We start from the raw sequence: 144,179 nt of genomic DNA, 5'->3' as shown, positions 1-144,179 counted from the left end.
ATACTTGGTACACATCATAAAACTGACTTCTGATGCCAAGTCTTTGCAGCCTTACTCAGGTACTACGTTGTTTCTCTTGAAATGTGAGCAGGGCTATAGATACGAGTACTTCTGCATAAATATGCAAACTTAGAACAGAACAATGCTTCTTTGTTGGAGTCTGGACAGCACCTGATAATACACTCGTTTGTTCTGAAGGCAAATACAGGGCAGCTGGCAACCTCAGAGTCTGGCAAGCTATTTGTGCTTTATTGCAGTCATGTAACTCCCAGGCCATGGTCTCAATCTGCTCATGGCCAAGGGCAGCACAACGTACCCTCTTTGGTGCCCTCTTTCAGCAGGCAGGAGCGTTGGCTCACACAGAATGCATACAGTGGTCTCCTTTTCGTACACTGTCATTTCTTGATCAGCTCATTCATGTTGCCCGGTGGGTAAACTGAGATGAAGAACGTGATCGGAGGTAAAACGAACCCAAACCATCAATCTAAACCTATGTCAATTCCCCACCCTGCGTGGCTGTGTGTTTATTGAACATTCATGCAATCCCAAAGGAGAAGATGCCTCAGGAACGGGACAGCTTCTCTCAGTGGTGATGATAGCGTAGTCAGGACACACACCGCTAATAAAACATTTCCTCGTATAGCCTACCATCATGGAACAATGAACATCTATTTTACCTGTGGAAGAAACCTGAGTTCGATTAGTAGCTGCCTTATTCATGGTCTAGGTACGTAGCTCAGATGGAATATTCCTCTCACTGAATACTTAAAAACAAACAAAACACACTCGAATTTTAGGTACAACATCATCACTGGTTTGACTCAACACACAACATTTAAAAGATTTTTACCAAGGGATTTATATAAAGTCTCATTGAAATGAAATAATTTCCTCCACTCGTCCCATCTACCTCACTCTGCAGCAGAGCTTTCCCCCCACTTTCAGCACGCCTTGTGCATGCTGACAATTGAAAACTACTTAAAAACAACCCCCTGGAGGTGCTGCTTGAAAAATAAACACTTCGAAAGCATAGCGAGGACTTTGCAAATGACTGTGAATAAGTTCAGAGTTTATCATTCCCAAAAGTGTTCATTTAAGCTGGCTTCATCACTGATCAGGTCTTCTTGATGCCAATGAAGACCACCCTTTTTTCTGCCCTCATAAGACCCACTACTAATGAGTCTACTGGGATTATGCAGAGCCAGGAAAGGCCCATGGATGGCAACTGCCAAGAAAGAAAATAGGGGGTTTTGGGGGAGAAATATTTGGAGGTGATTCTGCCCCTCTACGCTGCTCTGGTGAGACTCCACCTCGAGTGCTGCGTCCAGCTCTAGAACCCTCAGCACAAGAAAGGCATGGACCTGTTGAAGCGGGTCCAGAGGAGGCCACGAAAATGATCAGGGGGGTGGAACGCCTCTCCTATGAAGAAAGGCTGAGGGAGTTGGAGTTATTCAGCCTGGAGAAGAGAAGCCTTTGGGGAGACCTTATTGCGGCCTGTTAGTACTTAAAGGGGGCTTCTAAGAAAGATGGGGACAAACTTTTCAGCAGGGCCTGTTGCGACAGGACAAGGGGGAATGGTTTTAAACTAAAAGAGGGTAGATTCAGGCTAGATATAAGGAAGACATTTTTTTACAATGATGGTGGTGAAACAGGTTGCCCCGAGAGGTGGTAGATGCCCCTTCCCTGGGAACATCCAAGGTCAGGTTGGACCGGGCTCTGAGCAACCTGCTCTAGTTGAAGATGTCCCTGCCCACAGCAGAGGGGGTGAACAGTCCAAACTATTCTATGATTCTATTTTCTTCTATTACAGTGTATTTTTACTGTGCCATACATATAAACAGTAGAAACGAGTGCAGGGGTTTCACTGAAATGGTCCACAACATTTCCTGTGGCTTTGTGCAATCTCCAATTCAAATTTGAACACCTACATCTTTTTCCATTTCAAACACTCAACCCACTCATAAGAGGAAAATATTTGTATCGTTCTTTTATTGAGATTATGTCAATCTGGAAACAGATGGACAGACAACAAGAAGGGGAAATACATGCCAAGTTAATAGGAGCAACACATCCTATCGGTCATTTCCAAAATGCAGTCTGCTACATACTGTAAGATGCTGTCAGCTGGCCTGTCCAAAGGGGAAGGCACGTCCAGCGTGTGCCTACAGCATCTCCAGAGCATCTAAGCACTTGTCAATACCATCACACTAACAGAATTGCAAGAATTCACCACACTGAGCGCATGGGGATTTCCAGGGAAACGTCACAAATTACGATGTGTAAAAACGGATGGTCTGTTGGCGGGTATTAGAGGGGGATGCTTTTCTCAAGATTTTCTAATTGTTCTTCGAAAAATTTAATCTGCTCTTCGAGGTCCTTCTGTTCAATCAGCAAGGAGGTCTTGACTTGAACAAAGCGTCGGTAGTCCTGCAGCTGCTGATCAGTCAGGTATTTGGCAAGGATACCAGAGACCACTCTTTCCCTGCGATCTAGATTCTCTTTCAGGTCTTTTGCATCTTCCCGCTGTCTAGACAAGAGCTTGTGCCGTTCGTTCAGCGATTGCTAATAGGATGAAAAAACAAAGCAGCACGCTATGAAAACTCATCGTTCCTGGCAGACGCTAGATCTTCATTTGGAAGCCACAGTTGATTTAGTTTAATTACTTCCTCTTGTGGCCTTTGTGTTCCACATGAGTTTTTTTCTCGATTGAATTACTCATTCTTGTGGCTTGTAAGGTAAAGACACCCAGTAAACCCCATCAAGGCTCACTTCTTCCATGCTGCCCTCAGGAAAAAAAATCAATATACTTAACATTCTGGTAATTTTAAAGCATCCTGTATCCGTTTTCATTCAATTAGAAGCTCTTTAAGGCACATACCTTTGCATTTTAGGAGTTGCATGTAGCCAGAGTGCCAATGTCATATTAAAATGATAGTGTGACTTCTATTAAAAGGTACGTGAGATAAAGTAACTTTGATGCAGACAGTAACTGTTCATCAAAGGTTTCTTTTTAACAAACGCACAAGAATCAAGCCTTGCCTGTTCTACAGGATTTTAATACCTTTCACATTTTAGCTAATTGTCTTTCAGCTGTAATGATTTTCACAGGGATAGCACTGCTGGAAAATGTCCAGTTTCAGGACTGTGTCCATAAATATACCACAGAGCAACGGTCACCATCGACACCCTAAAAACGGAGTCAAAGATCGAGACTGCTGGTTTTGCTAACATTGGGGCAATTGCAGTGACTGGGAGATGGTTGTACAAATGCTAGCACATAACCAAGTCTTTATTGAGCATGTTATTCAAATTCTTGAATAAATTATTTTAATTATTTACTATGAAGAGTATAAGCACAACACTAAAGAAACAGCAGCCCCCCTGCCATCCACGAAGTCTGTTGGCCAAAGTCAGCGTGAAATACTGCTCAAAATTATTAATGTTAACACGACTGATGTTTCGGAGCAGGTAGATCCTCTGTATCACACTGCATGGCAGGACTCTCTTGGTGCCCTTCTGCATGTGAACTACAATAAACCTCTAGAGCTACAGGTCGGCAGCACACAGCTCCAGGAAATCCCAGCTTTTCTAATTTCCAAATTAGAGATAACAGCAGGTATTGTATTGATAAAAACATGTCTAAAAGCGATAAGGACAGCAGGAAAGCATCATTCCTGGGATAAATTTGGCTTATCTCCTCTAGCAAAAAAGAGACTTTTCAGACTTGAAAAGATTTCCTGGTGACATGAGACAATTCCTAATTTTCCAGCAAAACTGGCTAGTTGAGTTAAACTACAGGGAATTTTATCTCAAGTCACAACCACATCATCTTCCTGCTTGCTATTGTTAAGACAAGCCCATTAAGTGAAATATGATTTCAAAGGCAGTAATTACTGCATTGAAATTACCAGTGGGGGAAAAAAAACAAAACCAAAACAACAAAAAACCCTCTGAAGCACAGGTTTGGAGCTACTCCACAGGGAGCAGCCTGAGGGTTCAAAGGCCACCCCTCTGGCTCGGGCCCCTCTCAGGGTTTTGCTGCTGCTGCCACCCCAGCACCCAGCTGCAGAGCTCGCTCTGCGCTTGTGTTCTCCAGCAGCGAACCTGTGGTCCGCACCAGAGGTCCACTCTGCTTCGGCCGGGGAGACACAGCCCGTCACGTGGCACTAAACGCTGCCTGGGCAACGGCTGGTTGGGAGTCATCTATAATTTACAACTTTTAGAGCTGTTAGACAAATGAGGTGAGCACAGCCCTACCTGGAAAGAAGCGAACAAAACAAATTAAATACCCTGCTCGCTTGTCACTCACCTTCTCCTCAGCATCTGTATTGCCATTGATCCTCCTCATGGCATTTTGGACTCGGGCAAGGCGGCTGGACAAGCAGAGCAAGAGGCTCACAACCTTCTCCAGGTCGCCAATGAACATCATGTAGCGCTCAAACTCATTGGGCTTGCAGACGTCCTGCACCATTGCCTCCAGCTCCTCGCCTCGCTCGGCGCATTCCCTGGCTTCAGAGAGGACGAGCTCCCTTTCCTCCCACAGGGTCTGCAGCTTTGACCGGAGGCTGGAGATGAGTTCCAGCTGCAAAGGGAAAAAAATCATAGAAAGCAGTTATTGCCAAAGAGAATCCATATCGTTCCTAGAGAATGGATTTTCCTCACATCACCTTTGCCAAATTTTGGACTTTTAAAATAATTTTAAGCTCTAGGAAAGAAAAAGAAAAAAAAGAAAGGTTTTCTAAGCTGTGCTTAATTCTCAAACTCTGAAAAGCAAATTACTGGTAATCGCCTTAACTGGTGATATAATCCCTAGCTCAGAGAGCTTCCAATCAGTCAGAAGTGAACTGCAATAAAGATTACAACATGATGACACACAGTTAGGCTCTAAGAAATGAGCATGAAGTCACAGCTCTATTACCAAGCTTTACAAGAACTGACTAGAATTTCATTTATAATATGCACAGAAAAAGTCAGTTCCACGGGTGATTCAAGCAAGCCACAGTGCCTGAGTAGCGAAGCAAGCAGAGGAGACCGTGCGATACATGTTGATATGGAAAAAGGCCCCGAGACTGGAGCGGGAGAAGAACCTATTAGCTTAGGGTAACGAAAAATATCACCACAAGCACAGCAGGAGGAGTTTCAGGAAGGCAGATTGTCATTACCTGGGATGGAGCATGGCCACGTTTCAACAAGAAAAAACAAAAAAGCAACTATCTAGTTCTTCAAAGCTACGTATTGCTCTTCCAAGCTGCCGCATTTCTATCGTAGTCCAGCTATGACCAAGCTACCTCTGTTCCCTGCACGTGTGGAAATTAATAGGGCACTGCAGTGAACAGACACCGCTGCCAGTTCTCTCATGTAAAAAAATATTTCTTATTTAGACTGCCAGTTGTAATGAATTTTACAGATTTTGAGATCAGATCTGAGTGTTAAATTGTGAGTCAACTGCTGCACAGGAGCTGGCCTTGCAAGGAAATGTATAACCAACCCTGCATCCTTGTTCCGGATACAACCCATCCTGACGGCTTGCTGAAGAGAAGTATGTGGGAGGAGATCTGAATCAAACCAGGATTTAAATATCACAATTTATGATCAATATGCCAATTTGCCAGAACTTCACCTACTGGCAAAAATGGTTTCAAAGTTATCTGTGAAATGTTATTACTGGGATAAAAGTAATGACTAAAAATATCCACAATAATATATGTGACATTAATAATAACTTGACATGATGAAGAAACAGTGGTTCCTCTGATGGTCATCTACGTACTTTTTTAGACGTGATGTCATCTAGGTCGTTTGTGCTGTCTCTGCTCCTACTCAGGATTTGGTTTCCCTTAGAGGTAGGATCTTCGCTCCTTTGCTTGGAGTTGTGTTCAGATACAGGACATTCTTCTGTTGCATCTTTACTACTTTTCCTGCTGTTGGAACAGAAAATAAACACCTTGGCAAACACGCAGAGTTTTGTTCACAAGCATTGTGTTCATGGTTTTATGCATCTTGACTTCAGAATCACTCTCCTCTCTTCTCATAGAAGCAATTTTTCTAAGTTTTTAAAAGATATAAAGCCAAAGATTTGCAGCCCGGGTTTGTCACAGCCCCTTTTAATAAGGTATCATTGAACCACATTTCTTCTGTCATATACCCATAGCCTCAGATATTTCTTGGTATGTAAATCAGAAAGCTAAAGTATTTTGCTAATGAAACAAAAATAAAAAAATATGCTCAAGTCATCTTACTACTAGGATATACATGACATTCATACACTAAAATAGCTTAAAATACCAGGTAATTGGTTTTATCTACTTACTTATTCTCCTGTGCATGCTGTATGTCTCCCTTTTTTCTGTGTGATTTATCCAGCATGGAAATGTTAACAGGAAAAAGACCCTCCATCAGGTCTAGAGCAGTTTTTCTAACAGGATGAGGCATGAGAATATCAACCAGAGAATTGTCTTTGGCAATGATCTCCATAGCAAGTTCCTCGTATCGCTGGTCTTCAGGAGACTGCAGTCTCCTTTTGGGCAGATTCCTCTCTCTCTCGGGGAAAATATCACCTTGGCTATTGCGCACAGACGTGTCCTTTGCAACTAAACCTTTGGCTGTATCTTCGTCTCCGTGGTGAGGCTGAGCTAACGATGCGTGGCAGTATGTTACTTGCTCCTGAGGAGGTGCAGGCTGCTGCTCTGGACACTTTATTAAAGCATTGCCATTCAGAGATTTCGGTCTGCATTCCTCCTCCACCTGAGCATCTTCCTTGCTTCCACTTCTTGGGATAGGAATAGAGGTTTCGGGAGTCAGCTCCTTAGTATCCTGACAACACGCAGGTCCAATTATGTCATTGTCTTTATATTCATGATTCTTACATCCATCTTTCTCAGGATCACAGAAACTATAAGAAAGAAGACACTTCCTTTTGTATCAGACACTTCCTCTACAATAGATATTTTTGCAGACTGTTTAAGCAGCTACAGGTCATTGTCATTATCTTTCCAGCTTCCTCTTTTTATTAAAGATTTTTAAATTCAGATTCCATAATACCTATTAATATTGCTTGGGGAAAAAAGGGAGTATGTAAAATGTCTAGCTGCACCACTCCACAATGTTTGAATCCCCATTAAATTTCTCATTTTCTAATTATGACCAACATACATGTTTTCTGAAATAAACCTGTGGTAAAAAGCGCCCTAAAACGTCACACTGATGCTGTTTGACAAGTGGATGAAAAGTACGCTGCTGCCAGGACGAGACACTTGTGGGGACCGGGGCTTGCAGAGACCTTTACTTTCTCAGGCCACTTCTGGGCACCACCTGGCACTACCAGGAGGACAATTTGCACTTTGCGTTTTCCTCCACCAGCTCTCTTGTAACACAGTCACTGTACTGCAAAAGGGCAAACCTTCGGCGTCTTGTTCCTTACACCTTCTTATTTCTACAGCGAGAATGTCTCAGCCCAAGAGGGAGAACCAGTTTATGCCGTCACTGTCTCCTGTGCATCACTTCTCAGTCCTTCTTAGAGAAGACATCTAGAGAAGACATGCTTCCTTCTCTTTAGGCAAACTGAATACCCACACAGAGGAAACACTGTTCATCTGAGCCTTCTGTTTTGAAATGGCCATTAGACTTAAGTAAAAGTTTTATTAAATCCTTTCAGTTAACCATTTTGAGATCAAACTTCTACTTTTGAGTTGACCAATGCATGTCTGACCCAGAGCTTTGAGTTTTCTGATGCAACACCTCAGAAGAAACTTTGATAGAAAAAGCTACTGTCTGCAGGGCATAAATAATTACATTCATGATGACAGAATAAGTAGATATATGTAATTTAAAAATACACTTTGGACCAGATTTTGCAAGAATATAGAGGGACTGGTGAATAGAAGATGATTGGAGTATCTGTAGACCATCTTCCATATCCATGTTCATGCATACATCCATGTAACTGCTTGTGAAAATAGTCAGTGCATCTGTATATATAAATACTATTGTATTAATCATGACTGAATGAACAAACCAATTTTTATCTCTAGCAAAAATTTTCATAACCTAACAGGATTGTGAGGACACAATAGAGAGGAAAGCTAGAGGGATTAGATGGAAGGAAGATTTATAAACCCCGATATAACTATGTAAACTTGACATATGAGCTTCAGAGTTTTAGGCACAAAGCAAACATTTTCCCCCTCAAAACAGGCATAGAGAGTTCACTGCAGGTTTTGTCCACCTTTGTTTAGCTCTTTCTCTAAGGTCAGATATAAAAGCACTGCAGCAATCGGTCCTTCCCTCCTCTAGGGAGGGAATTTAGGAGAAATTTCTTTACTGAAAGAGTGGTCAGGCCTTGGAACAGGCTGCCCAGGGAAGTGGTGGAGTCACCATCCCTGGAAGTATTTAAAAGATGTGTAGATGAGGCCCTTAGGGACATGGTTTAGTGGACATGGTGTGTTGGATTGACGGTTGGACACGATGATCTTAGAGGTCTTTTCCAACCTGTATGATTCTATGATTCTAAAGGTACTAGTTAACCCTGTCCCTCTGAATGGTGCGAGTCTTTCCTAAGCCATACGTGGAGATATGAAGGTAGGCATTTTCTCCTCCTGAAAGAGACTGGGGCAGTGGAGCGCAATGAAGAGACTTAATGTCTAACAGTGGAGACCGCAGTACCCCCAGTGAAGATACGCACACAGAGAATAGTTTCCAGGTTTAAGAAAATACCAGCAGACTCTGTTGTGCTAGGAAAGCTTCCACATGCTTGGACTATTATATTTAATCCCACGAGCCCCACACTATCTCCAACCGTTGCTTGTCTGGGCAGGTTCCTGACGCAGATGTGGGGGCTCTGTGGAGAGCGTGGCTGGTTGGCAGCTGAGCTGTGCTTACCCAGCTCAAGTAGGCGCTGGCGAGATACAGAGCTTTTCATGTGGCCAAACTAACTATGCTGTGGCTCAGGAAGGAAAGACTTGCTCTTTCTGAAATTCCTTCTTCTCTCATAGTTTCCCTTCTTCCAGCTCTGCTTTGCAGCTTTAACACAGTCACTTTAGCTTTCCATCAAAAAAATGAAGTCAGCTTGGCAAAGGGAAGCTTAATCATAGTTCGTACTAGATAATGACTAACGATGTCACTTAGAGATATCTTATTTATTAGGTGCACCTTTTCACTGCAATTAAAAATAAAAAACTCATTTGACCTTGACTTGAACCACCTGGTTCTGGTGATTTAGTGATGCCCTTAATGCTGGTAAAGCCTTTCCATCAAAAAGGTGCTAGAAATACCCCCTGCAAAACACCACAGCATCGCAATGTGGTGCTGTACTGCAATACCTAAATTAATGTGATGATGATGCAATATTGTGATCATGGGTTGACAAACGTTTATGGAGTGAGAGATGATGAAAAGAAGAGATACAGAGACACCTAAGAAAACTACCGCAAACATTGCCGGGCCTTATTCTTACTCATTCTCAGGCCTCATTGCAATGGGAGGGGGTAGGACCAGCTTGTAGGCTAAACAAACTGTCTGCAGCAGTTATCACAGAAAATGGATAATTATCAGTGAAAACTACCTCAAAATTATATTGTGTAATTGAATGAATGCAAAATATGCATAATAATGTTCTCAAGCTTTTTTCCACTAACCTATGGACACTGTCAGTGTGGGTAATGATCATAGCCTGCTCTTCCTGCTGGTCCCAGCTGGGACTTTTATTTGAGTAATTAATACTGCAAACATGCTCAGTCTAGTCTGGATTTTCTACCACAGCTCAACAGCACTTTCTTGTGGAGGAAAACAAAGAGAAAAAATGAGATACAACTATAACAGAATGAAACCTGTACTTACAGCTATTTCCCAAAGATTATAATCTAAATTAATTACTAATGAAACCAGTTCTGGATTTCTCATCTTTTAATTACTTAGTACATATTATAGAGCTATGATCAAATACATTTCTGATGTTAGTGTTTTGTCCAGAACTTCCAGTGACATTCATGCTGACCTGCTAAGCCTTTTAGCTAAACTAGGAAATCTAAGCAAAACTTCAAAATCTTACTAGAAATACAATTTTTTTCCTAAGATAATCAAGCCCGCAGAAACCTTTGGATCCTTTTGAATGACTGAAACAGTGGAAATTCTATTACTATGCAAGTGTCAGTATCACTGCCTTGTTGAGGCAAAGTTCCTATCTCCCAACCTCCCCCAATCCTCCTCAAACAAGCAAAACCAGTATCGAGAGTTAAATACAAACTTTCTAGTCAGCTATGTGTAAACAGCACAATATTTTTTTCCTTTAAAAAACACACCAAAAGCCCCTACCTACACCACTCTGTGATTACACATATCTTTCAAGACTGGGCATACTGGAGCTGTTGCAGATGCTGTTTTCGCCGGAGCTCAGATGAGGGAGCTGTGAGCTCGGATATCTGAGGAAGAGCGGCTGCCGCAGGGAGAGCAGCTCAGGTATACTCTGCATTTTCCACTTTTGCTCCACACAGTAGAAATGATTTTAAAGACTGCCCCAAAATGAAACAAATAGCGTAGCGGATGAATATTCCCATACGGCACCCGAAGGATCCCAAGACGGAAGGACAGAAGCAACCACGGCTGCCGTTGGAGTTCACACACCTTGGACACAGGCTCTACCTAGGCACAGCCTTCGCAGCCTTACCTGGGGGTGCTGAGACAGCTCTCGCAACGCCGAGACGGTGCCGCTGCTCCACCGGCACTTCTGTAAGTGTCCTGGAAATGAAAACAGCACACTGGGACAACCAGCACTTTCAGACCAGGCAGCTGTTTAATTTTACTCCCGTTTTTGTTATCCCCAGAAACGGAAGCCAACAGTAGATCTCTGAGTAGGTTCACCAAGGTTTTTATTTTTGAGTTTGCCTATCTCTTTTATTAATGAAATTGCTATTATGGTCTTCCTAGGTAGCATCCATCTCTTTTTCCTAGAAAACCAAAGAACAGCTAACGACAAAATATATACTCTCATTGACTCTCATAACAATTCAGAAAGTAGGCAGCATTGGTGGAAGTTTATCAGCCTCTTCAGCTGGGTAATTTTAGTAGTACATTAAATTATTTGTTTTTCTGACCCTTTTATCTTCTTTATTCTCTTTGACAACAATATTGACAGCTACTGTCCTTCAGATTCAGGAGCCAAAAAAGTTGGTCATTTACAAAAATTTCTCTATAAACTTTTTCTGGGATAGTGCTCTAATGGAGTTGCTGTAGTTAACATCAGTGACTGCTGAAACGCAAACAGCGTCACCCTGCATACAGCGCGTGTTCTCCACAAACGCGTCTTCTGAGTGCCAGACCCTACGCACACCCCTCTGTAGCTCTGGACGGGACCCTCACTTGCACAGCGTGCCCCTTGAAGCAGACACTCCTCTTCCTCCCTGCCTTTCCCTGGGCACGTGCTGAACGGTAACAAATGACTCTGCCCAGACCAAATACGCATTTCAGTCAGCTGTTACCAAGTTTCCATCCTTACGCAATTCTCTTGTAACTTTTCACGTTAAAGAACACCTTGTTTGTCTGCAATGCTTTCTTACAAAATACTTTCGAGTAACGAATTATTATATGTTAATCATAAATATTTAACATGTTAAAATTGGTAGCGCTTCTCCCAAAATCCCCCAAATTATTTCTCATGTACACTGCAAACCACAGCATGCATTTTGCTTTCAAACAGCTACACAGCATTTCCTATAGATTAAGCAAATGTGGGTCCTCCTCTGCATCTATCATCTCTCTATTGCATGCCAAAAAAAAATAAAATCAATCAAGTCTTAATTCCTCATTTGATGTTCAACAGTTTTTCATGTGAATAGTCCCACAGTTCTCTACAACAGGTAGATAGTCATAAGTTGGACTCAATCAATAATTACTATCTTAATATCTTTCTTACCTGTGTGGAAGGAGGAGTAGATTTTGATCTCTCGCGAGCTCTCCCAGATGCAGGAGCCTCTGCCTGCGGGAGACTTTCAGCTGATGCACACTTGCCGGCGCAGCTCCCGTCTGCTTCGTTGGGAGACGGGTCGTGCTTCAAGGTCGCTGCACCAGCAGCATCGGAGCTGGGATCGCACCTGCTGGTCACGCTCAGCGGTGGAACAAAAGCCAAAGGAGGAAAAACATCTGGCGATTTTTCTTTAGAGAAAACTTGGCAGAAAACCTCATTGTTTTGCACCTTCCTGCTCCCGTTTGGATTGGAAACCTTGCCAGGAGGCCATTTGGGATGCGACAGCCTCTTCTGCAGGGGTGGCTTATGCAGCGGGAGGTGTTGTGAACTACCTGGTCTTTGATTAATCTTTCGTTCCATGTATTCGATAAGTGCAGTATGCTGGATTTGTTTCAGCTCTGTCCTGGAGATACTTGAACTGGAAAGTGCCCTCCCTCTGTTTTCCAGAGTCCTTCTCCTAGCTGCCACTATATCTTGCTCAGTGGTTTCATCCCTGACTTGACTCCATGGTACTTCCTTATCTGCCAGCTGATCGAGTTTCTCAGGTTCAGAATAACACAGTTTCTTTTGCTCCTTTGTTACCCTTTTCCTTCCCCCTATTCGACCTGTTTGTGGCCTCTTAATTTCTTCATCTCTACTGAAACTTTCCAAGGATTCTAGATGAGAAGGGGAACAAGGAACAGGTTTAGCATCCTCGCTTGCACTGGATAACGAGAAAGACCTAAGGTGTTCAATTGAAGGTCTTTTAGAGGGTTTCTGTCTGAGTCTAATGGGCAAACTCATCTGTAAGTCTTTTCTTTTAAAGGAGGTTTCTCTCAGAACCTTTTTCTGAGCCACTTTAAGTTTCTCTCTATAGTCGTTCTTGAAACTCTCATCAGTGGATGAAGCAGGACTCCCGAGAATGAGATCTTCAGTCTCGAGCAGGAGATCATCAGCACTGCACTGGTGGTGGTGGTTGGTCCTTTGAAGCTGATTGCTTTCCCTTTGTCTCTCTAGGCACCGTGCTGAGGCAGAGTAGCTGCTTGCTGGAAATTCTTTTGGTGAGCTCCCTGAGTCCTCCTGACATTGGGTGAGCTTGTTGTGGTGCAGGATGTTGGTGGTTTTCCCCGCAGAAAGATAGTAAAGCATGGGAGTCGTCTGTCTGGTTATTTGTTCACCAGCAAGATCATCCCGATGCGGTCTTAAGAGCTGTTTTTGAAATTCAGGTTGATATTTCCGAACAGGAGGCTCCTCTTCTTCTAGATGAGTGCTAGGGTCAGGACTGTTGTTATTAGCCTGTTTTTCTTTCTTGACTTCATGTAAAAACTGAGATGTGGAATCTTCCTTTGGTCTGAAAAAAGACATTTGGTTAGTATTGTCATAGCATTGCTTATTTCCCTGATCTGACTCCTCACAGCGAGGGTGTTCCACTTCTACAGTATCGTAGCTGTAGGACAGTGATGATCTCTGCATTTTGGCTTGCTGATTCAGGAGTGGTTCCCTAACATCAATCCCAATTTTTCCTTCAGAGTCATAGCAGTGATTTTCATCTGTACAACTATCCAGCTTCCTGGAAGCATTTTTAATTAGAAGAGCATTCTCCATATATTTTAAGTCACAACTTTCCTCAAACACATCTTGATCCAAGTCTGAATGCAACTCGGCACGGAGTGGGCACTGTTGGCTGGGTTCTGGCACTGCGCTTTGCAGATCTGCTTCTCTGAAAGTTGGCTTACGTACACTGCAGGGATACTGTTTGTCTTCTTGTGTATCATTAACAGTGCTAGGGTTGGTATGCACGGGGTGATAGGACCTGGAGTTCATCTCTTCAGGAATTTTATAAGCATGTACTGAATTACAAGCAGAAAGTATTTTAGGGACATTAGCCACAGAGTCAGTCTTTAAATATTCTTGAAAAATGAATGAAGAAGGTCTCCTGAAAATGTGTGGATTGCTTCTCTTTATAGGTTTTTGGGATGGGCTCCACTCTCCATTTTCCTCCGTCTTTAGCCCCTGAATTTTTGATATAGGTACCTCATTTGTAGAATCACAAAAAGAAAGGCCCTTGTTTTCCAGAGTCTTTCTCCTAGCAGCCACTATATCTTGCTCAGTAATTTCATCCCTGCGTTGACTCCATGGTACGTCCCTATCTGCTAGGTGATTGTCCTGCACGCAAGGAGCTGGCTGCACGCTACACTCACTGTGACTTCCAGAGTTGCGTCTCCCTCTTGAGTTTTCAAGGTGTCTAGTGACTTTATAGCTATCGAGTCGCATGGGAGGAGAAGGTGGAGGTGCAGCCAGAGGCAGCGGTCCCTGATTTAAAGTCCCTCGGGTAGAAGTGCTTTCACAGCGTTCAGCGAGACTCATGCTGTGAGAGTTATGGATGCTCAGGTCTGGTGCCTTGCATGGATGCAGGCATCTAAGGTCAGCGTTTGCTGCACTGAGATTATAAATACCTCTTACATATTCTGAGTCCATGTACGGTACCTGCTCTGGAGGCAAACAGCAGTTTTCACCATAGCACGATGGGGCGGGATACTCGGGAACATTTGATCCCCCTGAGAAAGAGCTGTAAGCAGAGTCTACTCTTCCAGGGAGGTGCAAGAGATGATCCACACTGCCGATCAACTTCACTGGTGAAAGCCGATTACCATTTTCAGGAGAGGTCACAGGCTCTACCAGCTCTCCAATTCTGCCACCTTGCCTGTGAGTCCATCTTTCTATCTCATTCCCAGATGAAGCCATGTTGTAGCATTTCCAGAAATCACAGTCTGATCAAATGTCCACAACCAAGTTGTTAGAAAAGCACATTTTTCTCTGTAGTCACATTCCAATAATATCTAGAAGATCCTAAGAAGAAAGAGAAACATGTGAAAAAGACTCAGTGAGAGGATTCTGATTGCAGTTGGGGAGATCAGGCAGTGAGCATCGCACCCATGCTCAAGGTGAGAACTTGAAAATAGTATTTAGAGTAGCTAGAAGTACATTTCTGGCTTCAGTAATTATCAGGATCTTGGAATGATCATTTCCTCTCTCACAAACAGAGCAACTAAGTCTTTAATAACAAGAGTTCTTTAGATCTTCATTAAATCTAAAAGACTAAACATACAATTAGAAGATGCCCTCATTATGATCGCAAAATATCAAGGGTCAGAATCAAAACTAGTTTCTGAATCTGCCTAGAAATAAATCTGAAAGGTTGAAAATAGAAGCTCAGATGCTGCCGAATCCCGGAGGTGCTTAAATGCAACATGCACCTGGCTGGTTGAAGTTTCAAAGTGACTTAGAGTTGTCTTTCCAAAAATGCTCACAGCCGTGGATCGGTGCCTAGCTCTCATTCAGATGGGTGCAGCCCTGATCTAAACATGGGGGTTTGCAACTACATGACTGCAATGACATTACACAAAGTGTGCCCCAAACCCCACCAGTGCCCTCCACGTTTCCTTTCGGAAAATCTCACACAGAAATATGAACACGTGGACAGTTAGTTGGACATGGCAGTGCCCCATGGACAACTGTACCGAACAAGCAGTGCACAGATTAACCCAGAATTATCAAATAGGAAGAAATCATGATTATAATCAGTCTTATCGGCCTTCTCCCCCCTCCTTAAAGGCTTCCATTGTTTCTCAGAGACGCAAGAACCAAATCATACTTTATTTCATGAACATGATGAAAATGGTTTATCGTTTAAGTGAGCTTCCATGCCATTTCCATCCATGCTCAAAAATACACATCTTGGAAAACCTTTCCCAGAGGCTTATAGAAAGTGGCTTGATGAGAGACTGATAGAGTATCTCGATGAGAGATTCTGCTGTCAGTAGCAAATCATAAATTTTAAAAGACAGCCAAATATTTTTATGGCTGATGCTAAGAACTCCCCTGCAAACATAGCAAATGTACTAGAAAAAGCACCAGCTTAGAGTTCATGTACCACAAATACACAATTTTTGACATTTACTCTCCGATTGTTATATGTGATGCATGCAGGCTTAGTTTAACAAATGAGGTCTCTACAAGCAGCCCACTTAGGCCAACAGAAGACACTCAGGAGGTTGTCACACTCGACCAGTGTGATCCCCCTCAACCGTCTCTCTACCAGAGGGTCAAACCTCTCTGACGTGCTCACAGATAATATGAACCCCTAATAAAAGGCTGAACCTCGCAAGCCAGACAGTACTAAACCAGTGACCTTGTTTAGTAATTGTCATTTAAATCAGTTCTAAAGACTGATTAGTTATTAAAAGAAAACAAATAAACAATGTTGAAAACCTTTGGTGACAAGCTGCTCCATGTGACACATCTTCTGAGGAGATGCAAACTGTTTCCAAATCGTACCAGAATACTACATGTCTGTTTTCTTCAAAAAAGGTGAATTCACCAGACCTTAATCTGCCATTCCTAATCCCATACTTCTGCAGCGGGGCCTCATAAAGCAGGCAGAGAGAGAGGTTTCAGGGGCGATGTTGCTGTTTAATCAAAAAACTTCCCATTCCTGCCTTGTTTCAAAGACAGTCCTGGTATCATTCATTTTGAGCCAAAGGAAGAGATGGATAGGAGCCAAAATACACAAGTTAATCTATAAAGGGAACTTGGACTGGTGGGGCACAGTAAATAAACTAACTAGCTTCTGGGAAACAAAAACGGCCTAACACCCGCAGAGTGGGAATTTCTGCTGGCTTTTTTTGAAATTTCAGTAAGAAACCAGCTCAAGGATGCCTGGAGAAGTTATTTCCCTCTTTAGAGATGATCTAAAAAGCAGCTGTGAAATTTAATTGTCTATCCCTGAATAACAGGGTCACACAGGAAACACAAAGCATCAATGGCTGATGACGACATTCCCCATCCTTTTCACCATAGATACCTGGTGAAAGGAAAAACTTGGATTTTCTGAAAGCTACAGGGAAAGAAAAGCAGCCGAGAGAATGATTGCACTGACACTAAATGCAGAATCAGACTGTACCACCGTTGCTATCACACCGCTGTCACATTATCTAAACGAACAGACTGCACCTGAAAACCTGGACCGCCCAGTGACTGCTGGGTCTCGCTGAGCTGTGCAAGCTCAGTGGTATCTGGAGGTGTTGGGAGGTGCACAGGATCGAACCCCATGGGAGCCACATTCCACGAGAGAACCAGAAGGCAGATTCCTCTGTCGTTCTTATCTCCGTTTTTTTAATCAAAATTTTGTTCCAGTGGAACTTCTCCAAGCAGCTCCATTACTCGACTGTTGCTATTAATAGACCGAGCCAAGTCTTTGTCTGGGATGTGTTGGCCCTGTTCCACTGAAGTTAGAGCTACCCTGATTTACAATGAGAATTTGGCTCTAACTTTTCACAGCTATGCGTAGAATTTAAATAACAGTTGTGCTTTGGTTTATGTATATCAATGAAAGTACTCTCTTGGTTTCCTATACCAGTGTTTCCCAAGATCTCTTTTCCCCCATTATTTCAAGCTACCTGTTTGTGATTTACAGTGAGGTCGGCAACAGAGTGAAGAATTTTTGTCTCCGGTTTTTATGACGATACCAGAAATAATAGGAAATATAATTTCAGTATCTTAGAAGACCGAGGTAAGAACATCTGACTTGGAAACAGCAGCAGCAAGCACTGAGTCCCTGTTTGCACCAGGTGCAGGAGGACATTGCAGCTCAGAGGACATTCGCTCCTCCGTCTGCTCCTCCTGTGCAGTCTCCCCGTTGCCTGTCTGAACCTACCTGCAGCCTTTCCTTCTGCTCCATGGAGAAGTGCCAGATAAGCAAGAGGACTTCGCCCCACGCTGGGTGCCCTCTGGTCCCACTCTTGCCATGGCTCGCATTTGGCATATCTGTTTTGCTTAAGATTTGCCATTTCACATCCTTGAAGTGACCGAAAAACGGTAAGAACTGAAGTAATATACTGTTCTCCAGAAGTCTCTGCTAAAAATTAAATAATACGATACTGAAACACATCTTAGAGAAAACCAGTCACATTTCTGTTGGGGAAGATGTTTCCTAAACCCTGGAAGCAGAATCCTTGATCTTCTCTTTCAGACGGAAAAGAAAAACATTAGCGTACCTAAAACTCAGCTGACATTAACAATGATGTTATTGTTCTCCTCAGCTGGTAGGTGGTAGCACACCCTCATGGACTACACTGTCTCTGGGTCTTAGAAACACCCTGGCAAGGCTGTAATACAACGTGCCCGTTCCAGACAGGCTCGCAATATTTTCATTGTAAACCTCTGTAAGCAGAAAGAAAAAAACGTTAGATTAAAAGTGTATCAGAACACCAGAAGATGAAGGGAAGCATATTAACAGCGTGTCACTCCTTGCCCGAGGAAGAAATAAAGCCACTAACAACCTACTGAGATCTAAAGTTTTGTTGGTGGTGGGTTTTGTTGTTGTTGTTGTTTTGTTTGTTTGTTTGTCTCTGGGCTAAGATAATGATGTCTTATGTCTCAAAACAAGATTTGTTCCAAGCTCCCACCATAAGAATAATAGGGAAAAAAAAAAAAAAAAAAAGTAGTGGCACGGCAGTGCCAGGAAACTCGCAATGTTACAGCCCACACTGTATGTTTTCTCAGCTAAGGTACCAGTGCTTGCATTAAAACTTTTTCACCCAAACATTTATCAAATCCAGTCCCCGAGCATTCAGTGCAGATTCAAGTCTTGCTGCAGTCTGCAGTCCCTCACAGACTGCTGTGAAAATACCAGTCACCATCTCAACCTCGTAATTCTAGGGAAAGGTGGTTTGTATTGCACAATCTTGAATTCCTCGCAACCAACTTAGTAGGTCAAAGCCTCATGTCTCTGGCAAATTAACTCTGTACAAAGAGAAATCAGCAACTCTAGACTGCAGTCAATTAACAAGTTACCCATCTTCTAAGGGCAAGCTTTCCTCTACTTACAGTTTGTTCTTGTTTGACCTCATTTAGATTGTATTAGGTGCCGCTAATTAATTCATAACTCACCTGCAGCTATATACAATGCTTGCCCAAAGTGTCACCCATCTGAAACACAGGTATTTTCTTTATCAAGCCTCTGATTTATCCTCCACAACTCAAGAAAAACAGCCCCTGGCACTGAACACAGCCATGCAGTACATTTGCATACTTGTGCAGTTCCCTTACAGTTTACCAACGCAATCTTTCCATCAGAGAAACAAGAATGAGCATTTTCCTTAATAAACACAAGCAGAGTTCAAATCTTCTTTTGAGACTGGGCTATTGGTGTTTATGGGTGAGGAATTGTAACTTTGGAAAACCAAACATGATTTCTCCTCCCGAACGCTCTGGAGCTGAAGGCAACACCCTGCTAACATGTTGGCATGTGGAAAACTTCATAGATCTATTTCTGCCCTTTTTAAACAAATGGCTCCATGGAAATAAAGGGGGAAAACACAGCTATTAATCTGTATCAAACTACAATATGCAACTGTTCTCCAAGCGACGAGAATGATAAGTGTGTGAAATGCAAAACAAACACTGTGACCAACCTACCCATATTATGTCATGTACATGTTTGTGAATGACCTGTTTCTTATCAAAGGATAAACACCTGATGTAAATATTAGCTGAAATTCTTCAGATTCCAACCAGTTGCACAGTCTGCAGCACCTGACCCATCTGTTTCACAGACCATGGGATCTAATTGCTACCAAAGTACCATCGGTGAGACTCTTGCTTTAGCAGGCAATCTTACTGGCTGTCCCAGGGAAGCCTAGAGAGCCTGAAATCCTGGGGAAGGCGAGTAGGGAGTCTCCGGTATCACAGACACCTTCGGGGGGTCATCAGTTGCTGATCTAGCACAGGTTCCCAGATCTCCAGGTCTTCCTGGACAGAAATCCATGCACGCGCACGACATGGATGCATTCTCAGTGACTGTATCTCATTTCCAGACATCTCACATCTCAGTAAGAGCTGCTCTTTTGACCAGACTGTGAAATACCCAGAAATTCCAGACAAATGTCTGAAGTCTTCAAATTCCACCACTTTCACATGGCTGTTGAAAGGGTGAGAGAAGGGGAAGCGTGTCTGTATAATCATCTTTGTGCCCAGCATCTCTGAAAGCCACTTTTCTCTCTCAGCTTTTTTCCCGCCCCTCTCCCCCCCCAATCTATAATCAACAATTTTATCCCCTGGGACCTTCAGCTTTAGGTTTCAAACAGGAAGGCAACATATGAGAACATATCAGATGACATCCCCTTCAGATGACCGGAAAACACACATTCTGCTAATACATATTTTTCTTGCAAAGACTTCCGAAGACTCTAAAAACCGGATTTCTCATTTAGTGCAATTTCCAGAACTATCATGCAGGTAGCTAACGGTTGCCAAGGATATCATACATCAAAACCCAAGGACAAACTTTCAAGTTTGGCTTACACAGGCCCAGTGGGAAACCCACCCTGCCACTGAGAGCCAGGGAAAGTCAAAGCAGCAGACATTCTCAAAACAGAGCCTAAATGGGATTTAGATGAGGTTTATGCCTTGTGTGCACAGAAATAAATTTCACCATAGTTTGAGGAATGTAAACATTTCCACTAAAAACCATAAATACAGACTTAAGGCTTTCTGGAGCTATGAAAGTGTCTTGAGTAATTTAGAGGATGAAAATAATAATGCATCTCAATATCCCTTTTTTTTTTTTTTTTGGGGGGGGGGGGGGGGGGCAGGTAGTGTAGAAATCTTTCAAAACTTCCTTACCTAGCTATGCCTAGCTCTCTAGAGAAGGAGGAGATTCCTGCTGACTAGCGTGGGAGCTTGCTTGAGCCGCAATGCCAGAACAGGTCCATCCTACACCTTCCCTGGAGTCATCTCCCCTACAGTGATGCTATCTCACTGCTGGACTTGAACGTTTGGTGTTTCAGTAACATGCATACTTGGCTGATGAAAAGCTGTGGCCCAAATAAAATGCTTTTGGACCTGGGAACCGTGGTCCCATCTCTGGCCAAGGATTTAATGAGGAAGATCAGGTTTGGCAATTCTTCACAGCCCTGTGAGAGATCTTTTCTGAGCACCCAACAGAGTCTGACCTTTTAATTAGAGCAGTCACCCGCCACATTCTTCTCCATTGTCCTTGAATCCCCTGACTTTCCTTATTCAGCCTCAAAAATTTCTCTTGGCTTCCATCATCATTACTCCCTAGTCTGCTAAACACCAAACACATATTTTGTTTCTACCTCTGAAAGCACTTCACAAAGAAATACTTTTGCCAGAAATCACAGCTTCATCCCAAACGTATGCATTTGTTTCCAATTGTTTCCACTTCATCCCTTCTTACTTCATCACAATTTTCTTTTTTTTTTTTTAAATCTAATCAAGTTCATTTGATGCCATAAATTTACCATCCATACTGCTTTTTCAGGCTACAAGAACAGACTCAAAAATATTCAAGAGCATTAAAGAATTACAGATTCTAAAGAACTCAAAACTTCAGAAAGAAAAAAACTAATGATACTGTTAATTTTCAGACATGTTCCTTTAGAATTAGCACACATTATCCAGTAGCCTCGAGAACACAGAAGAAAATTTGAACTAAGTAAAAAGCCTTCACTAGCCTCCTCCCCCCTCAACAGGTTTAGGAAGAAGGCTGCTCTTTAAGGGCAGAAAACTACTTTTCACTCCCCTGCTTGACTCAGTACAAATAGAGAGGGAAGAAATCTCAACTAGATCAGGACACATTCAGAGGACTGCTTTCTCCCTGATGGATAAGCCATCATATTTTAACAGATGGCAAGGAAAAAAGAGATTTGATTTCCAGGAACAGGGTAAGCTGCACCATGAGCACGTGCTCGTAGATCCGTGGTAAGACCAGTCTCAGAAGATGTTTTCTCATTTCTACCTTGTTGACTGCTTGCCAGCAAGGCTGTCCAAGAAACACCAGAGAAAAATAAAATTCTCATAGTCCCCCTGACCTACTACTGGCTGCACCGAGTTTCCCACAGCTTAGGCACCAAGTCAAGCCCACAAGAGAAGAAACTGGCCTCTAAAGGTGAAATCCAGTTCAACATCTCCTTCCACAGATGTGTAGTTTGACTCCAGAATAACTAACAGTAAGAATTGGTTAGAACTCTGTGCAAAACAGTTTTAAAAATATGTCCATTATTAACAGCCTGTAATCAGAAAAATCAAAGTGCTTATAACAGGCAGCTCCACCAATTGCCACACATCCCAAACCAAACATATTCAAGATTTTGCCTTTCCTAGGCTTTATTAGAGCTCCAGGAGAGCCAGCTCTCGCTCTCTTATGAGTGAGAGTTGGCTGGCTGGGAAATGCCATAAAGTCATCTTATCTTTTGAAGAATAGTGATTTTCTGGCAGCTATATATGCTTTCTTCTGTTATAATATAAAACTATTCTCAGAAGCTTAATAGATGGCTCTGTCATTACAGTCCAAGAGGCCCAGACAGAAAGAGACTGCAGACTCCAATTTCTCTGTGCGGAAATTATGTTTTCCACAGATAAAATTGCCATGAGAACAAACATTGCTGCTGCTGCTCCAGCTTTAGAGCAGATCAATCCAGAGGCACCGGGCTGGGTAAGGGGCAATGTCCAGTTCGCACTTCATCAAGTGGGATTATATATATTATTTATGTATATAAATATATGTGTGTCTATCTATTTAGATTATGGCCTTTAGATGTAATAAAGATGGATTAAACAATTCATTCTCTGCTCCTTAAATTTAATGAGAAGCTTTCTGCTGAACTTGGCGAGCTTTAGACAGTGTGCTATGAACTTCATGAACGGTACAGAAACACTCACACTCCCTTCACTATATACCCAAAGTCATTCCCGTCTAAGGATTGCCTACACGTAAAACGTTGGACAGAGAATCCTACCAGATCTTCCCAGAGCGGAGGGATGGCACAGCCAAGCTAGCTCACCCAGATTCTCCCAGACACAGGAGAGCACAGTAATCAGCTTGTGCTAATTGGAAAACTTTGTAATAGTGAACACAGGTGAGGAGGAGACTGAGCACATGAGAAAAATAGAAAAAGAGAGAAAGCAAGCAGAGATGTGGCAACGGAGCTTCATCTAACAAAACATCTCCTTGAACCTCAGAGTGTATCTTACAAACTTTAGTCATATACTGTCACTACCAGTAGGAATATTTGCCTTACAATAAAATCGTTTGAGAGTCGTACAATGGGAACAGAACCCAGCACTCTTGCCTCTTAAGCACTTCTAACTACACCTTAATTTTTTTAATAACTTACTACCCTCAATAAAGCATGTAACTTTTCCATTCTTTCATAGTCCAGTGCCAGTTAAAATGTAATTAGCAAACAATATTAGCACTTCCATTTTCTTATATACAAATTAAGGATTGTGAATTAATATTAGTTAATTTGGTGTTTTGAAAGCCACTACCTTTTTAACTTTCTTATCTTGAGAAAAGAAACAGAAACTATTCCCTTCCAGAGGATGCCTGTTTCCAGTCTAATTCATCCAGATGTTAAACACAATTGTGCCTGCCTTTGGGCTTAGGGAGACAGTAATGTAATATCCAGTTACTATAGTACATTCCACTGGAATAAAAGAAAAACACCAAATATATGCAAGAAATATAATATACAGACCCGCCTATTCCTTTGGCAAGTATTGCATTCGAGTATTTTCCCCATATCTTTCATCTGGACAGAATTCACAAGCATTTATTCTTATTCTCACTAACCATTATTATCACTGCTTTCCATAACAAACAATGAGAAACTGTATTAGTAGTTAAAACTCATCTGGAAATATCTATGAGTTATATTAGTACAGGTTTAATGGTGGGGTGCAAGTTACTCGGAATCACAGGCAGAAATTAAACACCTGGTCTGCAAACGGTATGCAGACATGCTGCAAAATTGAGAGAAGATGTTGGAGGAAAAAGATTGGGGAAAGCATAAATTTATTTCATTCTGGGAAAAGGCAGCGCTTAGTGCAATAGTGAGAGAGGCTTTAACAAAGCAGCTAACGCCAGGGCAGTCGCTCAACCTCTGACCACAGGTGAGTAATTCAGAGAGAAGTGGAAGTTTCATTTAGAGGATCGCCTGGTTAGCGTATAAACCAGAGACCAAGCGATTCCCTGTCTGTAGCGCTTCATACCAATTAGTCCCTATCCAAGAAAGGGCGTGAGTTTTTTTCAGATCTGGCTTTCTACATTTAAACTGTTCTACAGAAACTTCCCCTTCGAGTTCCCAAATGGGTCATCTATAACCTGCATTTCATCATCAGCCTTGCCACTTAACACTGCCTATGCTGGAGGATCATTACATGCATTTGTACCAAGGTAACCATTTTCTGTGTAAAAACGTCTAACTGCCAGACCTCTTACCTCATCTATTTAGCATGAACCTAGATTTTATTTATTCTGCAAAAAAATATATAATCTGCATGCCCAAGGATAGAGCAGAGCTCCTGTGTTTGTATTAGACCGATGGTCACACCAGAGGTGACACACTAGACTGTCCATGTCCACAACAGGTGTGAGATTGGTCCCTTACCCATTGTAACACATTAACAATTTTAACATTTTAAAGATAAATTTTCTGGTATAAATTCAGTTCTGCCCTTGTTCAATTATTTGGTTACGTTCACGCATTTCCCTACAAAAAGGGTCATCTTTCACACGCAGAGATACAGAGGATATCCAGGATGAAGTCCAGGATGCCTTGTGTAATCACATGTACCTAAGGTTGCTTTCAACCCTAGGTTAAACATTTCAAAATATGGTTTTAATGTTTTCCAAGATACATCCTGCTCCTTCCTCTGTTTTCCTGCTGACTCTTACAGAAGGGTGCCTTGGGATGGGAGCCGATGGACTTTGGCAGCAGATGCTCTGGAAGAAACCTGAGAGCCGAGTTAGTCCTTGGTGGGGAGAAAGGATCAATAGAAAACAGGACACTTGGACACTTCATTTTCCAATATTACTCCTTCCCCGCCATCTCCACTAGCTCACGCCTGCGTCTGGGCGGGCACTTGCAATACGTCTCTAATGATCCTTGTTGCGTGCAACCAGCGGCTCTGCCTTTCCCCGCTCTGCAGAGACGGGGGCTGAGCACACACTTCGCGCCTCTGTTTTGCAGAGACCTTGCAAACCGCCTGTAAACTGCTGCCACGATGCCCGCAAGCACCCATGGGCACGGCCGGGTGCATCTGGAAGCGCTCAAACCATGTAACGTCGTATAAACTCTGCATTAACCCCTGTGAGGTCCCAGGACCCGTGTGACATCCTCCAGCTGCTCTGGGACACGCTTCCATGGCCACTGTCTGGATGAAGGAAAATCTGCTTGTAAGGAGAGACTAGCAAGATCATCGAAACCGTAGCATGGACACAGACACTGTGGCCCTCAAAGGTTTGCACTCAGGGTTTCACTGAATCGCTCTCCCTCCTCAAACACACATTTATCCAGAGATTAAGGAGCAGTTACTTAGACCGCGGATCAGCAGAATCACTGTTCCTACCAGATTTACAGCAAACAAGATACGAGCAACACAGAGTAACCAGAATGTTATTTTCATTCTTTGCTTGCATAAAGCAAATATACAGATAGGCATCACAGCAACTGTTGAATTACAGAGAGACCATATATACCAGATACAGCCATCTGAAATATATACACGCACACCAAAATGATGTTTGGCTTAGTTACCCCTAGAGATCTGAATGCACGTTCACAGTAAGTACAGCTAGCGCAAATTTCCTACCTCCAATTTTCTCTTTAGAAAACAAAAGCTAATGCTTTGGGCCCACACTCCAGCTATGTCCACAGAAAAGATCTGAAAGTCAGTGGAAAAGAAATTGTAAACATCAGAATCTGAAGTGTTTTCAATGCAACTCGTACCGTGTCGGAGGCGATCTCCCCCATCTCCCACCTGGCCCGCCACGCGACCGGGATATCTCGGAGGCAGCGGACGCACAGCACGGGCATTAAAGATGCACAAGTGACTTTCATATACAAACCCTCTGCCTTACCGGTGGAAAGCGCCCTTTGGTTTATTACATTCTGCCACGCATAGCGTTAGAGTGGCAGTGGAAAAGGAAGAAAAGCAAACAGCGGGCTCGGCTATTTCATTATCTCACCAGTCAATTATTAACAATGGTGCTTTTTCTGCCCAGCCGTTGGGCAGCAGCCACGACTCCCGCGTGGGCACAAGTGAAAAATTCCATGAAGATGCTGCCAAGGCCACAGCAGAGAGAGCAGGCGAGGCCCTTGCCCCCCTGGGACCCAACGCACTCCCCTCCCGTGCATCCCACCGGGATGGCATCACCAGAAGAGCATCCTTCACTCTGCCACACCTTGTCCTTTGCTGTCCCCAGCCCGGGGTCATATCGCGCTGGCCAAGAGCCCTTGCTCCAGCTGAGAAGAACTACTAGACAAGAACTAATTAAATCCAACTGAAAGTAGTTAGATTTAATCCAACAGTAGATTAATCCAAGTAGTTAGATTTGATTTTCTTAAAAAATTATGTACTACGTCCAGAGGGGGAGAGAAAAAGGGTTGTACAATAAAAGTTAATACAGTTCAAGGCAACACTGAAGCTATGTTTTATATGCTGCAGGGTTTTTGGTGGTTTTTTTAAGTGTTTTTGGTTGGGGTTTTTTAAAGTGTTTTGTTCATAAAACGGCACAGAAGGCACACAGATTGAGGCTTTCATCGATTTTGTGCGATTCTGAATCAACTCAAGCCTCTGCAATAAATTCCTTCCTGCCTCCAAATACATGCGATGAAGCCTGATACTAACATTTTATAACGTCCTTATCTGGTGAGATGAATTCCCGCTAGTTTCCAGCTGGGCTTAAAAAATAAGCTGATTTTATGCCACTATTTTTTTCCTCAAACTAAGCTGCCAACTGGATAATGCCATGCAGGCAACAGCTCTCTAATTCATTCTTATGTATTGTCTCTTAAGGGAAAACTGGGGATTCCTTCGACATTTCCTACAAAAATAATCCACTTGCTTGTGGCTACGTTCAGGTTTTACACGGTGGCAAGAAGCAGACTATTCTCCAGTGGGACGCAGATTCAGCCTTTGGTTTTTGCCTGGCTTCACCACACTCTCCAGCCAGGCGGTGCTGAAGCTACCGCAGAGAGTTCAGAATCTGGCCCTGCTTTACTGAAGAGCAGAAGCAAGAGGGGACTGGGACCGTTTTGTTGGGAAAATCTCAACTCCACATCTCCTGTACATGAGGAGAACACAGGAGCCTCTGGAATACAGCTCACTGATGATTCATTTAACCCATGTTTGAGGTTTTTCTGCAAGCAACCATCCAGGCTCCTCTTCAAAATCCTGTACACAAATAGGCCATCCCTAAGCCTAATTTTTTTTTTTCACCAGCACATAATGTGATCAGTAACTCCCAGAGCATAGAGAAGGGCTCCCGGGAAGTTACTCAGTAACTAACTCTGTGTTTAGTCATTGCATTAAATACTGTTTTCACAAAGCAGTGACTTGGTATCTGATCGAGTCAAGTGTTCTGCAACAGGAGGCGAGGGGACCGTTTCCAATGGTCCGAGAAATGAGAAGAAAAAAAACCTTGCACTGCATGGTGCCAGCTTGGAAGGAAAAAGACAAACCTGAGCAACTCCTCCTGCCAGGTCACGAGCAAAGCTCTCGCTCCGGGACAGAGCTGGCGACGCTGGTCGTGCCTTCTCTGCGCAGGAGGTTTTGTGCATTTCTTCTGTAACAGTAAGTTTTGTGCAGGTATGTCGAGATGACGGATTTGTTGAAGCGCTGCAGACAGAAATCTGACCTTAGTCCTACATGAATAATAAAGGTTCAAACATAGCACATGAGAAAATACAGAAAGCCAAAGTCGTCATTTTTCCACCCTACGCCTCGGAGGGTTAATGCACTAACCCCTGCCTCTCCGGGGCATGGGGATAGCTGAATTCAGCAGTTAGGCTATTAACTTCGGCGAGTTTGGTTTAGCTCTGGGATTTGCCACGGATCTTTGTAAGGTTTGGCCCTTATATTAGGATGAGATTTTTTAAAGACATTTGAACATGTCAAAATCGAGATAGTGTCCAGACTTTTCCAGGCACTTCTGTCTCCTGACCACGCTGGACAAGAACTGTACAGACGTAGAAGTTCAAGGGCCCTTAAACAAAGTGTATCTTGTATGTAAATTGGGGATAAACAACACTCTTCTTGCCACACTGTTATCAGAATAAATCCATTAAAAACTGTGAGACTCTCAGAAACAAACACACCCTCCTAACCTGAGGGTGCTGAAAGCCTCTGTAGGGTGGAGAGTGTCAGCCACAGCTCGGAGCAAATCACTTGAAACTTTGCAAAATGGTGCAAAGCCTCAGGAAAACAGCCCTGTCAGCACAGGATCATGTAACCTGGAGCTCTAAACCAGCAGAAGTTTTACTAGTAACTTGCAATAATACACAGTACTATGCATACAATAATAGCATTCACCAATTATAAAATTCTTTCAAAATATAAATCACATCCCTCCAAATGCTTCTCCTAAATTATAAACAGTTGCCTTGTAAGGAAGTTATTAAATATTATATATGGTCCGTAGCTCTAATGATTTGTATCTCACAATAGCAAATTGTTCCGACGCTGGATTCAGCTGCACCACGATCGGGGAGGGCTGTGCAGCCATGCTCACCTGCAGAAACAGCAAGCATGCGCAACGCTAGGCAGAGCTAACAGGGAGCAGGGCTAGAGCTCCTTTGGGGCCCCAACTGTCACAGTAAATCCATGTTTTACAAGTATTAACAATTAAACCTTCCCACTGCCTTTGCGTGAAGTGCTGTAGGTTTGGGGTGAATAATTGCCCTTTGCTCCATCCTCAGATTCAATCACAGAACAGCACAGCTGCTCGGGGGGGGACAGCAAGAAGAATGCACTCCTGAGAGATGGGGGTTAACCACAGCCCTGCCCTGACTTAAATGTGGTAATATGTTTAATGACTAATAACGATTGAATGAGATGTGATGGAGAGACCCCAGAAGAGAGAATTTACAGCTGCTCTTGGCAATTAAAAACGCTGCAATACATTAGAATCAGAGGATATGATAGAACCAAAGCAGAAACCTTACTCTCGTGTCAGACACAAGCACACCAGCCATTCATTCATCACCACTAGGAAGTAACTGAAGTATTCTTGGGACATCTACAAGTCATGAAAAAGCAAGCTTAGGTTTTTTATCTATAAACTTATATGGTAACAATAATAGACAGGGCCAAGAATAAAAACAATCAAAGGATTTTGTAAAAACAACAGAGCTGAGGTTCATTTTACCTGTCCGTGGGTTCCTAAATATTTAAAGTGTGTTTACATTATGTTTTCAAACTCTTCTTCACAACCAGAAATACTGATATACATGGTGGATTTCTTAATTGAGAGCTAAGACTTTCAGGGAATCCTTGAATTTTTATAGCTAATGCTTTCAGGGATGCACAAAATCTCATAATACTCATGATGAAGATGCCAGTGGTTGCCATCTATATGCCTTTCATTCCTTAACACTGCCACACTCACTGCACAAAATTGCTTGGAAGTTGAAAAGCAATAATTAGGATTATGAGCCAAAACTTGCCTCTTAATGCTACTTTACAGATCTTCTGCTTAATCTGCACATCACTAGGATGTGTTCTGCACTTGTGTGCAGCTCCTGAAGGCAAGGACCTATAACTGTGGATAAAATGCAGAAAACATCAGCTATCAACAGCACCCAAGGGAGATTTCTGCTCACCGTTCACCGGCATCTCGCACTCTGCCACTGCCCGTTTAGTACTAGCTGTACCAACACCACAAAAACATTTACAGACTGTAGGGATATCAGATAAACCTAACAATAAACTAATTTCTCATGGCTGTGACAGTCTTCTTTCACACAGCCCCAAATGCACCAAACCTGTCACTGGTTACTAAGGTGAGCCCCTTAAGGCAGCAGGATAAAGTAAAAACCACAGCCACCTCGGTGCTTCCTCGGCCGTCTCACGCAGGTAAAGAGCTGTGGGCAGGGCTGATCGGAGCCCCCCTCGCCCCGCAGCGCTGCTCCCTGCGCATCTGCCTTCCCAACCTTTTTTACTAGGTGTTGGAAAGTGAAATCCAAAGGGGGAAGCAACACAAACAGCAAATGCTACCCATAAAAACCCCCAATTGCCCAGTGGGCTATTACCTTTCAATGTTATTTCCATTACTTGGCATCAGCTGGGATACAGATGGCTGCTCCGAGTTATTGGCTTCAAAAACTAGGTCAATGGTGGCACAGATATAAAGTAAAAATAAAAATCCTGGGTTTTACCCACCAAAACCATCCAAATAACAGCAGCCTAATAAACAAAATAATATCGCTGAGAGATCTTATCAATCCCAGACTTCACAGATGTGGTTGCCCTACCTAGTAACCAAACTAGTTAGCAGGGCAGAGGACTCAGACAGTGTTATTACAGACACATATTCATTATTTTTTCACTAGAACCCAATAATTCCTGCAGGAGTTAATCCTTCCGCATGACATTGCAGCAAACATAATCAATATTTTTTAGCATTGCCTATTAATTAGTTAGTTGTTCGGTAACAGTTGATAGAATAAAGGTAACACAAAGCCACTACCATTGTTCTAAACCATATAGGTGTACCGTGGATCAGACAGGTCCCCGTGTTCCTTCAGTCCCTGATTTGATACAAAATGTTCTGCAGCCAAAGCAACTTACAGAAGTTTCCTTTGCTCATGCTCCTTTTAAGGCTGGTTTCCTAATTCACAGCAACATAAGCAGTTGCAAGGAGTGGGGTTTTCTGCTGCAGTGTGGAGCAGAAACAAGCAGCTGTGCGCTGGGGAAAGCACAGGTGCCAAGAATTATTTTAAATTGTCATCACTGCCAAGCAGCACAGCCACACTTTTAGTCACATAAATCTTCACTGGGAATTTTGACTGAGTAAGGTTACAGGATTTGTCCCTGGGAAAATATATAATGGTAGATCTTTAGGTGCAAACAATCAAATCATATTTGAAAGCCTCATTAGAAAAGTAAAACAGTATTTAGCTGAACAAGGTTTCCAGCTGAAACCACGTTGTAAGGACATTTAAATGCTGTACCACCAGTGTCTGAGCTCTTTGAATCCATAGAAAAATCTTTAGAGAATACTGTATCACTGGGACATTTTAGTTTCTGAATCACGGGGCTGTACCAGCCTGGATAAGTGGTTTTAATTTTACTGTTTAATATTGTTTCTCAAACCAGCTGAACTTCATTTTGTATGGGTCATAGATTACCAGCGATCCCTGGGCCTCAGAGCAGAATCTGCTCAAACCATTTAAATGGAAATGCAGCTGAGTCAATGTTGCTGCTGAAAGGGGAGAGATCGCCCTCACCCCTTCTCTTCCCATTTCTTTCTTTCCTATCCCCAACACTGGCCTTGCTGCAGCTCTAGTGCTTGTTGGACTCTGCTGAGTTGATTCAGTTTGCTAATTTGGCAGAAGCTGTTCAGGGTTTTTATTCAGTTTTCTGCTGGTTTATTGAGCTGAAAGAGTTGACAGAGGAATTGGGTGAATGTCGAGTCAATGCCGGGGAGAGGAGAGGAGCACGCTGCCGGGCAGGACGGCCGCGGTTCCGCAGCACCGAGCCACTCCAGCTGCTCGTGCTGTAACAGAAATTCATCCCAAGTCACTTCGTGCTCACAGTGTTAGTGCTGAGCTCCCTTCAATATGAAACAGAGCCTGGGTGCAAAACACAAAAAGCATTAGGGCTTGTCCCTCCAATCTGTGATCACCTGAGCTAAAGGCAGAGGGAGGACCCTCGGTGCGGTACCGGAGATACGGATGTGTATCCAGCACTCAGCCAGCAAACAGAGGCTTACCAGAAACCCACCTTGAGTCTTTCTTTATATTACCTAAATGAAAGGGCATTCAAAAAAGAAATAGGGCATTCTGTTTCAGCAATGTGTCACTTGTCAGAAGTTGTACACTTTCTTTTTTCACAGATAACTATAAAACTAGATTTTAAATGAAACTTGTCACTACATTTAAACAATTTGTTCAGGAGTCACACGTGTATCTAAGTATTAAAGAGTAGTGCAGGATGCTAATAAACAACTCCCAAGGAAATGGTGATCTATTTGTTTATCTTTTAAGTGTTGTAAAACGTGAGAGAAGTAAGAAGAGAGGGACGTTATGGTTCCCCTGGGACAAGGGTCCGGCTGAAGAGCAGAAATGCCAGCTGCTGCCTGCTTTTGTCATCAGGTATGTGCTCCTCTCTTTCTGCACTTAGAAAAATAAATAAATAACAAGGGCTTCTGGTGGTATGTCGATCCAGTTACACGGCAAAGGCAGCAGCAGGCTCTCTGCTTTCTCTCACAACACTCATGTACAATGGTGTCTTTGTTACGAGGAGGCTAAATAAATAATGTAGCCATTAGATGTCATAAAGGAAAGGAGCATTACGCGATTAAGTTCCAGATGCAGAGTGGGGCAGCTCTGCCACGCTCCCAGATAAACCAATGTACAGCGAAGGAAGTCGCAGACTCTGCCAGCAGCTTGGTCCAGCAGTGTGCATTAAGTACAGAATAACGACTGACAACAGGTATTTCTTTCTCATATGCTTTTGTTTACTGCAGCGGAGCTTATAAATGTATAAAACCAGCAGGAGCTGAACTAATGTCTCTTGAATGTAGCTTTTGAAAAAATCCGTCTGTCTCACAACGCAACTTGAGCACACATATTTTCACAAGTAAAAGCAATATTATTCTAATAATCAAACACGAAACAGAGTTTCAGAGGTCTCCAAGCAAACCTGGCTCATTAATCACATAACTTCACATTTGGTAAGCATTCATTTGGCCAGCAGTCTGGAAATGCCAGTTAATCATTTAAATTCTGGAGTCTCCCTGGACTTCAGAAGGCATTGGGATGACAGAATAATATACAAAGCCATTTTACATTTAAGATTACTATTTTAGGAAGCATACATTTTCTTTTCCATGAACCTTTTCGGCTAATAAGGACCTTATTCTGCAAGCTACGCACAATGGAAATTTCACAACAGCTTTTGCAAGAGTTTTCACTATGGAAAAAACTCAGGAACAAGTTTCAAGATGTTTTTCATGTGCTAACGTTGTAAGAAGTTATTAACAGAAAACAGGAAGCACAGAAGGTGTCTGTTCTGGAAACTCCTACAAGTGGATATAAAAGATGCTACAATTGATCTCTGCTTTTTAAATCTGATTTTATATATTAAGCAATTTTCCTAGATACACAACATGAAATTCTATTAGTCTCATCTAATGACTGACAATTCACTAACAAAACCCACTAACCTAGAAAAGGTTTCTTTTTTATTTAATATGAGCAAATCCTTCTTGTTTTACCAGTCTGTTTTATATAATTTAGGCAAAATTACTTGCAATATATATAAAAATATATATATAAATATATATAAAGGTGCTTTGAACTCAACACTTCTCAGACACAGAGCTGACGGAAGCTATTCAATGGACAGATTTGGGGCTACACACCAATTTAGCCACATTCATGCAGTAAGTTAATGGCAAAAGTGGAAAGAGAACAGGTCTACTGTCCAATTCCCTGCTCTATTGACTAGACCAGATTTCCTGTGTTAAATAACCATGCAACAGGCAAGCTTTGTGGGTGCATTTTCAGAGGTCAGTTCAGGTTATAGTCTCAGCTCCTTAAGCCCAAGAGACCCAAGAATACACATGCAAGCTCATATTCCATTAGTATGTTAGAAGAGGTTCTACTGACCCTTCTGAAATGCTACCCAAGACACCTTTGAAATACCACAAAAGCAATTTTAAAAACCATGCCACTTACCATGGGCCTTAATACGGATTTAAGCGTCTCCTCTACATCAGCGCATGAGATCTGCTATGGGGAAAAGGAGAACAGTTGGTGTGAAAGGAAGGGCAGGGAGGGACTGATACATCGCAGAGTCGCTCTCACCCGTGTAATTCTAAGCTTGGTTATGGTTTTGCATCTGTCTGATACGTGGGACTCCTCAGCCCTCGCTGGAAAACGCCACATGGCAGAAAGAGTAGCTGAGCTTCCCGAGGAACAGGTGCTGCTTACAGAGAAAGTCATATTCTCCAGTTAAACGACTTATTTCAGTCAAAGTTTTGCAGGGAGTTCTTGTGAGATTGGGACTGGAAACTCAAAATTTCACACCGGTAAAGCGTCAGAGACGTGAACCTTGCTAGCTGAGATCTGCCAGGAACAGCTTTCTGGCATTGTCCCATCATAGATATTTTCAATTTGACAACTGAATCGGTTAAGTAAGAAGTGCTTCAATTCATACCAAAATCACTTTTTCAGCTTGTCTATGAAAAACCTAGTTTTTGCTTTGTGCCAAATAAAATGTTCCAATTCCACCCAAAATTAAACATTTCATTTCAAGGTATTCAGGACATGCAAAACCATCACAGAACCACCAAACTGCAGTTACAGTCAGCAGTGTAACTGAACAGCGTGTAACCCGGCAAGGGCTGCAAAATGCACCTGGAAGCAGGATACTTTCTTGGATGGTTAACTCCTACTGAGGTCTCCTAGCAGTACCAGAGGTAGCTAAAGCAGCGGACACCGTGAGGACAGCACTTTTACCCCTACAATCTTACAACTAAATTGTCTTAGAGCTTCTTCTACAAATGGTCTTCAGCAGCAGGGACGGGTGAAGGAATACAAGGAGGGATGCAGGGACAGGTGCAAACCACACACTTGCCATAAGCAGAAAGACCACGCTGTGCCCGGATTAGACAAAAATACAAATCGTATGAGCACATCTGATCTTAAGCTGGAAGGACCCTCGCATGTATAAATCCCTCAGCAATGTGGAATACGTGCGTATACGGCCACCGTGGGGAATCAGCACAGATGACCTCCTTTCAGCCTCCACACAACAAACATTCCTGACACAAGCCAAGCTGTTACTGCTCGAGATTTGCAGTCAGCATTCAAGGGAGCAGAGAATTTCAGCTCTCCAAGATCCCGGGGCATCACATCGCTGCTGTTTTGAGCATGCCAAAGCAGGGTGGGCACCACTTGTATAAATCTCCTAAATCAGACCTAGTGGTACCGGGAATATTGTTCCCTTAAAAGGTTTGATTGGGTGAAGAGCAGAACAGGGCGATTTGGAGAACTGAGACACTGGTCATTTCTCAGGACAGTTTTGACAGTGTCAGTAATACACATGCAGCATTACATAGCTAATGCTTGGATTTCTGCAATATATGATATGAAGTCAAGTCATTCTTGAGCCTTCTACAAATGGTCCTGTAAAAATGGCTTGTGATATTTTAGATTCCAGAAAATTCAACTTTAGCAATAAATATGCAACATGATGTGAGCATTTCAAAGACAAAACAGTAAAACCCCAGAGATTAGCTTTATGGTGATTAGTCACAGAAGTACAACAAATCCTTGGGTCAAACCTTTACATTTTACAGGCTCCAAGATTATCATAAAACTCAGCTCAAAGAGTATGTTTACGATCTGAACCATTTGTTTTTCAACTCATGCAAAGTTTGTTGACAATTTTAAAATAAATATTTATTTGTAATTTTGTATCAGTAGCTTTTTTCAGAAAACAAAAAAAATTACTGATTTATATTTATTATCATAAAAAATAATTAACAAGAAACATTTGCTTCAAACCAGGATTGAAATTTTATTAGATACAGGCTCAGTGGACAGCCCGATACATAATTACTCCTGGACAGATAAGTAGCAAAAAGATGTTATTTTCAAATTCTGATCATAATTTTTCCCTGTTCTTGAAGCTAGGAACCTGTATAGCAACAGGGACAGGTGCAGAAAAGTCCATGATCCAAGAAATAATCTTATATAGCTCCATGCATGGAATGCTGCACCAAGAATAAACTCCCAAAAAGGAGAGATGTCATTTCATATTCGGGATAAAAACTAGGCAGGTTTGTATATTCTAGAAAGGTCCTATGTGTATCAGCATTGCTTCGCGTTTCCTGCTGTAGGTGCTTATTATGACAAATGTTTATCCATTTGACTGGAATATTCCAGCTGGAGATACGTTCATGGGTTTGGGTGTTGGCTTTTTTAAGTTGTCAGATGAAGCGTTCCAGCTGTTTAAGAACAAGTCTCAGGATAATACATTGTCTTCTCAGGGTTAAAAAAAATTCTGACAATCTTTTATGAAACAATAGCTCTTGTCCTTTAAAGTTCAGACTAAAAATCTGGCAAAGAACAGCTATTGCATCAAGTACTTGGTTTTGATTTATCTGTGAAATCTAGGTAATCTAAATTTGGGATCGAATTTAAATCCCTGAACAACCACTTTGCATAAATTCAGTAGAGACTTGATGTATTCAAGTTTCCATGCAGTCAATCCACAGCTTACAAGGCTCTTCTTGGAATTTCTTTTGGAAGCGCAGCATCATCCACAGCTAGCGAAACCAGAGCACCTCTCAGCTGTGCTCTCATTTCTGCGCTGCTTGGATCACAATCAGGTAAAGCAAAGGAATCGCTGAATTCAGAGAAGAGTTAGAATCAGGTGGAATATAGTAGAGTAAAAGTGTGTTGAGGCTGGACTGGTAGGCCAGAGGGAGAATGATGGATAAGGTTGTCCTAGCAAGGAGGCTTGAAATAGGAGCCAGTAAAGGAAAAGGGGGGGCACCAAAAAAACAGAAATGCTGATTTGGAGGAGGATGAAGAGGAAGACAAAGATCAGGAGAGTCAGGACCTGTTTTGACAAAAGAGATTGGGGCTTGGAAGTAAGAGAGTGACTCCAGGCAGACACAGTAAAAGCCAGCAGGAGAACAGGGGCTGCTCAGGCAAAAAAAGAAATGGACAATATCTGAAAGCCCAAGATACAAAATAAAATTGAACTAAAAAGAACAAGGGAAGTATTAAGTATTCTTGACTCAGTGAGGAGGAAGAGCATTCTTGCTAAGTAGGCTGGAGTATTTGTTCAGAAGGCCAAAAACGAGCTGGTCATTCTCGTCATTACTAAAAACTATCGCCGCCATGTAAGAACTCACCCTGGAACAGGGAAAGTACAGCTTAGAAAGCTGAATAAATTACAGGTCCTCAGATTGTCCGACTCTGATAGACTTCACTGCAGGACACTTAAAGGCCTGGTTAAAGCAGCCTCAGGACTGTTTCTGTTTATCTCTGAGGGTTGATGGAAGCTGGTCACATCACAGAAGACAGGAAAAAAAGGCAAATAAAATGCCTGTCAAAAGACAGTGAGCTGGAAAGAATAGAGAGGAAGGAGAGAGAAAGCATCTGTGATTTGACCTTTTCATTGTTGACAAGTTCATGTTTTGAAATAGTCTGTTAACTTACAGTTGCTTATGATCAGTTCATTTGATTATTTACATTCATTCACTTTGCACATTTTCTGCACTTCATTCATTGTATGTAGATTTTCCAAGCTCAAACACTTGACATATTCCTACACAGTAGTTTGAAAGTATTCATTCTTGGACCACCTTCTGTCATTCCTCGTTATTCTGTGAGTGCTTTCAGTGTCAGATGCAAGAAGTCTCCGGGGCTAGCAAAAAGCTCATGGTAGATCCCCAGGCTAACTCAGCCAGCACGCAGGTCACTTAACGTACAGGCACGAGGCACAAGCAGCACGTGTTTTACCCTGTACCCAATACCTCCCTGAACTAACCGCTGTTCTGACGGGAAGGCAGGCCGTGCTTGTATTTATAGAATGATGCATATCTATGAGAACAAGTACAGGCACTCTGTTAAATTTTCCATATGAAAAAATTATAAATCTCATTCTGAGACATACAGTCTATACTCATGCATGCACACAGAGCAAAAAAAAAAGTAAATTCTGTGTCACTTGTGATGATGCACAGGGCTGTATTTGGGCATAATTTCTGAATGTCTGGTTCCCATTCGCCTTGATGTGCATTGTACAACCATAGGCACAGGAAACCCCCTGAATCAGCAGGAGCATCATCCTCAGTATTGGTATAACCGATTTCATTTCCAGGTCATGCTGTCAGATGTTCGTTCTCACACCTTAGCACCCAGCATTATTCAATGCCAAAAACTAAAAACACCTTGAGCTATAAAATCATCATCCTGCAGATAGTGAAAGATCTTCCAGGTCACCAGAAAATGCACTTGTCAGATTACTTATGGAATATTTAAATAAATTTATTCACTTTTAAAGATATACATAATTTGACACAACAACGTTAAGTTCTGTTGCTATCCTTTAAAAAGTTTTTTCAAGGCCAACTGAAGTAAATGGCACCTTTATATTGATTCTACTGTTCTGAATCAGACCTAAATCAGACCCAAAGCAACGGGCAGGAAATATCCAAAGCAATTAATCTTTTGCATACACTTGAGATAAATACATCCCTTGTTTAAAGGAAGTTTACATTTGCCCTCTCTTGTTTGAGTGTGCAAATGGTACACTGAAAAAAAGAGCAAAAAGCTCTGCTGAAACGCAGCAGGGTGGTAGCCGCGGACTGCAGAGTGCCTTAGTTGGGGAGCACACTGCATTTGGCCAACACTTCCAGCACAAGCAGTGGAAATGTGGATCTCTAGAATATTCTGCATGATACCTGCTGAAACAGTGAGCTGATATCACAATACCAAAAAAGATGAAAACCCAGGTAATAGAAATTAAAGAGAATTTTTCAAAGAATAAAGTTTACGAGATATATTCAAATTTGACATCAATGATATTTCTAACAGTTTTTCCTTTGCAAATAACTTCTAAAGAAATTAAACCTTCATTTTAATAACTAAGATTAGGAAAACATTATAAACAAAGAGGAACTAACTATGATTAGTTCTTTTCCCCCTCTCCCCTTTGCTTTTTGTTCACTCTGTATTAAAATTCTATACATATAAAATTATGTTAAAAGAACACTCACAGAACTCCTATTCTACTTCTGTGTCTGCCCCACCCTTCAATTATTTTACAAATCCATTTTCACTGTTTTATGCCAGCAAGTCTCCTGTCAAGTCACCACAGCGGGCTCAGCCAGTGCCAGCTCTTAGCTCCAGACTGGCCGCGGCCAACTGGAACCAGCCATGATGGTGACAATCTGGTTTGTCATCTGAAGCCACAGGTGAAAGGCAGCATCTTCATTTATGCTTTGGGACTGGCAGAGAGTCAGCCCAGCCACAACTGGAAGCTCTTGGGAGATTCCAGTATGTTGAGGAACAGACTCTTCAGACATTTAAGTCACTAAAAAAAATCAAAGCATGTGCATTTTTCAGAGACTTACTAATTGGCCAGACTTGGGAAGATTTTCAGAGGGAACAACAAAAAGTACATCCCTGATGCAAATTCATGCAAAACAAAATTTAATTCCTTTCTCTAAAGCGTGGGAAACAAAGTTGTTCAGTGACAGGTCAGAAGTATTGAAAATAGGCAAGACATCATTTTTTCCCCTAAGCTTATTCTTAGAAATACAGGATTCATTTTGTCCACATTTTTTCAAAATTCTGGGCAAAGCAAACAACCGGAATGCAAATTCGCAGATGAAAAACTCTGGCAAAGCCAGAATGAGGAAATGAGTGTGTTTCAATTGAAAGCACCAAACACCTGGTGGTATGTACGCTAGTCACTCATCCTTCAGCTCTGAGCCAGAACTGAAGATCGAGAGGCTATGTCTGGGCTGAGGGCAGGTACGCTTGCAGGGCTCCCCCTTACCCTGGACTGCCCAGGCAGGGGAGCTCAGCAGCCCATGCCCCAGCCCCTCTCAGCCCAGATGCTAAAGTTTCTTTCAGTGGATGCTTGGATGTGGTTTCCAGTTTCCATAGTTCGCCCTGCACGGCATACGCAGCCAGCGGGACCCCTGGCAGGCTTGAATTGCCCTGTTAGTATGAATCTGGCCCTTTGCATGTTTGGACTTGCACCTTCACACTACATAAGGCCAAACAAGAGACAGTATCAGAGCATACAAAAACCCTCTCAGGCAAATTCATAAATAAATACATTTGCATATTCTCTCACCATTTGTAAATGGCTGGAAAATCTTATGTGATTTCCTCCCCCACACGCTTGAAAATACTTTTCTTTCTCTCACCTCCCCTATTTATTCAACCTGGATTTCTACTTTCTAAATGCAAACTCGAATTGGTTTTCAAGTTTTAACTTTAATGTTTTCTCATTAATTTTCCCACTTAAGTGCATACCATTTGGAGATGTTTCTACTTTTTAAATACACCACTTCATGAATATTTTGCAAAACACTGAACGCTCTAGAGTTAAGCTTGGAATTCTTTAGAACACACTTCATTGAAATACATTCAGCTTCTACCTGACGCTGCTTCATTCTTGACATTAAATGCTGCTAAGGAGACCTTTCTTTCTGAGAGAAGAATCCTATTAACAGGTCTCTGCACAACAGGAAGAGAAGGGTCCAGGCAATTACTGCCCCCGTGATTTTTGCAGGAAATAATTACGTAGCTCAGGTCTTTAAATTAATAGAAAGATTAAAAACCCTCCTGCTGAAGACAGCATAAATAAGCCACATTGTTACACATCAAAACTGTTTCAGTACTGTAATTCCACATATTCTAAACTATGAAAGAATGCTTTTTACCATTGAAATAATATCAGGTTAGATAAAATCATTTTTAAAAACTCTTCTGTTCTTAGCAGACAGTAGTACATTATCTGGCAGCGTGCCTTTAACACCGTACACACGATTAGAGGTAACATACCAAAGAAACACAATCAAAACCCCCTCACTTTCATCCGTGGCTGTTTGAAACAGGAGGCAGGGCTGCACCGCATGGACGGCACGAGTTTCTCGTGGTAATTCAAATAACAGGTTCGTGTAAACGCTGCTTTGTAAGGTTTTCAAACATCTTAAGGGGTCGTTGAACTTTAAATGGCTTTGCTGCAGCAGCGCTCGCTCCCCTCCTCCCCCTCCGACATTCCTAAACCCATCTACCTCCGCAAACCCCCATTCACCTTCTCAAAGGCGAATCATTTCCAGATGGGTGCACACAGTTACAGTAATTAGAACCAATCAGTGTAATTTATATAACGTAGATCATCACCGCGAGCATTCGTCACATCAGGCTGTAGCTTCCTCTGCCAGGTCGGAAGGGACAAAGCCGCCCCCGAGCATCCCCCCCCCGCCCGGCTCAGGCTTACCTGGACCCCCCTGCGTTCCCCGGGCCAGCTGCGGCGGGCAGCGCTGCCCGCACCCCGCACCGGCGGGCAGGCGAGCCGGGGCATTTCTCCCCAGCTCGGACACGGACAAAACTCTCCCGGTCCCCGCTGCCGCCGGAGCTACTTGTATCCCGCGAAGGTACCGGGCAGGGCCCTGCCCAGAGGGAGGCACGGAGGTGGGGTCAGGGTAATGAACCCGAAACTCTGGCGTCAGGGGAGAAGCATTTCTCTGAGCCACATCTGCTTGTGCGAAGGGAGGAAAAACCCCGCAAACACCGGGCAAAACGAAGTACAACCCACCTCCCCACAAATCACAGCAGCGGTCGAGATTTCGCTGCCAGCCGAGGTCTTCAAGGCACAGGAACGGCTCGCAGGAGAGAATCACAGAATCATTTAGGTTGGAAAAGACCCTCAAGATCATCGAGTCCAACCACAAACCTAACACATAACCGCATACCAGGAGCACATCCACATATGAAGCATGAGAACAGAGAGACTGGAAAAGAATATAATTCCGGAATTTATTTTCCTGCAATTTTAAGCAGCTAAATTAGTGTTCTTCTCACTAAGGGTCACATAAGGACTTGCATCTTAACCATATCTGACAGTGGTATAAAATAAACAAGACCCCAACAAAATGAAAAACACAGTTTCCTGACTCCTACCTTATAGCCACAACTGAACCCTACAGCAAAGGTGCTGCAAGAATGGCCAGAACTGTTATTTTATTTAGGAGCAATAGAAACATTTCTGGGGGGAAAAAAAAAAAATCACATCTTGTATACAGTGATTTACCTACCCTGTACACTCTCTCAGGCGAGGTTTGAGGTCACAGCAGCAGGCTCTCCATCTTTCACAATTTTTATTCTTCAGGGCTTTCTTTGCTCTCCAGCTTGTAAACAAGAGCTTGCCAGGCAGGAAAATACACCAGGAAAGCTGAATGTGATAATAACAAGCTTAGCAAATTCAGTTTCCACACCAGTACACCAAGGCAAGAGAAAGAACATCCATTATAAGACCCTAGTTTCCTAGTTTTTAAAATAGTTTGTTCCAAATATTTTCTTTCTCCCTTCTGAGAAAAGGGAAGGGAGGTAACTCCTGCAATCCTGCCTGCATGTTTATGACGAGGAAGGAAAAAAAACACCAACAAAAAACCTAACTAAGTCGTACCTACTCATTTACATTTTTTCACTGAATCTTTCTAGACACCTATAGTGTCTAAAACATACCTGACTATAGTATTGTATAACTTCACATTATACCTAAATTAAGCTAACTATAAGATGCTCTCAAAAGCAACAGATCACCATCTCTAACCTTGTTGCTTAACAAAGAGCACAGACTGAGCTGCCCCACAACTTTATATTGAGCATACAGCTGGGGAATGAGTCATTCAGCTCACAGGTGAAAATTATTCCAACACAAGGGAAAAGGCCAAAAGGCAAGGAGGAAAAGGCAAAACCCACCCCTGATAGCAATAGTCCTCAAACTGGATTAAATGTATTCTGAAACTTGACCTGAAAGCCACATTTTATGGATACATGTATAGCACCTCCCTGTAACAGAAATGACATGTGCAAACAAATGACAGTTCCTTCATTAACTTCAGCAGTTTTATTTCGATAAAAATTTAACTATATTAAAAGACTATCTCATCCAAGTTCTACATGGGCAGTCATATTTGTAAGTATGCACAAAACTTTCCCTATAATGGTTTTTCAAAGATCTATGTGAAGTAAGTCAATGTCACAGATTTCACTCTTTGCAGATAGTGCATACCAAAACCTTAACTTTTATACTTTTGCTATACGCCTATTAGATGCTATGCAGCGTAGAAGTAATGTAAATGGAGGTGTCCCTTCACGGAAGGGCCCCGCCAGGAACCTTGCTCTGCTACCTATGGTAGCTGTTTTCTGCAGCTGTTGTTCCTTTTCAGAGAATGAACTCTCTTTATTTTTTTAAAGAATATCTGATTACAACAAGGAGAAACCTACTAGTTTTCCATGTAATATTTGCTTAGCAAGTAGAATTGTGAGTGCCATACTTTAGCACTGAATATCTACATTCTTCCCCAGTCATCGCATGAATGATGAAAAGTAATGTGTGAATGAGTTGTAAACTAAACTCTTGATACAAAAGAGCTCTAGGAAAGCACTCCAGAAGCATGTACCCTCATTTCAGTAAAACTGAAGAGGTTTGACAAAGATACCACACCAATATCCAAATGGCCACCAGCAGTCTTGCAGCAAAGGAAAAACTGGGCTCATTTTCAGAGGCTGAGTGAGGTGTCAGGTTGCTCTTTGCTAATCATTTGTTTTCACAACAGGATGAAATAAAACTTTTCTCACACTCCTGCCTATTAAGCCACTAAACTCATGTACTAAATGAACCAACTAACTGATTACCCTGTCAAGAACATTTATTAATTCTAGTTGTACAAAGTGTCCTCAAGGTCAGTTCTCCTCAGTGTTATTACACGGTCAGTTTACAGCAATGCCACAGAAGATAACAGGAAGGTAACATGCCCAAAGGAATGGCAGCAGGAGCTCTGAAATGTACCACGATTCCAGCTTGGCACCACCTTCCTCTGCATCCTCTGAGAAGCCATTAGGTTTATCTTTATCGCTGTCTCTTTGAACAGCAAACTCCATACTCAGACCAAGCTGTTTCATCTATCAGCTAATATTTTGTAACACTTGAAAGAGTTATTTATTTTTATTGACATATAAATAGTACAATAAACCAGAGATAAGTTTCACTTTTGGTCAGAATATCCTAATCCAATATAGAATGCATGAGATATTAAAATGTTCAGTAAAATGATACTTCCATAAATGTAGAATTTATTTTCATAAATCTAGAAATTCTATGTAGAAGAACTAAATTGACTGTTGGATCATCTACAGCTAGATCTTTTGGCAACAAAACATAGATACCTATTGTGAACAATGGAAATGTACCTATGATATACATGAACTTCAGGCACCATTATAATATAATTTTTGTAAAGTGGGAATCCAGTACTTTAGACATGGATGCCTTAGCGAAGCAGTCAGAGGCAGAGGCAATGTTTGTTTTCTTTTTGGTTGACTCACTGCTGTGTCCTTGGCAGGAGAATAAAATACAGTATTATTATGCCATTGAATAAATCCTCAGCATATGCCTGGTCCCCTTAGCTCTACAAGGATATAGTAGAAGGTAGTCTTTCTTACCTAAGGCAGAAAGAGGCCACAGATGGCAATTACGAAAAGAAAAGGGTGGGTGACCCATCTTGCCCCAGCCCCCTGAGCCAGCCAGCCACTGCCTTTGCAGCACCACTACACAGGGTGCAGTTCGGAGTCCAGTTGTCTTCAGGTACAGAGAAAGGGGCAGACACCCTGGGAGGAGGGGTATTTATCTTCTGAGCACTCCTTGCTGCCAGGTACACCACAAGACTCATCTCCTTCCCCTTCTCACCTTCCTCACTGGAGTCAACCACCAGGGAATGATCTTTCCTCATCCTGATGCTTTGGGGACCTCAGTAGGCACGTAAACAAAGAAAGAGGCCCCCCTGGGCATATCCTCCTCATGCAGGTTTTTCCCTTGCCTGAGGAACTGAGACAATTATAACTTGTAAGTTTTGCATTATTTTAGGTTCTAAAACCTTATCACCGTGGAAAAAACACAGTGTTTCACCATCACTCTAAAGTACATCATCACTGCTGCTAGCTTCTTACCTACCTCTTACCCACAGCAATATCCTGCAGACACCAAACAATATTTGAGATGCGGTCACCATCGTGGCTGTGTGCCTAGCTGTGTATATCTGTTTCAGGTCCTTACAAAACTGCCATTATCCTAGTGCTTGAATGGTTCATGTTTAATGTATTCATCCCCAGAGCACCCTTTAAGGTAAGGGACATACCAGTGTACTCTGCCGACTCCCTCTCACGGGGCTGGCTTCCATTGTTCACCCGTTACGTTTTCAAAGATGATCTTCATGCTGCCCCTGATGCAATGCTCTCTTATAATCTTCTTTAAATCCCTAAAACTCTGCTCTTCTATGATGCTGACAAATACAAGATAACTGTTTGTATGCTAAGTCCCTCTCTTGTCCTATATTTAGATTACAATCTCTCTAGTTTAGTCTGTATTTATGCAGCACACAGCAAAATGGGCTCACGGTCCATTAGGGAAATTTCTAGGCTCTATAAATAAAGATAATGAAGTGATAGTAAATTAAAACATAAAGAAAACAAATGATACATGCAAAGCTGCACAGGTGGTAGAAGTAGTCTGCAAGAAAAAAGGAATTCATAAACTATCCATCAGTGCCACAGCTTATGTCTATGTCTAGGACGCTTCAGTTCTTTTCCAAACTCTTCAAGAAGGCTGACCTTTCAGATAGGAAAATAAGTCTTCCATGGGACAATTACAAATATGATAAACGGGAAAAATCTCATCCACTGTGTCTGTGAAAAACAGCAGAAAAGGGCAGGTATGACTACATAGGCTATGGAGACTGCTGTAATGATCAGGTACAAGAAGGCAGTTAGGAACAGAGAGGGAAAAGGAGCCCAATCTTCTGGCTATCACCAGTTTAAGGGATTGCTGATGTTATTGTCAAGGAGATAAAAATGGGCTGACTTGAGCATAGGCTGCTATCATCAGTTTTACACTGTAGTCATAAAAATCAGTGGTACATAGTTTTTTACCTCTGATTCTGTCTTGTCAAAAAATGACATGTATATATGCATTGGTTCTTTAAAATAATTTGTTTGATCTTTTTGGTTTATGGCAGGAAGAAGCTATTAGAAGTAACAGGAAACATTTCTGCTTTTTAAATTGTTAGAAATGCTACAGCTCACATCTGTATAGCAGACATGTAACTCAGCTGTTACTCTGCATGGGCAGTTAGCTAAGTTTCTGCAACATTATTAATGGACCCTGCAGAGAGCACCTGATACTTCTTGTGTTTCAAAGTCCACTGAATCAGCTCAGTGAGCCAAAATGAAAACACTTTGTTTATCGGGGCATAACAGCTATACCTATGATTAATACTTTTGCTCCCTTGTGGAAACAAACAAACGTCATTATCTAGCTACAGGGCAAAGCTACACATTCTTCAGCTCTGTTTTAAAGGAATTTTAAAATTATTATTAGTTTGTGGTAGTACAGACTAGGTAGTTGGTAGTGTTTCCCCGGGAAAAAAAGGAAAATATAGTTTCTGCTGCAACAATGTAATGATTAATAATAGAGAGAATAAATATTTAAGATATATAAAACATGAGACTATCAAAACAATCTAATAATGGTCTGCATTTTAAAAAGATATGATGAAACTAATCTCCTTGGATGTTGTGTTTTACTAAACAAGTCTTTAACCTTAAATGCTTGTGCACATGTATTTGCAACTATCTACAAGCATAGATATGCCAGAATCTTCACTCCAATATAGCTGCAATTTATAACTCTTCAGCAAATGTGTCCAAGCATTGAGAAACCTGAAGTCCAGTAAAAAGTCACAGTTTGGATGATAAACTGGCTTTGGCAGTGAGTGTGGCTTACAGGGCTCTCTCTTTCCTCTTTCATTCCATCCCCCAGCAAGTCACTAGGTTTCAGTTCTGCACTTAGGGATTGTGGTGACTGTGCTGGATCAGTAATCTGTCCAGGGCAACTGGGTTTCAGAGGGAAAAATCAACAGCAATATAAACTCCAGTTTTCTCCCTCTTTATTATAGGCTACTGCAGAGCAAAGGAAGTCCACTTTATTAGAAGCTGCTCAAGGACTGCCTAAAGTTATAAATACATTCATGGGAAGACTCTAAGGCTTCAGTAATGTTAAGAATCCCTGCATTCCTATAGGCAGTCTGAGAGCATTTCAGTCTATTTATGCACTGAAAATGATCACATTTTCTAAAGGCTCGAGTAGTCAACACACCATAGTCAAACCAACTGATCTCTTAAACAATTCCACAGGTCTGGACCAACCAGTTACTAAAAATGTGAAAACTTAGCCGTAAGATCCTTTGAAAAGCCTCCACAGCATCTAACCCGGTCAGACACCAGGACAAAGGAAAATAAACAAGATCTATCCTTCTTCTACCCCAAAGCATCCCAGGATGCTAATCAGCATTATGCTTGACCACGAGATGAGAAGCAGTTGTGTTGACGGCCCTCCAGCCATCACTACAGCAGCTCCCAGCCTTGGCCAACAGAGCACAGAGACCAGTTTGCCTTAGGTCTCTCCCTGTCATTACAGTCAATGAAGGTGCCTGATACATTCGTTCAAGTTGGATATATTTGGACTTTGACTTCTCTGCTTAGATCTCCAACAAGACAGCTAATAAATGTGGATGAGTTTTACGACCAGGCCACTAGACTATGCAAAAGGGTGGAATATATCTAGTCAGGGCTAGGTTTAAATCTACAGTTAAAAATCTCTATGTCCTTTCACCTGTTTCATGAACTTTTCAGCTTATTTAAGTAAAATTTTCAAAAGCTACATGTTTAAGAATACCCTCTTCAATGCAATGTATATATAAAAATATGTATCATTATTTTGGCACTCACCACACAGAATAATAGTTAAGGATTTGCTATGCCTTTAGCATCCAGAAGTACCACTCATGTCCTGTTGAGCCCTGAATTACTCAAGATAGGCTTAATTGTTCTCAGCTTGTCCAGTGTTTCAGTAAGGTAAAGCAAATGTTCACTTTTTGTTGGATTATTTTCCTACCATTTCAGCTCCCTGACTGGACCCACCACAAGATCTGATAAGATCAAAAATCCGTGCAAAGGAGAGAGCAGGAATGCACATTTGGTTTGTGGAAGAGAGTAGGGTTAAAGGGCAGCTTAAATTGTCATGAAGAGCAGAAATTGTAGTTACATTTGTTTGAAACTAATGTAAAGTGGGACTAATTCAAACCCACAAGGGAGGGAGCAGATGAGCTTGTTTGGTGCAAGCATGCCTGACTGAAGGATATATTTTTAAAATGAATCAAAGTACAGCTCACCTTATTCAAAACAGTTTAAATATAGCTGACCTTAGAAGTGACAGTATCCCCCTCTTATCATAATTGAATCAGCTTTAAGAAGTGTAGCAGAAAAGGTTATATTATTTAATATTATAGATTGTTATCTGAATTAACCTTCCACTCCAAATCAAAGAATGCCAGGCTGACATTTTTGTAAGTTAATTAAACACTCTCCAAACAAGCAATCCCTACTTAGAAGCCTTAAGATGTGAAAGTTAGATTATGGGTGACATTTCACCAGATTATTGATAACATAGCTCTAATTAAAAAAAAAACTGTCATGAAAACAGATTTTTTCCCTGTATTTTCCTAACTAAATAAAACTAAACTCCATCTCTTTAGTTATGTTCAGCTACAAGAGTTTCTGAATATTTCTGATGCAATCAATATTACTCCATTTGGAGTCTTTTGGAGCACGCTCCACAGATGCTGATACTGACTGAAAAACCACTCTGCTTTTTGGATGCCTTACCTCAGACTGGAGGTAAATATGTGCTGCGTGCTGGCATGAAAACGAATCTGGTGGTACTATAGTCACAGTTTCCTCTCTCTCAAATGGATATTACTGTCTACAGAGAAGTGAAATGTGAGAAATACGTTAGCAGAAAATGAAAAACAATTTCTTTCTTTTTTATTAGCTTATTATGGCTAAAAGCTTTATATGTGTTTCTGCAAATAAACATGTATTTAGCTAGACTACCCAATACTAACTTGTCTCCCCAGCTCCCTCTGGAGGCTGGCACTCATTCTGGTTTTGTAATTTACCACGTGAAAAAGGTTCACTCTCAGAATAAGGACTTTGTTTATAATATGCTTTCATGGGCAAAGGCTTTAGCCTAAATGCAAACAAGCATGTGGTTTCAGTAGCCAGCTGCAGATCTTTCTCTTTGGTTTCTAATCAGAAAGAAACCTCCCTCCCATTCCACAGCTGCAACATATATAAGGGATTGGGCTCAGGTACTCTTTTTTTCCTTGAATATTTTAGGGGAGGCATTTTTTTAGCTGCAACCCTAAGGAGCATGGAGAGTACTTGGAGAATTTGTGTTTGTTTCTATTGCTGTCTTCACTGGCTTTCTTCTGGCATCCAGTGTTCCCCCCACTCCAGGGGTCGTGTGGTCTCTGACAAAACCTCTGGGTTATTGGTAGCTCCTGAGGACAATGTCCGTGAGCTAAATCCATTGTTACGGCTGCCGAAAGGTGTGAGACGTGGATATGCCCTCCTGCCTCCCCTTCTCAAGGTGCTGTCTGACCGGGAACACCAGAACTGGGAAAGCGAGGCCCCCAGGCTACGGCCAGACTCCAGAGCCCTTCGGTACATGAAGAGGCTATATAAGATGTCTGCTACCAAGGAGGGAGTTCCAAAGGCTAACAAAAGCCACCTCTATAACACTGTTCGACTTTTCACTCCATGTTCTGAATGCAAGCACAGGGACCTAATGAAAGGTAAGTGTGGGGTGACCTGAGTTGCAAAGGTTAAATTGGGGTTTTCCATGTGTTCTGTGCTTGCAGCATAATATAAAAATATCTTCTTTCTTTAGAGTTGTTGCTATTTTAATCCTCATCTGACTTATTATTTGGCCTATGTAAGTTTGAAGAGATCACTTAATGCATTTGTGTGGTCAGAAATAAACAATTTCTAATTACAGAAAAAATACAGTGGTGAGTAGTAAAAAAAGCAATATAGTAAGCGTATGCTATGTCCACATCTGGAACACAGGCCAGGAAATGGGTTCATCAGTCTTGGAGCAAATTCAAAGAATGCCAGAAAATTCTTAACATCAGGGGAAAAGATGAGAGTAGTGTATTTTACAGTAGGGGTGAATGAGACAGAAATGTGCATTCAGAATAACGTGGAAGCTCTGGTTCTGTTTCACAAAAGAAAAGCAAAGTGACACTCATGAAAGAATGATAATTTAAGTAGTGCTAATAAAATTCTGCCTTTCTGTTACTCAGACTTGCTGGCAGCTGTTGGTCAAGAGATTTAAATAGGCAAAAATATATAAGTAGGAAGAACAACTACAGTTAATGCTAAAAAGCTCTGAAAGCATTAACTTTAAAACTTTAGCTATTTCTTGGCTTGTATAATCTGGAGCGTCTAGTTCCTGTTTCCTCATATCAACACTGAAAGGACAACTACTAACTTCCTCCTGCACTGTTTGTTTTAATGAAATGAATTCTAATACCTCTTAAAAGCATGGGTTTTCTTGGTTTTGTTGTCTTTTCTTAACTTTTAAATCTTATGTCTCTGACCAAAGTAGAAATTCCATATAATAAAAATAAGGGAGGGCATCTAAATTGGTTTCTTCTGCTGCTGAATTATTTCTACTTATCCACCACATGATAGTATTTATGTCTAGGTGGAAAATTAAGATGCACTAACTCTACAAGATTTTGTTTCCCTTCTCAGGAGACGTTCACTCGGTGGATTTACTGTTCAACCTGGATCGTCTTACTGCTCTAGAGCACTTACTCAAGTCTGTCTTGCTCTATTCCTTTGACACATCAGTTCCCATTTCTTCTTCCATTACGTGCATGTGCCATTTATCTGTTAAGGAGCATGATTTTTCTAGCCAAGTATGTCCCAGGGTTTCACACTCTTTAGCTTTTAGCCTGCACTTTGAAGTTAGAAAACGCAAGTGGGTTGAGATTGATGTGACTTCTTTTCTCCAGCCTCTAATTGCTACTAAGAGGAGGAATGTTCACATGGCTGTGAACTTCACTTGTCTGATGGGTGATCCACAACAGAACACTAAACTGGAAAATCCCATTAATATGGCACTGGTTCCCCCTTCTCTTCTTCTTTATCTGAATGATACCAGTGAGCAAGCTTATCACAGGTGGAACTCACTTAGACACAGAAGGAAAAACCCAGTGCGGCCCAGGCAAAGGAGCAGTCTGCTTGTTGATCCTACGGGTGACAAAGGAAAAGAGAATTCACAGGGTAAAAGGGCCTCTCGACGGCGAAGAGATGAGAATCTGAACGAAGCGCCAGCCATTCCACCTTATAATTTGAGCGAGTATTTCAAACAATTTCTGTTCCCTCAAAATGAGTGTGAGCTTCACAACTTCCGTCTAAGTTTTAGCCAACTAAAATGGGACAAATGGATAATAGCACCACACAGGTACAGCCCTCAGTATTGCAAAGGCGACTGCCCAAGGGTCGTCGGGCATCGTTACGGCTCTCCTGTACACACAATGGTACAGAACATAATATACGAGAAACTGGACTCATCTGTTCCAAAGCCCTCCTGTGTTCCTGCCGAATACAGCCCACTGAGCGTCCTAACCATAGAGCCCGATGGCTCCATAGTCTACAAAGAGTATGAAGATATGATAGCTACCAAGTGCACTTGTCGGTAGTGGGTGAACCCCGATTGGTTTTACTCCGGGTTTGGGTATTTTTGCTTTCTCAAAGTGTCTGTAGCTATAATCAACCGAATAGCGTTTGTGTAATTCCAATAGCTCTATAAAACCGCTTAGGATTTAGCATGGAGTTAGTAGAAGGTGTTTACATCATAGCACTTATTTTTGTAGCCACTCAGCCTTTCTAGAATGTGAAATTAAATGTAAATAATATCTTTTTATTGGAATAATTTTGCATTTAAAATGTGGAAAAGGTTTCAACTACCATATGTCTATTTTAAGCTGTTTTGTTATAGATTTAAAAAAAGAAATAAATGCCTATCATGCATACCACTTACATTCAATGCCTGCTAGTCTTCCTCTATATAAAGAAATATTTTGTGTGACATTTCCCGCAAGTGTCTAGGAAGAGGGGAAAGTCTTTAATGTTAAGATTTCTCAGTTTTTCATTCTTTTTCCCTACCACATTTCCAGGTCCCCCAAACAAGAAGACAACTCTTCCTCACAGTTCTGTAAAAAGTTACAAGGTTGTTTCTTGCTTTTTTTTTCTGTCACACTCCTTGGGCTTTCTCAACCATGGGTGGTAAGAATTTAAGGACAGCTGTGCGGTAACTTGTAAAAACTTAAATCACTGAAATACTTGAGTAAGACCCAGCACCGGCTTACTGGTGAGCTGTTAAAACCAGACATGCTTGATCTAGTTCAAGAACAAATCACAAGCTGTTCATGGGGAAGGCACAGGATTCTACATGTGGAACCACACTGCCACTTGCTTCTGAATTATGAAGAAATGGTCAATGCTGTCAGCTTAAAAAAAAATAAAGGCTTTTAGAAGCCTATTAAATTAATTAATTTAAATGCTGTTAAATTGGTTTAGTTGTCTGAAAACGTGGGGCCATAGCTTCATTTCCTCTCACAGTAAAATTGTAGGTAACAGTGTCTTAATTCTATATGCTTTCAAACCAAATTTTTACTACAATTAATTTATTTTCTCCCAGACTTTTCTAGTTTTAAGAATTTTGTCAAAAATGCTGGTGTCAGGCTGGGGACCCAAGCTAAGAGGGCTTTAGATGGGGTTCACACACAAAAAAACAACTTTGGTAGGGAATTTTTTTTTTTTAATTGGTAAAAGGATGTGGAGCAGCACTGTCTTTTAAAACTCTTTAAGAATAGCCTTTAAAATGGTGACTTGCTAATGCATTAATACATAAATGCCTTAACTTTCTACAATAAGCTACCTAACCAGACCCTGACCTTAGATCCTGACCTGTGCAATTCCACTGGGAATTCAGCCTGGCAGGGAAAGGATTGAACCCGAGGGGACTGTGTGTGGTCTTAGGTTACCATGACAATGGTTCACCTGGTTACTGTTGTGCTGGTTTGGGCTGGGGTAGAGTTAATTTTCTTCATAATAGCTAGCATGGGGCTGTTTTGGATTTGTGCTGAAAACAGCGTTGATAACACAGGGATGTTTTTGTTACTGCTGAGCAGTGCTTACACACAGTCAAGGCCTTTTCTGCTTCTCGCCCCACCCCATCAGCGAGTAGGCTGGGGGTGCACAAGGAGTTGGGAGGGGACACAGGTGGCACAGCTGACCCCAACTGACCAAGGGATATTTCATACCATAGGATATCATGCTCAGCGTATGAGGGTGGGGAAAAGAAGGAAGGAGGGCACATTCGCAGTGATGGCGTTTGTCTTCCCAAGTAACCGTTACGCATGATGGAGCCCTGCTGTCCTGGAGATGGCCGAACACCTGCCTGCCGATGGGAAGCAGTGAGTGAACTCCTCGTTTTGCTTTGCTTGCATGTGGGGCTTTTGCCTTCCTTATTAAACTGTCTTTACCTCAACCCACGAGTTTTCTCACTTTTAGTTTTCCCATTCTCTCCCCCATCCCACAGGGGAGGAGTGAGCAAGCGGCTGCGTGGGGCTTAGTTGCTGGTTGGGGTTAAACCATGACTGTGAACGAGTCGATGTTGGTATAACACTTCTCCAAGTTTGAAGTGCTCCATGGAGGAGCAATACGATCTGGCTAATAGTCATATAACTTCTATCAAAATGAAGTCCCTAACCAAAGATTGCACTAGCCTGGAGCCGATGAATTAAAAATAGCGCTCGCTTTGGCTCTAATTGAAGGTACATCTGAAATAAATACCGAAAAGCTCAAGGCAAAGATCTTGATGCCAAACAAAAAAATTCCAGCCCAGGGTCAATGCTACGTTTAATTGGTTTAATTCAAATTGCCTCAATTCTAATTGCCTCATAGATTGCCAATCCCTTCCGAACAGTGGGAATTCAGCTTCACTGAGCCACCATGGAGGAAAATAAAGTTAGTTTTTTGACACAGATGGAAAAGCCTATTTACGATAAAGCCTATTTAAGATTTCTTTAGCTGAAGTCAAGCTAAAGAAACCGCTTTTTTGGGTCAGCGACACGCCGCTTCAGAAATACATCACCTCGGTAACGGATCAGAGGTTGAGACCACATTCTCCAGGGCGGATTTATGTTGCTACACCATTTTTAGTTCGTATATAACCATTTTTGCGGTATATAAACTGTGATTTTACAGGACACCAGCTGGCGGCAGCGGCCACAAACCGCTCCTGAAGGAGCTACTGAGGGAACGGCCGCCGCCCGCCCCGGAAGCGGAAGCGGCATCGGAGATGCCGCTTCCGCTTCCGGGGCGGACGGCGGCAGCAGCCTCGGTGAGGAAGGTGACACCGCTGCGCCATGGGCCTTCACTTCGGTAACCTGGCGCGGGTTCGCCATGTTATCACCTACAGCCTTTCGCCCTTCGAGCAGCGCGCCATCCCCAACGTCTTCTCGCACGGGCTGCCCAACGTCTGGCGGCGTTTCAGTTCCCAGGTCTTCAAGGTGGCGCCCCGTGAGTACGGGGGGAGATGCCTCGGGCGCAGCCTGAGGGGTCGAACCCTTCTTTCCCCTCCCCCCCCTCCAGCATTGTCATTTTGGGGATGGGGGAGGCCGTCTGTGTAACGGTGAGCTTGTGTAACGCTGTCTCTTGTCACAGAAGTCCAGTGGTTCGGGCCACGCTTATTGCAGCGCAACTTGTGAGTGTCCCCTTTCCTTTCCAGCCTTTCTGGGAGCCTATCTCCTGTACTCCTGGGGAACACAAGAGTTTGAGAGGCTGAAGAGGAAGAACCCCGCTGACTATGAAAACGACCAGTAATTGAGTTAATAAGGAGATTGTTACCTCACTGTATTATCAACTTCGTTTTGCTAAGCTTGTTCACATGACTAGAAGGGTATTAAGAGGGAGATAAGTCTTGTCTAATAAACTTTAACTTTGCCCCCATGACTTTGTGTGAAATCTGTGTTTTGAGATATTTAAGGTGAGTAGCATCAAATCTCTGTCTGGTTCGCTCTGTACAGGGAGATAATCAGGCTAAAGTTCTGTATGCTCAGACATCTTTATGTTAAGAGTATTTCCAGACTTTTTTGACTCCAGTTTCTTTGAAATGTTTCTCAGAATAACTAGTGTAGCAAGGGCTGCCTTCAGCTGGAGGTGATTTGAAATAACAGCTCGTTGCTCCCTTTATCTCTCCATCACTGGCCACTTCTTTAACCTTGATATCTGTGAAAAACAAACAGGCCACCTGATTTGGTATTGACCAAAACTGCATGAGCTGGCTGATGGCTCAGGACTGAGTGTGGACTTTCACCCTCTGTTCAGAGGCTCTCCCTTCACAGGGAGCCCCGTGCAGAAGACAAGGGGTAATGGCTACAAGCTGCACCAGGAGAGGTTTCATCTTGATGTAAGAAAGGAATTTTTTACGGTGAGAACAATCGCTCGCTGGAACAACCTCCCCAGGGACGTGGCGGAGTCCCCAGCTGGAGGTTTTCAAGACGCGACTGGACAGGGTGCCAGGGAACCTCATCTGCGCTCCCTTCCCACGAAAGGCTGGGCCGGACGTTCTTTCGAGGTCCCTTCCAACCTGGGCTGTTATATGATTCTGCGATTCTAATTACCTAGTTAGTTAATGTTAATTGGATGATTAACTGCAGTTCCGATACCTGATTAGTGTTAATTGGCTGGATTAGAAGCTTCTTGGAAATCACCGGGAGAAACAAGACTGTTTAATATCTGAAGATGATTTAAAAACAAATGCTAGTAGTGAAGTTACTTAAGTGTGTGACAAAGAAATCCACCCTGTGGCTCTAAGCGTATAAACAAGCTTCACTGTTTGAAGTCCAGAACATCTGGTTGGTTCCTTTATCCTTTTTTTTTCCCTTTCAGTCTTCAGCTGACCATCTCAAGCTCATGCCCCGTGCAAAGCAACACGTTTATCTCCCTGTCCTGCTATTCCTGTAGCTGGTACTGAGTTTATCTTATCCGAGGGCGGGAGTGACGTTTCCCTGTGTTAGTTTCTTGGTGCGCTCAGGGCTGGGCTGTCTGGAAGACAAAGATGCTCAGTCTCTCACTTCAGGAAGTTGGGGGATACGCAATTTTTATAGCTGAATGCTTTATTCTTTTGGGGCTCTTCACGTGCGTTTAAAAAGCACATGAGACTAAGCTCAGTATTAGGGCTGTTCCTACTGCTCTTGTGTTTACTCCAAATACAGTCTGAGGTTGGCATAAACAGGAGTAAAACAAGTCATCCAGTGCTGCGAGTTGTGCCAAAAATACTCTGTGCTTAAATTTAACTCTGCGTTTCAGTTCGTTGGTATTTTCTAGGCAGCTTAAGTGAGCAGGGAGCAACAAACTGGCTACTACGATTGCGAGATGTCTGGAGGCAGACTTTATTCAAAACTTCACTTGTGTCCTGCTTATTTAGCCTCCAAGAGCACCCACGGCAGCTGACGGGGAGCTTAAGTGAGAGCACGTGTGAACTTTTATGTTGGTGGTTTCAGAAAATGCTTGTTTTTCAATGCATTTCGTCTCGGCAACTCTGCTGAAGGTGAGCAGCTCATCTCGGTCCCTCTCAGGAGGTCTCTGCCCCTGTTCACAGACAGCTGAACTGTGAGCCAGCTGCTGGACTACTGTAAACAGCGCGGCACCTTCACCTCAGCCGGTGACCGGTTACCCGAGGCACCGCAGCCCAGCGGGCGCTCGGGCAGCGGCTCAGCCCTGCTGCAACGTCAGCAGCGGCGCAGGCAGGCTGGGCCTCCTCACCCTTTGCTCCGCCACCGGCCTGTCGCAACCCTGCCGAGCCGTCCTCCGCCTCGGGTGCCCCCGCGCCCACCCAGACCGCCCGAGGGCCCGGCCTGCTGGGCAGGGAGCTGGGTGCAGAACCTGTAACCAGCGGGGATGGCTCCTGCTGGACATAGGGCATTTGGGGGTTCGGCTGGTGGGTATTCCGGAATCTGAACAAGGTGTTTGAAAATTTCTCAGTCATCTAATTCATTTCTGCTCTCTCTTTGCTAAATGTTAGAAGTAGCAATGTTTTGTAGCTTTTTTTTTTTTTTGTTATAACCTGCATCTTTGCTGTGGCATTTTACTGGTGTGCTGGTCTTGCATACATGGAAACAATTGGTTCCATTTTTTTTTTCTTTCCTCAGTTTCTTGCACAGAGTAAATGGATTGCTGCCTGAAAGGGATATGCTGATGCTGTCAGTAACCCAGAAGGACACACAGCAATTTTGACATATCGTCACAAAGTATTAGTCTTACCTAGCCAAAAAAGCTGAGAAGTGACAACTTACAGAGGGCACTGCTGTCAGAGTTGAAAGAGCTGTCATTTCAAATCCTGTGCTCCACAGCTGAAGTCAAGACTACTGCTGCTGCCTCTTGTTTTCCTTTCTCTGTTCTATACTAGTGCCTAGTGGAAATAGCGGAAATTAGAACTCAGATGCATGTAAAGAAAGGATTTCATGGGGAAAAACAATTGAGAAATTCGCAGCCAAATGTAAAAGAAACTTTTAAGTTCAGCTATATGATGTGCCATGATTTACTGTCCCATTTCCTTCCCTTCATAAGACTCAGGAAGGTGAAATAATGAAGGGTTTTGATTCCTCCTCCCAGGGAAGCAAGGCAAACAGGGCAGAGGAAAGAGTCTAAGAAGAACCCTAGGAAAGGAACAAATTTTCCAGTAGTGGTTGTAGACAATATGCTGGGAAGGGTTTTTATTTAATCCTAGTGACATTTGGGCTAAGGGGTCTGTAGACACGACCCTGACAGCATGGCATTATCTTAACCTAAGTAACTTGCCTTCCACGCCGGCACTTAGGCCTCCATATTAAGCAATCACAGAAAATGGTAGCCTATTACATCCAGATTTGTATTTACGATTTAGTTAAAACATAATTCACTACTTTATACAGTATCTTCCTACTTGAAGTAACTTAAAACATAGCGTGCTCCAAAACCTAGACATACTTGACGCAAATAAGCTGGTATTCTCTTTATGTTACTCTGCAATCTCAAAAATCTTGCACCTGACAGATATGGCGTACACGGGACAGATGTGGCAGCAGATGCACAAGATCTCACAGATGAGGAGGAGGAGCGAGTACCAGCAAGGTCCATTTACAGACTGGTAATCTTAGACATACGCTTCTCCCGCTTGTCCCAATGTTTGTAAGCTGAGAGAAGGATTATAGAGAAGATGAGCGGTAATAGATAGCTCTTCTTAAACATTCTTTTCTCTAGGCTGTTGCAATGTCATTTCACAATGGAGAAAATTAAGATTCCTCTCAATTACAAACTGCCCACCCACATCAATGGGAGTTGTCGGCACCTTTTGGAAGGCTAATCGTGAGTTACGCTGTAAGGTACAGAGGCAGACTACAGCAGAGACAGCTCATCTAAAGAAACCATAGTCTTGCCACATGGAGCAACTCAGCTCCAGGAAACCCTTGCAGCAGTCTCTTCTACTTTTGGGATTAGCTATCTAGAGATTATCTTTAACTACACGTTAGGATCCTTGGAAGAAGAGGTCTATTATTTATCATGCGTAACATAATTTTACATTCCAAAACCCATCTGAAAAGTATTACATCTGCTTTTTGAGTCCCGTGTGTGTGGAAAGGAAGGTTAAGTAACTTCCTCATGATTCTTTCATGTACCAAGAATGAGAAGCAGAATCAAACGCATGATTCTCTGCTCCAAATAAGCTCGGTAAGACAATACTTTCCCCCGGCTGACAAACTCAGAGCTGCACACACTGTGAATATCACCGAAGTTAAATAAGGTTATGGCTTTTGATCTTTACCATAATACTTTGGGCCAACCACTTTTGCTTGCAAATATGCCACGGAGCTCCGGTAACACGTTAGGTGGGTTTTAAAAAAAGGAACAGTTGGCACAACTGGTAAGCTGACCAGACAAAGTACAAGTGGAAGGAGAGTAAATCATTAGCTAGACAGACAGGCCTTGAACCAGATCACTTCAGCAGATGCTAACTTAGTAATTCCCTCTTGCTCCGAAACGAACTTTGTTCCTGTAATGACTGACAGCTGACGCAACGGTAAGAGAATGAAGTCTATAAAAATCTAGCTGAAGCTTGGGAAGTTCTATTTGCGGCTCTTCCTACCTCCTCCCCCAAGGCTGGTCCTACGGTCGAAGTGACAGCTCGTACTGTGAAGATGCACTGTTGGAAAATGATGGCAGTCTTTTTGCTCTGCTCACTGCTGCTCAGCCAGGTAAATAGAGATAACTATTTGAAGTGCTAATTCAAATGGTCAGGTAGTTAATAAAAACTGTTACCATTTGCATGAATAAGAAAAACTGGCAGGAGTTAGAGGTGACAGCAGAGCTCTTTTAGAGGATTCAACATCATAAAAAAGTAGAGTAACTGCCTAGTGAATACTGGGTTACTCCGAGACATAACTTCGCAAGTAATTCTGCCTTCCCTTCCGAGATTAAAAAACATAGTTAATTTTTATACTTCTTACTTCTTTGGGGTTTGGATACAAGCAATTATACTTTAACAGAGCATGCTATGATCTGAAAATGAGAAAGATTTCAAGTTCCTCACTTAAGACTATTGACCTCAGCATCAGAACGACCAAGCGCCTACAGTTGCTGCGTGTTCCTGACAGTCGCACTACAACTCTGTTTCAGACACACTGCGCTGCCTTGCGCCAGCGACAGCCTCGGCTAACGAGACAGAGGCGGATGACACCTTTCTGGAGAGGAGTCTCACTGAGACCCATTGGAGCCTCCTGCAGGGATAACAGTGAATGCATTACAATGCTGTGCAGGTAACTAATCCTGATCAATGTTCAGGTTCAGTGACACTTACATTATGTGGAGGAAGTTCTCATTCTCACCCAAACAAGGTACGGAGTTAATTCTGTGAATAAAGAAGATACCAGGAATAGGGATGGGGCAATAGATTTAGACCTCTTTTGTAAGCAATGCAAACAGAGCAGAGTCCAAGTGCCCTGGATTACGAGCCTTAGTCCTTTCATTGCAACCCCAAATAACCTGTCTTTTCAAAAAAGAACACAGGATTCTAGACAGCTTTTAGGTAATCACTTAGACACCTTAAAATTAATCCTTCTTAAAGCCAATACTGTTCACTTTAAAGCATATATTAATTAAAAGCAGTATCTTACCCTAAATTAATCACTTCAAGGTGATTACTTAAGCTCATAGTTTAAAAGACAACTAAAATATCAAAAGCCATTTAGTTCTCATGAACACTAGACATGAGCAAATTGTCCAATAGTTAAATTGATTACTTAAAATTCCTACTTAGTGACTGAAAGCTGATTTTGTGTGGTACCTATGTACACATTCCAGAAAGCAAGGAGAGACAGGGTAGAATATACCCGTTTTCTACTATATGTAAATATAATAGGACATGGTAGTCAGGCTGCTATTTTGCATGCATTTGAAATGCGTCATTTGGTTCTACTGATTAACATAGGTGAACCGTAACAGCACCCACAGGAACATATAGACAGAAAGGGATTTCTATTGTGTGTAATTTCTACACAGTCTGACCATATAGCCCTGGATAACACGCATTTTGGAGTTGTTATGCAAAGCAAGAACATAAAATGAATCAAGATGAACAGAATAGAGTTAGAGGTGAATACAATGAGCACGGCTACATGAGCTGAATACAGCACTGTTGTAACAGTTGGGTAAGAGGAGCACTGCTAAGGATGTATCTGAGGATGACTGTCTGAGCCCTACGCAGCTGGCAGGCGGAGCTGTCAGTGCCTGATGATGTTTTGTTTTCCAGGAAGAACCGCTGTTTCCTTAGAACAGCCTCGGAGTGACCTGTCACGATGAAGAACACCCACCACTGTTACTGCTAACAATGCTCCACTCTACTTGTGAAATATTTATTGACCGTTCAAAAGCTAAGACAGTGACATTTCTGTCATATGAACTGGTAAAAGGACTTCAAAGAGCTTGAGAGCGTTTCCTAACCAAGGCTGTACCTCTGCAGCACACGCTTCAGGATGACTCAGGCCAAGCTCAATAAAAGGACTCTGCATCTCGTGTTCGTTTTGGTTCTCGTAATGGTTCTTTTTTTTTTTTTAAGGTGTGAATTAAAAATTTATATTCAGCAAACCACCTTGGTTTTCCTTGTATCTGGTGAGCAAAGCATATGGTGAGTGCACGTCAGGCGTTTCAAGTAGGAATGCTTATTTCAAACTGGACTTTAGACATTTATCCTTCAACCTGGCAAATGCATAAAGTAGATCATGGTTCCATCTCATTTCAGTCTCAACAGCTGAACTCTTATCAGTACTTCAGATAAAGGCCTGTTAGAAAGAGGGAGCAAACAAACTGATAATACTGACAGCATTTTCAATATTCCAAATACATCCAGTGATAACTCTAAGGGAAAGCATTTACTTTTAATTTACTTCTAATAAAACTTACTTAAGTAAACATCCTAGACTAACTTTTGCGACTGAAGTATCTACTATTTTAAAATAAATTGATCAAAATCCATTTTTGACCAGATGCACATTAACTCGGAGGGTTGAGAGAAACAAAGCCACTTTTGATTACACAAATACCAACAAGTCTAGGACACCAATTCTGAATGCTATTTTCCTTTTGTTATACATAGAGCACGAGGATCAAAAAAGAAAGTTCTGCTTAAAAATGCAACACCAGGGAGGAGAAAGGCCATGCAACAGATACGAGCACAGTGGTTTTGAAGTTTAATACAGAAAATCTATTTGATATTTATTAAACTTAGTTTCTCCAGTTACAGTTTTGCATTGTACAAAGCATTTTAATGACACAGTAGTTAAAAAGATCTTTACAAATTGAAATGTGATACCCTTTTCTCCAAATATTTTAATTGCCATAAATTTGTTTAAAAATACACATTAAACGCATGTTTTGGACACTAAACTTTCTATAATCTCAATACCACAAAATACATAGAATATACTATACAGATGTGGAAAAAATCTAGTTAGTATATAATACTTTGCTCACCATTAACAGCTTTATTACGTGAAATGCACATACTGACTTAGAAATCCTAATTTTGAGCCCCAAAGTACCCTTTGAAATTTCAAATGTATTGCAACAAATAAAAATCACAGTTTGTTTTTTTTTAGGTTTTGGTTGAAGACAGATGCCTAAATATTTTGATAGAAACAAAATGTAACACATGGACTTGTCATGTACAAAGCATAAAACAGAGACATCCCATTAGTTACTAACAGTACCTTTCCGTATGATTAATAAGGGCTTCATTTATAAGTGACAGGTTAAAAGTTACCTTCCCCCACCCACAAGCCCTCCCCCAAAAGAAAACCCTTCTTCACCAAATAATAATTTCAAATAAGATAAAGGATTTTTAATAAATATATAAGCACTTTATCCTCCATATACAAAATTTCTTAAAACAATTTAAAAGGGGGACCAGATACAAATGTCAGGAACTGTGCTTGCAAAAGTCATGCCTGGTCCTTAGAGTTGAGTTTTCAGATGTATAATGCCAATGCAGCCAAAAACAAATGCTGCAGAAGTACTGTGCACCCAACTACATCAACTATTAGGGTTGCATATAAAAACCGAAGACAGGGAACACTGCATTCCAATTTGCCTGTATCAGCTCCGTTAGCATGTGTGGAGAGTTACAACAGGAATGGATACGCTTCCATTAAGTTTCCAGATGAAATTAAAACAGGTGAAGCATTGACATAAAGATAGCCTACATAAACTCTATGCTGTACCACAGCATTTCAAATTGCTCCGGACAGTGTATTCGAGTGAAACTCAGCTGAGTACTGGCAGAGAGCTAACGCTGCCTGAAAGGCTGACCTAGCACAGACCAGAGCTGCTGCTCTGCCGTGCTCATATTGAGAGAAGAACTTACTGACGGTACAGCTGACCCTTCCCTCCCTGCCTCCCCCCGCCCCAACACCGCTGTTTTCAAATGGCATCACGGCAGCAGAGACCAATTCCTCGAAAAGTAATGGAGTTGGGCATACATCGCGATTCCCTGATTGTTCGAGTTCACCTAACTTTCCTACTTCGGAAATCTGTCTCCTGGAATAGGTCTGGATTTGTCTGAGTTGGCTAGCAAAAGCTTTGGCTACTCTTTAGACTTAAAGATGTCTAGCATTAACTTTGTTGCTTGGAAACACAGGATTTTCCATAACACTGATTCATCAGATGGAGTAATTTAAACCCTGACCGAAGTATTTGTCAGAAATCTAAGAATTTGGAAGTTGCTTACTCCCCAATGGGTAATTCAAACTTGACTTGCTCAGGCCCTTTTGTATCTGCCTTAATATAAACACTGCAGTGACAGCAAATACCTGTTAGGTAAATGAAATATTAAATACAGCAAAGGTAGTCTCTCTTTCCAGTAGTTTGCCAAAATGGCAAACTACGTAATTATCTGCCTACGGCTTTATTTTACTTGCCCCAGGCAAGTGCTACATTATTTCCATAAAGTACTGACTCTCTGTATGTTGGGGCCATTCATAAATACATTTCAGGGCATTTTTTTGTTATCACAGCAATCAAGCCTCAGCAATCTAAAGGAATATACATTGCACTCCTGTATAATATGCAAGATTTATCACCAATAAGATGGTGATTCAGCACTCAATAAATAATATATCAATATAGTCAGTTGCACCATAATCTAAAAACAAGTATAACATATACTTTGGACAGACTGAGTTCATATATATATACATATATATTAAAAGACACATACAATACAAATTGCATACTGCCATCAAAAGCCAAGAAGAGCCATCCATGTGCTCTGCTTTATGGCTAATAGTTTCAAATCAAAATAAAAGTCTCGGGCTGTTTTACTCTGGTGTCCTGAAGATTTGTTTATAATTATAAATGGTTGCACCTTATCACCTAGGAACCTGCAAGTTTGACAGCAAATTCAAATAGTATTGATATCTGAGCAAGCCTAGTCTGATTAAGCCATTTTTAAGATTCACCAACTGGGACCGCGTTCAGTGAGGGAATTAAAATTGCAGCGTTGATATGTATTTAATATACAATTGTCTAGGGAATCATTTAGGAAGCCAGGAGTTAGGGATTCCCTCATCGTTAGTCACTAGTGCGACCTGCATTAGTACTGAAGTGACGTGCATTTCCACTGCTGTTGTGCGGAGGTACGAAAGGACAGGTTGAGGCCGTTTGCCTGCACTTTGACAGAGGGGTGGAAGCCTATTACATACTTGCATTTTTTTTAGCTACGAAATCTGACAAAGTATGTAACTTTTCTCTCGGAAACAATGGTAAATCCCAAATTAAGATATGCTTTTGGAATTGCAAAGTTTAAATTTATCCGTTTGAAATAGCCACAGATGCGTAAGGCATTTCTTTTCAATTAACAAGACCACTGCATATCTCCCGTACAGACAGAAGACCTGGGACAGCACTCTAGAGGGTATTTTACTACGAGGTACACTGTTTGGGTGGGACACTTTCAACCAGTTCAGGTCCACATTTTGACACGATGTAAAAAGTCTTCTGGTCATTTGAAGACAATTTTTTAAGATCCACTGATCTAGGGATAAGCGATACATTTTTAAGAGACCAATTTAGCGTGACACCAAAAGGTATTTGTGGGACTCTAGTTAAGGAAAAAAAATTCCCAGAGATGAGACCATTCCTGCTAACAGTAATGGTAACTGTGCACAAAGGAGCAAGCCAAAAAACAGCCATGCTGGCTAGTGCAGCACACAAAAAATAAACCATGAATGCAACTTCTACGAAGGTATTTTTTATATAGCGTCAAAAGTGTGCTAGGCACTTTAGAGTATTAAAGGAAAAATAGTTGACAGTGTCCCGTTAACCAAGATGTGGAGTTTGAGGGTACAGAGTTCTGTCTCGAACAGCAAACACTAACAGAAACGTGACCTTGCACAGTGATTCAATAAAAAGGATGCTCCAACAGACCTGAAGAGTAAATTCAGCTATCATGGAAAAAGTCACAGGTCTGTTAACCATGTATCAATTCGTACGTAGCAAAGCTTTTCTGGAAGTACAAAACACGCTGGAACGCAAAGGAAGCTCTACGAATATGCAGCTACCTTTTAGTAGGTTACTAATTTGCAAAACTTCTAAACTCTTAAAGCCCATAGGACATACTGCAGTACTAAGTAGCGTAGAATTCTATTCCTTCTCTCGAGGTTGCCGTGATTTTGGCACTTAACTACAACTACACAAAAAATTTAGTGCAATAATTTTCCTGAACATGCACGTTCATATCTGGTACAGAATAAAGGGTTAAATGGGAGAGAAAACAAAGCAGCATTCCACAATCTCACTCCAAAGGATTCAGAGTTTGACTCTTCAAAAGGAGACCACCGCAATGAGAAGTCAGTTTGTGTGACAGACACTAGTACTTTTAAAAAGGAAATGGAATTTTACCAAAGTACTGCAGAAGACCACTGCATACAGTATACCTGGTCCTGCTGTAAAACATCTTGTAAACAGTTCATAAAATCTTCATCTAAAAGTAAGGCATAAGGCACACCAGACATGTTAGGGGCACTAAGCAATACTGAAAGCAGTAGCATTTTAAACCTTTTACTCAGACAAGCACCTTATGTGGAAAGGTACTTTGGTTTACACTTTTCGAGAGCAGTCAATCGCAACTCCATGAACCATTTCTGTTGCACCAAGTCGCTCCCTTACACGTGAATATTATGCTCCATCAAACATTAACGGGACCTTCATTAACATGGGGTAAATACAAGTTTTAAATCCATTCTGCATCAACACAGATAATTTCCCTGTAATAGCAGGTGTGCTCCCACCCCACGATGGCTGTTGCACTGTCATCCTGTAGTGTCCATTACCTATCAGACCCTAAAAGGAAAAAAATGGCCCTCGATTTCTACTTAAGATTCCTGGTTTCTCAGTCAATGGAAAAGATGCAAATGAGAGTTCTGGTAGGAATTCAACTATTGTTGGTTTTTTAACCACAAAGTTCACCGATTTTGTAAGCGTCAAAAAATGACAAGCAAGGAAACAAAATGTATTTTAAATTAAGAGATACCAAAAAGCACAAGATTGTCCATTTCAGAAACCTTTCCTGTATGCATCGCACCTATCAGATTGAAGTTCATTCCTACACCATTACTTCGATATTACATTAAATGCAAATTACTGTAATGTTTTGTGATTGTTATAGTGTTAACCGATGTTTTGAAACTGCCTTGAAAACAATCCAAGTCAGATCCAGCTAAATACTTTTCCATATAAATTTCTTTATAATTCATTTAAATGAAGTATCTTAATACGTAGAAGAATATCTGGAACTTTTCTATTTAGTACAAATTCTGCAATAATAAATCTGTAGTTGTCATTTATTAGTTGACTCATAGGCATTAGGCATGAAAAGCATGGTGTCCCTACACGTTAGAACCTATCAACCCTAGTTCCTTTCACAGGCTCTACCACCACAAGACATTACAGAGTAACAAAGCTCACAAAGTACTTAAATAAAGTGTCTATTTTAATTTCTGCTAAGTTCTCGAAAGGGTAAATTCAGGGAAGAAATAGCTAAAAACTGCCCCAAACTGGGCTTTTCAAAATTAAAATTAAAAAAATTAAAATAAATAGGATTTAAACTGACTGTTTATGTATTATGACTGGAATTCCAATGATCTATCCATGATAGATCAGCAAAACTACACCTTTTTATGTAGCAAATTTTAAAATATTTAAATAACTTAAAACGGGAATACTGAAGAAGTCCATTAACCAGATAATTTGGGGTTAAAACACAAAACACAAATGAGGATGGGAGACATGTGAAAGCATTCCTTGCTCTTAGTGTCAACTAAGCAATGTGTTATGGCAGTCTTCCTTATTGACATGACACAGTGTTGTGGAGATAAATCAGAGGCAGCGAGAAAAATGTGTTCGACTTTCCATTCCTTCAGTTCAAAATATCACTTGGCATCCAGGCGCAACCAATGTAATCCCTGACGGGTGTAACGCACTAGGTCTGTCATGATGCTTGAATTAAAAATCAGAGGGCCCATAACTTTATCCAGTTCAGCAAAGAACTCTAAAACAACAGAAACACAAGTTAAACTATGCACGTATTTTTATACAGGAAATATTACACCCAAACCCCTCATCTTTTCATCAGGAATCTTTTAGATTAAGATAGTTAGAAGAAAAGAAAGATGGCTGAATGACGGAAGGAAAAAAATAAAGGAAAAAGGTCCTTTCTAATCAATTTCTTTACTCTTTTACAGAAGACTGGTTGATAAGAATAATTCGAGTACGGTTAAACTACTGTAAAACTTCCCTGGCCTTCCCCCTCAAATGTGTATTTCAGTTAAGAATTTCAGAAATGGAAATGTACCAAGTTCCTCTTCCTACACCTAACATTCTACAGGAAATGCAGCCAAGATTTTTACTTTTTTTACACACAGAGCTGGTAGGAAACACTACATCTCCAACACCACCTTGACAACCAAGACAACCAGCCCGGGCTATCACTGTAATCGAAGGTCTAACTTTCCATCTTACTTTTGCAGAGGACCTGGTCAAGCATCCTGTGCACCATTAACTGCAACTCCAAAACTCAAAGCCTCTGAGCATTTCAGCACACTCTGGTACATTTGGTATTATAATCCACCTTGTGCCAGCCCTTACCTTTCTGTTCTTTAGACAGCTGTTCGGCTTGGTCCCAAATTTCAGTGGCATAGAGGAAGTTGGACGTTACTTGGACGTAGCTGGCTGCCATCTGATGGATCCTCTGGGGGATCGTCACTGAAGACCCGCTCCCTGAAGGGTTGGCTGCCCCGGAAGAGTAATTTCCTGAATTCCCTGGAGACAGCTTTGGAGAGACTGGAGACGGCATACCAACAGGCTTGCTGCTTATCCAAAGGAAAATATTACATTGTAAAATGCAAATATAGGTACTTCAGTCATATCATGCTGTAAGATTAATACTCTCTAAGACCTCTCTTCCCACATCTCGGGGTGTGAGATGCTGAAGGACTCCCACCTTACACATCAAGAAGTCAGGATTTGCCCTACAACAAATGAAATGCATGAGCTGGTAACAACTGCTGAGGATCCTCCAACTCTTATGTTTCAGCTTCACAGCCAAAACCTAATCACCAAACCTCATCACCTTCCAATTCAATAAAATCTTGAAATCATTGTTTAAATAAACTTAAAGAATAATAGTGAAAACACTACAACTACATGGTAACTATATCACCCTTATCAGATAACACAATGCAAAAGTGAAATGCCCTCCTAAAACTCACAGAGTAATCTATCAAAGGTCCATTGTTAAGGTTTTAAAGAATATAAGTAAATTGCTATACTATGGAACAGACAACCCTGAAAGTACTTGTAGCCGTCTGGGCTTGCAGCATTAATAAAGCTATTGTTTTGAGGGAAAAAGCATTAAATAAAACAAAACTCACTGAGATAAGCGACTTGTTAGTGACACACTAACCCTTTTTTTTGCAACAAGGAGTTGCCTGACAAACTCTCTGCAGAGCACTATCACACGCAGCAGTCTTCCAAACCTTTTATCAGAATAATTACACAATCAACCGAATCAAAATCTATACCCTTAGAACAATCACCCCAACACTTTAAAGAGTGAAAAGCATCCCAGGTACACAGTTTATGTAGAAAACTACCTAGAAGTTGAGAAATACAGGTAACAGCTTTTACTACTTACCTTCCCATACCAGGTGATGGTGCTTGAGAATTATTATAGGAATTCTGTTTGGGGAAAAATAAATTTGTCACCTGATTTATGTTTATACTTTATCTGGTTATTTAATTGGTTATTTTTGAAGAAATGAATTTTTTTAGTTTTTCTTTTAAGCAATAACCAACATTCTGAATAATATCAAAGTAAATTCAAATTTGGGAAAATATCCTTTTTTTACTGATGACTAAGACACAAATTAAGAGATTATTTTAGCAACACAAAGAAGGCCACTAAACATATATACAGCATTGGAGTAGTCCTCTTTTCCAACCATTAGATCCCATTGCCTCTTACGAGAACATTTTGGTTTTTTCAGCCCATTAATAGGAAGAAATCTGTTATTACTGGCATTGAACAATTAAAGATGTCTCAAAAAATCTGAGAAGCCAGGCATGTGACAAGCCTGTTTCCTGTCAGTACTGACAGCTGGAAGTTTCAGAGAAACCCAATGACGTTAGCTACATACCCCCAACAGTTCCTTTGAAAATCTCAGTCTAGATTAAGGAATGAGTAACGTTACAGAAGTATCATAACTGTTTTTCTCATCTGCAACATCTTGATTCAAATAAATTCATTCAAAGGATATCTCTCTATCTCCTTTCCCTGACAGCACTTTTAATCAGTTGCACAGGAATTTACATAAATTCACTGGGGGTGTGTGTGTGTGTGTGTGAGAAGGGGAGGAGAATTATTAAAAACAAATATCAAACAGCCCACTGCAAACAACAAAAATTCAGAAAGACCAATTTGGTTTTGAATTAGAAGGTGGCTCTCACGCCAGCTTTTGCAAAGGCTGAATAGCTGCAGCCCATGTAATATACCCCCAGATCCCGAATTCCCTTAAGCTTAAACATGAAAGTGAAGTTTCAGCTTGTTCTATCTGCAGCAAGAAGAACATTTTTAAATTCTCCTTGAAGCCCCCTAAATTTATTAAAGAGGGCAAAAGCTAGATCAAATTATTAATGGAGAGCTATCATGCTAGGACCAGTAGGGTTATGACAGCCATGCTGTCTCTTCCCAGCTTTAAACTACTCAACTTTAACATACTTTCAAGGTCCAGTTCTAAATAGGGTATATTCCAAGTCCACATGTCTGAAAATTGGATTCAGGAATTTTAAGTGATGTAGAGCTTTAATTTGATTAGGTTTTAATATTCTAAGAAAATACATATGCAATTACCTTCAGATGTTCAGTCAGAGTTTTAGAATATTTCAATGCACTTTCCTTTTTCAGTTTGAAAAGCCTTAGGTATAGCAGAGATTGACACCGAAGACTGACCAAAGACAGAACAACAAAACATTTGCAGTTAAAGTCAAGTTTATCACAACTCAGTGAATTTCAAAAATCTAGTAGCTGTGTTTTTAAAGTTTTCTCTGCCAACTCTGACAAGCCAGCTCTCAGGTTGTAACTCAACCAAAAAATCCATAACCACCTTTAAATTCTCAAGGAAATAAAACCAGCTCTGTGTGCCTTAAGCTGAAACTATAATTTTCAGTGATCTTGCTGATATAATAAGTTTCCAGTTCTGAGCTTAGGAGACAACACTAAGTTACTTCCTAGACAAGGGTTTAATTTATTTTTCACTCATGTCAGGACATACTGAGTCTAATGCATTCTGCCGTGGCCTCCCCCTTCTTTTCCACCTGACACCAATTGGTTCTGGACCTCTACACCTGCTGCAGCCATTTCTTTAAGCTAGGAAGCTAGTGACAATTCTTTACAGCCAGTCCAAATTTTGACTTATCATTGGGTGAGTACATAGGAAGGACCCCCATCCTTTCTGCTGTTACTCCTTAATATTTCAAAGACTTGGCCCTCGTTGTCAACATCCCCTTCTGCCCTAATTTACAGTCATCAGATATACAGATTAATCTTTATGTACAGCCAAGTGGAAAACTCACATATTGGGTTCAGAAACACCTGACAACTCAGTGTAACACAGCATTTCATGCAGATAAAACATTTGAAATTAATCAGTGCATTGTATTAAGTTCAGAATACACATACCAAAGCACTGCTAGCCTTTTATCTGCAGCCGTAGCATCTGGTGCCAAGTAATTCTTCAGTTTCATAGTGTATCTACAAACAAAGACATCAAGTAAACAACAAAATAAAGATTACAGTGTTATTTATCAATCACAAAACACTGATGTTCTTATGAATTTCTACTTTCAACTGTCTTCACCACTTTCAGGAACCTCTCTCAGATCCTAAACAAAATGCTGACCAGGTAGTAATTGGAATAATTTTGCTTCTCAGGTGTTACGCGTTGTAGAGAGACTTCAAGAGCCTTAGCAGAAAGCATCTCAACCTTCATGAAGACACTTCAAGCCTCAGCAACTGGAACGAACAGGTAAGTGATCCAGTTTTACTGGAGAATGATAAGAGATCTCAAAAGTTGGTGGAAAAACTTTAGTAAATTTAGAAGCTCTGATTTCCAGACCTCTTTCCCACCCACTTGACTTTTGTATATGCTTTGCGATGCTTACTTGATTAATTCCACAGTTTCTGAATACATAGGGAACGGGGACTTGGATTCCTGAGCATTTTTCTCCAATGCATTCCCACACTCAATGAATGACACTACAGCATCTAGGTAGTACACAGCCTTCTCAAACCTGTCAGACTGAGGAGATTGGAAAAAACTTTTAAGGACAAAAAACAGAGAGGAAGTACAAGAAAGCTCCAGTACAGAAGGGCAGCAAAATGGCAAAAGCAGTAAACAAACCCCAATATAATGTGCAAACACTGGATAAGTATTGGAGACTTACTTACCAATGCATCTGCATTATGTTTTAACTTCTTTGCTTCTTGTAAATAATGATCAGCTGAGTAAGTCCTGCAACAGAGGACACAAATTTATGGACTCAGCTCCACCCATATTGCACTTCCTTTTACGACTGGGGTTTCTCAATGTTGCCAAATTTCATATTCTTTCTGTCTAACTCAAGTCACAGGAGCTACACTATGATAAAACTGTTTAAAAAGTTGTTAAAATAGTTAACTAGTATGATTAGTTACAGTATGATAAAATTGTTAAAAATAGTTTAAAGTTACTTCTCTAGTTTCAGGTAATTCAAAACAGTATTTTCAGGCAAGTTGATAAGTAACGATTTGGTTAAATTTACTACATTTGATAGTCAAGCAAACCAAACACTTGACCAACAACAGGGGCAGGAGAAGGCAAAAAACCCACAAAATCTGAGGACAAATTAAACCAGCGCCTCCAGGACTGGTATTACTGAAGGTGTGAAATATTTAAAAATTATGACAATAATACAAAATAACCAAGATGCATTCTTGGTTATTGCTTTTGCTTAGCCACCCAAGACAATCAATGCCAAATTACTTTCATGACTAGATTAGCAGAAGAAAATCATAAAAGTGTAATTACACATTTCAATATATTAACTTACTACCTATGGGTTGATTAAAGTTTGAAATAAACTCTCCCATCCATCCTATCTTACTTGTCTAAGAATTAAAGATATTTGAAATCAACATTTTTAACAGTTCACTTACAGGAAATTGATGTCATTAGAAAGCAACAGTTAATATTAAAAAGATTATATACCTACAAAATTAGTTCAATCAGTTCAAGGCCCAAGAAATCCTGAAATGTCTCAGTCATAACCATAAGGTTATAACATGACGCCATTCCAAAGCACAACAGTGTTCCTTGTAGGGTGCTCTCATTGTGTCTTCCTATACTTCGATACACATTCAGATTGATTTTTTTTTTTAAAGTTTGATCTTATCTCAATTTCTTGGCCCTGTTTTGTCTTGGAATAATTACAAAATCCCTATAAACTATTTTGTCCTAAATGATTGATAGTGTAATCTAATCATCAAATTCACTTAACTTTTTTCTTTCCTTTTTTTTTTCTTTAAGGAATAACTATCAGAAAAAAAACACCGACCACCTAGCTTGCCCACTTCCAAAGAGTTCTTAAACTTAACTTAAAAGTAACTAAGGAAGTTACTTTTACATTCGATATAAACATAATTTTATCTGTAAAGCAAATTTAAAGAACAACAAAGAGAAATGCTTTAAGAGCAAGCATTGTGCTGAGATTTGAATTGGTACAAGTGAAACCTAAAGTCTGCACAAGACGGTAAAATATTTGTTTTGCTTTCTTTTCAAGATACTTTCTTTGACTCCACAGGATTAAATCCCAGCCCTGCTGTTGTGGATCTGGAATTTCAAAGATGAAGGCTCCTCTCTACTATCGATGACCACAACTCCTGACTCTAGAGGAAGCAAACTGTTGAGAAGAGAACAGGCAGACAGGTAGCAGCAGTGTCCTGGTAAGGCGAAAAGGACCCATCAGCATTTAAGAACAGAACAACCCTGAGCTATTTAAGTCTACTGCGTGGTCCTTTTATGCTCAGTAGGAATGTACAGGGAAGGCTACGGTTCCTTCTCAAGGACTGTGCTGTCTGCCAAGTAAATGGCACACGGAGCAGCCAGACAAGCACATCGCTGCAGGAACAAATGCGCAGCTCTCCAGCGCGTGAGCTTGACTTAACACCCTTCGTGAAGCAGAACGAGGACTCTTCTCCACGGGGAGCTGGCTACGTTCTGAGATTCACATCCCCACAAAGGGAAAGGCACCTTTTGCTGTTCTTACCTATCATCAAAAACGAGTTTTGCTCTTCTTGACTTTGAACCTTCCGTAGACTGAGCAGATGCAGGAGGGCAGTTTGATGAATTGTTCAGAATCTTTTCCTGAAAGGAAAATTGTTGCCAAATAATAAAGAACAGTCAAATAATCTCTGCCTTCAAGAAAAGCATTTGTTGTATAAATTTCTCCCATGACTTCACACATTATATGCAATAAGGTCAGTTCTGCACCTGCTTTAGCTGCCATTCACCATAGACAGCCACACAGCTTCCATGAAGCTTTCACCTAATGCTGGCACACAAGTAGACACAGAGGCTATAATCAAGCTCCGCACTCTAATACACCAGGAGATCTCCATTACAGGAAAGAATGCAGCTGAGGCTTTCTAGACACACCTGGTCCAGGAAATCCCTTCCTGAATCTCCCATGTCACTGTTTCTAAGTCCTGTTTTTCCACTCTAACAAAGAGATGATGAATATTTTCATGATTTCTCATTTCTATCAACAATACACTCTGCTGAATGTCTTTGCCTTGGGGGAAAAAAAAATTCAGAAGGATAAGCATCATCTTCAGGGAGAAAAGTTAGCTGTCTTCACAACACACTGTCCTTGCTCCCCTAAATTATACACGGCTCAACATGACACTTCAGGCTAAAGACTGGACACTAGAAACATTCTGTGAATTGTAAGTGAATCCATTTTTAGTAGCTAAACAGTATAAAACAACTCCCCAGCTTCATGTGTGTTTTCCATTCTCTTGATTTATCATGACCAAAGGCTATCTATATAATGTATTTCATAACCTACATTTATCAGATTATTGCTAACCAGAAGGATCCTGGAATTGCAAGGCACCAGATTTGCACAGCAATGTACTATCTACCACTGTAAAGTAGAAACAATGACAAAACATGCAGTGCTATGCAGGAAGATGTATACTACTTTAAGAAAGGCATGACTAAGCATATCTGAAGTATAAAACGATAAACATCTCACAAATTAACAACTGGCTTAGGGACATTTCTATGCTGACAAATAAAGGGCAAAGCCTCAGCCTGTAAGGTCAACTCACTATCTGCAGTTCCTGGAGGTGTCTTACGCAGCCACCAATATACACAACCCTGCCAGGCTTCCAAAATCTCATGGTATTGGCACCCGAAGTAATACAGCATGTCTCCCAGTTCAGATATTCATTAACTCCACCCTGATGACTAAGTTACTTTCTGCCATTGCTAATGTCTATTTGCTGCTTTACTCCTCCCCAAATCAATTATCCTTCCCGAGCATTTTTAGACTTTGCTTCTAAGCTTTTCAGAGACTGCAAATCCAACTATTGAGGTTTAGCAGTTGCTTAAACTACCGGAGTTTCCACAACATGTCGGAGGCTTTGGGGCTTTGCTGCAGAGTGCCTGGAGACAGCCGCACCAGTACCTGCAGCACACGTTGGAATCGCAAAGACAAAGGTGAAACCCCTCCCAGTTAAACATACTATGCTCAACAACTGGCTATACAATAGAAACTGCTCATCACAGGTATTCAACAATACACTCTCAGATGTCCTCACAGGCTAATTTCTGTCCAGTAATACATATTTATATACTGATGAAAAAGCACATTACAATTAGTGACCTAAGAATATAATAATCTTATTTTTAAATTCCACCATCTAAACATCTTTCTAACCTAAATCTCTTAAAAACCATTTTCTGCACCATCTTTTTAACCATGTTTTCTCCACTCCAACCATGGAGAGCACTGTACATTCCTGAGCTCGAGTTAAAATAATCTTTCTGGGGTCCCACAATGTTATAAAATGAGAGCTATAGCTTCGCATCCTATCACCGAGCGTGGACCGAGCTCCTGCCCTCCTTAAAAAAATCAGGGCAAGATCTGTATCTGCTCCGATGAGACAAGAGTAACCTTACTGTTCCATTTACTGTTGTGGAAACAGCTTTCTAGGGATATTTCTTATTAATAAATTAAACAATAAATAAGCAGCATCAGTAATCAGAAGATGACTAAACACATTTTACTAATTAACATAAGAATTTGGTAGGAATAAGCATTAGTATTCCATGATGTCTCCCAAGTTATTTTCTAATTTAAAGACTTCCAAGGTACTTAAGCACTACGACATGAAACAATGCTTATCTAAAACTAATTACATTTTAACTTGAACTGCAAATTATTGTTTAGATCACACTGCATGTCAAACTGCAAAGCAAAGAAACAGGCTTAAGGCATTTACAGAATAAGCCCTTTACCTTGGATTCTTTAGCACTGCTAGAACCCTTCCCCTCTGTCTTCTTTTGTTTAGAAGATGAGCTGCTTTTACTGCCACTGCTACTCTCCTTGCTAGGGTTGCTGCTGGACTTCAAGGATGACGACTGACTGACCGTCCTCTTCCGGGACCCATGTTCTTGCTTGGAATCTTTCTGCAGGACTGGGGCAGCAGGAGATGGCAGTAAATCCTTCTCTTTAACAGCACTTGGCTTTGAAGACCTGGACAAAACGAACGAATTCAGGTTTTAGGTTTCTTTTCTTAAAAACCAAAGCCCACCAAACAAAAAACCCCCAAAAAACAACATCACAAAACTTTTTTTTTTTTTTAATTTTAAATAAAGAAACAACTTTTTTTTTTAAAAAAAAAAAAACCCAAACATTTTTGTTGTTAGACCTAGCAAACCAGATATGGAGGAAAAGAAGGAGAATAATCATCTCGGTGACTAGGCTTCTATGAAGCCAGATTGAACTCGTTTTCACCATTTTATTTGTTCTGACCTGAAAACACAGTAGACAAGTTCTAACCATAAAACCACATCCCTACAACAGTTCTTAAAAAAACACCCTGAACACTTACAATGTAAGAAATTAATGCCAATGTTAGCGCCAGCCTGTCTGTTGCAGACTAGTCAGCCTAACAGCTCAGAAAAAAGATGGTCCAGATAAATGTTCTCTGGAACCCAGGAAACTGGAAAGCTTTATCAGCGCAGCCTTTCAGTACACTCGTACCTTGGCTGCTGGGGGCTACTGTTGATTATTCTTGGCTTCCCATAGAAATTATTTCTACACATGATTTTTATAAAATCATATAGTTTCATTTAATTAAGTGTCCTTCAGAAAACTGCACTGGCAATCAAGCAAATATCAGAAATAATAGGTAAAAAAGCATAATCAAGATAGAAATGCATCCATTTGTTCTACATCTGTTGCCTAACAAATAGTAAAACACTGTTTAATTCAGAATGGGCAAACAAGATTTATAGCATCTGATGTGCTGCAGCTTCTCACACATTTGTAACTTGGCAATTACTCACTATACAGAAATATTTTCCATGACATAATTATACCAGTTTTTAGTTGCTTGATCTGAAATAGCAGAGTTTTAAAAGGCAGTGGAAAAAAAACTTACTCTTTCCTGTGGATTAATACTGACCAAGAAATAAATCAAATAAAAGCATTATAGCTATTACAAAAAGCATGGAAAATTACAGAAATAACATACAAGTAAAATCTTGTATTAAACAATGTTACTGATTTGCTAATTCTGTATTATTTTGCTTTTGTTTCACTCACACTTTTCTTCACCTAAGCTAGCAAGCAAATATGAGGCTAAATCCATGGATCCAAATCTCAACGCCATCAGCTTCCAAGACAATGCCAGTTAAGTAATTTATTCTCAGTTTACGAACTTGCTAAATGGAGAATTACCAGATTGGATTAATTTAAAAGCACAGACTTTGCAAGATCAAAAGGCTAGATTCACAGCTAATTTCTAACACAAAACAAAACCCCACTGTATATTAGAGAAAAACCAGGAAGCATATATTCCATAACACGCCAACCTTCACACGAGGGTTTACCTTACTTCTGTTAAGTAAAACAATTGTCCTTGGCCAATGTCTTTGGTTATGGAAATTAATTTCCACCAATTACTAGTAGAAACTCTGAAGTAAATCTGTCTGAAGGGTAAGCAGCAATGAAATTTTACTCATTGATTAATAATGAGGAGACACCTTGTTGGGGGGGAGAGGAGGGAGACGAGGAGAAGAGGGGGGAAGATGGGCACCGTTGAAAACATAGCCAAGATACTCACTCCCTACTGCTAGAAGTCTTGTGTCCTGATGGAGCTTTTTCTTCCAGTTTTGTTTTCTTGCTTTCACTGGCTCTGCTTTCATCCTCATTCTGAATAAAGCAAACAAGAAATACATCCAGGCAAACGTCCACATTTAGAGCTTCACTGAGAGTGGCAATGTTTCAGATTAAGAGACTTAATTTAGCAGGTGTTTTGCAGTATACAGAATAAGATATCTACAGACCACAAAAACATTCCCTAAAGCATCTAATCTGTATCAAGTATTTGACCAGACCCTGGTATTGGAACACAATGAAAAACAAAGTCTGGCTTCTAAATTACCAAACTGCATAAAAGACGTAGCAGCTAAGTTGCTCAAACATATTATCACCATGAAATATCAGAAAAATCTGCCAAAGGCTTCAATAAGAGATCAGGAAACAGTTTTCATGTTGTGGAGCCTAACAGAGGTGTCTTATGAATGCCAGAAAAAGGTAGAAGTCTTGCAGTCTATTAAAGTAATCTCAGAGATTTTTATATAAATTTAATCCCAAAGTCAAAGGGTCTTGAAGGTAAATTTCTAAACTGTCTTCAGTAAGCATTGGAAGTATCAATACAGTGAATAAAATGGAAAATAGAGCTTCACAGAATAAGTCATCTGGCGACATAACCCAGATTCAAACCCAAAAGGTTTCATCTTTGTTACACCGATGCTGCAACCCTGAGCCTTATGATCAAGGAAGCACATGAGCAAATAATGTGTAGAAATCAAGTGGCGACAGTTGCGTACAGAGCACTCACAAACCTAAAAACTTGAGGGGTGGGGGGAAAGGGTGGGTTTTTCTTTAGTTGCCTCAGACAGGCTTGCATCTTCTCTGGTATGCACCAGTAAGCATCTGCGTAATCTGAGGATTCAAACCAATTAACAACCAGACTATTTGCTGGGATAAAACCTAAATTTAATTGATCTTACCAAAACTTTCTGGTTTAGATGTAAGAGCACAGATCTTTAATGCTAGAACTCCAAATGTGGACTGAATGGCATAACTGGTCAAAGAAATAGAAGTCAGTGTATTCAGAGCCAGTGGAACATGTGAGTGCATTCCCACGAACGTTAGGAATTATACAGTAACACTTGCAAAAAATAATTAGTCACTGGCTTACACTTTCTCACTTAATTTCCTTATCCAGAGAAAACAGGAATCTTAGTTCGGAACAGTACAGGAGAAACCCCTGTTTGCAGTTACATATCAAGTCTCCTAAACGACACTAATTTCAGTAAGTGACAAGTTTACTTAGGTTGCTCAGTAGGAAAACTGGTTTAACTGAAATTCTCCCTCTCCTCTGGAGAGTCAAATGACTCTCTGGATGATATCATATAATCCTTTGATTCCATATGTCAACGAAGTCTTACAACCACTGCCAAATCCCTGTCAAAATGAAATTTTCAGAATGAAATCCAGAGTAGCATGGCAATTTTTGAATCCCTGAGCCAGGGCTTCACAGTCCTAACTTCATGGAAAACAGAAATTTATGAAAACTCATGGATTGGATCACTGAGTCCATCCATAAAGAGCAAACCAGTCACAGGTTTGCTCTTTATACAGACTGTCTGAGGTTTCTAAAAGCAGTTTAAAATTACACCACCAACTACTTCTTACCATTTCCCCCTCCAAGAGTATTACTTCTATTCAGCTCCCCCATTGATTCCTGTCCGTTTTACAGCCCCCAACCATTCCTGCTTTTTGTTTATAGTTGAAAAGATGAAATGCTTTTTTGAAAAAGATTAAATATCGTTACAGAAAGATACCTCTGCTCCCAGTAAAGCAGCACCCCTGAGATTATGGTTTCTGCCGCTGCCATGCCCCAGGCCCATTTCTGCCCCATCCCTCATCCTGGCAATATGCAATTGCATGATTCACTGGTTCAAGGAGCTGACCCAGCTGAAAACTGCCTTTTTTTTTTTTGGCCAGGTGAATTTTCCATTGGATCAGCTGCCTGAGCTGGCCTGCAGTGCAACAGGGGCTGGTGCCAGATCAAGTGGAGGCATGAGAGGGCAGAATGCAGTGCTCAGAGGTACAGAAGCTGCGCTACCTCCGTGAGCTCTAGCTACAGTGCGAACACTCCTACAGGTGCAACCTTCTCCCTTCCTCTCTTCACTCCAAAAGAAAATCCCAATAGTCTCTACTATGACAGCACGGGGATGATCAATATGTTCTACACAAAATAGCCAGCCAAAGTCATCTCCTAAATTGCTCAGAGTCTACATCTAGGTATGATCGGGGTCACTGGGCTACATGCTTGACGCCAGTAGCAATCCACTAAGGGGCTGAGATAACAGGTAAATCTCTGTCTACAAACTTATCACCTGCTTATGTTTCCTTTTGCCTTTTGTGGAACTTTTGTCAGATGGCTGCTTCTGGGATTCTCTCGCGTGCTTCTCTGGCACGTTTTTCTTTTCCACTTTGGGTGCGTCAGCATCCTTGTAAGGCTTCCCTGGTATTCTTGATAAGAGGCTCAGGTCAATCTTCACAATAAGTGGGTACCTTTCATCAGGATCACTGAGTGGTGAAAGAAGCTCTTTCTCTTCCATAGGAGAGAACATTCTTTGCCGAAAAAAGCTGTCATCCTCCTCCATGGAAGATTTAACAGGAGTCCTATTGCTCTCAGAGTATTTGGGTGTTTGTGATGAAGGAGGCAAGCTCTCATTTTCATCTGAATCAGAGGATGAGGTATCTGTTTCTATGAATTCCCTGGATTTCTGGGCAGATTTGCTTGAAGCCTTGTATTTCTTTTTCTCTGTGGTAGGCCGAGGGGAAGATTTGGGCTCTTTCTTTATATTGGGTTTTCTGGAGCCTTTTGTGGCTGCCTTATGCCTGTTTGAAGGTATATTTGTTGCCATGTCTACTGGGGTTTCACTTTCGATTTTAAGACCTCCTCTAGGCTCTTCAACGGATGTCTTTTCTGCTTTCTTGGGCTGCTTTTTACCTACAGTCCTCCTCTGTGTTGAGCTGTCGCTCTGGGCAGGTGATTTCTGCCTGCCGCGACTGCTCTCCGAGCCCTTTTGGGTGGGTTTGGAATCTCGCCCCGGTGTAGAAGAAATCGAATCCTTGGATCCACTTTGATCAGTGTAGCCGCTCCCTGCCCCCTGATCCCGTCCCTCTTTTTTGTAGCCTTGGGAGGATGGGATATTGCTGTCCACGGAAGAAGCTGGTGACACTTTATGTGAATTAACTTTGTTCAACCAGTTATCCAGTTGCCACTTGTTTGTTGGTGGTGGCTCTGGCTAAAAACAAATTAAAAATCAGCGTTAGATAAAATATTTCACATTTCTTCCACCTTTTCCATGGCACAGCTGTACCATGCTGCATGCCAAAGCCAGAGGTACACCAAAAAACCTGAGATAAATAACGAATGAAATACAGATTGACGAATATAGGTAACAAATAACAGCTCTCATTTTTCCTTCGTCTGAGGCAGCTGCTATGAACAGGCAATACTTGCTGCCATAGCTTTCCAGAACAAAAGCCCACAGTTTTTTAAGCTACTGTTACTGTATCTAATTTCTGCACTCCAATAACTGGTGGTAAAAATCACTTCAAAGTCAAACATCAAATGTGTGCCTATATAAAGAATTGTTACCATATCCAATTACAGGTACTTCAGCAAAAGAATATTCCATCTTGAAAGTGATCCCACCTTTGTAAGTCTGTTTTGTTTTTTTTTTTAAACAGTTTAAGAATTTATTAATTTTTTTCTGCTTTTAAAAGTCAGGATTAATGCCAAACTAGTGAAGACAGCCCAAATACATGTCAAATCCTACCTCGGGGGACGCACTCTGTGATGGTTCATTAGCTTCACTATCACTGGAACTGCTTTCACTTTCAGAGTCAGATCCCGAACTGCTTTCAGATCCACTATGGCTGCTCGAGTCATCCCTTGAATTATCTGCTCCTTCACTGTTATGTTGTGAAGGTTCAGAATTACTGAAAACAAAAGTGAGGAAAAATAAACAAACACTACCCAAGGCACAAATATATCCTACAAGTCCTTTCATTACAAAGAATAAAATGTAATATTTTAATTAACATTTTCTAGAAAATTCAACATAACTGAACACAGCTCACCCTGGAAACAAACAACAGCCTTTGTTTTTCCCCCCTTCCCAAAGTGGTTAGTATAACTTGCAGGATATGTGCTATTTAATCACTGATTAAATTGTAATCACCTTTTGCTTTAACACAAGACAAAAGACAAACATGAATGTTAGAAATGAGATCAAGTCAAGAGTGCTGACTGGGCTGAATATCACCACTCCACTTTCTGTGCCGCAATCTACCAGGAATGCCTACCTTCCAGGTGTGCTCCTTGGCACCGTCTTATCGCAGTCCTGCAATTAAGAAAAAGAGCATGAAGCTTCTAGAAGTTACTTTAGGACTGTATATACAATTAAGTTGCAAAGCATCAATTTAGAGCCTTTAAATTGTTTAAATTATTTAGCCTGAATAGCATCTTAATTCAGTACTCGCAGCAGTTTAAATTTGTCTGCATTTTCCTTATACAGAAGGAAAAACAGTTATTTTCTCCAAGTTTTCAACACAAATCTATTATCTCAGAGTCTTATGTATTCTGACCACAGTTCTAAGAGCTTCTATTTCCACCACTCACTAACACCATGTTTCCACCTTTTTGAATCAGATGATTCTACATTTTACAATGCTATTCCTGAGATGCCCAGAGTACTAGGAGTTAAGCAACTAAATGTACTATCTCAAAGTTTTCCACATGAAGAAAATCAAGTACTAGAACTGGGAACAGGAAGAAAAGAAACAAAAGACGAGTGTGGATTACTGCTGGGTAGCACAGACCCTACAGGTATTTTTAATTTAGCATGCTAAATGCCATTTCTAGCAGAAGCTGCACAAAGTTAATATTGACAAAGATGAAAAAAACAGACTTTTTGATAAAAATAAAGGTGCTGCTATACTCCCAGTTACAGATGCAGTATCCCTTATCATCCCAAACACAGTCCCAAGCTACTAAGGCGCAGAGACGTTAATACCATGTACTCTTTAGCCAGAGTGGCAGAACATGAAGGGTTCTATCTTTAAATGGCAGGCCATTACATATGTTTTAAAGTACACTATTGGCATTTTATGAATGGTTCAGAGAAAGCCCACATGAAATCAGTAAAACAAGATTTTCTAGATAAAAAAGTGTACTGTTTTCACAAAACAGATAATTTTCCCCAGGTTTACATTTAGGAATACCTGAGGTTGTCTAAAAACATTCCATTTGATTTTTGTTTCTTAATCATAAATCTCCTCTTAAGCTGCTCAGTTTGCTGTTGGAATATTGAACACTGCTGAAGGACTGAACCGTGAATGCACTCACTGTGCTTTTCTGAAACTCTGATTTAATGAACATACCTGCTCTCCATCGCTGTCTTCGCTACTGCTAAGTTTTAAGTCATCTTTCAACATACTAAGTAAAAGGGAGAAAGTGAGACAAGTTTTTCCATGTACTTTAATTACTTTCAAAGCATTCTTTTATATTTCAACATGCTATTGTTTATACTATGAAGTAGGCTGCGTGGGTGAAATCCACAAGATACCATTCTAACATTTAATGTTTAAGAATGGAGAGTTAAGTCATTCTTTAGAGAAGAATAAGGATTCCAGTACTTGGACTCCTTAGTACATTCTGTTAAATTTAGAAAGGGAATTTGACACAATTTATTAATGCGGGAGGAGCTAACTTGTGTATGTTCCACCTTTTATACACAATAGCCAAGAATACTGTTTTAAATAGAATCAAGAAAGCTAACACTAGTGGCTGTTTCCTGTCTTGTGGCAACCGTGCAACTGTTCTAAGCCATAATTATTTTATTATTATTCAAAGCCATAATTATTTATGGTAGTCATACATACACACACTATTTCACAATACTGAAAATATGTGAACACACTAAAAACGTATAGCAGGGTACAAGGTCTTAGTGCTTATTGAAAACCACCTTTGATTACAAAAATAAAACATCTTACTCTGTCTGGTTCGATTCACATCTGGAGAAAGAAAATGAGAAAGGATTAGATGTCTAATACTTCTCAGTTTTGCAGTATAGCTGTTCTACTGATGATCTGAAAAGAAACAGCAGCCTCTAGGATCTAGTTCCTGAAATATTTTTCACTGCTATCCTTTTACAAAAGATGCATTCATCTCCTTTTTTAAGTTTTTTGACCAGATCATAATCACTTTTTTTTTAAATAATTATTTAAAACTGTATAGTCACAGTAAACATCATCTCAACTTTCTTCCTATGCATCCCAGTTCAACACATGTCCGATGCTACCTCTTGTTCTTAGATGTTCTCACACTCCCCAGCTTTGGAAATAGCACAGTTCCTTCTTAGCGGTCTATACTGCTATGCCAAGAGCAAAGCCAAATGATGAACTTCTATTTCTACCACTTGTTGAACTGGCTGCATATAAGCATCTTCTTAAACGACAGGTTTTTGGGAACTGCCTGTAACTCTATAATAATTGAAGGGGGTTTGTTTTCGTTCTATTCCCCTCCCATAGGTCATGTGCTTTTTAATCTTGCTAATACTGTAACATATGCACAGACAAGCAGAACTAGACTTCATTTTGTGATTGCGTCACAACAAATGTTAACTTAGAATAACAAGTTTTCAGAATTTACAACCACTTTCATTAAACATAACAATCAGCTGGTAAACCTTTATTTTCATGGACATATTTATTTGGAAACAATCTTTTAACGGCATATAATTGATTCTCCGGTATGAGAAAGGTGGACTACAGCCATCTAGAATATTCCAGTTGCTTTTTATTTTTTCTTCTAGTTGCGTGATTGACAAAGTAAAATGTTGGGTCTGTGTGCATAACTAATAGAAATGTTTGTCAGTCAGTTAAGAGACCGAGCAGAACAAACTTAACTAGATCCCAAACATAGTTTACTGTCTCCTCCAATACAAAACAGTTCCCCATCCTGCCTATTTGTGCAACTGCTACAAGCCGCTTCCAGCTGACAGCTCTGCAATGCACACGTTTGATAAGTCCCTTCCCACCCTGCCCATTCTTACATGCTGATAACCTTTCTGGTTCACAAGCCGATTCCAAGGTCCACACTCCTGCACACCTACCCTGACAACTGACAAGAAAACAGGGGAACGGAAAGGCAGCACAGGGTGTTTGTTACTCACTCCAGTGTGCAATATTTTCTCTACTGGCCCAGAAAAAGGCTGCTTGAAGATGATCCCCTTTTTCTGCCAGTCAAGGAGAAATATGCTGAAGTGTCTGTGCAAGAACTGACGCATTCTAGTAAAAGAAACCGCTATTTTCCAAATATCTTAAAATTTGGCTATTGTTTGTGAAATGTTTTCTCAACAGCCACTTACGATTTGGATTGATGACCATTGGATGTTTTTGATGAAGGATTATATCGTTCTAGAAGAAGAAAAAAGAAATGCACAGTTGAAAACTCAGCCAGCAAAATTAGTCACTCCAAAGTTGCCACAAGTATACAGTCTTAGATAAACCAAGAACAGCTGAGTGGACAAGAGAAAGTAATAACCAGCTGACGTGAGGTACAATCTCCCATAGACTGAAGAAGTGACTGGATGCAGAGACAAAATACTAAATACAGCAAATAATTTAATCAAGAAAATCTAGAAAATTTTTTAAATCATTGCTGTCTAAACCAATACATACTTAATTTGTTATAAATGGTGTGAAAAAATGTTTTGCTTCTATCAAGATTAATCTATTGTCTTCTACATGCAGGATACAGGATATAGCACAGTCTGTCAAGCTCCGACTTGTTTCAGCATCCCTACGCAGCTTTTTAGCGTATGAGCAATCTTTCGATCCAGGAATCAAACTCAGAAGCCAATTCTTACAATAGGAAAACAGACTGATATAATCTGCTTTTCAGTTTGTTTTTTTTTCCCTTCCCTTTTCTTTAATTCTGGCAAATAGCTAAGCGTAGTTCAACAGAAACAAGAACTGAGGCTGTTAAAAGTTTCCCAGAAAATTCAAACAGGAGTTGAAAACTGGTTCTGGGTTTTGACTAACCTTACCTCTTCTTTTACACACCTAAAGATCAGTTGCTCCTATAACGTAAGTCTATGGTTTAGCATTATGGAATTAAGTTTTTTAATTTGTTTCCTTAATTCCTTACTGTATCAGGTGTTTAGATTAAGCTGGTTGTGAATATCTAAGAATAAACCATTCTTCTTTTACTATTTAATCTGTTTAATCAACTCATGAGGGAGTGGAAAGACTTTTGGAAGATAACCGCACAAATCTAATTCAATTTTACCCGGTATGTTACCTGTGTTAAATTATTAATTTAGTAATATTCAAAACAAAGATACAGTTAAAGAGAAATAAAAGTTGCTTTTGTCTAAAATCTGAAAATGCATTCCGGAACAAGAAATTCAAGGATATTACTAAGCATATTACTACATGAGTTCTTGACCAGTTCTCTCTCTTCATTTTAAAATGACAAAATGAAAACAAAAAGTGAAACTGCAATGTGCTTTTTCTATTTAAAGGAGAGAGTGGGTTTTTTAAAGGGTGTTTTGGTTTAGTACTCAGCTATTTTCAATTAGATCAACCATGGAGGCGTTTTTTCAAGAATTAGAAAATGTGACAAATTAAAAATACATTTTTTTTTCCCTAGAAGACAGTAACAATTTCGCAACTCAGTCCTAACTTTCTAGATCTCAACAAAAACTGCAAAAGAAAATCAAGCAATTGTTTTATAGGTTAAAACTTAAGAAAGTACAGAAAATCTTAACTTAGGCTCCATCCTATGAGCAGCCTGGAAAATCTCATTCTCTAAAAAGCATGACATCTTAAGAGATACTAAGAATACTGAATCACAACAAAAACATTAAAAATATTACAGGAAGTTTAATATACTTACTCTGTTCTCCAGTGCCAAAACTGGACTGTTGAGACTCCTAAGGGAATAAAAGATCACAAGTGTTTTTTTATACCAAAAACCATGCTATAAGCAAGATATTCCTTCTACTTAAAGGATGGCACCTAACCTCTAGAAAAAGGAAGAACCCTAACAACAAAACAGAAAGAGTGATTCTTCATCTGGGCCCCAACTCCTCTCACCAGCAGTAACGGCACAGCCAGCCCAGGGAAGGAAGGCTTCACACTCCTCTTCCTTAGTGCAGCTCTCCCACTTGCTTGGTTTTAAGAAGGGCCATGTGCAGTTGTACTATGTGATAGCTGAAACTCCAAAATCCCTATGTAACTTCCGTAAATCCCATGTTCATGTATGTTTAGCATGGAGAGGAACCGTTCAGTATAATCTTCTTTATCGTTCTTATACACGGAAAAGCTTTGCTGCTAGTTTTATATATTTTCATTCGAATTCTTTCGTCTGCATTTTTCTTTTTCAGACACACACAGCATCGTGGTGGACAACCAATGAGTATAGTAACAACCCATCAACAAAAAAAATACCTCAGCTACAAAGGAGCCCAAGAGACAATGAAACTTAAAATCTGAACAGCTCTGCACACTCTGCCCAAAAACCCCTTCTCGCGGTGGCTCCAGGCGAGCCCTGGTAAATGCAGCAGGCACAGCTGACCAACACAGCATTCCTCCCCCACAAAGGCCAGATCTTCTTGTAATCGGACAATTCACTTGTAGAAAAGCCAATAAACAATGATAACTTCCTTTTATATATAATGAATCTGTTACCTATAAATCTAACTGTGAAAGATGAAGCCTTGCAAATTTTAGCACTTGTATGATCTTCAGTATTCCCATTCCAGAAAACCCAATTCTGACTCCCAAAACATAGTAGATTATAAATTTTTTGAAACCCTAAAATATTTTTTTAACAAACAAATATGCAGAGGCTACCGAGTTACTGAAAACCTACTTCTAGACTAAAGTGCCATTTTAAAATAGGACCTTCCTGACCTCATTTTAAAATGAGGACAAATGCTGGCCCCATAAATAAAAATTGAAAATATTTGACTCAATTCATAAAGTTATATACACACATTTTACTTAAATGCTCTGGCAATGGCAAACCAGAATTACAATTCAACAATGAATTCCAGGTTTTTTTTTTTATAATTGTGAACCAGTTTTCCCAAACAGCCAAGTCAGTGACATGCAGCAGTTATATATGCAATTTACAAAATTTAATTTTTTAAACACACAAAAGCTTTACACAGCTTACACTTAGATATTTCTAATCTCCCTTAACTTTTTATTTCAAAAGTGAAAGCAGTTGCAATAATGCATTGAACAAGTATTTTGTGGATAGGGAACTTGATAGGGAACTTTCCTTGTACGGTGTTTCAAGTGCCTTTTTAATCTTTACTAGTTGAAAGAAAGGAAGGGACAATAAAAATAAAATTAACCTATGTTTAAAGTGCAAAGCAAAGATGAAGTTGGAGAGAAGCCTTGTGACTTCAACAGAAAGCAACAGCTACACTTCCTTCAAATTAAAAACTGATTTTTGTCTTTTACATAGGTACAAGGGGTGCAAATGTGATTCCCTGATTGCCTTTTTCCACTGTCAGCTTAGAGAAGTTGACAAACTATAATAAGTCAAAAAAGAAGTTAAGGCCACAGAGTAATCAAACATCACATCTACTGCGCTGGGGTGAGCCCAAGATGAGGAACTGGCACCCGTTCTTACCAACACAGGTATCACAAATTCTGCAGAAAGCACCTGCCTAATTGCTCGCTTTAGTCAACTCCCCATTTCTAAGGCATAGTGCAGTCTTTCATTTAAGCACACTTTAACGAGGTGTTCTGTTTAAATGTGCAACTCTTTCCAACTCTCTTGCCAACTATTTTGTCTTTAAATACATATTTCTTTAAGAAACTCAGAGATTAAAAAAAAAGCTATATTTTCAACTCCGAAGTTATTTACAGCAATATCTTCTAAAGGTCTACTTCAGAAAGAAGAAATTAAAAACAACTTAAAGGAAGGAAACTCTTTTAAGCGAAGTATAATAGACTGCTGAGGTTAGATAGTGAAGACACTTAAGCAGGAAACAAAATCTCAGCTTGTACTCAGACACTAAAACTGTGGAGAGAAAAACACTCGCCAGCTGGATAGAACGGCAGCGGGGTACCGAATTCTCATTTGTAGGTTACCAGCTTGGCTGCAGTCCCAGGTGTGGTGAATGGGACCCATTTCCACTTAGTGTTTGAAATCTCAGGTCAGATCTCATTTTTATTTCTCAGAAGAAAGTTTCTGTATTACAGCGGATCAAGGGACCTGACCGCAGGCCTTCTCGGTAACTGCAGCACAGGGCAGACTCTGAACAAACCCGGAGACAGAATCCGCCTCTCCAGAGATGCCTCTAGGTCACTGCACAGGTATGCAGGTACAAAAACTGCCAATCCTCTCACGTTACTTTGAAACGAAAAACTTCCACTCTCTAACAAACAGCTGGGTTTTTTAATATATTTTACAAACATGCCAGTATTTTTGGAGTTTTTGACTGCAAGCCCATGGCTTAAAAAGAGTTATATAGGATAAAATTACAGAGTGTTTGGATAACATTTTTTATCAAGACTCAGGAATCTACTTTTTTTTCATAGCATCCGTAAAACTTTCCCTGACCTATTTTCATGAAGTTTTATCATCTGATTCAAAGACTTCCTGGTAATTATTAGATATATTTATAGTAATGCAGAGAGGCCCCAGTCAGGAGTTTGTGTCCCTTCAAACTACTCACTATCTACACATGGGGAAAATCATCTTATCCCAACAGTCTTACAAATAAAATTGACTGGTCCACCAAAGGGAGCTTATTTTTATGTGTGCAGGCAAAACATACCAAACTTCTGCACGTAAGAGGAATGCTGTGAAACACTGCAGCACATACTTGTAAATAAATTGAGCACAGTATTAAAGAGAACGAGCTTTCCTCGAACAGTACTGCTTGATTAAAGCAAACCACTGTTTTGTTTTGTTTTCTGAATTCTGCTCTGGGTCCAGACTGCACAAGCCTATGGCTCGCTAACTCGCTGGAATTCTGCGAAGATCCTGCTGCCAAGAATGACAGAGCGGAGAAGGCAGAGGAAATTATAGGCTTTGGATGCGGAGAGAGAATTTGACAAAGTTCCATGGCTAAGATGTGCAGCCACAAAATAAAAAAGCTGGCAAAAAGTCAAGAGACTCAGAGCAGCCATAAATGGAATTTTTTGCAAACCGGGTGAAGAAACACAATCCAGGTTGATAGGTTCAAAAAAACACAACCTACCTCTTTTGTTCAAACATCAACAAGACTGTGCAATCTTACATAGTTTCTCTCTGCATCACAGACATATATTTCTGCACACCTTCTTTCTTCCCAAACTGAATCAAATACCAGAAAACGCAGAAACAAGCAGTTCTAGCAACCCCACAATCAAGTGTGCTCAAAAGTGTGTGAAGGGAAAATATCTCCCCAGAAGTTCAGGAATAAGTACTCAAAGCAGTGGAATAAGCACCTTTGTTGATGAGGAAAGGTGTGGATTTTCTTTCTTTACAATAAAAGGTAAGAATTATTTCCAAGTTCACAGTTTTATATAACACAGCAAATAAACCCTGACTAAAAGTAATATATGCCAAATTAATATTGATCTAATGGTAAGAAAATAGACAACACGATTTTTTTCTAGATATGCCTTCAAAAGTAAAGCTAAGAACTGTATAGTATGTTCTGCATTTTCAGCTCACCGGAGAGAAGCAAGCAAGATGCAGTGAGACAGGAACACGCAACACAGAGAGCAATGACCACAGGACTGCCCATAGCTCTGGGGTATCTAGCCAGTACGAGAACCTGAACCATTTAACTTCGCACCAGTCTGCGGGGGTTTTATGGATGTGCACTTAAAACATGGGACCTGGAACCTTTGGCCAAAAGAAGGTGATGTCAAAGCATTCACGTAAGACAATCTGTTTCAACAGATTACATAAAAGACCTCAGAGAGAAAATCATCTTAAAATACTTCACTGAACTGTTCTGTTTTGGGGAGCAATTTGGATCAAACAGGAAATTGATAGCAGCAAGTGTGCTCTAAAACAGCAGTCTGGTCAGAAAAAGTGTAGTCTTAATTATTATGAAGGTAACTTTTAAAAGACAAACAGCATGATTTCTTCACTCTGAAGTTATGCCAAATTAGGGGTGGAGTATTCCAATCCATTTCAGATATATGTTGAGTCTGGAGAAAAATTATATTGTCGAGTTAAATCTTTTACTGGTAATCAGTAGATACAGGAAACAAAACATGAATTCTTGAATGAGTCAGCTATTGCAAGCTGAACTGTACTTGCTGAAGTTGCTACCCACAGCTATCTACCCTGCCTATCTCTACCCTGCCTACCCATCACCTTCCAAGATACTGCAGATCACAGAGCTGTATTTCAAGGCAAACAATCACCAGTGCCGGTTTGCCTTGAAACCCTGCAGCTGGGGCTGCCAGACCCAGCCTCAGCGGGGGGAGTAAGCAGCTGAGAGCAAGAGAACTCCTTCCTCAGAGGTGTCAGCTCAAGCAGGTCTCCTGGAACCGTGCCTTGTGCTGTCAACAGCAGCAAAAAGCAACCGATTTCTCTTTAGAATTAATAGCTTAAACGCTTCAGTAGTTATTAAGTATATGGGAGGTTAGGAAGAGATCTTTCGGAACAAGTGATCTCAAAATTTCTTCAGCAAAACATCTGATTTTAAAACTTTTAATTTTTTTGTAATTAAAAATCTAATAGAACTATTAATGGACTTCAAAATTATGAGGAAAATTCAGTTTATGCAGAAAACGACATTTAAATTTCTTAGCATTTACCAGCCAGTCTCCATTGCTTTGCTAGATGGAGGGAGGTAAACAAAACATTTGCTTGCCTCTACACAAAATGGTGCAAAGCGTTTCCCTAATAGGGAAAAGGCTCAATGGCATTTTCAAGCTTCAGAAGTATCCTGAAGGTTTGAATTTATGAAACAAAAATTAAAAAGTAAAAGGAAAGCTATATTATAGACATCTTTGCAGACTGCTGTGTGTGCGTAAATCAGAGGAAAAACGATGACATTCTTCATAAGGCTACTGTTGACAAATATTGTTGTGAAGCAAGATAAAGAGATACAAAGCACTGAAACAAACCCAGAACTATACGGAATTGAATCTAAAAGAGTTCCAAAATCCTGGTCTTTAATAGGAGTTACTCTTTCAACAGCATTCAGTATTTGACTACAGGACTGACCTTTGTTGGAAAAGGAAATTTTGACGGTTCAGTTTTGCATGGCGTATGAATAGCAGTCAGTGGAGGAGGCCAAGAATGGGTCATCTCCTACAACCAGAATGAAAAAGAAAAGCTATTAACAAAATTAAAGCAAAGATTTCAAGTTACAATCTTGATTCAAATGGTAACCCTGTCTCTCAATTTTCAGTTCATTGTCCACACTTCACTAAGCTTTATATTCAAACCTTAATTTCCCAGATGTGTAACAAAGATTTTACACATAAACCTAAATCTTAAATTGTTACCCATGAGAACAGATGGTTAAGACAAGCAGAAAGGCATAAATCAATAAAATTGGTTGGCCTGAAAATAAACTGCAGTCGAAGTCAGAGTCTGATCATTTCAGACTGTGAAGAGCACATGTAGGATACAGGGGTAGAAAGAAGAATCCTAGGAAAGGGAAGTCTATAAAGTTTGAGGAAAAAGGGGAAAATCAAATGCCTGAAGCTGGAGAGAAAGTGGCTAGTATTCTCTCAGAGCATCTCCAGGGACCATGGAGCACTGAATGTCAGAGCAAATGGTAAACCATGGAAATGCTCAACGGGAATCTAATGATTCTTTTGTGATAGTAGACATACGACCAGGGGATCACATGAGAGGTAAAAAGACTTGAGAAAATAACCTAGGTAGAAGAGAAGGGAAAGTTCTGTGCTGGGGTAGCAAAAAAATTACTATCATCTAAAAAGATATCAGAATCTAATGACTGTATTTTGGTGGAAGAAATGGGTAGTTCTGGTTAGGTTAACAGGGAGGTGGCCTAGAAGAACAGGCACGCAGTGAGGATACCCAGAAGACGATGTGCACACCCAGCAACACCCGGTGCCCAGCTTCCAGTTTTCCCCAGTCTACCTGCGCTGGAGGAGTAATTGAAGAGCCTTCCTGTAACGACTTGAAGCCAAGTCAATTTAAAAGGCACTAATCAACTGCAGAATACTTTCCACCTCCCTTAGTAATGTTTGTATTTTCAACAAGTTATGAACAAAAGCACAGAGAACTTACTTTTAGAATTTCATCCACGCAGCTCACATCACCAGATGCTGATGCCTACAAATCAAAACTCAAGATTAATGTCTCCTAAAGCAAATTTTCCTTAAAAGACCCCAGGGGCTAGAAACAGGTAAAAATAAACTTCAATCCTTATCATGACTCATATGGACTCTATATAGATACAAACAGACCTTGCTAATTCTTTTCAGCAACATTAATTTTAATATCATAGATCCATATTTTTATGGTATGAGTCACATCCACCTATGAAAAGCAAATACATGAGATCTATAAAACTGCCACAATAATCTCTTACTTTTCACTTGACAGTTAAAGTGATCATAGCCAGTCAGTGATATTAAAAACTTCTAGAGAGAGAGGAAAGAGAATCTTAGCTTTCAATCATTTCCTGGAAGAAGCCACTGGATAATATCTGAATTCAAATGCATGACCGTGAATACACAGTAATGACAAACTGCATTATGAAGTAAAACATACATTACAGCATGAATCTAGAAACAGCAATAATTATGAAACTATGAATCTTCTGCATCCCTGACTGCCACAAGCAGAAAGGAAGCAAAGCTACTATGTGATTCACTGCACCAGCATTAGCATATCAAGCCTTCATGAATAAGAAAATAAGTTTGTTTTCAGATTTCCTTACCTGTGTCCTGGATCTTATTTTGCGATTTGTTGAAATCCCAGGAACAAATGGGGTTTTCTCTAGCTACCACGATTCAAGCAGTTAAATAGGAGATGCAATGACATTTTATTATTAAGAAAGGCACTCTCCTTGTAAGTGAGCTCTAGTCAGAGTCTGTGCCTTAACAATTCAGGAATTACCAAACTATTAAAAGTTGTTAACTGTTTTTTGTATGCAGCATACCTGATACAAGTTCTGAACCCTGCTCAATTTGGTGTGCTTTAGGGTTAGCTTATTTTCTGTAGGTGAAGGTATAATAATCACATCTAGTAATTGCTGCACACTTCAAAAGAAAATCTGATATATGCACATAGTATCACTAGTTTAAGACAACATGACACCCAGTAGTGACAATATATGTATCTAGCTTATCAAAATATTTGTGAATATCCCACTATTTCGCTAACTTCTGACTACAGAAATACTCTATGAAAATTAGCCTCTCTCGGTTAAGTTAGCCTTTCTGAATGTCTCATAGCCTTTATTTAATACAAATCACAGTATCCACATGGAAGAAGCAGAAGGAAAAAATAATTACTTTTGTACATTCCCCATGTAAAATACACGTCTTCACTGCGTAAGTTTAAGATGCTTTGCGTAACAAAAAACCCCCAGTGTTTACTAAAAACTGAATTTCAGTTATGTAGATTGGGATTTTAAAGAAGCTGGAAAATCCCAGCCCAAAGGGACTTACATTTAAGAAGCCAGGAATCAGATAGCAACTTACATCTAGTGGTTGAGAAGGTATTTTCAGCTTGGTTAGATGTGCTTTGCTGCTAGGCTTCAGCTCATTCATGCTGCTGCTGTGAGTCTGACTACTGTAGTGTTCAGAGGATAACTTTGGTTCCATGGATTCCTGTCCATCCATTGGCCTTACGTACGCAGTGGGTTTCTGTAACATTGAACTGGACTTGGACATTAGTGAAGGTGGAAAAGACTGATTAGAGTGTTGTCCACTTGAAAATGAGGGTACACGGGAGGGAGAGTCCCAGTTGGCATCAGGATCCCGGGGGGATTTTGAACGTTGATGTTCTTTGCTGTGGTGATCATTTCCATGAGATCTCGAATGGCTGGAGCTCAACGAAGAAACAGCAGATGGTTTTCCAGGGCTGGAAGAACGGGGTTTGGAGTGTTCGGACCCATGCTGGCTTTTTTTGCGGCTGCTGCTGCTACTGTACGAGTCACGGTCATGCCTCTGGCCACTACTGCTAGTGTGATTGCCGCTGCCACGCTGACTACTATGTCCGCTCTGTAAACCCGAGGACCGTTTCTGAGATTGCGAGGAAGTGCTAGGTGCTGGTCCTACAGGAGTCCATTTGCTGCTCTGATGTGAGCTAGTATTATGTCTCTGATCACCAAAGAAACTTTGGTTTGATTTTTCATCTGGTGCTGATGGTACAGTTGGTTTGGGAATTACAACAAGCTTTTGTAGCGATCTATCTCCTATAAGATCCTCCATTTCATCATAATTACCAAGCATGCTCTGAATACGACTAGACAATTTGTCTTCTTTGCTGGTCTGTGAAAATAATTTTAAAAAATAATGCTTTAAAAAAATCACAACTTCACTTTCAGTTAATTGATTTGACAACTACTGCAGTTAATCTATATTTCAGGGCTAAGATCATGGCTAGCATCCATGTCTTTTTTGTCATTGTTCCCAATTCCCAATTTTAGTTCTTAAAGCAGTAATTTAATCCCCCCAAAACATAAGGAAAAGATGTACTTCAGCAGCAGAATAGTTGAAACAGCACTAATCAATGCTTCAAATAATGCATTGGTGAGATGGATGCAAGTTTAAAAATTGTAGATGCTTTTAAAAATTGTCACCTTAAAGACTATTTCTCTAATACAGAATGCATTAGTCCTAAAAATTTTTAATTAATGGTAAAATAAAATCAGCTTACCCTCACCACTGCACGTAATTTTTAACTGGTATTTATACTGGCATAATTCTTGCTGCCAACAGTTAGAAGGGTTCTTTCTTATATAACCAGTTTGTTTTCCAAATCAGGTATACTGTATCATTACCGATGCATCCCAACCACTTTTAGTTAACTTCATACATGTGGGATTTGGTTATAAAGTAAAGTGATGGGAGGACAGGAATTAAAAAAAACATTTCTCAACTTTCCTCCCGCAGGAAGACCGTTTTCAGTCACAATGTTTTACTTCTTGCAAACCAGCTGAAATTGTGATAAGCGCATGGGTTTGCTTTCAAAGTAAATTTTGAGCTACATAATGAAAACCTTAAATGGTACTTTTTTTCAGCTACCTCAGAATTAGGTTATTTTTTTTCAGTTCTGTTCAGCAAATCAAACCTGGAAGGAAACCTAGCACAGGTTTAAAGCTGTGCGAGATCATAAACAGAGTCAACTCTTTCAAAACAAACTAAAAAATCAGATACAAACAATTAGCATACTAGTTAAAGCTGATAATCCTATCGTATCAGGCATTTCAGCATTTAAAATTAATCTCCTATTTAAACGTTCTCTTTCTGAACTTAGCCAGGTCTGGATTACTGAAGGTTAGAAAGTTTAGCAACAGGCTAAGGCACCCAAAAAAAAGGAATTTGGCATGACACAATGGACAGTTTAATTGTTTTGAGTCACTGTAGCAAAAGCAAACCCAAAATTTCATGGTTTTATCATCCCTTTTATCACTCCCTGCAAAGAAGCCCTTCCTTTGTACACATTACTATAAATCTGCCAGTAGAGCTGGTTAGCAACTGTCCGTCCTTACTTTCAAGCCCTGCTAAAATACTTGGTTGACATAAGAGCTGTGGGTCTAAAGAGAATGCAGATAAAAATAAATTTAAAATACAGATTTGCATATGACTTCTGCTATAAAAACTGCATTTGTAAGAACCACATAAACTCACAACTTTGTATGGTTCAGCAAAGAGAGGAGAGTTAGGTGGAAAGGCTTCTTCACCCTGTTGAATTTCTTGATTTCGCCTTTCCCTTTCTTTCATACGCAGCACATTCCGGTCTTCACGGTTCATGTTGCTACAAATAAAAAAGTAATTTCTGATCACAGAAGGAAACGAGGAGGTTTGCAAGCGCACACAGCTAGCCCCTGTACCTGTTCTGCTGAAAGAATTATGTCAGTTAAGAACCCCCTGCTGACTCTAACTCCTCAAAACTGAAAAGATGTTTGTCCAATTTAAGACACCTCGCACTTAGAAGAGTTATAACCCACAATCTACAGCTAGCTTCTAACAGGGAAAGTTTATGCAGTGATAAAAAAAAAAAACAAAAAAAAAATCCACAAAGTCCTCAGGCAAGTAACTATTTCAAACCATTTCACCTGCTTGAATCATTTAGCTATTTTAATCCACGCTGTACATCTCCCATTCATTTCTAAAATCCTTTTTCTCCTCCACATCCCCCAAACGTTCTGCAATTTTACTTTCTTATTCCCCCAACCATTCAGAGCCTGACTTCTACTGTAGATTTGGTTTTATTTTTGCTGCTGACATATCTTTATTGGTACCCATTCACCAACACACTGTAACCTCAAGCTTTGATGTTGTTTCCAGGTCTCCCTTCCTCCCTGACTCCCAAAAGACATTTCTACTCAAAGCAGTAATTTCAGTGAAGTTCTGGCAATATTGCACCTTGTGCCTTAGACCATACAGTGTTCTCCTACTGGGAAAATGCAGATTAAAAAACTGCCAATCTCCCCTCTCACAAATTTTACTTTGCAGTTTGGTCTTGCTGCTTGAGTTAACAGAAATACGTCAAACTGCTGCAACACACAAAAAAAAAAGTTGGAACAGATTCCCTTTAAGCTTGATAAAGCATTGGGACTTAAAGGAGTAAACAAAATAAGATTATAAATAAGGTGGTACTAACTCTTTTAACATGTGCTATACTTCATATCAAGAGATTTATAAATGTGCCTTGCTGATCTGCAAAAAGCATGGTAGGTGCTTCCAGGAAAGAAATAGATACTCTTCCACATAATTTGCAGGCTAAAATGAAAATGTCATCTGCTCAGAAAATCATTATTTTATGTTTTTAGACAGCTGCCTGATCATTTAAAAAAAAAAAAAAAATTGCTACAGCATTACTTTGCAAGCTATGCAAAACCAGCTATTCCATTCTAAACAAGACTTCAACCTATCACTCAGTTTTTAAAATATTAGTCTTTTCACCTTAATAACATTTTAGCCTATTACTGTAATTTCTTACTCATTTGGCTTCATTTTGCCTACTACTCTGAATATAGTGAAATCTAAGAGGATGCCAAAACCAGAATAAACCCACAGTGTAAGTTTAAATCTTTGACCCTTTTTAAGGCGACAGGTTTGCTGTATTTCCCTGCATTGTAAACATTTGCATTGTAAACAAGGTAAAAGCATTAGCATAATCCAACTCGATGCTGGTATCAAGCCTATGAATACGATAACTTTTAAATTATGTGTGAAAAATCACTTTTTTCTCCAGTTATCCCGTAATCAGCTGAACTCATGTAACTGCAAGTGAACATCAAGGCTGCCTACCGAGAGAGGGACCTGCACACTGGAATGTGGCAAGCAAACTACCTGGATCATTTTCACATTAATGGCAAACTTGTTCTAAAAGTTTGAGGCTTCAAAAACTTATTCTTCAGACTGCAGCCCAATTTCTTATACATGTAGAATTTAAACAGAGAAAAATATCAGATTTAATTATAGATACTGATCAGTTAAAGCCAGCTGGAACAGTTTGAATCTATGCCATTTTACTATTAAAGGCAAAATGTGAGGCAAGGAATAGGAGTCCCCTATCTTTGAGTTGTTCATTCACATCAATACACTAATATTGTGAATTATATACAGCTATACATTTAGAAGATTATAATCTTAACTAAGAATTCTACATTTTACAAATAGAGGGTTAAATATTAACAAAGACCTTTACTATTTTTCACAGAGACAAGCATAATCTTCCAAAATTGTATCAACATTTACTATTACTCGTGGGACTGAGGAAAAAAACATTTGTACAAACACTGTCACATGAAAGGAACATTATAGCAAAGATCCACTTGAGATGAGAGCTGGAGCAAAACCAGAGTTGATCTGGCTATACCTGTCAGGTCAATGCAAAATTAGTCATCAGAAATATACCAGCTAATCACATCTTTTACCACTCCTCCCCAGTCTTTTGCAGTATAGTAACTGATAAATATCTTTACGGGTAGTCATTTTGACTGTATGGGGATTGGGTTCAGGGGTTTTTAACTTTTTATTAGAGTCAATAATTTGAATGTGATCCAAGTTAGACTTGTTTCTATCTAATCTTCTAAATTGCTACTCAGAGATATTTTAAGTGCCTACAATGTGTACTAAGCTATTAAAATCACACTAGCATTAAATGTGTAAATAAATGAAGTTAGCGGGGCTTTCTTAACTCTGTACTTCAGACAACTTTTCCCAGTCAAATTCATATCCTCCACAGCCATGAAACATTACAGAAGATAAATTTGCCTGTGTTCTGGAAAAGCAAGCAGTAAAGGTACTTTGAAAAGCAGAAGACTGAGGCACACCCTCTAAATCAACATTGCTAGCAATTAACTTCAGCATAACGGAAATTGCAAAAACTAAGTTTTCAGACCACTTGTAATTATAATGAACTTTTAAAATCCACTGTCCAAAATTCTACTACTGTGATCAAAGTTATGTACTATTTGCTGGTCCTGATCAAACTTATGTACGATTTGCTGGTCCTCCGCTTTTTTTGCCCCAAGTCAGAGCGAACACCAGCCCCGTCTCACGCTGGCATGAGAAGCTCCGCTCTCTCCCAGTTTCATCGCTGACTGGTGGGAAGGAGCTCTGCCCCGTCGCCTCTCCCACCACCGCTGCAGACGCAGCCAGAGCTGCACGGAGGCAGAACTGCTTCTTCCTCTCCCACATCCACACCCGCTCCCCAGATTTAAACCTTTTCCCACAAGATAAAAGAGCCCGGAGCAGGTTGGTGCAGCTGAGCTCCTGCCACCCCTACCCCACCCTCTGGGCAAGAGGACAGCATCTCTGCTCCTCCCGCCCTGCACACCAGGCCTGGAAGTGGAAGATGAAGAACTTGTTGACCTGTACCTGCTGCTATCAAGAGGATCCTGCTATAATTTCCCTTTCCCTCTTCCCGGGAGGCCTGAGCGAAAGTGTGAACTCCTAGGAGGAGCAGAGAGCCAGGCTAAGGGAGACAAAACTAATGCCCCCGCAGCAAGGACCAAAGTCACCTTAATTTCCACATCTGGGGAAAGAAAAGTTAAAAAATTAAAAGGAATTAGAAAACAGGCCTAAAGCACAGCATAGTATTTCCATTTTTAGACAGTCTAATTCTGTAAGGTTTGAGTCATTATTTTTGCAGTTAGCCACGCTGTACTCTGCACAGTCCATTTAGTACGTGACTTCACTACACAACTGACAGTTCAAATCTCCTGCCTTTTCTCCAGCTCAATACAAAGAGTTGAAACAAAGAAGGAAATTCAGCAGGAAGTCCACAGAAACTTCTGACACAACATTCACTTGTGCGTATTCTTTAACCCACTGTGAACTGCTGATCTAGATGTACTGAGCAAATGAACTAGTCGAGCGTCATTCAGATCATCCATACCAGAAACACAATTTTCACTTATCGTTCCAACATCTTACTAAATCCTATTTGGTATTTCTGTTCATCCTTAATCCAAAAAGGGCATGGCTTTGGCTAGAGTTCACTCAAGCAATCATCATCCTGGACTTTATAACTCGCGTTACGAAATTGCAGCATTGCTGCTGCCCTGCCCGCCTGCTGCAGCCTTCTCCTGCTTCCCACCTCCCGCTCCCTCAGCTCTGGGGCAGGGGGACAGATCCCAGGTGTGGGACTTTTGGACCACACTTTCAGTTTAAATAAAACAAAAAACAACACACCCACATTGCCAAAGTTTTACTGGCAACGCTGTTAAAGGGAAGAGGACCTTGGCCAATCCCTGGGTACAGGCGTGGGACTAACAGCCTATTTCTCACCCTCTTGAACCACATCAGGCATCCGTGAGCCTGTCCTTGCACAAGTTCACCAGCACCCTCACCAGCAGCAGCATCGCTCCATCTTCCCAGACACCGTAAGGCAAAACCATCAAAGGCGAAGGTCCGCCCGAGGAACCCTCCACGCGCAGCCCATCAAAAGGTGATCCAAAACCACCACTTTTCAACCAGGCATTAGTGGATCTTCAAAGCATGTTTACAACACCTTGACTTCCTTCAAGACATCCTCATTTAACTCAAGGGCTTTTTTCTATCTGAATTGGTTTCATAAGCAAGACAAATCAAACAGTTCATTTATCCACTGCTGGTTAATTGGTTGTGATGAAACACAAATTTTGTTTGACAACATTTGGCCAGAACGATAAACAGTCTTCAGAGAGAACACACAATATCTAGTGCTTCACGCAGGGCACACCCAGCTGCACGAAGCACAGACAACTGAAATTTTTTTTTTTTTTTTTTTTTTAGAAAAAGGAGGAAAAAGAAAGCTGGAAGTCCTGCTTGTAATAAGGAATTATATGTTTTCAGAAGGCATTTAAAAATACCAGAAACTGCCTTAATGCTGCGTCGAACTCCCTCCCAGAGATACCCGTTACTTATTTCAAGTATTTTCTTACTTGTACCATGAAGAGCAAGACGCATCTAAGGAGTCGGCATGGCATGCTTCTCCCAACTTGTATGTCAAGTATGGCATTGCTACTAATCCCATCACTAAAATCACGTACACAATCCTAAAATGCTACTCTGTCAGCTTTTAATACAAATGCACTCACATAAGAGCTGTTAAAAAAGGGAGAAATTAAAAATAACTGCCCCGCAACAACAAAATGAACAAAACCCCACCAACATACAAAACAGGAACATGCTCTGGTGTTACCAAGAGCTATTTAATTCTTATCACATAAAAGTGAATGCGTAGTCTTAACTTCCAGCTTTCTATGTTATGGTAAAAAAAAAAAAAAAAAAACCTGCAGGGAAAAAAAAAAACCTTCCTACTAAAATGACACGGTTTTGCACAAAATAGTATGCTTCTCCAGGTTCAGTTTAAAGGACAGTCACCATGTTGCAAACACAGAAGCACTACAGTCATCAAAGTTGTCTTCACAGAGTTTTATAACACTGAAATAAGGAACAAAACTAAGAACAAGAGTTTACAGAGAATTCAAATAACATTCATACTTGTCAAGAAACAGGAAAAAACAATGTTTCAAAAGGACGAAGTATTCCACTTTTTAACAAAGTAATTTTTTACAGATACAAACCAGTGATTCACCATTAACACAAACATAAATGTTTCTCATTTCTGTAATATAAGCATAAATGTTTCTATCCCACCCTTCAAGTGAGGGATTCCTTCTGCACATTCAACAATGCGATCACAAAGTGCTGTAAGAGCTGCACATGAACACCTTTGTACGTACTGTGGGGTGAGAGAGATTTAAAAAAAAAATAAAATAAAAAACCCAAGTTGGCCTCGGTCAGGTTAATATTTGATGAGAACTACCAGGGAGGGCAGAGCTCGCAGTTTGTTACAGGCACGGCACTTCTCCTTCCTACTCAGCTACGAACCACCACAGAAATCCCCAAGAAAGCACTATACGCCTGGACTTGCCGCTGCTTCTCAGACGAATGAGCACAAATCCTTCACCACCGTTAGTCGAGAAAAATTTCACAGTACTTTTTGGAAGAGCACGTTGTTAATTCCAGTGTCTCAATCAAGTGACGATGCAAGTAATTGCATCCTGCTCTTTAGTTTTATCTGCCAGATTCCCCCCTTCATTCCCCAAAGCTGTATCAGGTTACCCAAGTATCAGCATCTTCTACCTGAGAAGTCACCAGACCACAATAATGGATCTAAGAATCATAGTGATGATTTGTAACTCAACGCTAACTACTGAAAAAGGACTTGGGGATCCTTTACAACTAAAGAGGCTCTATAAACGTAACATCTCATTAAACAAGTTCCCATGAGAAATGGGTATATTATTCATCATACATGAGATTCAGCACATAGAAGCAAGGACTGCATTTTGACTAAGGTAAAACTTAACACCAGGCAGCTGGATTTTAGAAGCCAAATTAAGGAGGAAACTTCTAACTTCAGCTGCAATACAGCTCATTTAAAACCAAGTTTTAAGTCCACTTCAACAACATACTACTAAAATAGCTTAAAATTGTTTACATCCAGGAAGAATTTGCAAGACTGGTTTGACGTAATTTACTCAAGGGATCTTAAAAGATCCAAAACTACCTGTTCTTTAAAATGTCCTATTTTTGTGCAAAAGTATTACAGGGTAGTGAAAATGTCTGATCCCCCCTTCTCCCTGATTAACCTTATAAAGGCATCAATTTTATTTTGTGTCACTATCAAGGACAAGCTCTAACATACAGCCATGACTGCAGGTCATTCTTGGTTCAGCACAGAAAACCACAAAGGGACTACACTGCACCACCCAGACTTTTCTGCAAGGCTGGTAGCTCCCACCCGAAGAGCTGTTCCAAAGAAATAGTCCTTATCTCCTCTGAAAATAAGTAGACCTGAGGCTATCAGCTCTGCCTGTTTTTCTTTCTTCTATCCCATTTATGGACAGGAAGAGGCAACAGCTGCCTGGCTCTCAGAAACCAAGTTCCCAGCTCTTTTTCTTTGTAGAGAGCAAGGCTGCTCACCAGACATCAACTTCAGTCCCTCCTTTTTGTCCTGTCTCTTCAGAAACGGTAGAGAAATCGGGAAGTCTAGGAAGTGACAGCACAACTCCCTGCTCTCTCCTCCTCTCTCGGTGAACGCAAACAGCAGAGGATGGTTCATTCCTCCATCAGCTGTCCCTCTATCTGCCACAAAGCAAAGGCACATGCAGATGGCACAGAGGAATGACCCAACACTGGCGTTACTGACTCTCAAACGAAAATAATATCTCTAAGATTGAGCGCTGTGATACAACAAAGCCATAATCTACTACAATTGTCATTTTCTGCACCTACTACAACACCAAGTCAGGTAAGACAGAGGAGCCTCAACATACTCTTGTTACCAATAACCGCACCTGAGCCAGAAGAGGGAAGTAAAGCTCATTTCTACTGTTAAGCAAAGCAGAATTTCAACCAGAAGCACTACAGTGCAGACTGAACTCAACAGAGCTCTGCCATCCACTGGGAACACAAATTTGTTTCTCATGCAAATCTCAACTCAGCAAACTTCAACCCAGTTCAATCTCACACTCCAACAACAACATTGTCCTCATCCTTTCAATTCTCCATCGCTGGTAGGTTCTATAATTTGCATAGTGCAAAGATGGAGCATCATGAACACAAAATTTTTACATGCAATCTTTTCATGTCCACACAGGCTAACCAAAGCATATTCTAATACTGTTTCCCAACAATATTCTGCAGTTTAATTGGGCAGAAACTTAATAACCAAATTCCTGTACCTACATGTTCTTCTGTTTAAACTTTGAAGCCAAGACAATTGGTGTTTAAATTTTATTAAGCAATAGTTATTCAGACATCCAACATTAATCTGGCTATTATAGCTCTGACTTCCTCACATTAATTTACTTTCACAAAAGGCATCATTACATTTGAGTGTTATAAACCCTACAATATTAGGATTAAGAAAGGATTCACTTCACAGAAATTCTCTGATAAATATGCTCTGAATAAGATTTGAAACAGTAGACAATGTTTTAATGAGGTGCCATCTAAACTACAAGAGTGAAAAAGCAAAAGGGAAAAATCACATTCATTTCAAGGTTCGCATCCTTCTCCCATCTTAACAGAACTACAGAAAAAGCAAGGAGAGAAAAAGTTAATCACATACATTACCCAGGTTTAACTGCCATTTCCTCCAGCCTTATTGAAAGATCGTTTGTCTACACTGCTTCACCAGACATTTATCTTGGACTTCCTATCGTAACCAAGGTTCACGCATTCTGCTGCATAACATACTAAAACGAACATCAGGGTTTGATATAATAAATTCTGCCACTCTATAAACCACTTAGGTTTTTTGTAACTGCTCGCACGAGTAAGGTGTCTTCCACATGACAATGCTGTATAAATACTGATAGCATCTCTGCCTCTTCCCCTTGCTCTTTCAAGCACAGCTTATTTTCTAAACACAACTTTTATTTGATGCATCTTCACAACACGAGTATCAGTAGTAAAATATTTTGGGGCTATTAATATATCCTGTGCCCAGCTCTACTTGGTACTTAAACCAAAAGGCAATTTTTAAAATTTGAGAGTATAGCATGGGTATGGTTCCAAGTCCCTGGTCCAGGGCAGACGCCCAAAGCAGCTCCCACCCCATGTTGTGCTCCTGCCCTGCACCGCTCTCCTGGTCGTGCTGGCACAGCCATTTATTGGAGCTGTTTAAGCTGAATTAGGGAAATCTGTGCAGGTTCAAAATAGGTATTATGGGGGCAGGGTTATTTTTAAACACAGGTAAGTTTGAACACTCCATGGCCCCCAAAACAGTCAATCAGCATTAGAGAGTAGGAATAAGCAACCTGTTTAAAACAAAACAATAACAAAAAAACTAGCAAACAAATTAAAAAAAAAAACAAAATCCACAGAAGTCTAATTAAATTACTGCCTAAGTTTTTTGCATCGCAGTGTCATAGGTGGCTTTGTCTGCAACAGTTGACAAGCAGCGCGGTTATGACTGACGAAACATGAGCAGAAGGATGCTGGAGAGCATCTCGGCAGACTAGCCAGTATCAAGGAACTTCACCATTTTGTGATTTAACTCTCTTCAGAAACACGGGAAAACACTCGAGGTATGCCATAGAAAGACTAAGCAGCACAACAAAGTGAATTATGTTTCCAGACTGTCACCAGAACAACCAAAGGGAGTGGAGGGGAAGCATCAAAAAGCCAACTGAGTTCATGCATGTGGGCATGTAAATATCTTTCCAAAAGTGACGGCCTGAACTCACATAACATCAATGGGTGCCGTTGGCAGTTATGGTATTTCCAGGATTGCTTTGCATTTTGAAAACTGGAAGGATTCATAGACTTCTTAAAATCCACAATTTTGAGTGCCAGAAAAGAGAGAATAAGGATTTTAATTCTGATTCCCAGTTTTCAACCCTAACTTGTGTGTAAAACGTTTACCAAATTCATCTCCATCTGCTACCTGTCTAAAAACTGCTATTAATACATGAATGACATGACAGCTCTGAGACCTGGGATACTTTCTAATAACTTAAAACTTTCTTTTTAAATTTAAGTACACTAAGATGATGAGAGTGCATATTAGTTAAACTTTGGAAAAAACCACTAGAGAAGAGGCGTATTTAAGATTTGCACACAAAGCAAAAAAAAATTTTAAGCAAGAGGAAGGGACCAGAACTACCTACAGAGGTAAGCTGAAATTCAGCAGGAAAGCCACAGCTTTGATGTGCAGTGCTTCCAAACAAACACTAGTTAAAAAAGTTGGAAAGTTTTAACCTTTCATCCTACCTATTAAATGCCACCTGTATTTTATAATCCCTGTAAGCAGATTGAGAAAAACATTAAAATTGCAGCAGCCACTGAGTATGAAGACATTTAGTACAGCATCAATTACTTCAGGAAAACAGTCAATAAACATTTATTTAGCTATACAAACCCTTTTAATAAAATTATGTTACCTTTTTTTCCCTAATGACGTTAAGTTGGTTTTTTTTTTTCCCCCAAAGTTCTTACAGCTTTTTCGCACTTTTCTGTGAGATGTGGCCTTAAAATAAAAGTCATGCTGTTCACAGGTCTATCAGATTTAAGCACCAAAAAGAGACTGAGCCACCAAAGACACCCCGGACAGAACATGCCTTGCGCTCCTCCCTGTTTACAGGGATGCCATGTCCCAGGCAGGGCAGCCGGGAATCAAACGGTGCCTTTGTGGTCGTCCCCGCAGAGCACCAGCACTGCTCACGTGCCACCCGCTGTCATCCGAGGACCGCGCAGTTACACCAGAGATGTGATAATTATGAGCAATAATAATTATGAAGTATCTTCCGCAGAAGATACGTAAACAGTTTTTGGTCTACCCAGACCAAAAATTTAACTTCTGCATTTGATAAACTAGTAAAGGCGTTGTACAAGCTGGTTTTGAACTGCTCTTCCTAACGTATTTTTAACTGTAAGCTAGAAGACTTGACAGACATGAAACTGCAAAACATAGAAGCGTAACAAAATACATAATTTAAAGTCAGTGAGACTCAATGAATCTTGCCACTAGAGAAAGAAGTTGAGTTTTTTCTCATATGAAGTTAAAGAAAAATACATGCAATCTTGCAGAAGTCTTGTCAAAATTCAGTTGAATTTCAAAACACTTAATGCAATAGGCCAGTTCAGTTCAGCGTGTCAGTTTGTTACAAAGCTTAAACCTGATAACATCTCTGTTAACAGATAAAACTGCTTTCAAATGCTACAGAAATTACATGGCAAGAAATGCTTCTCATTGCTAAAGCTTCCAGGGGTATGGTGGACAAACTTCAATTAAACAGTTTTGTTGCCTTTCTTAGGCACCTGGCACGGATGGCAACTCCTCATTGTTGGCTGAATTAGCTGAATTCTATTAAGTACAAGCTAAGATTAATTTTTTTAAGGTATGATTCACTATTTACTTACACATAATAATTTTAAAAATATTAAGTTGTATAATGGATTAAAATACATTGTATAAATACAAAGTACACTCCTGCTAGCAAGAAATCACCCCATTATACCAGCCAATGAGATCCAAATTTTGTACTCATCTTCTCTTAAATAGAAAACAAGATTGAACCACACCCATTCTTTACCATCTTCAGTTTTTCAGTCTGTCAGTAAATCATGACTGAATGTATTTTAACATTCCTCTGAATAAATACATGCTGGCGCGTGCCGAGTACAGAGAGCAGGAGTGCCACGCAGCGCACGCAATCCCTGCAGTCACCGGTGCTCCCCTCGCCGTGCCCGTGCCCCCACGCACACCGCGCTGCTTCTCTGCATCGGCAGAGCAAATGGCAATTTTTTTTTTGAAAAACCCAAACAAACAAAAAAAAATCAACACAAGCTGTTTGGGCCTACTACATACGTGAAGAGGACATGGTGAAAACATCTTTAAATGTCAATTTGGCATGGATCTTGCTTCATGTGGCTATAAAAGAATGCAAATTTTTTCTTAAAAAACAAGAAATTGGAGAAAAAATGAAGGGGGAAAAAGTCCTCTTTTAGGAGGTTACTAGTGATTAACAAATTTAAGCTGAAGACTACTTGTTAAAACTCTCTCCTAATAAAACATATTTCTAGTAATTATTGGCTAAGAAGGTGACACAGTACAAATTTCTTACTTGTATTTTTTCCTCATTAAATATAATTGGTGCAGATATTTCAGCAGAAGCCATCATTGCTCCAGGAAAAACCTTTTCACCCTTTGTTTTCTAAAGCCTATCTACACCATAGTTTTCACCGTGTTAGATTAACGTTTTAATATGATGTTAATTTATCCTATCAGCATCATAAGGACAAAATTCAATATAGTGGTTCCAAAACTTCACCAGTCAACTTAAAATAATATATCAAGCAGGTACCATGGTCATATTGCTTTCTGCCTACAGCCAGCGTGGATCGCAGGAGTTACATACCAGCAGGAGTCACTGACATACAAACCACATGCAAACTGGAAGGTTTAATGGTAAATTTCAAACAAACAAACAGAAAACACCACCACCACCAGCCCCCCACCCGCCCAAATATACAAAAACCTACTCACAACACACAAACAAAACTATCAGTAAGCTCTTTTCCATACAGGACCACCCAGCACATCAAAAAAAGACATGAGATAGGAAAAATATCAGTCCATTTTATCTCATCTTGGCCAACCTTTATGCTTCAAGGCCCTTGAAGTTACAAGAATAAAATAATATTAAAACATCTTTGTAAAATCAAGCATTTTTCAATCACAGCAACTTCCATTAGGTTACTATTCTTATTTATGCCAAAACACAGTACAACTTGCTAAATCAAATTTACAACGTGTTCCTCCATAAAGTCCTTTAACCTGTTTCACCATATTCAGTTTTTCTGAAATTTTCATCTTAATGGCTCCACGTTTCAGATTTGGACTTTGACCAACCAATTTTTAAATTATCTTTAAATAAGGAAATGCTTATGCTAATAGTAATGGAACACTGGAAAATGAGATCGGCACATTTCTGATTTTTTTTCCAGAAACTCTGGTTACTCCTCTGCCCACGAAATACATAATATCACACAAAAACTAAATTCCCATTTTGATGTGGCTTTTTTTTGTTTGATTTTACCCTCCCCTATAGGAAAAATACTCCCTTAGTTGCTCTGCAGCCAAACTACACAAAGAGAATTGTGGACTCTTACCTCCTCATCCTACTCGCTTTAATGATTTGTGCACATCAAAGCCTGATTAAAACCAGTTAAGCACTTCCATCACTGAAATCTCTTTAACGTCTTTTGGAAATTAAATTAAATGCAGAAACAAAAAAAATACACGTGAATGTACAAAGGTGTACAAATATGACCAGCTATTGAGCTTTTATAGTAATGTTAGCATAGATGGTGACATACGTGGAAGTACACATTTAGTATTTTGAAACATAATTTATATAAACATATTGCAGACAACCCCTATTAATATTAAATATTCATTTAAAAACAGACACTTGCAACAGGATCACGCTAAGGAAAGTGCATTCTACGTTTCTGACTGTTCTACACAGCCTTAAAGCACAAGAGGAAAAAAGCACTGAATAGAACTGCCTGCTAGGGTGAATAAAGCTATCACAACTTGTTTCCAGATTTTCTGATGCTGGAGGACCAGTTACACTAACATTGCCTTATATGGCTTCAGGGTGGTTGTACATTTATCTATGAGTACATGTCTATCTATGGGTAGATGGCTACTACCTCGGTATCTACACGCTGTATGCAGCTAGAAGAGCAACAAAACACCTGCTCTGTTCTCCTCATATTTATTTGGTTTCTATATTTCAAACACACTTTCATTTCTCACATCACTGCCTGATCACAGATTGCGATTCAACTCTCGAAGTAAAGATTCATATGTACCCGCTACACTTCAGTGACAAAGTAGGAAAGACAGACTTTTGAATGGTGGGAAATATCAGCAGGAACCAAAACTGTTGAGGACAGCATCTAATAGGGAGCGATTTACCTTGGTGAAATCTTAGAATCTGAGCTAAGGACAAGTTTAAACAATTTTTCCTGTCTGAAGAGTATTTTTTAACTGGTCACTGGTTAGAAACACTATTTTCCCAATGTCTCATTCTAAAAATTAAGCATACTATTATTTTTTCCTTAAAGGTGGAAAATGTATGTAAATAAAATGATCCATGATCCAACTACAGTGAGATACCAAGTACTCAGCTCCGTTTCCCAGAGACTACAAAGTTACAGCATACCAAAACCTGGGTGCCTTCTCATTTTAACACCATAGACAGTCTAAGAGAGTTTTAAAAGCACTAAGTTTAGGGATCCCCTTTGGTTTGACACATTCTCCGACACTGTTCCCAATCCCAGGAGAGCTACTCCCAGGAGCTTCAGGAGGGGCACACGCATTTTCAGGGCTCCCTTCTGCCCCTCCATGAATAAGCCACTAAACTTCAAAGCTGAGGAGGTGAGTGCAGTCCAAAAGACACGCATCTTAAAGCTACTCTTGGAAACTGCAGATAATGGGGGAAACATCAATCCTTTGCAGGAAAATAAACACAGTGCTAACACTGAAGAGAACCGCACCATTATTCTGGCCTGTTGTCTACTACGTCTAGTCTTTATGCTCCCAATGTAGTTCTGGGAATAAATAGCAAGAGACTGCTGTGAGGCTGCAGGAGTACATCTATCCACAGGGAGAGATTTGGAATGATAAAACAGTCTGTCCTGAAAAACATGATCATTACAGGATTACAATATTAGTAAAAGTACACTCTGTATTTGCTTAATTGTAAAACATGGAAAGCAACACGTTCAAGTACATGATCAGTATCAATAAATGTTATGACATGAATAAAAACTGAGATGAACTGTAATAAAGAGAGGTCAATAAAAGGGGGCTATGAGCCCTCTAGTGAGGTGCTGTTGGGACTGGGTACCATAGCTCAATAGAAAGAAGTGCAGGAAAAAATTTCTTAATGAGCTGTTAACAGAAGAAAATTAGTTCAAGACTTCAGGGCAAGAACTTCTCTTATTCAATGTTTGTACGTACCAAGCACAAGGAGATTTTTTTTTTTTTCTTTTTTTCCTGTTGGCACCTGGTGCTACTGCCAGGTAATAAACCAGGTTTTACATTCATCAGCAAGAATTAATGAATCAAGTAAGAACAAGAGACATGACAACTTGAAGAACTACAAGCTAATGCACTTGGGGAGAAAATATAGTTCACTACATCAGGGAAAAAAGAGGTCTGAAATACAAAGTTGGAAAAAGAAGCTTGGAAAGTAGTAAGAATTTGAGAGCCTGGGGAGATGGCAGACACCAAATTAGACGTGAGTGCATGAGGCAAACAATATCACAGCTACGGGGAAAACAGAATTTTGGATGGCGCGTACGAAGCTGGCACAGAACCAGAAAAGGAAGCAAGCCGTGCTACGCTGCAGCTATGTGCTGTGCTAGGCACCTCTAGATTTTCATTTCAGAGAGCACCAATACAATTATCCGAAATGGGAAACCTTAACTCAACAGGAATATGTACATCTAGTTCAAGTCTCTAAAAAGCATAAATCTGGATTCCTGTAAGAGAAAAATATACAGTAAAAGAACAGTACTACTTTAAAAATTCAGGCTGACTAAACTTACGAGAAAAGCTTTATGACAGGAAGGAACATGAGCCTGTGCAGTTATATTTCCTAAGCAGTGACAGAACCCCTATCATTTCACAAGCTGGAGAGCATCTTGTTATACATTAGTAACTGCAGAGAAGGAACAATCCTGCAAGAGAAGAATAATTGCCAGATAAGTTCTTTCATCTTTAGTTTTGCAATTCTAAGAACCTGATTTTTTATTTTCTTATTTTAACACAGTTAGCAATATATTTTACATACATCTAACCCTCCTCTATCTAGATGTAATCTGTTAAAGTTTCCTGACTCATTTCCAGACAGTATCTCTTCATCCTACGGCCTCTTCACCTCCCCACAATTTGGGGCATTCTTTTCTCACTGCTTAGTAAAGATGACATCAACATTGCTTCTTTCTTGATACAAACTCCAAAAACATTCGACATTAAAATCGAATGACAAAGACCACAGGTGGACTCAAGTTTAGCTATTTGTTAGCCTCTGTTGAAGGTAACTGTGAGAGTATAGTAACACGAGAGAAAGGAAACATGCCTGTAGAACAAACCACATGTGAGTAACAATCTGAAATTATGTGGCTGAGAACAATTACTGCAGCAGAAAAGAAACCTCAAACTCACTAAAATCTCAAGACTATTCTTACATCCTCAGACAGGTAGACCCCAAATATGACACTGTGCAACTAACTTTCCTCCCAGCTCTACATACACGTTGCTGCTGGTGGAGGCAGCCCTTGAAAGATGCTCATACTCTTTCCATACGCCCAACAAGGGCAATATCTGCCTATAGGACAGGTGCTGATTTCATGTCTCAACTCTCAAGATTCAGCCTCAGACACGAGTACCACTGGTTAATATTTCTACCCTCAACACTGTAGATTTCTGTTGATCTGGAGCAAAAAGTAAGAGTAGTAATGATTCAAAAACTCACAAAACAAGAGGATGAGCAGGAAAGAAAGGAAGGAAGGCATCAGAAGCAGGTATGTGCAGTTATGGCAACTCTCATAACCACTGAAAACACGGGTGGAAGGGACAGCAGTTTCACCATCACTTGGTCACAGAGTCCTGTCTGCTTCAAAAGATGCTGTGAACTGTTCTTTCAGCCAGTAACACACAAATCATATATGTCTTTAGTCACATCCGACATCCAGGAGCAACCACAGTGGAAAACAACCACGGTGCAGCAGAACATCCTTGCCAGCAGCTGTGAGCTAGGAAAGGAAGAAGGAACTACTGCGTACGTGCCAACTTATTATCTACCAGCTGTAATGTCAGGACAGATTTCTGCTGCAACTATTTATCTACAAACAACGCAAAGTGTATGGCGTTTGCAGATAAAAATATGTGGCATCTTCTCATAAAATAGTTGGGTCATAACCATGCAAAAGCATTTGTACATTTTAGCTTACTAAAAAGACAATCTAGAAATCCAAGTAATATTTCACTGAAGTTTTGTCATGCTTTATCAAGTTCAGATCATTGTAACTGGGAAGAATGCAAAACACACCAATACAAACTACCTTTTTTTTGGTTGCTATGTGCCTTCTTGCACAAAAACCCATCCCAGGGGCTCAGTCTCACTCTCTCAATGTTTGAGACATAGGAGAAAAGTCATAAAACGAGAACCGCAGAGATGTTTAAAGGAGACCTGAAACCGTTTTTGAGACTAGAGTTGAAATTTACCATTTTCTTCTGTGATTGTTAAAACTGTTCAAGAGCGGAGAGCTTGCCCTTGCACAAAGCTGCAAATACACTGTATAGCAGTGAGGAAATCATAAAAATTAATACTGATACATTAATAAAGCCAAGATATTAATAATGCCAAAGGATAACATTTTCTTTCTTATTACTACCCAACAAGACCTGCATGATTACCATTACGCGCCATTGTACAACTCCAGCCTAATACCCATATACAGTACCTACATGACTAAGACTGTATATATCAGACCTTGCTGAGGCAGACAACACAACAGTAGCGCTGTGAGTTTAATAATGTTTCTCTCATTAGAGGAGATAACGAAATGACAAATCAAGTCTACAACCACTCCTCCAAAGCACCTGACTAGACCCTATTTCGCAATAACGCCCCCGGGCTGCAAAGCACTGTGTTCCAGTGACTTAACAGAAGTATTCAGAAGTTTTAAAGACATGTAAGGAAGTAGAAATATACCCATGAGGAGAAGTCCAGTAGTTATAAGGGAGCCGGCAATAAGGTGACAAATAAAAGCACAGATTTGAGTAGAACAAGTTAATTTCAAAGACTACCGGTGCTGAGTAAGTGCCTGTTCAGCTCAGGCAGAGGCAAGTGGGAGGTCTGACTGACATCAGTGGAAATGTGAACGTATAAAACCGTCAGAGTCTTCATAAGTAAATGATCAAACAAGACACTAATAAGCCGAGGAAACGGGCTTGTGAAATAGAGGGGCCCACACCTGCTAAGCAGAGCTCTCTCTTCATTAGAACATTATCTTTTCAGGCTGTATTTGAGATACGGGTATAAGCACTCTCAGTTTTCCCCCAAAATGAAGTTAACCACTTTCTGGTTTCAAGAAGTGAATGAAAGACACAGCAACTGAAAGCACTAATATCTATTACACGTCTCAACACTTTCCTGCTTTGTTTTGTTCACTGGAAAAAAAGAAAAAAAGAAAGAAAAAAAAAGCACTTGTCAACCCAGGTTCCAGAAATGTTAAGCGATCGGTCTTTTGATTACAAAGTATAACACAATCCTCATCAGGGATGATGCTTTACAACAACTACCTAGTCACCCACAAGGAGGATGCGACTGTGTGTCAATAACCCCGAGTGTCTCCCTTCTCCTGACCTTTGGCAGCACCCACACGAAGCCATTTCCCATGACCACCGCAGCACCCAGCAGCACCCAGCCCTGCCCGCTCCATCCCCAGAGCGGCTCGGGGCCTAAAACGCAGAGAGCAAAGGGGAAGGAACAAAGCCCTGACGTCAAATACTGGAAAAGGATTAAACCCAGCAGCTCAGAGAGGGGAATGCCTTGGCCCCATTAGGACCAAGAAACATCCTAAATGTCTATTTTAACCGGGGCCACCCAGATTTTGCTCTCTAGTGAGGGGGACACGCCAGGACAGGCCGGTGGGGGAGCGGTACCGGGCACAGACACCCACCCCCGTTCCCGCCGGGTGTGTAACTCCTCCCGGCGTGTCACTCGCCATGTACGTGTGCGGGGAAACACCGCGGTCCCGCGTTTTGAAGCGGGAGAGATGTGCCATGAAGCAGGCGATCCCAACCGCCCGGAACCGCAGCCCGCCGGGGCGGGGGAGGACGGTGCCCGCGCAGGTAATGCTGGCACGGAAAGCCGGGCCGCGGCCGGGGAAGGGATGGCTCCGGGCGCGGGGGGGCGGGCGGGGAAAGCTCCCCGAGAAGTGAGCTGGGGGAGCGGGGGGAGCAGAGCGGGATCCGACGGCGGCCGCTACCGGGATCCCGCCCTTACCGCCCACCGGCGGGGACCGCAGCGGGGGTGCCGGTCTCGGCGGGAGGGCCTGCCCCCGCGGCGGGCCCCCCTGCCCCGCGGCCGGCCCCGGCGCGTCCCCACCCCCGGCCGCGTCTCACCTCCGTTCGCCGCTCCGCTAGGCCCGGACCATTTCCTGGCTGCCGCCACCGGCCCGCCGGGCGGGGAGAGGGGGGACGAAGAGGCCCGAGGGAGCGGGGGCGCCGCCGCCGACTCACCGACCGCCCGGGGAGCGCAGGGGCAGGCCCGGCCCCTGGCGGGGGACGAGGCCCGGGGGAGGGGGAGCGGCTCACAGGCGGGAGGCGACGGCGGCTCCCCAGGGGTCCCGCCGCTCCATCGCGGGACGGGGCCGGGCTGGCGGCGAGGCGAGGTCGGGGAGGGCCGGCGACGTCGGCCTGGGCAGCCCTCGGCCCCTCGCCCGGCTCCGGCCTCCCTCCCTCCCTCCGCCCGTCCTGCCGGGCCGCGGCTCCTCCCGCAGCCGGGCACTCGCGCTACCCGGCAGCCCCCGCGCCGCCGCAGCCCCGCCGCCGCTCACGTGACCCGCCGACGGGGACTCCGCGAGCACGTGACTCCGCGGAGCGGGGGGGCGCGCCGTGGCCCCGCCCCCCGCGGCGGGCGTCACGTGGCAGAGCGCGGGGACGGCTGCCACGCGCTCCGCCCCCTGGCGGCGGCGGGCGGGGTCACGCTGGGCGCGCGGTGCCGCGGCCCCTCCGACCCCCCCCGCTCGGAGCCGGTTAAAGCGCAAGCGATTGTTTGAATTTAAATATTGCACTCCAGAAAAACCCACCTCCCTTTTTTTGTTACTCGACATTCCTACCACATTTTAAGGCATTATTCGGTAACTTGAAAATGAATTCATGTGAGACGGGACATTAAGTAATCATCAATAATTATCTACAGATAATCCCAAGCACAGGCGGTCTCAAGCCCGTTCACAGCACGCTCAGACATGCGGAAGCAGATTCCATTTTTCCGAATAATTATTTCGGAGTCTTTCCCCGTTCCTAAAAGCGCCCAGCCGCCCCCACCGGCAGCCCTCGCCTCTCGCAGCAGGCGCGGGTGGCAGGGTTCGCTCGAACCGCTCTGACTCTTTTGTGCAACTTATTGCTTTGGTTTATAATTCAGTTTTTCATCACAGCGGAGCATCGTGTTTCCGGTTTTTGACCAAAAACAGCAGATCGGAGCATTCAGAACTGGGATTGACCCCTGGAAACGCAAGGCACTTCACAGGAGATCCCACACCGACAACCCTATTACACTGGCAATGTCACAAAACTGCCAAAATGGGCTTTAAAAATAATCTCCAAAAGAGGCTATTTTTGAAAAACTTACAGTTATACTATATAAACATTTTTCATTTAAACAAAACCTACTATTTCCACATAAACTGATTTTGAAGTGTACCAGAACATAGTTCTACTTTGGGTTCATATTTTTAAAAGTAATACTTCATTAATTTGTCTGAAATAGGTGAGTAAAGTGCAGCAGAATGGTGCAAAAAAAACCAAACACACCCTTTTTTTTTTTTTTGCATAAGTGTAGCAAACTCCAGAATCTAAATCTTTTAAAAATAATAGTGTCTGATACTACGATTGCAGAGACTCTTCATATAAAAATGCTGTAAAAAACCCTCAATAATATTTTTATGTCTAGAGCCAATCTCAAACAGTTCGTAATTATTTTAACTGGCAGTGAAATCTGAAGTTTGTTATGACACTGAAATATCACCAACACTACAAGAAATCATGATCAAATTGGGGTGGAACCTCAACCCACCTGAAAATTAAATGCACCTATAACTTCTCTACTCTATATGGGCAAGGAAGGCACAGGCAGCTTCTCTGAGAAAGTAACACTGTACTGTAAATAACAGAAGAAAATAATAAAAATACCCTGTGTCAAAAGTCAAACATATTCTGGTATTATGTTTTGTATTATTCCTCCCCCCACACTTAGACATCTTGATTAACAAAATTAGGCTGTGAAGATCTGCCTCGGACACAATTGATGTCTCAGTGTCTGGATAAAGGCAGAGCTTGGATAAATAGAATTTCATAAAGCAAATTAAACCCCTGGGGTTAAGGTATGTTGAATTGTTTCTTTATGAAGCAAATCCATTTGATAGCAAAAGTCCTATTTATTAAGGACTCCTCCCTAAAAAAAGTAAATAAATCCATCAATCACACAAGAGACTGTATAATGCAATTTCATTGAGGGCACCCAAAAACCTGTTTCTGACTGACAGATGTTCAATTTAATAAAGGCCTGGACTAGAAGATCAGGTTGTCTCTCCCTTCTTCTGCTCTCCCATCAGTTCGCAGTGTTTCTCCTTGAAATGCGATGCCTTTTCCTGAGGCTGTTTTTCTACTAGACTGCATCAATTGCTTTCCTTCAATTAGCAATGGCAGCTTTACTTGTAATTGGAAGGATTAAAATTGAGGCTGCTGAGAGCTACACAGGTCTCATGTAACTGCTTAGTAAATATAATAATTTCTAGTTAGTGGGTTTTTTAAAAAAAATTAATGATCTTTTGTACTTAACCTAGAGCTTTGGAAGACATTAATTAAAGAAATACCTTTCCCGTTGAAAAAAGTTTGAATCAAAGCATCCAGTAAGAAATCAGGGTGTAATCTAGTGAAAGATGAACTGGCAAGGCTCTTGACAGGCTGGTAGGTTTTACTCTGTAAAATAAGAATACGTAGAGAAAAATTAAACAGAAAGGGCAATTAAAAAAAAAAAAACAAAAATATTGTCTTTGAAATTAAACATTTAAAAAAAAAACTGAGTACAGAGGGACTTATGGTTGGTCTCAGACTTAATCAGCAGTTGGCTCTATCAGATATCCAGTAAAAGCAATAAGCCATCTCTTTGAATCTCCACTCATAAGCCAACAGCAGACCAGAAGTTAAATTAAGGTCTCCTTAGTATCATCGGTAATTATGTTACCTTATCCTAGCTCCTGCTGACAGAACCTAACACACGCAAGCGTTTCCTTTTGTCTTTGTGAATGGACCCAATTTGTACGACTGTAGACACCAAACGTAAACAGATGTATGAAGAGACCAGCCCTCTGAATTTAATGACTAGCTTTAGTACTTGGCAATGGTCTAACAACCTGAAACTTCTCTTTTCTTGGCAGAGACAACTTAATGGGAAGAAGTAATATACTAGTGTGAAGCAATGCACTTCTGACGAAACCATCTACGCACAAACGCCAGCAGCATTAAAGAAATGAACGTACAACATGGTCTTAACAGGATGGCGAAGGCAGTTGAGCCTTGATCCTCATCCTCTCCCTTCCAAACAACTGCCTGTCCTCGTCACACTCCTTCATATCCACACTGCTGCCGCCGCCCAGCTCAGCGCCAACCGAACTAAAGCCTATATTCTTCGTACGAGGGGACCTGCACCCAGATGGGCTCCACGCCGCTCTTGCAACAGTCCCCATACAGCGAAGAGGTCACTGACAGCAAGCTTACCACCATGCTTCAGTCACCACGCATGGCTTGCTGGAACTGTTGGGATGGCCCAGACCCTGCGCTATATGAAGTCCTATATTCCAAAGGGCTTACTCACACACGCTTAACTATTACTATATCACTTACATTTGGATTTGCAGTAAGCATGAACTTAGCAACTACTGTTTAATAATTTATTAACTTTTCCCATTAAATGGTACATTCACTCAAGAAGACTTAAACAATTTTCTGGTAATTTTATTTACAGTCTGCAGTGTTCTGTAAAACACAGTAATGATTACAGACTAAAACACACAACATACATATTTTCAAACATTTAAATAAGCACAGTTTATTCAAAAGTAATTCTACACACTAGTTTTTCCATAAAAATATAAAAAATAGTTTAGTTACTATATTTTACCTAAACCAAGATATTTAAGAATTCTTCCACATGTGATGCCCGCTCCCCAAAAAAGGGCACTCCAATGATTAGAAATTTAGGAGACTGCATCACAAATTAAAATACTAATGCCAACTGCTTCAATCCACCAAAAAAACAACAAATAACTTTCAATCTGCAACCAGCAATACTTGTTCTGCAGTATGTCTGGATTTTGTTTTTGTTGGGGTTTTTTTTGCACTAACTTGCTTCTCCCATGCCAGATTTTCACAGACACGTACATACTATTACATAAAGATAATGGACTGATTGTACTGCAGACTATAATGCCAGTCACCATGTGCCCAACAACACGGATTGGTAATCTTGCATTACACAACAATTTTTTGCAAAAATATCAAAAGGGAAACACTTTCCTTTGGGACCTCTATTTAAAGGCGACTCCTTTTCTTACTGAGCATCCAGTGAAAATAGCCTTTTTCCTATCTCCTTGAAAATAGTGCCCATTTTTGTTTGTTACTATTTCTCTGGTTTTACTGACCATATTCTGTATGGAAAGCTAACGGAGTTCCGAAAAACACCCACTCAAGCCCTTCTCTCACGAGGATACATTTAATTTACAAAAAAAAGGCACAAAGATGAAACCCCTAAGCAGCATCAGTCACAACTCTTCCACTGTGCACTGCTCCTCTTTCTTACACAGACACTGCTGCAAGAGACTCTCTGTCTCAGAAAATACTACAAATACATGAGCTAAGGAAACAGGCGAGTTGAAAAGACTAAAGCCTCTGTACAGTACAAGTAGTATATTGATCATTAACAAATGAACACTATTTAAAGTTTTATGTTGCAGTTAAGACTCAACCTGGAAGCATCAGGAAAAGCCATCAGAAAAAAAGCTCAGCAGCATATAATACATTTGTTAACAGTGAGATGGAAGGCCCTTTGTGTGCAACATTGTGCATTCAATTTCAACAATGACAGTGCTCTACAGCCAGCAGTGTAAAACTTTTGCTTCTAATAGTTTAGAGGATTTTCTAAATGTAAGTGAAGCTGTCATAAACAGAGTCGTAGCATATGATGCACAGCATGATCTGCAATAAAAAGCTTTTGCTTTCCAGCATGTAAACATCCAGGTTACTGGACCTTAGCTCATATAAACAAATCTGATGATAGATTTTTGAACTAAAAAAGTAAAATTTTCCATAAAAGGATAAACCACAAAAATACTCTTTCAGCAAGTCTCACGTGCCATTTAATACCTCTCATGTCCTATGAACAACTATGCAAAACATTTAGAAAGTTTTAGCAGTAGAAATGTCAACCAGTTAAACTGTTTGGCAATGTGCTCAAAACATCTTTGAAGAGCGTTATCATTCACTAAACAACAGTTCTAGACTGTACCACACTACTTCTTTTTCTTTTTCTTTGGTGGCTCATCATCAGAGCTACTGTCTGTGCTGCTGCTGCTACTGCTGGAGGAACTAGAATCTGATTCGAACTCTGAAGAAGAGGAAGTACTACTCGAGGATGGAGAAGACGAGGAAGTAGAAGAGCTCTCATCACTGTCACTATCATCATCAGAAGAAGAGGTAGAAGAATCTTCACTGTCAGATGAGGAATCACTAGCTGAACTGGCACTGCTACTGCTGCTGGAACTGGTCACGCTTTTAGATCTGAAAGAAAACAAATACACAGATAAGAACAGGCCTGCCAGAGGCGACATTCATTACACAGTGTTCTTTATACTGTGTTGTAATCCAAAGATCAATTATTTGGTCTGAAACTTTCCAGGCCTGACAATCTAAGACAAATTCCCATGGCCCCCCCGCCCCCCTTTCCAATTCTGGATGAATGCATTTTGGCCATTTGAGCAATGGCAGGGTGACACCATGTACATGAAGTAAGTCAAAACAGGACTACAGAAAAAGATTAAGTTTGAAAGTTGGCAAGGATCTTGTTCATAGTAACGATGAGTGTTTTTACTGACTTGGCTAAACAGAAGAACAAAGCTGCAGGAGAAGTATGAATGTCCTAGACTACTAAGGCCTCAGGGAAAAATTAACAAAGATCAGTTCCCTAGCACACCACTGTAATAAGGAGTGAAATTCTGGCAATGTAAAAAAAGTTGGTGGAAGTTTCATTAGTGATTTCACAAATGTTAGAATTGTACTCAACGGAAACCGTTCTTAGATTACTCCTGGCAAAAGAACCCAAATTACCTGCCACTACAGGATGCTTATGTTTTCAGGGTGGAGGAGAAGGGGTGGAAACAGTCCAAGATAAAGACAGAATTATGAACACAGCAAAGTGGATTTCTGTATCCTCTGCAAATTTTTTTTTTCCCTTCATTTTTAGCCCTTACTGAGGCTGTTGTTCTGAAGATCAAGGTCTCTGATTATGGCAATATGAATTCCAAGAAAGTACAATTAAATTCTCCCATAGATCTTTCTCCAAACAAAGTGTAAAGGTACTAATTCACCCCACTTCATGCCAAGTCAACCAAACAGCATGCAAAAATGCTAGATATAATAATGCAGAATCTTCTTTCCATTAGAAAATTAATGTAGTATTTTTTATCAGAGGGTTTGGTTAAATACAACAACTCAGGAAATGCCTATGTTAAGGCTATTAAAGAAAGAGTAATGCTTTTTCATCATACCAGCCATGGTCATGTCAGCTGACAAATCTAGATGCATGTATTAAGCTATGAACCACCAAAGTTGTTATAATACATCTGTAATCTGTTACCTCTGTGTGTGCAGACACAATGGCTATTTATTAAAGATAAATCCATAAGGGCTGGTTAAATACAGACTTATTGTTGGTGAAAAACTAGTCTTAAGATAAGGAAAACAAAAAAAAAGTGGGACTAGTAGTTTAAATCTGAACAGTTTTATTAGATGTGCAGACCCATTTATATGGACAAGAATCAGTCAGAGGATCCCCTGAAGGATAACTTTGAACTTTCTTTTCCTGGTCACCTTTCACAGAATACATAGAAGCAGACCATGGACCTCCATTATTTAGGTTATAATCTGAAACCCACTCACAGAAACATCAGAATATAACACTTAACACTGCTTCTCCTAGAGGAAAGCAATAGCTAGATCTGTGAGAGAAGAAACAAGCAGATACTTGTTTTCAGGTGATGCAATACATGGCCTGTTGGTAGTTAACAGAAGGAGGATGGAGATGGGAGCAAGTAAAATTCACCTACTTCACCTTGTCCTAATTAGGTCATATGACAACCCAGATGCCATAGATTTGTAGATCTAAGATCTTTGGGTCACTACACCACTGTTAAAGTGCAAAATTTCTCCACCAGACAAGCATTCATTCTCCTCCAAACAAGTTCACAAATGTTAATATCTTGTATGATTCCATGCACCAATCGTGGAACAACTGCTGCATTTTGTTACACATGCTATCACCCCTCTCTGAGACTTTTTGTCCTTTCTAATTCTATTGCAATCATCTAACAACCCCAGGTGGTTTTAAACTTGCTACTCAAGTCAAATACAATTTTGGGCACAATCACAGCTGGGTGCCTGAAGAAACAAGTGAATTAAGAGATGATTTTACCCTTCAGACAGGTAGATTTATATGTGATCCAAGCATGAAGTGGGCTTTCAATTAATAACCAAAGTATGCCGTATGGGAATGTTGAAGCCAACATGCACCCAGAAGACAGCTCTGTGTCACCTGAGGTCACAAGATTGTACAACAGCTGTTTTGCCTGTTCCTGTTTTTCTGGTTAAGTCTGTAGCTTACTTATTACTGTTTATATCAAAACAAACATACACTATGTAAAAGGTTAGTGCTCACTACTGCCAGAACCCTAACTTCTGCCTTTTTTTTTTTTTTTTTTAAATCTGGAACTTATATATTCAATGGTAACACTTGCTAAATTTTCTGCATTTAATTCTTCCTGTATCATAATAGAAATATAAATAGCAAATGATCTGGAAAGGAATTTATTTTCACAGATTCGGTGCTTGCATAAAAACAGGGTAACAATTCAAACCTAGAAGAGTTTTAAAATTTTAAGGAAAAAGTGACCAAACCACCCCCTCCCCCATAAATCCTTTTACTCTTTTCATTTTTGCATTGGTTTAGAGCTCAAATACTCTGAAAATCATTATGCCAAGTAGAAGACTGCAGCATATGAGAAAGCTGAGGCAGGAAGAGGTCTGAACTACGTTGTTTAGAAATCAGTTAATTTATGATCTCACTAGTCCTAAGAAACTCCAACAATAAATGGACACTACTGAGAAAGGAGCCTTTGATAAAACATATTCTGATAGTAGAACCAGGACACTCACCAAAAAGTATTCCAATAAAGCCACATTCCACACAATAGCCTAAAATAAAGGCGTGTTTTAAAAAACTGCTGTGGGTTATTTAATGCCACTCAAAACAAAAGGCCTAGTCTTTAAAAATCTTCTGAAAACCGTTTTTAGAAGATCAGATTTAGAGACAGAGGACAGTCAACTAAATGCAATGAGGCTATTACTGTACAGACATCCCCCGTAAGTAAAACTCATAACATGATTAGCAGGAGTATTACAGCCAGGGTTCTAGCTGCTCCTGAAAGGGTTTTGCTAATAAAGGCCAAAGCAGACTGCAGATTCCGAAGCAAACGATGCTGTAAAGTGAAGTAGAAAAAATGTCAAAAGAGAAAGAGTTCTTGGCTCAAATCAGTATCCGGGGCAGGGGGGGCAGGTTTAGTTCCTGGATTTTGTTTTGGTCTGGGATTGGGGGTTTTTTGTTTGGTTTTAGGGTTGGGTTTTTTTCAGATGCTTTATTTCATTCTGTAGACAAAGCTTCAGAGAGAGACAGTTGCTATGAGAAGGGAATGAAAACAACAAAAGGAAGAGCAAGATGAGTAGGTGGAGCGCTTACAGGCTAGAAAACAGTATGCCATTCTTGCACAATTGTTTAAAATACATTTGACGAACTTTGAGGCAGAAATAGGAAGATTTTTATTACTAAAGCAAGATCATGTAGAGGTAGAACAATCAGTAGGGAGAAAAGCAGAGGACAAAGAATTTAGAGTTTTTGGACAAGGAAGAGTAGAAATTCTTCAAATGTCTGTCATACAAATGCCTGTAACAGGCTAAAAGCAGTAAAATCAAAACTGTATTTGCAATATTGACTTTCCCCACACACCCCTTCCAAATTCCCTGCCGCAATAGCCAGTGCAAGATCACACACTGAAACAGTGGCACAATTTGTCATCGTTCACCACATACCTTTTTTTCTTGGTCTTCCTTTCTGCAGTACTTTCTCCAGTGCTAATTAAGGGGGGAAAAACAATGGCTTTGATTAATGCAGTAGGAAAATTAAATAAATAGCAGCACAGTGGAGCTGAGTTTAATATTAGAAAACTGGCAGAAAGCCGCACCGCCCAAAGTTCATTTGGCATCTATTTTTCAGTCACTATTCAAGCCAGAAAAACAATACCTACAAATCAGGAAAGAAAAAAAAAGCAGCAATTCACCTCTAATTTTGTGTCTTAAGTATGCTTTACTCTTTTCTTCATATTAGATGGACAACAACATTTTGAGATGGGAAAAGCAGAGGAGATAAGGATACAAAAAAAAGTTCTGTGTACCTATATTTAGCAATAACTGAATTGATTGAAACAAAGGGTAAAATACTGAATTAGTCTGTAGCTTTCACTATGTATTTCTTTCAAGTACAAAAAGACACAGAGCAATCTGTTTATATTGATACTTCCCAGCTATTTGCCTTTCAGATTCCTGTGTATTCATACACTCACAGAAAGTTTTAGTGGTAAATGACACAGAACAGAAGAAAGTTTCTTTTAACAAAACACTAAGTGATTTTTTTTTTTTAAACCAGTCTTCACTTCTGGATTTTTTTTTTTTAAAGAAAATAAAATTCTTTCAGTCAAATGTACCAGTCACATGCTCTTCTCAATCCATTGCAGATATACAGCACATAACTCAACCTGAATTGTACATGGGATTAAAGTAGTCCATCAGCATATACTTACAACATGTTTAATGTGCCACTGATATATGAGGAAGTTGTACGTTCGTTCATGAACCAGGATACTTTTTCCTCAACTGAAACGTACTATTGGAAGCCATCTTAAATACATAGAAATAAAAGTAAAAACTGCATTTCATTTAGAAAAACTATTTCATTTAGAAATTAGACAGCAGTATGTGTTGATAAAGGCTCCAGAAAAGGGTAGAAAGAAGCGTTAAGTGTAAACTATATTGTATTTCAGTAAGAGTACTCAATGCCATTTGTATGCCAGCAAAATGGTATGAAAATATTTAAATTACACACAACAGTTTTTCATACTCCCCACAATCTCCTGTGGGCAAGAGGAAGATTCACTGATCTTCAAATTTCAAACCAAATTATAATCCCTCTTGTATTGCTGAATGCTGTTAATATTTATATAATTACAGCCTTATACCCTTACCATAAGTAACCAGGTGTTTCACAGGTAAGAGAAGTCACTGTGAGTAAACATAATTAGATCCCAAAGCTTATCTCCTTTTAGAAGACGGGACCTAATTCAGCATGCAAGTAACCCAGGCTGCCGTGGCACAGGTCTATGCCTCCCTCTAGCGTTTAACGTATGGATAAGTATAGGAGTTCACTGCTCTATAGAACTACACAACTGAGAGGGGTCAATCCCCTGCAGATCAAACAGATCTGCTTCATGACACTTGGTCGTTTCCCCTGTGGCACCACACTGTCTTCAGAACCATAAATAAGACACAGGCGTCCTGGTTTTGGTTCAATGCAGTAATGTCACTAAGGAATAAGCATTTTCTCACCTTTCCTCCCCTCCCAACTCCTACTCTAGGACAGGCAAGCAGTGGACTTTACTGATGCCAGTAAGCGAACCTCCATAATGTCCATCAGAATCGTGGGGTCAACACTGGACAAATAGAAGGATCCTGGAACAACTGCTGAAATGAGTTAATGCTGAAAAATCTTGTATGTGGTTGTCAAAAAGTAAATATTAACTTTATTAGACTATGTTTGCCTTCTGCTTAATGATTCATTATTAGATCTTTAAAGATGATGATACAAATACTCTGAAGCAGACCTGTAGGAGACCCAACTTCTCTGCAGACAAGAAATAACCAAAGCAAGCTATACAAAAAGCAGAAGTGTGACCTAGGAAGTTGTTCTTTCCATGAAGAATAAGCTTCATCCTTGTAAGTGTAACATTGGCATCTAAGGAACTGGATACCTCATGGCACAGCTAAGGAGCTTCAGACAGCTTATGATTATATAACCACTATGAATCCAGCCCAATTTAACCAGGATTAAAAACGGTTCCCATGCAAGGATTACTTAGTCTTCCGTCTACAAGATGACTTTTCACACCACATCCCCCTCGCGCTGTGGACTGTTAGAATTACAGCTCAAAAAACTCCATTCATGACAGACACTGGACAGTCCTGTAAGTCCTATATAAAAATTATCCCATACACAGACTCAAGCACAATGGCCAGGCAACAAGCAATTTCACTCTCAATTCACTATCCTCCAATGTTAACCTGCAGAATTCAACAGAAATAGGGCAGAAAAGGAACAAGGAAATAATCTGAGTCTTAAACTCAATCTTTGTCTTAAAAATGTTGAGTCTCTGAAGAACTCTTCCAAACTCTGTCTCCAAATGGAGGACATTTTAGAGCCTAAGCACTCCTTATTTCTTATCTGCAATACTAAGGGATTACAATTGCTTCAGAATTACTCACTGGATCAAAATCAATTGCATAATCAAACATTTTGTCACTCTTAACACAAGCTAATGGGCTTCCACTTAAGTCAGTATTTCACCACTGATTCATATTGCTGCCTCAGCTGAAACAGCTGACGAAGTCAAATCAGACCTCTCTGCCAGAGGTCACCACCCATTTTCTTCCCCCATTAAGACAACAGAGCAAAAGCTGTGAACACTCTGCTATAACTCACATCCTGGCAGCAGTAATGACCTACAGCCAACATACTGAGCTGCAAGTGGCAGTGACAGAGGGTCTGTTTCCAAATCCTCGACAATTTTAGCTGTAATGGCTGTAAATGATACTGTCCCTCAGCAGGGCTGAGGCAACAACTCTTCAGCTACCGTAACTAAATTTGAGTTGCAATGGCAGAATGGAGACCCTCATAAATAGAAATTTCACAGAAAACTAATGTGCTACATTATTTTTCCTCTTTGTCATCTGCAGTTGCTTGTTAAAACAATTATTAAACTTTGGGGAAGCATTAAAGTCTACTCACAGAGCAAAGTGGAAAGGAAATCACATTATACAAATGCAGAATTTTGCTTAGATTTTTCTGTTTAGCTGCAGGTACCTTTCACTTTCTTAAATGTCAAAAACAGAAATAATTATCTGATTCAATGAGATGTTTTTACTTCACACTTGAGAGTTAAAAACACCTGATAATTCAACTCTCATTCACCTGTTTAACTGTTACTATAACTGCTCATAATGAGCAATATACAGGAGCTGTGCTGGCACAGATCCACCGTCAGGTCATATCCAGAAGACCAGGTTTTAACTGCACAGTCTAACACCAAACCTAAACAGAAGTGAAAGAATTGCTTCTTTGTTATAAATACTTTTACAGTCTTCACACCAATCTGCTTGTACTAGCACATAAACATATGAAACCAAGTAACCAAGGAATTCGGGAAACAGTATTCCATTACAAAAAGGGCTCCAACCATTTTAACTTTAGCTTAGTGCACTTTTTTATTTCAGAGAGGCCAAAAAAGTTTTAAGTGTATTGCAGATGAGCAAGTGTTAATGAACAACATTTTAATTTTGTGGGACCTGAGTGTACATATTCCACCTAGCATACAAAACGGCTCTAATATTAAGCAAGCATCACAGAGTCTGGAAAAAAAGATGACAGCAAATGGTCTAGGACACCATCTCTCCCACCCACATACAAAATTACCTTTTCATTAATAAACTAGACATTTTCATTCTGCCAATCTTACCTTTGTTGCAGTAATAGTCGCTTTTCTTTTTCTTTAAGAATTTTCGCTAATTGAGCTGTCCTTGAAGGTCTATGCAGGTATTTTCTCTTCCCTGTACATTCATACGTCCAATGTCCAAACTCTAAACATTTTTGACATCTTACATGCTGCTTGTTTGCCTCCCTATAAAAATGCAGAATTGCTTAAGTGACTGATTCCAAGTCTGTTCCACCTATTGAAAATTTTTTATTTTTTTTTAAAACAGACAGATTCTTAACAGCATATGTAGTTATGATTAAACAGACTGACATTCATGGGTGCTTTAGCAATTATACATTTTAAATCAGGACAAGAACAGTAACAGAATTTAGGCAAATACATTTCCATTCATTAAAACATTCTCATATCAACTATTTATGAAAGAGAACAAAAAGATTTCTGCTCTATTCCAGAGCTTCAGTTTAAGTCATCTGCTAAAGTAGCAAACGCTGAACTACTGACATCAACTGTCAACACACTCAACAACTGCACCTGAATTTCACTTTCAGTTTTATACTAGCTCCTGGTTAGCCTACCTTGCAGTCTTCCCCCACTCCTAAGATTCCATAATCTCACCCCCCACCTTCACATACTGTAAACAACAAACATTTTGAAAAATGCTGCTAGGACCATTCTCCAACAGTGAGCAAAGACTAATCCTATCATCGAAATCACATTTTGATCAACCTAATTGGCACAGCTTTTAGCGTTATAGGATATAATTGCACAACAGTTATTGGGAATGATTACGCTGCATACTATCCAGTAATTGCACACGGTTATAGCTTGCTTCATATAAGTAACTGAAATTATGTTTTAGAACATTGTTAGCAAAAAGCAGGCAGCTTCATTTCCAAATCCTAGAATTTAACACAAGTACCAGACTGCCAAATTCTCACAGACAGCCTAGGATCCTGAGCAAGTAAAACAGAGACGATTTTAGTTGTAGCTTGTTTGAATTTACTAAGATTCATTAAAGGCTGGCAGAAGGTTTATCATAAGATCAATCAGATTCTTGCTCACTTTGTGCAATGTAAATCAAGCAAGACTTCACTTACTACTCTGTACCATCCAAATACCTGAAGTATTTAATGAGCATTTTACATCCACATTTCAGTTGTCACACTGTGGTAAAATCCTTTGATAATTTTTAGAGACAGTTAAGGGAGAAAACTCCTATTTTCATATTCTAGCACTTACTCCACTATTCTGAAGCTTTGCAAAAGCTGTTTTGCTATCTTCTCACAGACACCCTCCTCCTTTACAAATAAGGAAACTCATACAGCGGTCAAGTGACTCACTCAAGGTTAGAATCACAAATTAGTTTTAGAGCCAGGACTGAAATCAGAACTTTGTAGCTCCTGTACAGTTCACTGCAACTGCTGTAACTTATTTCCACCTTCTATCATTTTCTCCAAACACCAAAATACTAATTTTTCAAGGCCAGCCCATGTAAACTATCTCAAATTAACAGCCCTGGCTTAACTAGGAGGAGGCTCCTAGACTGTTCATTTAGTATTTAGAGATCATAAAGTGACAGACCAGTAGTGAGCATTTTTCTCTCAAAAGGAGTGTTGCTTTTCAAGGCAAGGTGTGAATTGCTTCTCTTACAACTCTAGCCATCACCTTTTGTGACCGTTCTACTGTATCTTGAAGGGAATCTTGTTCTGAACACCCATCACTTTTTCAATGGAAAGAGTATTTGGCTTCATATTCTGGCCTTAGAAATACTAATCTAAATCAGCACTAGAAAACTAATTAAACTTGCAACCTATGCTGCACAATTAAATCAGACTTGAACAGGAAGCAGTACATCTAGTAATGAACAAAAAACCCCAATGTCTTTGAATGGTTTGCTTTGTCTTGCCTTGGACTTCTGGCTCTGCCACAAGAGTTACACACAAGCAGAAAGACGATACTTCCTCCTCTTCATCAACACACAAACCCAAAAAAGTGAATGTTTTTCTATGTCAAACTAGCCCAGACCTGTCTCCACAGGAACAGAATGGAAGTTTAAAGCAACAATAATATAGCTCAGTATTTCCAGGGTTTTAGTACTACTCACATGACCAGGGCAGACAATTCTATGCAAGCTAAAACGATAAGATCAAGCCCTAAAAGCAATATAAGTAATTACCAGGAAAACAGATCAAAATAGCTCAACAATTACAGATCTATAAATACCATATCAGCACTAACAAGTTTTAACACTAATGAAAAGCACAAGACTGAAGTAAATTTTTAACAGGGACCAATGACCACAACTTAGAAGCAAAGGCTGGCAGATGTACAATTCAGCGTATACCTGTCAAGCACACAGAGACATAACAAGAAATGTAAGAAATCATTCCTTGACCCATAATAAAAAAGCAACTTAAAAGAACAAGTATTCCGTGAGTACTTTGAAATTCCAAGTTACTTTTCATTGGAAAACATGAAAGAAATTAAACTGAACAATAAAAAAGGAAAGAGAATGCAGAAGTCATCCATGTTCTATCCAACTCTTATGATCAGACAAAAAACCAAACACACTCCAAAAACTGAGGATGCCTCAACCCTGGAAGTGTTCAAGGCCAGGCGGGATGGGGCGTTGAGCATCCTGTTCTAGTGGAAGGTGTCCCTGCCCATGGCAGGGGGGTTGGACCTAGATGATCTTTAAGGTCCCTTCCAACCCAAACCATTCTATGAAATTATTCTGAGGAAGAAAAAAAAAAAAACCAAACCAACAAACAAATGAAAAGCCAACACAAGTAATACATGAGAGTGGAGCATAGGCATTTGCTGTACTTAACATAAACAAGCAAAAAAGTTGGCTTTTCCTCATTTCAGTGTTTGGTAATCAGATCCCTTTGGTATTGAGATAATTACTTGAATGCAATATCCACATCTGAGTAAAGGTCGCTTGCTTTCTTTTTTCTTTTGTCTCTCTTTTACAGTTCTGTAAACATATCATAACATGAACCTAGAACTTATTTTTTCGTAACCTGTTGAAAGTCTATGATGAAGACCAGTGAATACCTGCATCACAAGATCTTACACACTTCCCTGAAAACTATGGCATACCAACACCTGTAAGGTAGCCTTTTCCCAAAACGCTGCTAACTAGCGTTTAACACCAAAAACGAAAATTTGAAGACTTCCTCTTTTTTTCCACAACCCTGCCTTCATTCTCATCATTTCACTGCAACGATGTCACTAACCGGGTCACCCCAACCGTATTTTGGAGCGGTTTCCTTACAGGCGAGCAGCACTCTGCCTCGGATGCAAGGCGCCTGCGAGGAGGGGGCTCTGTGCCCTCCGAAAGCCCTCGGGTCCACGGCCCCCACTTGCGGGGGACGCCCCTGGCCCTGCCCTGGCCCCGCTCCTCTGGGGTCCGCAGCCGCCCCTCCGCAGCCCCCTCCCCGTATACGGCTGCCTCAGGGCGCTGCCCGGCGGGACTCCCCTCGCTCCGGATCGCCTATGGAAACCCCCCGCTCCGCCGCGGCACTTCTCCCGCCCTGCCCGGCCCCGGCCGCCCGCCGCACTCACGCCTGTCTCCGAGCGATAAGGCGGTGCATGGGAGTCGCCATCTTAGCGGCCAGGCCGGGAAGTGAGGCGCGGGCCGCGCTGCATGCCGGGCCATGCCGTCCGCCGCCTCCTCCCATTGGGGGAAGGAGCGGCCGCCACAGAGAGTAAATCCTCCTGCGGCCAGAGAGGACGCGCCGGGAGGACCGCGCTTTCGCCTCGTCTCGCTTCCTCCCGCGTTGTCATGGTACCGGCGGGGCGGGAGGGCGCGGGGTCGCGCTGTGGGGTCTCTCACGGCACCCGGCCGGGCTGTCCAGGGCGGCCCGCGGTCCCTGTCGCCTCTCCCTGCGCTTTCCATCCCGTCCAGCGAGGTCCCCGCTGCCCCCTGCGCTAGCCCCGCAGCGCTCGGTCGCCATGGGGCGGCGCCCAGTGTCTCCTCAGGGCACTCGGCCCTCGGCGGCCCGGCCCCACGCAGCCCTCCGCCGGGCCCGGTGCCCCGCCGAAAGCCTCGGCCTCTTCTCCGCGGTCAGCCGCGGACTCCCACCCTGTCAGTGCCTAGCCGCTGCTTCTCTCTCCCTTCAGTCAAAGTCTTACAAGAACCTGCCTCTCACTTAAAAACTTGCAATCTTTCTCAGAAGGAATATGTTTTAAATACCCAAAACCAGCTGCGGAACGGACTGTAACTGAGACAACCCATCTCTGGCTGCGTGTGTGGCTGGGGGAAGCCGACCGTTGAAGGCAGCCAGCAGAAGGGAGCGGGAGAGATGAGGAAGAGGGTGATCCAGGTGTCTCCTGCCACAGGGCACCTCCGACCTGCTGCAGCCAGCGAGCAGGCCTGACCGCAGGGTGACATTGGGATAGTTTCACCTTCATTAGTCCACATGAATAATTCAACATAGCTGCAGGTAGCCTGCTACAGCTTCTCAAGAGCTTTTCGCTATGCGACAAGTTGGAAGGCGTAATAGCTCTCTGGTCATAACACAAAGGCTCCAAAAAAATGTTAGAAAGAGCTAGATCTCAGAAAGGACTAATTTAACTCTATCGCTCCTAAAAAGTTGCAAGCATTTACTAACACATTAATTTTTAGCATGTCAGATTTTTGTACCCCACACTGACAGAAAAAGAAATCTCAGTATAATTGAGAAGATTAATTCTGCTACTGGTATGGGTGCATAACCATGGCTTAATAATCCATTAAACACTCTCAAGGCCTGACAATACTGTTAAGTCATGTTCGTGTTGACCCAATGTGTTCTAGACTTGATTGTAAGGAAATACAGTTCAGATACATCTAGGAATCATAAGGCAAATTCTTTCTTCCACTCCATTCAGCCTAAGAGACTGTAGTCCCCCAGCTATGCCAAGAGCAGCTAGTATTTTTGGCTCCTACATCATCTCCTTACAGTTGCTGGCATGGGAGGAGAGGTCTAGGCACAGAAAAAAAGAAGAGTAGCAGCGGCTGGAGCTTTCTGATGGCACATACCTGGCAGGCAGCCCCTTGGGAATCTTTGCCAGCTGGCACAAGTAGAGCAGCCCCTCTCTTGGATTCGGGGATGCAAGGAATATGGTTTCATATATTGGCTTTATCAAAACTCATTGTTATCTCATGGGATCAGTTTTAAAATGGTATCTTAAATGTCGTGACAAAAATCCACAAGAAAGCATTTTTTAATGCTGAATTGCGATTACTCCTGCTATTAGTATCCTGGAAGTACTTTACATCCAACCATTTCCAGTATTAATTCAGAACTATCCTATTGTCTATCCTGTCATAGGGACAATGGATAGGCAATAAATGGGCATTCCACTGGATGAAATAGTGAAATAGATGAACTGTTACCGATTTGTAGTAGTTTAGTATCAACTATATAGCTCTTCAAAATGTGCTTCTTCTGAGTTGGTGGTATTCATTTATTATATAAAATAAAAATACATATTGTATTTTCTTGAGTTTAGTAGAACTGTACCAGTTGGATCATTACTGTGTGAGGAACTGTAGAAATAGGGCAAAAGGCAGCCCTTGCTGAGAAAAGCTCACACTTACCTCAAGACAAGATACAAGGTGGGAACACGATACAACAGAATTTGTGGGCACAAAAAATAGGAACGTAGCAGTAGTGAGAAGAGATGGCTATACAAGTTTATATTTTAAGCAATTCACAGATGTATAAAAATAAAACATTTATATGCCACATATAATACAGCAATAAAAACCCGATGCTTTCAGGCGATGAGTATCCCAGGTCTTGAATTAGCAGGCGTGTGGCATAGAGGTGTTTCACTTCTGATGGTGCATGATCAAGTCACAGCCAGGAGATACCAGAGCCAGAACTTCCTGCTGTGTGTCACATAATATTTATAACAATAGGGATGGTAACAACATCTGCTGGGTACAATGGCACCAATTAAATATCACACTGGGAAGGTAAGATAGTGAGGGATTCTGTTAGACATAAACAACTCCAACTCATCAGGATTAATTACCATGTGACTAATTGTTGAATATTTTGGTAGTTCCTGTCTCCAAACTCTGTAATTGTAATGTCTAAGGCTAGTGGCTGTTCCTGTATGCGTCATGTTTTCTTCTATATCTGGCACTTCTTGCGGTATCTAATCATTGTCTTGTTTTGGATGATGCTCCACGATAACCTGTGATTAATCATATCTGGCACCTTCGCTAAATTCTGATGTGTGATGCCTGGTATGTTATATATGCAGCAGAGTTTGGCCTCAATATTTGAATTTTGATGTCTGGCATCTCACTTTTAATGGAGAAAGTCAGACAGAAGAATTTCCTATTTTAGGATTAACTAAGAAGTTTTCTTGAAAATACAAAATAGCTAAGAACAGCTATTTATAATAATCCATGCTTTATAATAAATTCCTGTCTGCTGATCCCTTTTTTACCTCAGTATCACTTAAAATCTGGGAGTAAATTACACACTGATAGCAGTATCTGCACTCTACTTAATAACATTTGCTGCTTCTAGCACCTGTGCAATTCTCCTAATGTTAATGCAGAACGACAGTTTCCTAAATTGGCCCGTACAGCAAGCTTTCTGATAAATGCCAGATTACTCCATGGAGTGTATGGGCTTTTCCTTACACAGAGGCTGTAAAGATGTACCGTTTATTAGAACAATCCACTTAAAATCCTTCCACCTGAGGAGTTTGAAAGTGTTCTTGTGAGTTCAAAGCCCGCAGGTTCCTACAGCCTGAAATCTCTGTTTCACAGCTGTTCTTTCATTCAGAGGTATTTCACCACGGGGCTGACGAGCACACCAGAGGATGCGACTCTGAGACTCTCCGGACTAAATGTGCAGAGTCATTGCACAGCGCTGGCTTCGCTGGCGGGGGGACGGTTCCAGGGAGCTGCTGCTGCTCAATGAACTGGCTGTGCCCATAAATCCTGCCTTTGCACATTAGGTTGCTATTTAAAGTTGCAGTGTCATTAACCTATTTCTAAATATGCTGGGCAGGGAAATTACTTTCCAAAATGTGCCCCTCTAGGCAGGAAAGGGAGGAGGTATGCAGACAACGCAGGAGAAAAAACGGGGAAAGTACTGAAGGTTCAGTGACACCAACACTGACCTGCCTGGTGTCAGCTCCTCAGAGACCTTTCTCACTATGCTTCCACCCCCCAGCACTTTTCTGTGCAAACATATTGCTTATGAAACAAGGTTGTCACGCTATTTGTTAAGGGTATGTATGTGAAACTGGAAAAATGTTGTCAGAGCTTTCTTTCCATGGCTTAGGAAGAACTGAGTCCATGAATAAATGGTTAAAACTTCATTGCCAAGACTGCTGGCTGCTAGTGCCAGTTACCCAAAACTCTGATCAGTCTTCCAAAATGACAAGCAATTAAGTAGCTGACAGTGCTGATGCTGGACAGTAATAATGATAAACTGGGAGCACTAGAGATGGTGTCACCTGGCGTTTTTTGAATGTGCATTTTACTTTTTTCCCTTAGCTTTCTTGCAGAACATATCCAAAGAGAAATCAGTCACATCATGTATTCCGTACTGAAAAAAATTACAAATGAAAACACAATTCAAATTCGACATAGAAGCAATAATAATAAGAATTAAAAAAAAAAAAAACACCCAACCAAACAAAAAACCCACAACCAAAACAAACAAGCCACACTGGCTTCCGAATTCCTGGATGTAGAGCTGTTAGAGAGCATCAGAGAAAACTAAAAGTGAGGGACAGAACACAGAAGGGCCTTATTCAGGGAAAACTGTAGGCTGGAAAAAAATCTCAGTGATAAGGAATACAGTCAATAGATTTGAATCACTCCCTGTCTAGGATTTCCTGCCTCCGCGCGGTTGTACCTTCAAGTAAACTTGTACTGCAAGTTTACCCATGGTAGTACATTAAGGTAACATAGAGTTGGCCAGGTTGCTTTGCTTCTCTGCAGAGGAAACAAGCTCACATGAAATTCTGTGTTACTACTTTTGGGTACACAAACCAATTCTTTAAAATTTGGCTCAGGTATTTCTAAATAGCACTACAGTTGCAATATGAACACAATCTAAGATACCAGGAAGTCTTTTGTTCTGTTTTCTGCATTTCCTAATTCAGAACAAAAAGTAAAAACTTTGACACTTCCTATGAAATGTCTGAAAGAAATGAAGCGCTCTTACCAAAACACGTTTTATTTCTCTAATTAAAGTTTCTCCTAATGTGATGCTTTTGCCAGGGCATCTGGAGTTTAAATTTCCAGATAATAACCTAATTCTTCCCAAGAAACAATGCCACACCTGTAGTACAGCTCCAGACTGAAATCCAAGAGCAGGGCAGGGTGTCTGGGGCGGCAGAGCTTTATGTCGGGACCTGATAGAAAGTGGTTTACCAGAAAGTCTGGATTGGTGCTGGGCTGCTGCGCGTTTCGGCTGGGTCTGAATCCACCTGGGGTTACTGAATCAAATATTTAAAAAATGCAAAGGAGGGTTTTCTCAAAGCTTTTCTACCTTTTCCAAACACTGGTTGGCCTAAGGGAAGATACTGTCTTTACCTACAGAGCTTTCCTTAAAAAACAGCCAACCTGAAATGAAGAAAATCCCAATTTTTCTCTTCATCACAAAAGCAAAACCAGAACAGCCAAGTGAAACGAGCACTCGCTGCAGTGAACCCCGAGCATGAACATGGTACCCTGCGGGTCCCTTACACGTGGTATAAAGAGCAAAACTCCTATTTCCCACCAGAGTGTTGCCTGTACGCTGCATTTATATGATGGTTTTCTCGCGTTGTGCCGTCTGGTGGATTTCAGTGAACCGGCCTCATCACAGCATGTTTTAGCACGTGAGGGTAGGGAACTCCAGGTGAGATCCCATCTGTTGTGATATTTCAGATGACTTGCTTGTGAGAAGCAGAAATATGGGAACTCCTTCCTAGGCATAAAATAAAGCAACACAAGCTCAAAATCTTTCCGTTATGCCTCTCTGTCCCATAACTTCCCAAGCAAGATGGGTTCCCTCATTCCCTCTTCTGTACATTTTCCTTGCAGTGTAAATTGCTGAACATATTATTACATGATATTTGCATCCTCTTATAGCAGAGTCACAAAAAGTATTTGTTTCAACTACTTAACAAGTAATGGAAGACCTGGCAAAAATAAAAGTATTTATAATATATATAAGTTTAATACCAGTATGGATGTAGGTCTGTTCTAGTAAAATCGATGCAGATACTCAATATTTGTATCAGTAACTAAGAGCAGACTCTGGCTCTATGTATTAGAATTCCAGGCTTGCATAATAGCAGACTCCTTTGGTATCCACTATATAAACAGACAGTTAGAGGATAGTACAGAAAGCTGAAAGAAAAAAGATAGAAATGCCAGTTTGAACCGTTACTGAGCGTTCACATGAAGGAAGCTCCTTGAGCCTCAAATCTGATTAGCCTTCATTACGTCAGCTGTTGTAAAAAGACATTGAAAGGGATAATGCACCCCAAAAATCTGTAATCTACATGGATGCTCAACCACAGTTCCCATTGAAATAAAAAGTAAAAAATAGGCTTTATTATTAGAATGCATTTAAATGAACTTAATTTATGATCTGTGAAGTTGAGATGAACACCCCTTTTCGAGGGGGGGGTAGCATTGGTGTGGCGTTGCTATGGGACTGTGGCGTTGTGATTCTGACTGTACCGTCAGGGAGTGCCTGCTGGGAGGCTGTTCCCTGCTCCAGCCTAGAAAACTCTGCCCTATTTTTAGATCCTCAGCTCTCATTTCAGCGAATGCTAAGTATCTCTGTGTGTCAACAGATCCCAAATGTCTCCCAATGGAGTGTAAAGCATGTCGACGTAGTGGGGACGTCATTTGCGTGTGCGGTTTGTGGAAGCTTACATCATTAAATATGTCACTGGAATGTATTAAATTGATTTAGAACAAATTCAGGTGTTTTTCTTTCCTGGGCAGACAGCCAGCAGACCGTAGCGTACAAAGGAGCCTCAGCGGCAGGCTGACGGCCGGCTGCGGGACGGTGGAGCCGTGATGCCTGGCTTGCGGTCCGAACCCGGACGGGACGAGAGGGGAAGGCTGTCACCAGCACCAAACGTGTGTGCGCATCACAGAAACTGCTGGAACTTTTAGGAGGTTTGGGGATAGTCTGGATGGAAAAAATAGGGCTGAGCTTTCATCCAGTACCCAGCCACAGCCCTTCGCCTTCCGAGGTGGGCTCATGGGGCTGAACTCCTGCAGCTGTAAACAGCAGGAGTACAGGGGCCACGGGGAAGGGCAGGACGAGGAGTGACTGTAGCCTCGATCCTCAGCCTTTTAGGACTTGTATGATTTGGGATTACAGAGTTCAATGTTACCCCCTGGGTACCGCTGCTGCTTCCAGTTATCGTGGGAACCATTTCACAGAATCCCATCTATACACTTACACTGATTCATCTTTAAAGCTCTCTGTTTTCTTCCTCCCAGCTCTCTTTACCAGGCTTTCCAAAGCTTGATTGCTCCAATTGCTCCAGGATCCCCCTAATTTCTGAATTAATTTATTAGTAATCAGTTTAACCATTTGTTCATGTCAGCTGTTCTTCAGTTTAAGTACTTATTCCCATCCCCGCTGTGTTTACAAGCAGCGATTGTATCCCTTTTTGTATTCATTTCACTCATACGAGGGCAATCTCCATCCGTAATACCGACTGTCCATTCCCCTGACCATCGCCGTGTCCCTTCTGGGGGTCTCCTCAATGCTTTTGAATGTGCGTGACAGGAATTAAGCGTAGTATTATTTCACCTACAAATGGCATTAGCACTTTCCTGTCTCGGCTGGAGATACCTCATGCATCTTAAGATACTTTCTTCTTCATGTTTGCATGATACTTTCCACCCACAGCCATCCTCCGATCAGCCAGGTTACATGCAAGTCCTCCGCTATTATTTCCTAGTGATGAGCTTCCAGTTTTTAACAGATTTTTTTGCTCTTAGTTCATGTGTGCGTGACCTTAATCGTTGTACCATTGAATTTCATGCCAGTCTTACTACTCCAGTCATCGGCATCATGCAGTTTTTCATTGATAATGCCTCCTGATTTTATATCACATCAAAAAACTTAATCACAATTTTAAAATTTCTCTCCTAAAGTAGTACTTTACAAGTACACTTGCATGTAGCACTGATCATATCTTTTTCTTTAACATATTCACTGTTTCATATTTTGAAATCATGTGGCACCATCTTTACTTTATCAATATGTTAAAAATACTTTCTGCTGGACTTGCAGCTCAGTTCAGTGCCTCCAGAATTCAGTGGGGAGGCTATGGGGAGGCCATAATTACAACCTGTCCGAATAAAGCCTCTCGCATTTTGCTGCCACATTTCATGGACCAACACGCTGAGAAGTATCTTACATTTTTAAAATCCGTTCATGCGAGCAGGCTGCCCCAAGGCACTGATTTCCAGTGTTAGGGAGTATATGCGATACTATGAACTACCCGTAATTATACAATTATGATATATGCGTTATACACAACATCCAGGAGCAAATAATTGTTTCTGGAAACATTTGTACATTCTTTAGACTTACATGTTTGTGGCTGTAGTGCCCATCACTTTCCAATATTGTTTTTCTTGTATCCATTGTTCCTCCTTTTTTCTATTTGCTTTTGTTATGTTTCTTTGGTAAATTTTCAGTTGGTCGTTTTGGGTTTTGTGTTGTGGGCGGTTATCCAGCTCTGATACTTCAGTAGCTGTGATGCCTTAGTTTGTAAACATGTGAAATCTAATTATCTTTTAGGCTTGATGGAAAACTATGGAGACCAGAATAAGAGGGAAATTTATCTTTTCAACATTTATTTCACTGCAAATTCTTGAGATAACTGCACTGGTGAAAACGGCTCCCGAGTAACCTTCCGTAGCACAGCGAGGTAGGATTTTCTGAGAACTGTGTTATATGGGGTATGATTCATATCAGAGTGCGGGGCAACACGATACTCCAGATAACCCTCAGCTGAGGAGATTGCAAAGCCCATTTCTATTTGAATATCCCAGAATAGCACTATGAACCATATGTTAGATGCCATGCAATGACTATTTACAGCAGCCCGAAGAATAGCCTGTGACAGATATCAGCTAGGACTTATTTTAAGCCCATATTCATTTTCATGTTTGGCTGGCATTAATGAATTGCAAGACATGCCACTGTAAACAGAGTCTGAAGACACTGGGCGTACACTGAGATACACCGTAGTGGCAGATTTGCAGCACGTAAAGCGCTTCCACTGAAATCATACATCTATTTCGCATACAGATAATAGAAAAAGGAGGATTCTTAATCTGCCAGGCATGGATTTATCTGTGAAGTTTCCAAGAGGAATAAGTTTTGGGAAAGTCTTGTGGCTGCAGACAGAGGTCAGGACTAAGGCACAGATCAAGTAAACCACTGAATGAAAGCACGATGAGGAAACTTTGAAGAACAGACAAAATCACCCACAGCATAGAAATTAACAGAGATGTATCAGCCTTCTTCCCATTTTTTTTATATCCATGGTTTTTGAGGATTGGATATTCATAATGCTTGTTGCTACAGAAGACCTGTTTGCAGCTCAAAGCAGTGAAATGGTATCAAGTATATCAACAGCAAATTATTCCTTCTTTAAAAAATAGCCATGAGTTTTAGGCCATGTTATCATTACATTTTGAATATACATTCTCTGACTCATGTTTTCTTATATATAGCAGTAGTTGATCAAATATATGACTGAATTCTGAAAGTCTTCAGCATATGATGCGATTATGAAACTTTAATGCTTTTGCTGTTTTGTTTACATTATCTTTTGAGACATTTTGTTCTTAGAATAGTTACCATCTATTTTAAAAGAGACAAGCTGCATCTTCAACAGCCCTTTTTTGATGATTCTTCGTCTGGGTTTTTCTCCTTAATTGAAAATAAAGTTACTGATTATTGTGATAACAAAAGAGAAAAAAAAAGTATTCAGCTATTTATCACTTTACTGATAAGCAACTAAGCAGCAACATACACAATACATTCCAAATGACAAACACAGTATGTTCAAATAAGGAATATTTCTGTCTCATAGGGATTCACAGATTATGTATTTAAGTGCATAAGAAAAAGACAAGTTACTTGCTCAGAAGAAGACAAAGCCTGCCTTGATGTAAGAAATGAAATTACTTCCTTAAATTAATGTGGCAAGGTGCTATGCTGCCTCATAGTTGAATTTTGCTTTCCTGTTTCTTAATGTACTGAGACATTTCTTCTAGTCATACATCTCCGTTAAAAGCAAATTTATCAGTGCTGTAAACCCAATTTGAAAATGTGCTAGAAAGCTTGTGAAAGCAATGACAAACATGCAGATCTCTCCCCATAATTTCCAGCCTGTGAGGGTGATTTATTCTTGATTTTCATGGTCCAGGTTTTCTGGAATAATAAGATCCTGTGACAGAGTTCTAAAAATATAATATAATAAATACCTCTATTAATTAAAAGCTGGAAACCACTGAACTTAAAATTCACAAGTTCTTGGCAATTCCAGACCAGTAGTAACTCAATATCAAAAGCTAATGGACAGTTGAACACAGAAGGGCTTAAACAACATAATGACTTCAGTGCACACCGGAGCAGAGGACCTATCTATGGGACACCACGAAACAAACCCCAGCTTTGAAGTTAATTGGAACAAATCTAGGCATGCTTCCTAAGCATCCGCAGAGAATCGCAGCAAAGATTTCTGCCTCTGTATTGGATCTAAGGGTTTGTATCCGTTTGCCAGTCGAGGGAAGGTGGAGCAGCAGAGTCAATGGGACAAACTCACCCCCGACCGAACACTACAGTGCTGTGGGTGGAGGGTATATAAAAGGTAACTAAACTTGTGCCTATTCTTTCTTTAGTGCCTTACCATTGTAGTGGGGAATGGACAGAAATGCAGTTGAAGAATGTGCTTTCAGATCAGGCTGCCCATTATTCCAGACATTTTTTCTTCCCACTCTTTGTTTCTCCTTTTTTTTCCTCTCACTTTTCACATCTTCTCCTTCCTTCTCTATGCATTTTACTCACCACATTGGCATAGGCTGGCTTAATTTCCCAGCTTATTTTCCATGCTAACATAAGCAATAAAGAAATTAAGACTTAACCTTTTGAGAATCTTTGTCTTTAGATTGCTCCTCCGAGGGTAATTGTCACTCTAACAGCAATTGTTTCAGGCTGTTAAAAATTTAGCAGACAACAAACATTGGTTTATATTGAACTCCCTTCTGGAAAGATCACTGCCACACAGAAGGCTAGAAATGTTGCCCAAGGTCTGATCTCTGCGGGCATATCTATATTGGCAATTGGATTCAGATAAGACAAAGGTGCTTCTGTGATTCCAATTCCCTTCCAAATGCAAAGCTTGTCAACTATGTATAGCTGGTTGGACACACAACCTTGATCCCCCATGGGGAAGGTGAACCATACGGGAGCAGAAGAGAGAACGTTGCTCACCGTGCTCCCCAGGCTGCAAGGCTCGGAGCTGAGGAAGGCACCTGGACCGTTGGTGAGCTCGCTCACAGCACCGTTCCCGAAAACATCGACCGGCACAGCTTCTTTCAAGCTCAGGGTGGGAAGCTGCTTCACCATACTGACACGCCAAGAAGGGGGCACTCACCAAATTAAGTATAAATGCCTTGGTACTGGGTGACATGCGCAGTTGTCTGTAGGATTCTCAGTGCCTGTAGCAATGACTATGTTTTTAGAACATGTTGAAAGTGAAAAATCTATGGCAAAAGGAACAGCCAGTCTGGATTCAAACAGGATTCATCAGAAGTTATGGGGGGGGGAAATATCAAAAAAGCATGTATAGAATAAAAAAAAGCATATAGAGAATCAGCTACTTATCATGCCTTCAAAAGTCAAGCACTGTCAAACTCATAGGTAAAATTCAGTACATTGTGTTACCCCAACTGGTACTTTGCTGTTTCATTTTACAGTCGCTCGCTCTACTGCAAATCAGTCTTGATCAGGGAAGAAATGATAAAGCCTTATTAAAGAATATATATTACATGAGTTCAGGATAAGCTATGTGTCTTTCAGCTGTCATAAAATTCTAATTATTTCCTAGGAATATTTATTACAGTCTTTTCATGTTTTGTACACTAGAAGTCTCACTTTTTACAAGAAAAACATTCAGAAATTAGAGGAGAGTGGAGAGAATCATGGAATCTCTTCCACTTCAGACGACTACATAACGACACCTCAGGCTTTGTGTTATTTATTTTTCCCCCAGCCGGGGGGGTCGCATGTGCTGATCAGACCAGTCTGTTTGGGTTGGCGGGGCCCCTCTCTCCCTTCTCCCTCCCGTCCCCACGGGCAGCATCCCTGGCGAGGTCCCAGGACCGTGTCCTAGCCCAGGGTCAGCAGCCACGTGCGGCAGGCAGCGGGTGGGAGCCCGTCGGGGCTCCAGGCACTCCGAGACAGATCCCCTCTGACGCCAGTCTCTGTTCCCCGGCCCCTCCGCTGGCAGGGTCCCTCCTTTTGAAAATGAAAATGAAAAAAAAAAAAAAGAGGAAACTTGGGTGATGTTCTTTCTTGCTGTTCATTCTGCCGCGGGTACGTGTTGTACAATATTGTCCATGGGGAGCAGCAGGCTGGTTTCCTTCCTTGGCACCTCGCTCTACGCTCAAGGACGTCCGAGGTTAAATACTTCATTATTATTCTGTCATTAGCACCATGATGCAATTCCCAGCCCACCGACAGCTGCCAGAGCGGCGTCACTCAGCGCGCTGCCAGGAATCGCAAACGCGCGGGGCTGAGGCTACTCAACAGCCTCTGGGGCAAGAGTCCTTCCTGCTTTAAATATTGAATTTCTCTGCCATGTGCTTTCTGTATCATTAAAACAAGGAGCAGTGATGTAAATATAGGGCTGGGAATTTGGAAATGTACCGTTTATAACACATTACATTGCCGTATTTTAGGCAAGATTTATCTCAGAATTAAAAGCATTCCCAAACATTAAGTTTCACAAAATCCATGAATGTAAGATAAGTATCAGAATTATGCTTCTGTTAGGATGAAGCAGCCAATCCCCTCGGCAGAACTCTCCCTTACCCCCTCGCTGCTGGGAGGAGCAGCACCGCTGTTGGGGTCCCAGCAGAGCAGTCGGTCCCTCGCCCCATCCACCCCGAACATGCTCCCACCACCACTGGGGCTATGGAATGTGCTGGAGCTTTTAGGGAGGTTGTTTTTTTTTTTTTTTTATTTTAGCTTTATAGGGATTCCTGATCCCTAAAAAGGACTCTTCTCCAGCACGCTCACAAAGCACTTGGTGGCCAAACGCTTCCCTGGATGTAGCTATACAAATACATACTGCAGTGATAGTGGCCCAAGCCCTGAAGACAGATACACTAATATTAAAATTTTATGTGTTGATTAGAGACCAACTGTTCGGTAAATCCTACTGGATATAAAGCAACCATATGCTAAATTTCATTGGTAGCATAGCTGGAACCAAACTGTCTTTTAACCACATTCTCAAACTATGAAACTGTGAACCCAGCCTTGGATTTTCTTCTGTAATTCAGAAACAATCAGAACACGGGTTGGGTCACTCGGCCCAGTCATGTCTGACCCACGGAGTTCTCCTGTGTTTTACCTGGGAATTCCCACATGGAGAAAGGTTTCATGAGTATTAAATAGTTCTCTGTGTGCATACGTATGGTTCAGTCGTGGTGTTTTTATTCGTGCACCTTCTGCTTGGTGTTGCAGAGGAGGTCTAGGAAAAAACAGCAAATGAAGTTTACCTCTTTATTGCTGTAAAAGTTGTAA

The 144,179-nt window shown here is 40.8% G+C and overlaps 5 protein-coding genes and 2 long non-coding RNA genes across 13 annotated transcripts; 3 read left to right on the top strand and 4 right to left on the bottom strand.

Annotated features, from left to right (window-relative positions):
* Positions 1-1,973: 1,973 nt before the first annotated feature.
* Positions 1,974-14,745, bottom strand: SHROOM1 (shroom family member 1). The gene is made up of 6 exons (XM_075164500.1): positions 11,906-14,745; positions 10,661-10,731; positions 6,311-6,892; positions 5,771-5,921; positions 4,310-4,582; positions 1,974-2,562 (listed from the first exon to the last, which is right to left on the bottom strand). Exons 1-6 carry the CDS (start codon positions 14,678-14,680, stop codon positions 2,308-2,310), a joined length of 4,107 nt encoding a protein of 1,368 aa, XP_075020601.1. The 5' UTR covers positions 14,681-14,745; the 3' UTR covers positions 1,974-2,307.
* A 26,347-nt stretch (positions 14,746-41,092) lies between these two features.
* LOC142088797 (uncharacterized) lies at positions 41,093-54,026 on the bottom strand. Its single transcript, XR_012676001.1, has 6 exons — positions 53,858-54,026; positions 50,887-50,946; positions 48,511-48,607; positions 41,819-41,959; positions 41,324-41,519; positions 41,093-41,227 (listed from the first exon to the last, which is right to left on the bottom strand). It is a non-coding gene; the product is annotated as an uncharacterized LOC142088797 (long non-coding RNA).
* Positions 49,058-51,398, top strand: GDF9 (growth differentiation factor 9). Its single transcript, XM_075164499.1, has 2 exons — positions 49,058-49,481; positions 50,446-51,398. Exons 1-2 carry the CDS (start codon positions 49,058-49,060, stop codon positions 51,396-51,398), a joined length of 1,377 nt encoding a protein of 458 aa, XP_075020600.1.
* A 37-nt stretch (positions 54,027-54,063) lies between the features above and the next one.
* UQCRQ (ubiquinol-cytochrome c reductase complex III subunit VII) lies at positions 54,064-54,712 on the top strand. 2 transcript variants are annotated; one of them, XM_075164497.1, is made up of 2 exons: positions 54,064-54,285; positions 54,494-54,712. In XM_075164497.1, exons 1-2 carry the CDS (start codon positions 54,132-54,134, stop codon positions 54,586-54,588), a joined length of 249 nt encoding a protein of 82 aa, XP_075020598.1. In that variant the 5' UTR covers positions 54,064-54,131; the 3' UTR covers positions 54,589-54,712. The 2 variants fall into 2 exon arrangements, 1 of the variants encoding a protein (XP_075020598.1); XR_012676000.1 differs by lacking the exon at positions 54,064-54,285 and adding an exon at positions 54,292-54,397 and having other exon boundaries at positions 54,494-54,582.
* A 2,206-nt stretch (positions 54,713-56,918) lies between these two features.
* AFF4 (ALF transcription elongation factor 4) lies at positions 56,919-114,805 on the bottom strand. 6 transcript variants are annotated; one of them, XM_075164493.1, is made up of 23 exons: positions 114,620-114,805; positions 99,289-99,445; positions 96,088-96,214; positions 93,901-94,725; positions 92,513-92,557; positions 91,475-91,561; positions 86,177-86,213; positions 84,645-84,693; positions 83,269-83,289; positions 82,654-82,708; positions 81,577-81,614; positions 81,048-81,210; positions 79,593-80,510; positions 77,246-77,334; positions 75,414-75,651; positions 73,156-73,253; positions 71,300-71,363; positions 71,014-71,150; positions 70,532-70,603; positions 69,704-69,797; positions 68,489-68,532; positions 67,441-67,661; positions 62,275-66,844 (listed from the first exon to the last, which is right to left on the bottom strand). In XM_075164493.1, exons 3-23 carry the CDS (start codon positions 96,208-96,210, stop codon positions 66,726-66,728), a joined length of 3,537 nt encoding a protein of 1,178 aa, XP_075020594.1. In that variant the 5' UTR covers positions 96,211-96,214; positions 99,289-99,445; positions 114,620-114,805; the 3' UTR covers positions 62,275-66,725. The 6 variants fall into 6 exon arrangements, 4 of the variants coding, with proteins under 4 accessions (XP_075020596.1, XP_075020594.1, XP_075020593.1 ...); XR_012675998.1 differs by lacking the exons at positions 62,275-66,844; positions 99,289-99,445; positions 114,620-114,805 and adding exons at positions 56,919-57,178; positions 60,893-61,082; XM_075164492.1 differs by lacking the exon at positions 99,289-99,445.
* LOC142088798 (uncharacterized) lies at positions 114,162-118,546 on the top strand. Its single transcript, XR_012676002.1, has 2 exons — positions 114,162-114,346; positions 117,658-118,546. It is a non-coding gene; the product is annotated as an uncharacterized LOC142088798 (long non-coding RNA).
* On the bottom strand, positions 118,214-130,995 carry ZCCHC10 (zinc finger CCHC-type containing 10). Its single transcript, XM_075164496.1, has 4 exons — positions 130,933-130,995; positions 127,387-127,548; positions 123,635-123,676; positions 118,214-120,055 (listed from the first exon to the last, which is right to left on the bottom strand). Exons 1-4 carry the CDS (start codon positions 130,971-130,973, stop codon positions 119,788-119,790), a joined length of 513 nt encoding a protein of 170 aa, XP_075020597.1. The 5' UTR covers positions 130,974-130,995; the 3' UTR covers positions 118,214-119,787.
* Positions 130,996-144,179: the final 13,184 nt, after the last annotated feature.

Source organism: Calonectris borealis, chromosome 15 (genome assembly GCF_964195595.1).
Source record: "Calonectris borealis chromosome 15, bCalBor7.hap1.2, whole genome shotgun sequence".
NCBI lineage: Eukaryota > Metazoa > Chordata > Aves > Procellariiformes > Procellariidae > Calonectris > Calonectris borealis.
Note: the sequence above shows the minus strand (reverse complement) of the source record. Positions and strands in the feature narration are given on the sequence as shown.

Excerpts from the sequence above, each read along its gene's own strand:
- SHROOM1 (XM_075164500.1), bottom strand. The coding sequence starts at position 14,680 with ATGGCTTCATCTGGGAATGAGATAGAAAGATGGACTCACAGGCAAGGT. Across the intron at positions 5,922-6,310 it reads CAGCATGCACAGGAGAATAA|CAGGAAAAGTAGTAAAGATG; the intron begins GTAAGTAGATAA and ends CTGTTCCAACAG. Across the intron at positions 4,583-5,770 it reads ATGACATCACGTCTAAAAAA|CTGGAACTCATCTCCAGCCT; the intron begins GTACGTAGATGA and ends TTCCCTTTGCAG.
- GDF9 (XM_075164499.1), top strand. The coding sequence starts at position 49,058 with ATGGAGAGTACTTGGAGAATTTGTGTTTGTTTCTATTGCTGTCTTCAC. Across the intron at positions 49,482-50,445 it reads GCACAGGGACCTAATGAAAG|GAGACGTTCACTCGGTGGAT; the intron begins GTAAGTGTGGGG and ends TTCCCTTCTCAG.
- UQCRQ (XM_075164497.1), top strand. The coding sequence starts at position 54,132 with ATGGGCCTTCACTTCGGTAACCTGGCGCGGGTTCGCCATGTTATCACC. Across the intron at positions 54,286-54,493 it reads GGTCTTCAAGGTGGCGCCCC|CCTTTCTGGGAGCCTATCTC; the intron begins GTGAGTACGGGG and ends TTTCCTTTCCAG.
- AFF4 (XM_075164493.1), bottom strand. The coding sequence starts at position 96,210 with ATGAACCGTGAAGACCGGAATGTGCTGCGTATGAAAGAAAGGGAAAGG. Across the intron at positions 81,211-81,576 it reads CCAAGGAGCACACCTGGAAG|TAATTCTGAACCTTCACAAC; the intron begins GTAGGCATTCCT and ends TTTTGTTTTCAG. Across the intron at positions 75,652-77,245 it reads AAGACTTCTAGCAGTAGGGA|GTCTTCAAAGCCAAGTGCTG; the intron begins GTGAGTATCTTG and ends CGTTTTGTCCAG.
- ZCCHC10 (XM_075164496.1), bottom strand. The coding sequence starts at position 130,973 with ATGGCGACTCCCATGCACCGCCTTATCGCTCGGAGACAGGC. Across the intron at positions 123,677-127,386 it reads CGACTATTACTGCAACAAAG|CACTGGAGAAAGTACTGCAG; the intron begins GTAAGATTGGCA and ends CCCCTTAATTAG. Across the intron at positions 120,056-123,634 it reads AGGAAGACCAAGAAAAAAAG|ATCTAAAAGCGTGACCAGTT; the intron begins GTATGTGGTGAA and ends GTTTTCTTTCAG.